General features: G+C 45.8%; 3 protein-coding genes across 4 annotated transcripts in view; 2 read left to right on the plus strand and 1 right to left on the minus strand.

Annotated features, from left to right (window-relative positions):
- Positions 1-9548: 9548 nt before the first annotated feature.
- ubr2 (ubiquitin protein ligase E3 component n-recognin 2) lies at positions 9549-54643 on the plus strand (the record flags this gene model as incomplete). Its single annotated transcript, XM_038730181.1, is given in 45 exon segments — positions 9549-9665; positions 10764-10776; positions 10779-10876; positions 11280-11410; positions 11534-11672; positions 11767-11829; positions 12155-12275; positions 12359-12466; positions 12600-12688; positions 14180-14278; positions 14968-15131; positions 20739-20838; positions 20957-21085; positions 21996-22179; positions 23330-23391; positions 23485-23595; positions 23687-23752; positions 25224-25340; positions 31992-32055; positions 32352-32476; positions 32830-32882; positions 33161-33263; positions 33344-33392; positions 33500-33654; positions 33791-33893; positions 34003-34112; positions 34833-34916; positions 34989-35170; positions 35308-35516; positions 35595-35688; positions 35765-35926; positions 36815-36903; positions 37011-37071; positions 37347-37495; positions 37579-37634; positions 38328-38424; positions 42617-42684; positions 43646-43784; positions 44259-44349; positions 46141-46271; positions 46472-46580; positions 47943-48077; positions 52633-52803; positions 53281-53382; positions 53474-54643. Coding segments are annotated over 45 exon segments (4944 nt in total), but the record flags the coding sequence as incomplete, so codon positions are not given.
- A 4498-nt stretch (positions 54644-59141) lies between these two features.
- LOC119911371 (peripherin-2-like) lies at positions 59142-70280 on the plus strand. 2 transcript variants are annotated; one of them, XR_005445848.1, is made up of 4 exons: positions 59142-62830; positions 64727-64973; positions 68267-69176; positions 69249-70280. XR_005445848.1 is itself a non-coding variant. In XM_038730254.1 (3 exons), exons 1-3 carry the CDS (start codon positions 62250-62252, stop codon positions 68468-68470), a joined length of 1032 nt encoding a protein of 343 aa, XP_038586182.1. In that variant the 5' UTR covers positions 59142-62249; the 3' UTR covers positions 68471-70280. The 2 variants fall into 2 exon arrangements, 1 of the variants encoding a protein (XP_038586182.1); XM_038730254.1 differs by having other exon boundaries at positions 68267-70280.
- Positions 70281-91411: 21131 nt separating this feature from the next.
- prkn (parkin RBR E3 ubiquitin protein ligase) overlaps positions 91412-126061 on the minus strand; it is a 40353-nt gene continuing 5703 nt past the window's right edge. The window contains exons 6-11 of the mRNA XM_038730226.1: positions 100547-100662; positions 93741-93877; positions 93522-93583; positions 93217-93447; positions 91907-92024; positions 91412-91698 (exon numbers count right to left, since the gene is read on the minus strand). Of these exons, the coding sequence (XP_038586154.1) occupies positions 91595-91698; positions 91907-92024; positions 93217-93447; positions 93522-93583; positions 93741-93877; positions 100547-100662 (768 nt within the window). The 3' untranslated portion in view covers positions 91412-91594. The remainder of the gene's footprint in view (positions 91699-91906; positions 92025-93216; positions 93448-93521; positions 93584-93740; positions 93878-100546; positions 100663-126061) is intronic.

Consider the following 126061-nt stretch of genomic DNA (forward strand, 5'->3'; position numbering starts at 1 on the left):
TCACAGTAACACACTCACTCACTCGCTCACAGTAACACACTCACAGTAACACACTCACTCACTCGCTCACAGTAACACAGTCACAGTAACACACTCACTCACTCGCTCACAGTAACACACTCACAGTAACACACTCACTCGCTCACAGTAACACATCACTCACTCGCTCACAGTAACACACTCACAGTAACACACTCACTCGCTCACAGTAACACACTCACTCACTCGCTCACAGTAACTCCTCGCTCACAGTAACACACTCACAGTAACACACTCACTCGCTGACAGTAACAGACTCACTCACTCGCTCACAGTAACACACTCACTCACTCGCTCACAGTAACACACTCACAGTAACCACTCACTCGCTCACAGTAACACACTCACTCGCTCACAGTAACACTCACTCACTTGCTCACAGTAACACACTCACTCACTCGCTCACAGTAACACACTCACTCACTTGCTCACAGTAACGCACTCACAGTAACACACTCACTTGCTCACAGTAGCACACTCACTTGCTCACAGTAGCACACTCACTCGCTCACAGTAACACACTCGCTCACAGTAACACACTCACAGTAGCACACTCACTCACACACAGTAACTCACTCGCTCACAGTAACTCACTCACAGTAACTCACTCACAGTAACACTCACTCACTCACAGTAACACACTCACTCACTCGCTCACAGTAACCACATTCACAGTAACTCACTCACAGTAACACACTCACTCGCTCACAGTAACACAATCACTCACTCGCTCACAGAACACACTCACAGTAACACACTCACAGTAACTCACTCACAGTAACACACTCACAGTAACACACTCACTCACTCACAGTAACTCACTCACAGTACACACTCACTCACTCACAGTAACTCACTCACAGTAACCACTCACAGACTCCACTCACAGTAACACACTCACAGTAACACACTCACTCACTACGTAACTCACTCACAGTAACTCACTCACAGTAACACACTCACTCGCTCACAGTAACACCACTCACTCGCTCACTCACAGTAACACACTCACAGTAACACACTCACAGTAACTCACTCACAGTAACACACTCACAGTAACTCACTCACAGTAACACACTCACTCGCTCACAGTAACACACTCACTCACTCGCTCACAGTAACACACTCACTCGCTCACAGTAACACACTCACAGTAACACACTCACTCACTCGCTCACAGTAACACACTCACAGTAACTCACTCACTCGCTCACAGTAACACACTCACTCACTCGCTCACAGTAACACACTCACAGTAACACACTCACTCGCTCACAGTAACACAGTCACTCGCTCACAGTAACACACTCACTCGCTCACAGTAAGACACTCACAGTAACACACACTCACTCGCTCACAGTAAGACCTCACAGTAACACACTCACTCACTCGCTCACAGTAACACACTCACAGTAACACACTCACTCACTCGCTCACAGTAACACACTCACAGTAACACACTCACCACTCGCTCACAGTAACACACTCACAGTAACACACTCACTCACTCGCTCACAGTAACACAGTCACAGTAACCACTCACTCACTCGCTCACAGTAACACACTCACAGTAACCACACTCACTCGCTCACAGTAACACACTCACTCACTCGCTCACAGTAACACACTCACAGTAACACACTCACTCGCTCACAGTAACACACTCACTCACTCGCTCACAGTAACTCACTCGCTCACAGTAACACACTCACAGTAGCACACTCACTCACACACAGTAACTCACTCGCTCACAGTAACTCACTCACAGTAACTCACTCACAGTAACACACTCACTCACTCACAGTAACACACTCACTCACTCGCTCACAGTAACACATTCACAGTAACACACTCACAGTAACTCACTCACAGTAACTCACTCACAGTAACACACTCACTCGCTCACAGTAACACAATCACTCACTCGCTCACAGTAACACACTCACAGTAACACACTCACAGTAACTCACTCACAGTAACACACTCACAGTAACTCACTCACTCACTCACAGTAACTCACTCACAGTAACTCACAGTAACTCACTCACAGTAACTCACTCACAGTAACTCACTCACAGTAACACACTCACAGTAACACACTCACAGTAACACACTCACAGTAACACACTCACTCACTCACAGTAACTCACTCACAGTAACACACTCACTCACTCGCTCACAGTAACACACTCACTCGCTCACAGTAACACACTCACTCGCTCACTCACAGTAACACACTCACAGTAACTCACTCACAGTAACACACTCACAGTAACTCACTCACAGTAACACACTCACTCACTCGCTCACAGGAACACACTCACTCGCTCACAGTAACACTCACAGTAACTCACTCACTCGCTCACAGTAACACACTCACAGTAACACACTCACTCACTCGCTCACAGTAACACACTCACTCACTCGCTCACACACTCACTCGCTCACAGTAACACACTCACTCACTCGCTCACAGTAACACACTCACAGTAACACACTCACTCGCTCACAGTAACACAGTCACTCGCTCACAGTAACACACTCACTCACTCGCTCACAGTAACACAGTCACAGTAACACACTCACTCACTCGCTCACAGTAACACACTCACAGTAACACACTCACTCACTCGCTCACAGTAACACAGTCACAGTAACACACTCACTCACTCGCTCACAGTAACACACTCACAGTAACACACTCACTCGCTCACAGTAACACACTCACTCACTCGCTCACAGTAACACACTCACAGTAACACACTCACTCGCTCACAGTAACACACTCACTCACTCGCTCACAGTAACTCACTCGCTCACAGTAACACACTCACAGTAACACACTCACTCGCTGACAGTAACAGACTCACTCACTCGCTCACAGTAACACACTCACTCACTCGCTCACAGTAACACACTCACAGTAACACACTCACTCGCTCACAGTAACACACTCACTCGCTCACAGTAACACTCACTCACTTGCTCACAGTAACACACTCACTCACTCGCTCACAGTAACACACTCACTCACTTGCTCACAGTAACGCACTCACAGTAACACACTCACTTGCTCACAGTAGCACACTCACTTGCTCACAGTAGCACACTCACTCGCTCACAGTAACACACTCGCTCACAGTAACACACTCACAGTAGCACACTCACTCACACACAGTAACTCACTCGCTCACAGTAACTCACTCACAGTAACTCACTCACAGTAACACACTCACTCACTCACAGTAACACACTCACTCACTCGCTCACAGTAACACATTCACAGTAACTCACTCACAGTAACACACTCACTCGCTCACAGTAACACAATCACTCACTCGCTCACAGTAACACACTCACAGTAACACACTCACAGTAACTCACTCACAGTAACACACTCACAGTAACACACTCACTCACTCACAGTAACTCACTCACAGTAACACACTCACTCACTCACAGTAACTCACTCACAGTAACTCACTCACAGTAACTCACTCACAGTAACACACTCACAGTAACACACTCACTCACTCACAGTAACTCACTCACAGTAACTCACTCACAGTACACACTCACTCGCTCACAGTAACACACTCACTCGCTCACTCACAGTAACACACTCACAGTAACACACTCACAGTAACTCACTCACAGTAACACACTCACAGTAACTCACTCACAGTAACACACTCACTCACTCGCTCACAGTAACACACTCACTCACTCGCTCACAGTAACACACTCACTCGCTCACAGTAACACACTCACAGTAACACACTCACTCACTCGCTCACAGTAACACACTCACAGTAACTCACTCACTCGCTCACAGTAACACACTCACAGTAACACACTCACTCACTCGCTCACAGTAACACACTCACAGTAACACACTCACTCGCTCACAGTAACACAGTCACTCGCTCACAGTAACACACTCACTCGCTCACAGTAAGACACTCACAGTAACACACTCACTCACTCGCTCACAGTAAGACACTCACAGTAAACACACTCACTCACTCGCTCACAGTAACACACTCACAGTAACACACTCACTCACTCGCTCACAGTAACACACTCACAGTAACACACTCACTCACTCGCTCACAGTAACACACTCACAGTAACACACTCACTCACTCGCTCACAGTAACACAGTCACAGTAACACACACTCACTCGCTCACAGTAACACACTCACAGTAACACACTCACTCGCTCACAGTAACACACTCACTCACTCGCTCACAGTAACACACTCACAGTAACACACTCACTCGCTCACAGTAACACACTCACTCACTCGCTCACAGTAACTCACTCGCTCACAGTACACACTCACAGTAACACACTCACTCGCTGACAGTAACACACTCACTCACTCGCTCACAGTAACACACTCACTCACTCGCTCACAGTAACACACTCACAGTAACACACTCACTCGCTCACAGTAACACACTCACTCACTCGCTCACAGTAACACACTCACAGTAACACACTCACTCACTCGCTCACAGTAACACACTCACAGTAACACACTCACTCGCTCACAGTAACACACTCACTCACTCGCTCACAGTAACACACTCACTCACTCGCTCACTCGCTCACAGTAACACACTCACTCACTCGCTCACAGTAACACACTCACTCACTCGCTCACAGTAACACACTCACAGTAACACACTCACTCGCTCACAGTAACACACTCACAGTAACACACTCACTCGCTCACAGTAACTCACTCACTCACTCGCTCACAGTAACACACTCACAGTAACACTCACTCACTCGCTCACAGTAACTCACTCACTCGCTCACAGTAACACACTCGCTCACAGTAACACACTCACAGTAGCACACTCACTCACACACAGTAACTCACTCGCTCACAGTAACACACTCACAGTAACACACTCACTCGCTCACAGTAACACACTCACTCACTCGCTCACAGTAACACACTCACAGTAACACACTCACAGTAACTCACTCACAGTAACACACTCACAGTAACTCACTCACAGTAACACACTCACAGTAACACACTCACTCACTCACAGTAACTCACTCACAGTAACTCACTCACTCACTCGCTCACAGTAACACACTCACTCGCTCACAGTAACACACTCACTCGCTCACAGTAACACACTCACTCGCTCACAGTAACTCGCTCACAGTAACACACTCACAGTAACACACTCACAGTAACACACTCGCTCACAGTAACACACTCACAGTAACTCACTCACTCGCTCACAGTAACACACTCACAGTAACACACTCACTCACTCGCTCACAGTAACACACTCACTCACTCGCTCACAGTAACACACTCACAGTAACACACTCACTCACTCGCTCACAGTAACACACTCACTCGCTCACAGTAACACACTCACTCACTCGCTCACAGTAACACACTCACTCACTCGCTCACAGTAACACACTCACTCACTCGCTCACAGTAACACAGTCACAGTAACACACTCACTCACTCGCTCACAGTAACACACTCACTCACTCGCTCACTCGCTCACAGTAACACACTCACTCACTCGCTCACAGTACACACTCACTCACTCGCTCACAGTAACACACTCACTCACTCGCTCACAGTAACACACTCACAGTAACACGCTCACAGTAACACACTCACAGTAACACACTCACTCACTCGCTCACAGTAACACACTCACAGTAACACACTCACTCGCTCACAGTAACACACTCACTCACTCGCTCACAGTAACACACTCACTCACTCGCTCACAGTAACTCACTCACTCACTCGCTCACAGTAACACACTCACTCACTCGCTCACAGTAACACACTCACTCACTCGCTCACAGTAACTCACTCACTCGCTCACAGTAACACACTCACTCACTCGCTCACAGTAACACACTCACAGTAACACACTCACTCACTCGCTCACAGTAACACACTCACTCACTCGCTCACAGTAACACACTCACTCACTCGCTCACAGTAACACACTCACAGTAACACACTCACTCACTCGCTCACAGTAACACACTCGCTCACTCGCTCACAGTAACACACTCACAGTAACACACTCACTCACTCGCTCACAGTAACACACTCACTCACTCGCTCACAGTAACACACTCACAGTAACACACTCACTCGCTCACAGTAACTCACTCACTCACTCGCTCACAGTAACTCACTCACTCACTTGCTCACAGTAACTCACTCACTCACAGTAACTCACTCACTCACTCGCTCACAGTAACTCACTCACTCACTCGCTCACAGTAACACACTCACTCACTCGCTCACAGTAACACACTCACAGTAACACACTCACTCACTCGCTCACAGTAACACACACACTCACTCGCTCACAGTAACACACTCACTCACTCGCTCACAGTAACACACTCACTCACTCGCTCACTCGCTCACAGTAACACACTCACTCACTCGCTCACAGTAACACACTCACAGTAACACGCTCACAGTAACACACTCACAGTAACACGCTCACAGTAACACACTCACAGTAACACACTCACTCGCTCACAGTAACACAGTCACTCGCTCACAGTAACACACTCACTCGCTCACAGTAAGACACTCACAGTAACACACTCACTCACTCGCTCACAGTAAGACACTCACAGTAACACACTCACTCACTCGCTCACAGTAACGCACTCACAGTAACACACTCACTCACTCGCTCACAGTAACACACTCACAGTAACACACTCACTCACTCGCTCACAGTAACACACTCACAGTAACACACTCACTCACTCGCTCACAGTAACACAGTCACAGTAACACACTCACTCACTCGCTCACAGTAACACACTCACAGTAACACACTCACTCGCTCACAGTAACACACTCACTCACTCGCTCACAGTAACACACTCACAGTAACACACTCACTCGCTCACAGTAACACACTCACTCACTCGCTCACAGTAACTCACTCGCTCACAGTAACACACTCACAGTAACACACTCACTCGCTGACAGTAACACACTCACTCACTCGCTCACAGTAACACACTCACTCACTCGCTCACAGTAACACACTCACAGTAACACACTCACTCGCTCACAGTAACACACTCACTCACTCGCTCACAGTAACACACTCACAGTAACACACTCACTCACTCGCTCACAGTAACACACTCACAGTAACACACTCACTCGCTCACAGTAACACACTCACTCACTCGCTCACAGTAACACACTCACTCACTCGCTCACTCGCTCACAGTAACACACTCACTCACTCGCTCACAGTAACACACTCACTCACTCGCTCACAGTAACACACTCACTCGCTCACAGTAACACACTCACTCACTCGCTCACAGTAACACACTCACTCACTCGCTCACAGTAACACACTCACAGTAACACACTCACTCACTCGCTCACAGTAACTCACTCACTCGCTCACAGTAACACACTCGCTCACAGTAACACACTCACAGTAGCACACTCACTCACACACAGTAACTCACTCGCTCACAGTAACTCACTCACAGTAACACACTCACTCACTCACAGTAACACAATCACTCACTCGCTCACAGTAACACACTCACAGTAACACACTCACAGTAACTCACTCACAGTAACACACTCACAGTAACACACTCACAGTAACTCACTCACAGTAACACACTCACAGTAACACACTCACTCACTCACAGTAACTCACTCACAGTAACTCACTCACTCACTCGCTCACAGTAACACACTCACTCGCTCACAGTAACACACTCACTCGCTCACAGTAACACACTCACTCGCTCACAGTAACACACTCACTCGCTCACAGTAACTCGCTCACAGTAACACACTCACAGTAACACACTCACAGTAACACACTCGCTCACAGTAACACACTCACAGTAACTCACTCACTCGCTCACAGTAACACACTCACAGTAACACACTCACTCACTCGCTCACAGTAACACACTCACTCACTCGCTCACAGTAACACACTCACAGTAACACACTCACTCACTCGCTCACAGTAACACACTCACTCGCTCACAGTAACACACTCACTCACTCGCTCACAGTAACACACTCACTCACTCGCTCACAGTAACACACTCACTCACTCGCTCACAGTAACACAGTCACAGTAACACACTCACTCACTCGCTCACAGTAACACACTCACTCACTCGCTCACTCGCTCACAGTAACACACTCGCTCACTCGCTCACAGTAACACACTCACTCACTCGCTCACAGTAACACACTCACTCACTCGCTCACAGTAACACGCTCACAGTAACACGCTCACAGTAACACGCTCACAGTAACACACTCACAGTAACACACTCACTCACTCGCTCACAGTAACACACTCACAGTAACACACTCACTCGCTCACAGTAACACACTCACTCACTCGCTCACAGTAACACACTCACTCACTCGCTCACAGTAACTCACTCACTCACTCGCTCACAGTAACACACTCACTCACTCGCTCACAGTAACACACTCACTCACTCGCTCACAGTAACTCACTCACTCGCTCACAGTAACACACTCACTCACTCGCTCACAGTAACACACTCACAGTAACACACTCACTCACTCGCTCACAGTAACACACTCACTCACTCGCTCACAGTAACACACTCACTCACTCGCTCACAGTAACACACTCACAGTAACACACTCACTCACTCGCTCACAGTAACACACTCGCTCACTCGCTCACAGTAACACACTCACAGTAACACACTCACTCACTCGCTCACAGTAACACACTCACTCACTCGCTCACAGTAACACACTCACAGTAACACACTCACTCGCTCACAGTAACTCACTCACTCACAGTAACTCACTCACTCACTCGCTCACAGTAACTCACTCACTCACTCGCTCACAGTAACACACTCACTCACTCGCTCACAGTAACACACTCACAGTAACACACTCACTCACTCGCTCACAGTAACACACACACTCACTCGCTCACAGTAACACACTCACTCACTCGCTCACAGTAACACACTCACTCACTCGCTCACTCGCTCACAGTAACACACTCACTCACTCGCTCACAGTAACACACTCACAGTAACACGCTCACAGTAACACACTCACAGTAACACGCTCACAGTAACACACTCACAGTAACACACTCACTCACTCGCTCACAGTAACACACTCACTCGCTCACAGTAACACACTCACTCACTCGCTCACAGTAACACACTCACAGTAACACACTCACAGTAACACACTCACAGTAACACACTCACTCGCTCACAGTAACACACTCACTCACTCGCTCACAGTAACACACTCACAGTAACACGCTCACAGTAACACACTCACAGTAACACACTCACTCACTCGCTCACAGTAACACACTCACAGTAACACACTCACTCACTCGCTCACAGTAACACACTCACTCGCTCACAGTAACACACTCACTCACTCGCTCACAGTAACACACTCACTCGCTCACAGTAACACAGTGTCTGTTTCTCTGTGTTTTCAGGGAGTGTGCAGCCGACCCCACCTGTGTCCTCTGCATGCAGTGTTTCCTGGGCAGCGTTCATAAAGAGCATCGATACAGGGTGAGCACACGCACACAGGTAACAACAGGTAAACCCCCCAGCTGGTTGATGGCGAGCAGAAATGTGACCCTCTGTCTGCAGCGTCCTGCAGCTGTTACAGGTCACCGCACCTGCTGACAGGTGAGCACAGACTCCGCCCACACTCAGGTGGATGGATGTCACACCGCTCACACATGTCTACAGTCATCTCGACCACTTTGCTTTTCTCCTATAGATATTGTGAAGTTGCTCTTGTTGAAAGGAGAATCATCGGGTGATTGGTAGCAGAGAAAATAAAATAGAAAGGCTGATAAATGTCTTTTTAGTGCAAACCGTCTCTTCTTGAGCTTTAAATCAACAAACATTTTAAAGAAAGTGATAAAGATACAAATTAAAGAGCAGCCTTACACCAACGTTTGGCAACCAGATCCACTGTGTCGGTGGTTTTCTCCGGTTCCTCACTCATTTTGAAGTTGTTGTCGACGGCTGAAGGGGGCGGGGCCTAAAAACAGATCAGTACGCACGCCCTGCCATGCGACTGCCGTGCAGGGCCACGTTGTGATGACGATGCTGAAAGTCTACAGGGATTCTACGGAGAAACTCTTAGAGGTTAGATTCATGTTGAAACAGTTTTTATTTCTATTTGTTGAACAGCTGCTCTCTGTTGAGTTTCCCGTCTCTTTATGTACGTCATCTTATTTACCATGATCACACCGTCAGTCGGTTCCTCTCACTTAACTTTAACCACCAGGCGTGTCTCAGGAAATCACAAGGTCGCCTGTCATTAACCTTCATAAACTAGATTCTTTACACAAACTTGTTATTGCTTTTATCAGGATTGTTACATCTCACAAACTACCTGACTCAGCTGATCAACCCCCGCAGAGCTGTCTGAGCCTTTAACCCTCGCTGAACCTGCAGGTCCTGTTCTCCTGGACCTGGATCTGGTTATTAGTTATCATGTGACGCACTCTGTATATCCCTGCACGTTCACCCCGAGGCTCGTCTCCAGTTTAGGTCATGTGTGAATATCGTAGTTCTTTTAACCTGGATCTCTTCCTGAACCTTCCTGCTGAGACGTTACACAACATGAACCAGCTGTGTGTGTGTGTGTTGTAGATGACCACGTCAGGAGGGGAGGTTTCTGTGACTGTGGAGACGCTGAGGCCTGGAAGAAGGGTCCTTACTGCCAGAAACACACCCCTGCAGCCGACAACAGGGACGCAGAGGAGGTGAGATGGCCGCCTGTCTCTCTGACCCTCTTCCACTCTGGTCAGAGTCGTATCTCCTCGGTTAACCTGCAGGGTTTAAATACAGCGGCCGGCTTTCATGTTAGGGTAGTTTCTGAATTTAAAATGCTCCGTGCTCACTCAGACCTGGAGGGTTTATAACCCCGGTGTTTCCCCTGCCATTGTTCTGACGCCCACGCAGCCTGAAAGATGCAGACCGAAAAAAAGGATCTAACTGTAAAACGTGGAATATAAACGGTTGACAAGCACTGAACCCAGTAGCGCTCCACGCTGGTTTCTGATGGCAGAGCCTCCACCTGAACGAGCAGACAGAGCGGACGTGGCAGGAGGAGGAAAGGCCCTCTCTGCTGCAGTATCACCACTCTGTACCTTTTTGTCCCTTCAGGATCCTGTAGCTCAGCTCCCAGCTGACATGGTTGCCCGTGGTTACAGCATCTTCTCCATCATCCTGAAGTACGCTGTGGACATGCTGACCTGGGACCAGGAAGACCAGCTACCTGCAGGACTGGAGCCCACGTAAGCACGCACCCAGTCTTTAAAGATCTCCTCCACCTGTAAATGTCGGGCTGCAGCCTGTGGGGGGCGCTGTTTAAAACACTGTTCAGCTGCTGTGCTGATCCTTCCTGTGTGTGTGTTCAGGGAGAGGGCAGACACCTACTACTGCATGCTGTTTAACGATGAGGTCCACACCTACGAGCAGGTGATCTACACTCTGCAGAAAGCCGTCAACTGCAGCCAGAAAGAAGCCGTCAGCTTCGCCACCACCGTGGACAGAGACGTCAGTGCTCTCTTTGTACCGCTCTGCTAATACACACCTTACACATAGGTACAGGTGACGTCACTGCTGTCTGTCTGTCTGTCTGTCTGTGCAGGGCAGGAAGTCAGTTCGATACGGAGATTTCCAGTTCTGTGAACAGGCCAAGTCAGTTATAGTGGTGAGTGAATATTATTATACAGGCCTGTTCTCAAACAGGCAGCCTGCTGTGGAACTGGGCATTACATTTTCCAAAAACAATCATCTTGTCAGTGTCACTATTTGATAATTTGCCTTTGTGCTATTTCCAATAAAACATGGAGTTTCAGTGATTCGCACTTCATTACTTTCTTCTTTCATTTTACACAGGGGGACGATTTTTTAGAAACAGGGTTGTAGTTATTCTTGTAGTGTGTGAAGCCTGGACGTTTGGATTCAGTTTGCTGTTGTTGTCTTACTGTGATGAGTGTCCTCCATTATCCCCCCCCCCCCCCCCCCCCCCCCAGAGGAACACCAGCCGTCAGTCGAAGCCTCTCAGGGTTGAGGTGATGCACTCGTCCGTTGTTGCTCATCAGTGTTTCGCTCTGAGGGCTCTCAGCTGGTTGGGACAGGTCATTCAGTACTCTGGTACGTCCTTACTCCATTACCCACAATCCCTCTGTCTGCGTGCGTGTCAGTCGTGATGTGAATGTTTCCCTGCTGTGTTTCAGATGGTCTGAGGAGGATCCTGTGTCAGGTCGGCCTGCAGAGAGGTCCTGAGGGAGAGAACTCCTCGCTGGTCGATCAGCTGATGCTCAACGACTCCAAGATGTGGAAAGGTAACGCTCAGATACAGTGTGTATTTATTGAGATATATATATATATTTATTTATTTGTTTGTTGATATATTTATTGATACGGCGTCCCAACGTTCTAACCTGTTTGATGTTACTCACATGTGTCTCTCTTTAGGAGCGAGGAACATCTACCACCAGCTGCTAATGAACAGCCTCCTCATGGACCTCAAGTACAAGAAGATCTTTGCCATCCAGTTTGCCAAGGTAACACACCTGATCGACACACCTGATACACAGGAGAAACTAATCAGGTGAAATTTAGACGGCAGATGTGACTGAACGTGACACTGAAGTTACTGTAAAACACGCCGATGTCATTGTGACGTCACCACGATGTCATCGTCACTTCCTGTGTGTGAAGAGGAAACTGTCGGCGCTCTCAGTGACGACTCTGCCTGCTGGCGGAGAAGAGCAGCTGGTGGAACGTTAGCTCAACGGCTGCTCTAAAGTTAGGGGACTTTATTTTCGGGTTGTTTGTGTAATAACTCGTTTTCTCATCTTAAGCTAGGACCATCTGTAGCCAGTCAGGTCCTAACCCTGGTTCTACCAGTTACCTAACAGATAGGATCTGCATCTTAGGACCGGGGGTGTGATGAGAAGAAATCTTCACAGCTGAATTATCTGAACATTTAGAGCATTAAACCTAATTTCCTTCATTCTGGTGAATATGTCTGCATCCATTTATGGTTGAACTGTTTTTATTTATGTAAAGGAAAATACAAAATTCAAACTGTAAACCTCTACCAGAACGGTTACCAGCTGGTTTTCTGCACATTCTCGTCACAGCGTTAGTGAGGACATTTCTGTAATAGATGTAATAGATACAGGGAGGATGTGGTTCAGTCGGACCTGCACCGATCATATTCATTCACTCACCACCATCAGTGAGTTCAGCGCTTCACAGCAGGAAATACAACTATGCCTCCAGAGTAAAAGTGCACCAAGTGAACTTTCTAAAGGGTCCTGACAGATTTTTGACTGTGAGCGCTGGTCTGAGGTTAGCGTGAGGTGCTTTAGCAACAGCAGGTCATCTGCATGCTGCTGTCTGCTGGTCTGACATTGACCCCTGCTAGGTGTTGGTCGTGATGTGACCTGTGTGTGTTCATACACGTGAACATAGCGTGTTTGGTGGTGTTGCCCTGGAGCTTGTCTCCTCAGGCACAGTTTTCCATCGCGACCCCTTTAGTCCTGGTTAGTGATTCATACCCTGGATTAGCCTCCAGTCACTGTAGGCAGCAGGATGTGACATCATCAGGTCAGCAGAGGACACTGATGGTTTGAGTCAGCAGGTCTTGTTTCTTGAAGTTTATTCTGGGTGGACATCAGAGATGAGGATTTCCTCTGGAAGTGCATTTAAGAGTTCAAGTTAAAGTCTGGACACATCGAGAGGTTTGATTCCAGAAAGTACGTCAGGGTCTATTGGGGTTTAATATTGGGGGTTGGGTGGGTGTTGGGGGCCGTTTGCCGGCAGCAGCGACCTCTGACCCAGAGGTGAAATGTCGTCCCCCCTCTAGAACTACAGACGCCTCCAGACAGATTTTATGGAGGACGACCATGAGCGAGTGGTGTCAGTGACCTCGCTGTCTGTTCAGCTCTTCACTGTCCCGACCATGGTGAGTACTCCTCCTCCTCCTCTGCACCTCCACACACCTGTCTCTCTCTCTCTCTGTCCCTGTGTCTCTCTCCTGATGGTAGAGTTATGAGCGCTTGCAGTGTGACTACGTGAGAGACGACCATGACCGTGAGTTCTCCATCACTGACCTGTCAGTACAAATATTCACCGTCCCGTCGCTGGTGAGTTCACTCTGTTTGTGTTGGAGGTGAGAAATGTTCCTCACTACAGAAACTAGTTCACCTCTTTAACCTTCACTTTCCTTCCTGTCCCTCTGAGTTTCAAATATTGATCTGTTGCACATTTTGTTTTTCAGATTAATCAGGACTGTTTCAAAAAATGAAGATCTATTTCACATGAATAGTTGCAGTCAAAGTTTACAGTTGATTATATAAACATAGAATTTAGGTCGGCCTAGAAATGTTTTAGTAGAACTGTAAAGGTGCCAAATATTACAACAAATTTACAGTAACACAACTAATCAGCGACATCTGTGAGGCTTCATCATTGTGTGTTATTTTAAAGCTTTGGAAACCTCACATACATGTGAGTATGAGACAACAATAATGGGCCAAACACAGAGCCTTAAGGAAGTAAGGAAGTTACCTGTAGTGAGTAATCTGAACATATTGATAACTAATGATACCTATTTTCCAGGTAGCTACTCAGCCAGCACTGTGCAACCCTTCAAATTCCATATCATTATCATGTCTCCAGCAGTAAGCCACAGTCCATAATGTTGAATACTACTACACTAGATCAAGAAGTGTCCCTACTGTTCATTATTTTCAGTTGCTGTTAATTCTTTTATCACTGTGATGTTGATTTATGTTTTATGACAAAATCATCCTGTCATTGGTGTATGTTGCAGGCCCGGATGCTGATGGTGGAGGAGAACCTGATGACGACCATCATCAGGACCTTTGTGGATCACCTCCGCCACAGAGACCTGCAGGGACGCTTCCAGTTCGACCGCTACACCGCCCAGCAGGCCTTTAAGTTTGGACGAGTCCAGAGCCTCATCGGAGACCTCAAGTTAGGACCAGTTACATACCAGTTTATTCATCATTGATAGACCAGTTTGTACATCATTGATAGACCAGTTTGTACATCATTGATAGACCAGTTTGTACATCATTGATAGACCAGTTTGTACATCAGTGATACACCTGTTTATCCACCAGTGATACACCTGTTTATTCACCAGTGATACACCAGTTTATCCACCAGTGATACACCAGTTTATCCACCAGTGATACACCAGTTTATCCACCAGTGATACACCTGTTTATCCACCAGTGATACACTAGTTTATCCACCCGTTTATCCACGAGTGATACACCAGTTTATTCACCTGTTTATCCACCAGTGATACACTAGTTTATCCACCTGTTTATTCATCAGTGATACACCAGTTTATCCACCAGTGATACACCAGTTTCTCCACCAGTGATACACCAGTTTATTCATCAGTGATACACCAGTTTATCCACCAGTGATACACCAGTTTATTCATCAGTGATACACCAGTTTATCCACCAGTGATACACCAGTTTATCCACCAGTGATACACTAGTTTATCCACCAGTTTCTCCATCAGTGATACACCAGTTTCTCCACCAGTGATACACCAGTTTATCCACCAGTTTATCCACCAGTTTATCCATCAATGATACACCAGTTTATCCACCAGTGATACACTAGTTTATCCACCAGTTTATCCACCAGTGATACACTAGTTTATTCATCAGTGATACACTAGTTTATTCATCAGTGATACACCAGTTTATTCATCAGTGATACACCAGTTTATCCACCAGTTTCTCCACCAGTGATACACTAGTTTATCCACCAGTGATACACTAGTTTATCCACCAGTTTATCCACCATTGATACACTAGTTTATCCACCAGTGATACACTAGTTTGTCCACCCGTTTATCCACCAGTGATACACCAGTTTATCCACCATTGATACACTAGTTTATCCACCAGTGATACACTAGTTTATCCACCATTGATACACTAGTTTATCCACCAGTGATACACCAGTTTATCCACCATTGATACACTAGTTTATCCACCAGTGATACACTAGTTTATCCACCAGTGATACACCAGTTTATCCACCATTGATACACTAGTTTATCCACCAGTGATACACCAGTTTATCCACCATTGATACACTAGTTTATCCACCAGTGATACACTAGTTTATCCACCAGTGATACACCAGTTTATCCACCAGTGATACACCAGTTTATCCACCAGTGATACACCAGTTTCTCCATCAGTGATACACCAGTTTCTCCACCAGTGATACACCAGTTTATCCACCAGTTTATCCATCAATGATACACCAGTTTCTCCACCAGTGATACACCAGTTTATTCACCAGTGATCCACCAGTTTATCCACCAGTGATACACTAGTTTATCCACCTGTTTATCCACCAGTGATACACCTGTTTATCCACCAGTGATACACCTGTTTATCCACCAGTGATACACCTGTTTATCCACCAGTGATACACCTGTTTATCCACCAGTGATACACTAGTTTATCCACCAGTGATACACTAGTTTATCCACCAGTTTATCCACCAGTGATACACCAGTTTATCCACCAGTGATACACTAGTTTATCCACCAGTGATACACCAGTTTATCCACCAGTGATACACTAGTTTATCCACCAGTGATACACTAGTTTATCCACCAGTGATACACTAGTTTATCCACCAGTTTATCCACCAGTGATACACCAGTTTCTCCATCAGTGATACACCAGTTTATCCACCAGTGATACACCAGTTTCTCCACCAGTTTCTCCACCAGTGATACACTAGTTTATCCACCCGTTTATCCACCAGTGATACACCCGTTTATCCATCAGTGATACGCCTGTTTATCCACCAGTGATACGCCTGTTTATCCACCAGTGATACACCTGTTTATCCATCAGTGATACACCTGTTTATCCATCAGTGATACACCTGTTTATCCATCAGTGATACACCTGTTTATCCACCAGTGATACACCTGTTTATCCACCTGTTTATCCATCAGTGATACACCTGTTTATCCACCAGTGATACACCTGTTTATCCACCAGTGATACACCTGTTTATCCACCAGTGATACACTAGTTTATCCACCAGTGATACACCTGTTTATCCACCAATGATACACTAGTTTATCCACCAGTTTATCCACCAGTGATACACTAGTTTATCCATCAGTGATCCGCCTGTTTATCCATCAGTGATACGCCTGTTTATCCACCAGTGATACACCTGTTTATCCACCTGTTTATCCATCAGTGATACACCTGTTTATCCACCAGTGATACACCTGTTTATCCACCAGTGATACACCTGTTTATCCACCAGTGATACACTAGTTTATCCACCAGTGATACACCTGTTTATCCACCAATGATACACTAGTTTATCCACCAGTTTATCCACCAGTGATACACTAGTTTATCCATCAGTGATCCGCCTGTTTATCCATCAGTGATACGCCTGTTTATCCACCAGTGATACGCCTGTTTATCCACCAGTGATACGCCTGTTTATCCACCAGTGATACGCCTGTTTATCCACCAGTGATACACCTGTTTATCCATCAGTGATACACCTGTTTATCCACCAGTGATACACTAGTTTATCCACCTGTTTATCCATCAGTGATACACCTGTTTATCCACCAGTGATACACCTGTTTATCCACCAGTTTATCCACCAGTGATACACCAGTTTCTCCACCAGTTTCTCCACCAGTGATACACCAGTTTATCCACCAGTGATACACCAGTTTATCCACCAGTGATACACTAGTTTATTCATCAGTGATACACCAGTTTATCCACCAGTGATACACTAGTTTATCCACCAGTTTATCCACCAGTGATACACCAGTTTCTCCACCAGTTTCTCCACCAGTGATACACCAGTTTCTCCACCAGTGATACACCAGTTTATCCACCAGTGATACACTAGTTTATTCATCAGTGATACACCAGTTTATCCACCAGTGATACACTAGTTTATCCACCAGTTTATCCACCAGTGATACACCAGTTTATCCACCAGTGATACACCAGTTTATCCACCAGTGATACACCAGTTTATTCATCAGTGATACACCAGTTTCTCCACCAGTGATACACCAGTTTATCCACCAGTGATACACCTGTTTATCCACCAGTGATACACCTGTTTATCCACCAGTGATACACCTGTTTATCCACCAGTGATACACTAGTTTATCCACCAGTGATACACCTGTTTATCCACCAATGATACACTAGTTTATCCACCAGTGATACACTAGTTTATCCACCAGTGATACACTAGTTTATCCACCTGTTTATCCATCAGTGATACACCTGTTTATCCACCAGTGATACACTAGTTTATCCACCAGTGATACACTAGTTTATCCACCAGTTTATCCACCAGTGATACACCAGTTTATTCACCAATGATCCACCAGTTTATCCACCAGTGATACACTAGTTTATCCACCTGTTTATCCACCAGTGATACACCTGTTTATCCACCAGTGATACACCTGTTTATCCACCAGTGATACACCTGTTTATCCACCAGTGATACACTAGTTTATCCACCAGTGATACACCTGTTTATCCACCAGTGATACACCTGTTTATCCACCAGTGATACACTAGTTTATCCACCAGTGATACACCTGTTTATCCACCAGTGATACACCTGTTTATCCACCAGTGATACACCAGTTTATCCACCAGTGATACACCAGTTTATCCACCAGTGATACACCAGTTTATCCACCAGTGATACACTAGTTTATCCACCAGTGATACACTAGTTTATCCACCAGTTTCTCCACCAGTGATACACCAGTTTCTCCACCAGTGATACACCAGTTTCTCCATCAGTGATACACCAGTTTATCCACCAGTGATACACCAGTTTCTCCACCAGTTTCTCCAATAGTGATACACTAGTTTATCCACCCGTTTATCCACCAGTGATACACCCGTTTATCCATCAGTGATACGCCTGTTTATCCACCAGTGATACGCCTGTTTATCCACCAGTGATACACCTGTTTATCCATCAGTGATACACCTGTTTATCCATCAGTGATACACCTGTTTATCCACCAGTGATACACCTGTTTATCCACCTGTTTATCCATCAGCGATACACCTGTTTATCCACCAGTGATACACCTGTTTATCCACCAGTGATACACCTGTTTATCCACCAGTGATACACCTGTTTATCCACCAGTGATACACTAGTTTATCCACCAGTGATACACCTGTTTATCCACCAATGATACACTAGTTTATCCACCAGTTTATCCACCAGTGATACACTAGTTTATCCACCAGTGATACACTAGTTTATCCACCAGTTTATCCACCAGTGATACACTAGTTTATCCACCAGTGATACACTAGCTTATCCACCCGTTTATCCACCAGTGATACACCAGTTTATCCACCATTGATACACTAGTTTATCCACCAGTGATACACTAGTTTATCCACCCGTTTATCCACCAGTGATACACCCGTTTATCCACCAGTGATACACCCGTTTATCCACCAGTGATACACCAGTTTATCCACCAGTGATACACCAGTTTATCCACCAGTGATACACCAGTTTATCCACCAGTGATACACTAGTTTATCCATCAGTGATCCGCCTGTTTATCCATCAGTGATACGCCTGTTTATCCACCAGTGATACGCCTGTTTATCCACCAGTGATACGCCTGTTTATCCATCAGTGATACACCTGTTTATCCACCAGTGATACACTAGTTTATCCACCTGTTTATCCACCAGTGATACACCTGTTTATCCACCAGTGATACACCTGTTTTTCCACCAGTGATACACTAGTTTATCCACCAGTGATACACCTGTTTATCCATCAGTGATACACTAGTTTATCCACCAGTTTATCCACCAGTGATACACTAGTTTATCCACCAGTTTATCCACCAGTGATACACTAGTTTATCCACCAGTTTATTCACCAGTGATACACTAGTTTATCCACCAGTCTATCCACCAGTGATACACCAGTCTATCCACCAGTGATACACCAGTCTATCCACCAGTGATACACTAGTTTATCCACCAGTGATACACTAGTTTATCCACCAGTTTATCCACCAGTGATACACTAGTTTATCCACCAGTTTATCCACCAGTGATACACCAGTTTATCCACCAGTTTATCCACCAGTGATACACCAGTTTATCCACCAGTTATACACTAGTTTATCCACCAGTGATACACCAGTTTCTCCACCAGTGATACACCAGTTTCTCCACCAGTGATACACCAGTTTCTCCACCAGTGATACACCAGTTTCTCCACCAGTGATACACCAGTTTCTCCACCAGTGATACACTAGTTTATTCATCAGTGATACACCAGTTTATCCACCAGTGATACACTAGTTTATCTACCAGTTTCTCCACCAGTGATACACCACTTTATTCATCAGTGATACACCAGTAGTGCAGTGTACCATTTATATACTATATATTTTGCTTATATGCCACTTTCACACCAGTTTCAAACCAGTAATGTTTATTTTACTTATCCTGTGTGTGTCTGTGTGTGCAGGTACGTCCTGATCAGTCATCCCTCTGAGTGGAGCGATCAGCTCAGACAGAAGTTTCTAGAAGGTTTGGACGCTTTTCTGGAGCTGCTCAAGTGTATGCAGGTAACACACACCTGATACTTACCTGGACAGGTAGAGCCTGTCTGTTTTGGTGACTGTCCAAATAATAACTACTACTACAATAACTGTTCTACTGCTGCCACCTGTCCGTCTGTCTCAGGGCATGGACCCGGTGGTGAGACAGGTGGGGCAGCACATAGAGATGGAGCCTGAGTGGGAGGCAGCGTTCACTCTGCAGATGAAACTGACTCACATCATCTCCATGATCCAGGAGTGGTGCTCCACTGATGTGAGACTGCACACAGCTACTACACACGACTACTACGCTATGTACTTGTATAGCGCCTTTCTAGTCTTTTCGACCACTCAAAGTGCTTTTACACTACATCTGCATTCACCATTCACTCACATTCATACACTGGCAGAACAGCCACCAGAGGCAATTTGGGGTTCAGGATCTTGCCCAAGGACACTTTGACATGCACGATTGGATCGCCGACCTCCTGATTAACGGGCAACCCACTCTACCTCTTGAGCCACAGCCGCCCCACACACGGCGACTACACAGTGCTACTACACACTGCTACTGCTACACAAGGCTACTACACAAGGCTACTACACACGGCTCCTGCTACACACGGCTCCTGCTACACACGGCTAGTGCTACACACGGCTACTACACACGGCTACTGCTACACACTGCTGCTACACACGGCTACTACACACTGCAACTGCTACACAGTGCTACTACACACTGCTACTGCTACACAAGGCTACTACACAAGGCTACTACACAAGGCTACTACACAAGGCTACTACACACGGCTCCTGCTACACACGGCTCCTGCTACACACGGCTCCTGCTACACACGGCTACTACACACGGCTACTGCTACACACGGCTCCTGCTACACACGGCTCCTGCTACACACGGCTACTACACACGGCTACTGCTACACACTGCTGCTACACACGGCTACTACACACTGCAACTGCTACACAGTGCTACTACACACGGCTCCTGCTACACACGGCTCCTGCTACACACTGCTGCTACACACGGCTACTACACAGTGCTACTGCTACACAAGGCTACTACACAAGGCTACTACACAAGGCTACTACACAAGGCTCCTGCTACACACGGCTACTACACACCTGAATATTCTAAAGTATACCTGTGTTTTTGTGTGTGTCAGGAGCACGTGCTGATTGAGGCCTACAGGAAGTGTCTGAGCGCGCTCAGTCACTGTCACAGCGGCCTTCCAGACGGCGAGCAGCCACTCAGCTTGAGTCTGGCCGGCCACTGCGTGGAGACGTTCAGGTACCAGGTGTCCCAGGACAAAGTGTCCATCCACCTGCCGGTCTGCAGACTGCTGGCAGGTAAACGCACACGGCTTCCTTTCACCCTCTGTTTGTAGACTCCTACGAATAAACGCTGCCGTACATGAAGCAGAGCTGAAAGAGCCGAAACATCAGATGTCACCCGCTGTTCATCAGCCAATGAGCTCGTGGTCTCTCAGCAGCAAGTTAAAGTCGGGTTAATTATGAAGAGTTTCTGTTTGAGCTCCGTGTGGATGAAACTGGACTCCAGCTGACAGTAATAACAGATGCGTTCAGGTACATAGCAGCAGCTGGAGAAGACAGTAAATGCTCTCCCTGCAGATCAAATAAAGAATAAAATCTGTTGTCTTTTGTTTCTGATGTTAAAAAGTCAAACGTTCATCAAGTGAAACATTTCAGGCCTTTTTTTCTTTTAATCTTTTATTATGGCTCACAGAAACCAAAACTCCATATCTGAAAATATTAGAATAAAGAATAGAGAAATGTGTTTCAGTTCACACAAAGCCAATCACGGAGAAGACGTCTGATTGACTCTCATTGACCCCTCTCAGCTTCTTGAACCGGCTCGTGCACCTTTTCCTGCTTTAACCTTCCAGTCAGCATGAACATGCTTTGATGCAGCATAAAAAGTAGTCAAGTTTCACTTTTTGAATTAAATTACAGAACTTTCTGAGATGCAGCTGTGAAAAGGACAGTAAAAACGCTGTTGTGACACCTGGTGTCTGCGTCGCTCTGCAGTTACAACGCCGAAACGCTAGCTGGTGGTGGGGTTTCTATGTTCCACTGGGTCACCTTCAGGCGGTGAGCCGGCTAACTTCCTGTCAGCCCTCCGCTAACTACAACGTTAGTAAAACCGAGCGGCTCTTCTACACTTTCCAAATGTTACCGACTGAATGGATCAGACTCTGATAGTGAAACTTGTCTCTGGGTTTGTTACGCTCAAAAGAAAATATCCGCTGTTTTGGCTGCTAGTAGAAATGACTTCAAACCACAGAGCACTTCCTGTTGGCTCGGAGGAAATGAGATCACCGCTACACGTGCTTGTCGGGCTACGGCGTAGATTCAACACAGAAGTATAAATGAGCCTTAAGTGGTCGTCTCCAGTTGAAGCTGACAGCTGATTGGTTACTGTGGCAGTCTCTGAGACGCAGGCCACTCACTGATGTTCGCTGCTCCTCCTCCTCCTCAGGTCTCCACGTTCTCCTCAGCAGGACCGAAGTCACCTCTCGCTTCCCTGAACAGCTTCCTCTGGTCAGTCACCTGCCTGCACACCTGCTGACTCTGGTACACTGACTCAGATCTATACATGGTAACCTGTGTGTGTGTGTGTGTGTGTGTCCTCAGGGGGAACTCAGCCCCCCCCTCCTGATCGAACTCCCCCTCCGCTGCCTGGTGCTCTGTGCCCAGGTGCATGCTGGGATGTGGAGGAGGAACGGCTTCTCCCTCATTAACCAGGTGAGCGGACACCTGATGAAGTGTTCTGTCTCTGAGGTATAAATAAAGTTGTGTCCATGCTGAACTAACAGCGACCGCCTCTGTGTTTCAGATTTATTATTATCACAACGTGAAGTGCAGAGTGGAGATGTTCGACAAAGACATCGTCATGCTGCAGGTACAAACCGCAGTGAGCAGAGCTGCTTCGTTACAGCTGCAGTCACACCTGGAGACTGCTGCAGGTGGAGATACACACCTGCAGCAGTCTCCACAAGTCTGCCGAAGCACACGTGGTGTTCATGAATGCTTAAAGAGCCCTGGCTTGTTTGGTGAACGCAAACTCACTCGTACGTGTGGAACAGGTGGAACTTTCTGTCTGAGTTGTTAAACACACCTGGAGAGAGGAAGGCGTGCTGATGAATCACAAACTACACAGTCTGTAGTTACAGAGCTTTGGGTGGAGAGGAGACTGTGATGGGCTGTTAGAGCTGGACAGAACCATCGGGGTGTCAGTCTGACACCAGGTAGATGTTCTGTAGGTTCTGACTCCACCTGTAGAGTGACACCAGGTAGATGTTCTGTAGGTTCTGACTCCACCTGTAGAGTGACACCAGGTAGATGTTCTGTAGGTTCTGACTCCACCTGTAGTGACACCAGGTAGATGTTCTGTAGGTTCTGACTCCACCTGTAGAGTGACACCAGGTAGATGTTCTGTAGGTTCTGACTCCACCTGTAGAGTGACACCAGGTAGATGTTCTGTAGGTTCTGACTCCACCTGTAGTCTGACACCAGGTAGATGTTCTGTAGGTTCTGACTCCACCTGTAGTCTGACACCAGGTAGATGTTCTGAAGGTTCTGACTCCACCTGTAGTCTGACACCAGGTAGATGTTCTGTAGGTTCTGACTCCACCTGTAGTCTGACACCAGGTAGATGCTCTGAAGGTTCTGACTCCACCTGTAGTCTGACACCAGGTAGATGTTCTGTAGGTTCTGACTCCACCTGTAGTCTGACACCAGGTAGATGTTCTGAAGGTTCTGACTCCACCTGTAGTCTGACACCAGGTAGATGTTCTGTAGGTTCTGACTCCACCTGTAGTCTGACACTAGGTAGATGTTCTGTAGGTTCTGACTCCACCTGTAGTCTGACACCAGGTAGATGTTCTGTAGGTTCTGACTCCACCTGTAGTCTGACACCAGGTAGATGTTCTGTAGGTTCTGACTCCACCTGTAGTCTGACACCAGGTAGATGTTCTGAAGGTTCTGACTCCACCTGTAGTCTGACACCAGGTAGATGTTCTGAAGGTTCCTTTGACTCCACCTGTAGTCTGACACCAGGTAGATGTTCTGAAGGTTCCTTTGACTCCACCTGTAGTCTGACACCAGGTAGATGTTCTGAAGGTTCCTTTGACTCCACCTGTAGTCTGACACCAGGTAGATGTTCTGAAGGTTCCTTTGACTCCACCTGTAGAGTGACACCAGGTAGATGTTCTGTAGGTTCTGACTCCACTTGTAAAGTGACACCAGGTAGATGTTCTGTAGGTTCTGACTCCACCTGTAGTCTGACACCAGGTAGATGTTCTGAAGGTTCCTTTGACTCCACCTGTAGTCTGACACCAGGTAGATGTTCTGAAGGTTCTGTGTCCCTTCAGGCTGGTGCGTCCATGATGGATCCGAATCACTTCCTGATGATCGTCCTGAGTCGATTTGAACTGTTTCACATATTCAGCTCTGCAGACTGCAGGAAGAGATACAGAGAGGCTAACAAGGTCAGTACTGACTCTGACTCTACACTGACTCTTCTGACTCTACACTGACTCTTTTGACTCTACACTGACTCTTCTGACTCTACACTGACTCTTTTGACTCTACACTGACTCTTCTGACTCTACTCAGACTCTTCTGACTCTACACTGACTATACTGACTCTACTCTGACTCTGACTGTACACTGACTCTACTCTGACTCTACTCTGACTCTACTCTGACTCTTCTGACTCTACACTGACTATACTGACTATACTGACTTCTGACTCTAACTCTACACTGACTATATTGACTATACTGACTATACTGACTCTACTAACTCTACACTGACTCTACTAACTCTACACTGACTCTGACTCTACTATGACTCTACTATGACTCTACTCTGACCCTACTCAGACTCTACTGACTCTGACTATACTCTGACTCTACTGACTCTGACTGTACACTGACTGTACTCTGACTCTACTCTGACTCTACTGACTCTACTCTGACTCTACTCTGACTCTACACTGACTCTACACTGACTACTCTGACTCTACACTGACTCTACACTGACTCTACACTGACTCTTCTGACTCTACACTGACTCTACTCAGACTCTTCTGACTCTACTCAGACTCTTCTGACTCTACTGACTCTACACTGACTATACTGACTCTACTCTGACTCTACTCTGACTCTACTCTGACTCTACTCTGACTCTACTCTGACTCTTCTGACTCTACACTGACTATACTGACTATACTGACTTCTGACTCTAACTCTACACTGACTACACTGACTATACTGACTATACTGACTCTACTAACTCTACACTGACTCTACTAACTCTACACTGACTCTGACTCTACTCTGACTCTACACTGACTCTACTCTGACTCTTCTGACTCTACTGACTCTGACTCTACACTGACTGTACACTGACTGTACACTGACTCTACTCTGACTCTACTGACTCTACTCTGACTCTACTCTGTCTCTACACTGACTCTTCTGACTCTACACTGACTCTACTCTGACTCTACACTGACTATACTGACTCTACTGACTCTACACTGACTCTTCTGACTATACTGACTCTACTCTGACTCTACACTGACTCTTCTGACTCTACTGACTCTACACTGACTATACTGACTCTACTGACTCTACACTGACTATACTGACTCTACACTGACTATACTGACTCTTCTGACTCTACACTGACTACTCTGACTCTACTGACTCTACACTGACTCTACACTGACTCTTCTGACTATACTGACTCTACTCTGACTCTACACTGACTCTTCTGACTCTACTGACTCTACACTGACTATACTGACTCTACTGACTCTACACTGACTATACTGACTCTACACTGACTATACTGACTCTTCTGACTCTACACTGACTACTCTGACTCTACTGACTCTACACTGACTCTACACTGACTCTTCTGACTCTACTGACTCTACACTGACTCTTCTGACTCTACACTGACTATACTGACTCTACTGACTCTACACTGACTATACTGACTCTACACTGACTATACTGACTCTACACTGACTATACTGACTCTTCTGACTCTACACTGACTACTCTGACTCTACTGACTCTACTCTGACTCTACACTGACTCTTCTGACTCTACTCTGACTCTACTCTGACTCTACTGACTCTACTCTGACTCTACACTGACTATACTGACTCTACTGACTCTACACTGACTACACTGACTACTCTGACTCTACTGACTCTACTCTGACTCTACACTGACTCTACACTGACTCTTCTGACTCTACTCAGACTCTTCAGGCTCTACACTGACTCTACTGACTATACTCTGACTATACTCTGACTCTACACTGACTCTACTCAGACTCTTCTGACTCTACTGACTACACTGACTCTACTGACTCTACTGACTCTGACTCTACACTGACTGTACACTGACTGTACACTGACTATACTGACTCTACTGACTCTACACTGACTCTACACTGACTCTTCTGACTATACTGACTCTACTCTGACTCTACACTGACTCTTCTGACTCTACTGACTCTACACTGACTATACTGACTCTACTGACTCTACACTGACTATACTGACTCTACACTGACTATACTGACTCTTCTGACTCTACACTGACTACTCTGACTCTACTGACTCTACACTGACTCTACACTGACTCTTCTGACTATACTGACTCTACTCTGACTCTACACTGACTATACTGACTCTACTGACTCTACACTGACTATACTGACTCTACACTGACTATACTGACTCTTCTGACTCTACACTGACTACTCTGACTCTACTGACTCTACTCTGACTCTACACTGACTCTTCTGACTCTACTCTGACTCTACTCTGACTCTACTGACTCTACTCTGACTCTACACTGACTATACTGACTCTACTGACTCTACACTGACTACTCTGACTCTACTGACTCTACTCTGACTCTACTCTGACTCTACACTGACTCTACTGACTATACTCTGACTATACTCTGACTCTACACTGACTCTTCTGACTCTACACTGACTCTACTCAGACTCTTCTGACTCTACTGACTACACTGACTCTACTGACTCTGACTGTACACTGACTGTACACTGACTGTACTCTGACTCTACTGACTCTACTCTGACTCTACTCTGACTCTACACTGACTCTACACTGACTCTACACTGACTCTACACTGACTCTACTCAGACTCTTCTGACTCTACTCTGACTCTACTGACTCTACTGACTCTACTCTGACTCTACACTGACTCTACTGACTCTACACTGACTCTACTCTGACTCTACTCTGACTCTACACTGACTATACTGACTCTACTGACGCTACACTGACTCTACTGACTCTTCTGACTCTACACTGACTACTCTGACTCTACTGACTCTACACTGACTCTACACTGACTCTTCTGACTCTACTGACTCTACACTGACTATACTGACTCTACTGACTCTACACTGACTATACTGACTCTACACTGACTATACTGACTCTACACTGACTACTCTGACTCTACTGACTCTACACTGACTCTTCTGACTATACTGACTCTACTCTGACTCTACACTGACTCTTCTGACTCTACACTGACTCTACACTGACTATACTGACTCTACTGACTCTACACTGACTACTCTGACTCTACTGACTCTACTCTGACTCTACACTGACTCTACACTGACTCTTCAGACTCTACACTGACTCTACTGACTATACTCTGACTATACTCTGACTCTACACTGACTCTACTGACTCTACACTGACTCTACTGACTCTACACTGACTACTCTGACTCTACTGACTCTACACTGACTCTTCTGACTATACTGACTCTACTCTGACTCTACACTGACTCCTCTGACTCTACTGACTCTACACTGACTACTCTGACTCTACTGACTCTACTCTGACTCTACACTGACTCTACACTGACTCTTCAGACTCTACACTGACTCTACTGACTATACTCTGACTATACTCTGACTCTACACTGACTCTTCTGACTCTACACTGACTCTACTCAGACTCTTCTGACTCTACTGACTACACTGACTCTACTGACTCTGACTATACTCTGACTCTGACTGTACACTGACTGTACACTGACTCTACTCTGACTCTACTCTGACTCTTTTGACTCTACACTGACTATACTGACTCTACTGACTCTACACTGACTATACTGACTCTTCTGACTCTACACTGACTACTCTGACTCTACTGACTCTACTCTGACTCTACACTGACTCTTCTGACTCTACTCTGACTCTACTGACTCTACTCTGACTCTACACTGACTCTTCTGACTCTACACTGACTCTACACTGACTCTACACTGACTCTTCAGACTCTACACTGACTATACTCTGACTCTACTGACTCTACTCTGACTATACTGACTCTACTCTGACTCTACACTGACTCTACACTGACTCTACTCAGACTCTTCTGACTCTACTGACTACACTGACTCTACTGACTCTACACTGACTATACTGACTCTACACTGACTATACTGACTCTACACTGACTCTACTGACTCTACTGACTCTACACTGACTATACTGACTCTACACTGACTCTACTGACTCTACACTGACTCTACTGACTCTACACTGACTCTACTGACTATACTGACTCTACTGACTATACTGACTCTACTCTGACTCTACACTGACTCTTCTGACTCTACTGACTCTACACTGACTATACTGACTCTACTGACTCTACACTGACTATACTGACTCTACACTGACTATACTGACTCTTCTGACTCTACACTGACTACTCTGACTCTACTGACTCTACACTGACTATACTGACTCTACTGACTCTACACTGACTCTACTGACTCTACACTGACTATACTGACTCTACACTGACTATACTGACTCTTCTGACTCTACACTGACTACTCTGACTCTACTGACTCTACTCTGACTCTACACTGACTCTTCTGACTCTACTCTGACTCTACACTGACTCTTCTGACTCTACTCAGACTCTTCAGGCTCTACACTGACTCTACTGACTCTACTCTGACTATACTCTGACTCTACACTGACTCTTCTGACTCTACACTGACTCTACTCAGACTCTACTGACTCTACTGACTCTACTGACTCTGACTGTACACTGACTGTACACTGACTCTACTCTGACTCTACTTTGACTCTACTTTGACTCTACTCTGACTCTACACTGACTCTACACTGACTCTACTCAGACTCTTCTGACTCTACACTGACTCTACACTGACTATACTGACTCTTCTGACTCTACTCTGACTCTACTCTGACTCTACTCTGACTCTACACTGACTCTACTGACTCTACTGACTCTACTCTGACTCTACACTGACTATACTGACTCTACTGACGCTACACTGACTATACTGACTCTTCTGACTCTACACTGACTACTCTGACTCTACTGACTCTACACTGACTCTACACTGACTCTTCTGACTCTACTGACTCTACACTGACTATACTGACTCTACTGACTCTACACTGACTATACTGACTCTACACTGACTATACTGACTCTTCTGACTCTACACTGACTACACTGACTCTACACTGACTCTTCTGACTATACTGACTCTACTCTGACTCTACACTGACTCTTCTGACTCTACTGACTCTACACTGACTCTACTGACTCTACTGACTCTACACTGACTACACTGACTACTCTGACTCTACTGACTCTACTCTGACTCTACACTGACTCTACACTGACTCTTCTGTCTCTACTCAGACTCTTCAGACTCTACACTGACTCTACTGACTATACTCTGACTATACTCTGACTCTACACTGACTCTTCTGACTCTACACTGACTCTACTCAGACTCTTCTGACTCTACTGACTACACTGACTCTACTGACTCTGACTATACTCTGACTCTGACTGTACTCTGACTGTACTCTGACTGTACACTGACTGTACACTGACTCTACTCTGACTCTACTCTGACTCTTCTGACTCTACACTGACTATACTGACTCTACTGACTCTACACTGACTATACTGACTCTTCTGACTCTACACTGACTACTCTGACTCTACTGACTCTACTGACTCTACTCTGACTCTACACTGACTCTTCAGACTCTACACTGACTATACTCTGACTCTACTGACTCTACTCTGACTATACTGACTCTACTCTGACTCTACACTGACTCTACTCAGACTCTTCTGACTCTACTGACTCTACACTGACTATACTGACTCTACACTGACTATACTGACTCTTCACTGACTATACTGACTCTACTGACTCTACACTGACTCTACTGACTCTACACTGACTCTACTGACTCTACACTGACTCTACTGACTATACTGACTCTACTGACTCTTCGGTCTCTACACTGACTCTACTGACTCTACACTGACTCTACTGACTCTACACTGACTCTACTCAGACTCTTCTGACTCTACTAACTCTACACTGACTACACTGACTATACTGACTCTACTGACTCTACACTGACTATACTGACTCTACTGACTCTACTCTGACTCTACTGACTCTACTCTGAGTCTTCTGACTCTGACTACACTCTGACTTCTGACTATACTGACTCTGACTCTACTTACTCTATTGACTCTACTCTGACTCTACTGACTCTGACTCTACTTACTCTACTGACTCTACTCTGACTATACTGACTCTACACTGACTCTACTGACTCTACACTGACTCTACTGACTCTACTGACTCTACTCTGACTATACTGACTCTACTCTGACTATACTCTGACTCTACACTGACTATACTCTGACTCTACACTGACTCTTCTGACTCTACTCAGACTCTTCTGACTCTACTAACTCTACACTGACTACACTGACTATACTGACTCTACTGACTCTACACTGACTATACTGACTCTACTGACTCTACTCTGACTCTACTGACTCTACTCTGAGTCTTCTGACTCTGACTTCTGACTATACTGACTCTGACTCTACTTACTCTATTGACTCTACTCTGACTCTACTGACTCTGACTCTACTTACTCTACTGACTCTACTCTGACTATACTGACTCGGACTCTACTCTGACTCTACTGACTCTGACTCTACTCAGACTCTACTGACTCTACACTGTGTGTGACAGGATGTGGTCCAGCAGAACAACACTCTGATCGAGGAGATGCTCCACCTCATCATCATGGTCGTCAGTGAGTCTGTGCTGCTTCAACTTTATTTAAAAACAAAAGATTTTAAACCAGAATCAGAGGATCGATGAAATGTGGTCTTGTTACCATGGTGACACACTAGACATACCTGCAGACACTCCCATCAGCCTCTGCTGTGCTCTGTTTGCTGCTCATTGGCTAATGTTAACATGCTCAGATTGTAAACATGATACCTGCTAAACATTAGCATTGTTAGCATGCTGATATTAGCATTTGCTCTGCTAGCATGGTTGTAGACAGACAGAAAGTGTTGGTTTAAGTGTGTGTGTGTGCTACAGGTGAGCGGTACGTGTCAGGTGTTGGCCAGGTGGAACCTTTGGATGAGGTCAGAAGAGAAATCATCCACCAGCTGTCAATCAGACCGATGGCTCACAGCGAGCTGGTGAAGGCTCTGCCAGAGAATGTAAGACACCTGCCTGTCTGTCCACCTGTCTGTTCGCCTGTCCACCTGTCTGTTCGCCTGTCCACCTGTCTGTTCGCCTGTCCACCTGCCTGTCTGTCCACCTGTCTGTTCGCCTGTCCACCTGCCTGTCTGTCCACCTGTCTGTTCGCCTGTCCACCTGTCTGTTCGCCTGTCCACCTGTCTGTTCACCTGCCTGTCTGTTCACCTGTCTGTCTGTCCACCTGTCTGTTCGCCTGTCCACCTGTCTGTTCACCTGTCTATTTGTTCACCTACCTGTCTGTCTGTCCGCCTCTCTGTCTGTCTGTCCCCCTGTTTACAGACAGTTTATCTGACTGTTTTTTCTGTCTCTTCAGGGCAACAAGGAAACGGGTCTGGAGAGAGTCATCGACATTGTGGCTTCGTTCAAGTCAGTCCGTGTCCTTTACACGTCCACCTTAAATACACATCCACCTTAAGAAACGGCAGTCCAAAGGGGCTGTATGTAGTTCTTTTAATGAAGTGAATCACTGTTCTATTGGCTGTAACCTCACATACAAACACTTCCTGACACCAACTCCTGATACTGACTCCGATCAACAGAGGAAACAGCCCCCTTCAAAAATCCATCCACCTTAACAAGCACCAGTCAACCTTAATTATACTTCATTCACTGCAGTACTTTGTGTATTTGTACTGTGTTCACAGGAAGCCAGGTGTGACGGGTCGAGGACTGTACGAACTGCGTCCCGAGTGGAGTAAACACTTCAACCTGTACTTTCATCACTACAGCAGAGCCGACCAGTCCAAGGTACACGCGCTGATCGGGTTATTGATCGGGTCGTTGATTGGGTTCGTTGTCATAGTAACGGCGTGCGGTGTGTGTTGCAGGCTGAGGAGGCTCAGAGGAAGCTGAGGAGACAGAACGGAGAGGACACAGGTAAACACACCTGTCCGTTGCGTCATGTCTCTGGGCTGTGCTCAATGTATTGATCGGTGTGTCACCATGGTAACGTGTGTGTGTGTGTGTGTGTGTGTGTGTATCAGCCTTGCCCCCCCCTCTCCCTCCCCCCCTCTGTCCCCTGTTCGGCAGCCTGGTGAACCTGCTGCAGTGTGACGTGCTGCTGGCTGTAGAGGGCGCCGTGCTGCAGTGGGCTGTGGAGCCCAGCGGGGGGGGCTGGACCGAGTCCATGCTGCAGAGGGTAAGACTCACGGGGGGGTAACTGTGTACTGTGTACTCTCTCTGTGTACTGTCACAACGTCAGGGTGAAGACTTGGTTTAAGGTGAGTATCCTGAATGAACGTCTGTGTGACGGAGACATGACTCTCTGTACACAGGTGCTCCACCTGGTGGGTGTGGCTCTGCTGGAGGAGCAGCAGCAGCTGGAGAACAGCAGCGGAGACGATGACGTCACCTTCAACTACACCTGCAAGATCACACGTCAGTACTTACAGTACACATACAACACTTACAGTACACACACTTGTACACAGCGACAGGCCATCAGAGACTAGATAGCCGATTCTCTGTATCACCTGTGTGTGTTCAGGTCCAGGTGAGGCTCCCAGCACTTCAGGAAGTGTCCTGGCTCTGTTGGAGAGTCTGCAGAACGCTCCTCACTTGGAGGTCCACAAAGACATGATCACCTGGATCCTCAAGGTAAACGCTGATGTCACATCATAAATCAAAAATCACGTATTTGATCTGAAAAAGGCTCATTTCACTGAAACCATGATGTTCTGTCCATACCTGTTAGCGTCTGACCTAAAACTTTAAAATAAACTCCACACAGTGTGTTAGTGAACATCTGGAGGCTGATGTAGACGGTTGATTAATCTGCTGACAGACGAACAACCGCAACACGGCGTCATAGATCTGGTTTTAAAGGTCCCGCAGGGCTCAGGGCGTCCCGCAGGGCTCGGACCTCAGGGCGTCAGGCAGGGCTCTGACCTCAGGGCGTCTCGTAGGGCGTCAGGCAGGGCTCTGACCTCAGGGCGTCCCGCAGGGCTCGGACCTCAGGGCGTCCCGCAGGGCTCAGGGCGTCCCGCAGGGCTCGGACCTCAGGGCTCTGACCTCAGGGCGTCCCGCAGGGCTCAGGGCGTCCCGCAGGGCTCGGACCTCAGGGCGTCAGGCAGGGCTCGGACCTCAGGGCGTCCCGCAAGGCTCGGACCACAGGGCTCTGACCTCAGGGCGTCCCGCAGGGCTCTGACCTCAGGGCGTCCCGCAGGGCTCAGGGCGTCCCGCAGGGCTCGGACCTCAGGGCGCTCCATCCTTGGACCCTTGTTATTTTCCTTCCCATGGTGAAAGGTTGCGTTCGGTCCCCTCAAGGTTTGTCCGGATGTTTCTGTTGTTGATGGAGACATTTGTTTGTGTTTGCAGATGGTGACAAACATCAAGACGATGAGAGAGCGCACGTCCTCCGCCTCCACCGTCACCATCAGCCAGGAGCAAGGCCCGGAGGAGGTACCACATCAGAATGAGATTATTGGTTATTGATTACCTCTTCACATGAACTTATGTGTTGTGTCCCTGCAGACGGTGCGAGACAAAGACAAGGCGGAGAGGAAGAGGAAGGCGGAGATGGCTCGGCTCAGGAGGGAGAAGATCATGGCTCAGATGTCTGAGATGCAGAAACATTTCATCAACGAGAACAAAGAACTCTTCCAGCAGAGTCTGGAGGAGCTGGAGGCCTCCACCTCTGCTGCTGCAGAGACCGGGTACACCCGTCCACACCTGTACCTGCACAAAAAGCTCCAACATTGAACAGCAGCTTATAAATCTGAATTAGTTTTCACCAGCTGATTGAAAGCTATGATGTTGATCAGTTTAAATATTTGATGTCTCTCCCTCCCAGTTCTCCCAGTCTGGAGCCGTCCTTTGTCTCTCAGGTGTGCGTTGGTCCTAGGAGAGTGGGCGGAGTCGAGCGCCGCCAGCTGGTGACCTGCATCTTGTGTCAGGAGGAGCAGGAGGTCAGAGGTCACGGCAGAGCAATGGTGTTGGCCGCATTTGTCCAGAGGTCCACTGTTTTGTCCAAAAACCGCCACCACGGCCTGCCCGACCCAGGTGGGTGGAGCCTCACGATGACATCATCAGGACAGCAACCAATTGGTGATGATTGACGTGTGTGTGTCTGTTTTGCAGAGCATCACGACCCTCTTTTCATGCACCCTGACCTGTCTCTGGGGGTCCACACGGCCAGCTGTGGACACATCATGCATGCCACCTGCTGGCAGAGGTGAGCGGTGAACACGGGACTGACCCTGATAGCAGATCAATAATTTATCACTCACACGGTCTCTGTGTGTGTTCAGGTACTTTGAGGCGGTGCAGCTGAAGGAGCAGAGGCGTCAGCAGCGTCTTCGAGGTCACACCAGCTACGACGTAGAGAACGGAGAGTTCCTGTGTCCGCTGTGCGAGTGTCTGAGCAACACTGTCATCCCTCTGCTGCCACACACACGCACACCTGACCACAGGTACACGCACACCTGACCAGGGATACACGCACACCTGACCACAGGTACACGCACACCTGACCAGGGACACACGCACACCTGACCACAGGTACACGCACACCTGACCAGGGATACACGCACACCTGACCACAGGTACACGCACACCTGACCACAGGTACACGCACACCTGACCAGGGACACACGCACACCTGACCACAGGTACACGCACACCTGACCAGGGACACACGCACACCTGACCACAGGTACACGCACACCTGACCAGGGACACACGCACACCTGACCACAGGTACACGCACACCTGACCAGGGACACACGCACACCTGACCACAGGTACACGCACACCTGACCAGGGATACACGCACACCTGACCAGGGATACACGCACACCTGACCACAGGTACACGCACACCTGACCACTGGTACACGCACACCTGACCACTGGTACACGCACACCTGACCACTGGTACACGCACACCTGACCACAGGTACACGCACACCTGACCAGGGACACACGCACACCTGACCACAGGTACACGCACACCTGACCAGGGACACACGCACACCTGACCACAGGTACACGCACACCTGACCAGGGACACACGCACACCTGACCACAGGTACACGCACACCTGACCAGGGACACACGCACACCTGACCACTGGTACACGCACACCTGACCAGGGATACACGCACACCTGACCGCACACCTGACCGCGGGTACACGCACACCCGACCGGGGATACACGCACACCCGACCGGGGATACACGCACACCCGACCGGGGATACACGCACACCCGACCGCGGGTACACGCACACCCCACCGCGGGTACACGCACACCCCACCGCGGGTACACCTGCTCTCACTGTTTTTCTTCCTGTTTCTCTCAGTGTGGATCATCCCAGTCTGGAGGCGTGGCTTAAAACAACCAATCAGCAGATAGCGGCGCTACAGTACGCCCACAGGAGGCAGTCTGACGGTGAGTCACCTGTCAGTCGTGTAGAGGGCGGGGTCACATGACCTCTGTGAGCGGTGGTTTAACTCTGTGTGTGTGTGTGTGTGTGTGTGTGTGTGTGTGTGTCTCAGGTGCAGCAGAGGGGGCGGAGCCTGCAGTTCCTGAAGGGTTCAGATTGGACTTCAGTCCGCAGTGAGTCAGCAGCTGTCTGTATCAGTTACCTGTATCACGGGCCTCGGATCTCTGGCTCTGCTGATCACGTGTGCTGATAATCAATAACGAAGCAGCTGAAGACATGTTGTCATGCTAACATGCTAAGCTAAGATGCAGAACGTTTGGTTCTAGACCCAGTCTGGATTAAAGAACCGCAGTGCTGCTAAATGTTTACCTATATAAAGTGAACGTGGTGTGGATCATTGGTCCCACCACCTGCATGATGTCAGCAGTGATGTCACTGTCTCCCTCAGGAACCCGTTCTCCAGCAGCATCAGCGAGATGATCACCACCTTCAGCATGTCGACCTACAAGGTGGGGCTGAAGGTGAACCCCAACGAACAGGACCACAGAGTCCCGGTGCTGATCTGGTCCACCTGTGCCTACACCATCCAGAGTATAGGTATGTACACACCTGACAGGTGCACGCAGACAGAGACGCACCTGAGAGGTCAAAGGTCGTGCTGACAGTGTGTTTGTTTGCAGAGCGCCTCCTGATGGATGAGGAGAAGCCGCTGTTTGGAAGTTTACCTTGCCGACAGGTAACACAGGACAACTCGGTTTACAACAGCTACCTCTCAGCTCTTTTCATGTCACACTCTGATGTCCTTTACAGAGACCCAACCACACACAAGTAGAGACGGGCCGTCCGATTGGACAAGAAGGGCGGGGATGAGGTCACCGCTCAACCTGCAGCTGATCTGTAATCAGTCATCATGTAGTCAGCCGTGTTTGTCTCAGGTGCAGGTGTGTTAGAGCTGTGGCTGTTATTTCATCAACGCACAACGAGAGAGGGTCGTAAGCGGCGGAGCAACACGCTCTTTGTTAGATGAAGCCAAAAAACTGACGTTCGAGTCATCCAGAATCTCGTTCTTTCACCGTACCGGCCACAAACTAATCCTTCTCTATACCGCCGCTCAGTATAATATTCACCGCCGTCCAGCTGTCTCCTGTCGTAAGTCCAACAAAACGCCTTTCTTGTGCTGGCCAGTTGTCTGTTTTTCCTGGCCTACTTTGTGATGGTCTGAATTTCTGTAGCTACTGTAGTCAAGCTGAGCCTCTGAGTGTTTCTTATCTCTCTGTTGTATATTCCAATGTGAAGATTCCATGTACATTTCATGCGTTGTGCAGTAAAACTAAAACTTTACATGTCAGGGGGAGACCTGACTGGCAGCGCTGTAAAAAACTCTGCAAAGCCAAACTGTCTCAAGCTGCGTCACCTGACTGTGTTACAGGACGACTGTCTGAGCGCGCTCGCCAGGTTCAGTTCATCCTGTTGGACTGCATCTCCACTGAGAGCAAGTCACACACACTTCATCAGGCTGCTCACAGGTACGCTCACAGTACACACAGTACACGCTCACAGTACACACAGTACACGCTCACAGTACACACAGTACACGCTCACAGTACACACAGTACACGCTCACAGGTACGCTCACAGTACACGCTCACAGGTACGCTCACAGTACACACAGTACACGCTCACAGGTACGCTCACAGTACACACAGTACACGCTCACAGTACACACAGTACACGCTCACAGTACACACAGTACACGCTCACAGTACACGCTCACAGTACACGCTCACAGTACACACAGTACACGCTCACAGTACACACAGTACACGCTCACAGTACACACAGTACACGCTCACAGTACACACAGTACACGCTCACAGTACACGCTCACAGTACACGCTCACAGTACACACAGTACACGCTCACAGGTACGCTCACAGTACACACAGTACACGCTCACAGTACACACAGTACACACAGTACACGCTCACAGTACACACAGTACACGCTCACAGTACACACAGTACACGCTCACAGTACACACAGTACACGCTCACAGGTACGCTCACAGTACACACAGTACACGCTCACAGTACACACAGTACACGCTCACAGTACACACAGTACACGCTCACAGTACACACAGTACACGCTCACAGGTACTCTCACAGTACACACAGTACACGCTCACAGTACACACAGTACACGCTCACAGGTACGCTCACAGTACACACAGTACACGCTCACAGTACACACAGTACACGCTCACAGTACACACAGTACACGCTCACAGTACACACAGTACACGCTCACAGGTACTCTCACAGTACACACAGTACACGCTCACAGTACACACAGTACACGCTCACAGGTACTCTCACAGTACACACAGTACACGCTCACAGTACACACAGTACACGCTCACAGGTACGCTCACAGTACACACAGTACAAGCTCACAGTACACACAGTACACGCTCACAGTACACACAGTACACGCTCACAGGTACTCTCACAGTACACACAGGTACGCTCACAGTACACACAGTACACGCTCACAGTACACACAGTACACGCTCACAGTACACACAGTACACGCTCACAGGTACTCTCACAGTACACACAGTACACGCTCACAGTACACACAGTACACGCTCACAGTACACACAGTACACGCTCACAGGTACGCTCACAGTACACACAGTACACGCTCACAGTACACACAGTACACGCTCACAGGTACTCTCACAGTACACACAGTACACGCTCACAGTACACACAGTACACGCTCACAGTACACACAGTACACGCTCACAGTACACACAGTACACGCTCACAGGTACGCTCACAGTACACACAGTACACGCTCACAGGTACGCTCACAGTACACACAGTACACGCTCACAGGTACGCTCACAGTACACACTCACAGTACACACAGTACACGCTCACAGGTACTCTCACAGTACACACAGGTACGCTCACAGTACACACAGTACACGCTCACAGTACACACAGTACACGCTCACAGGTACTCTCACAGTACACACAGGTACGCTCACAGTACACACAGTACACGCTCACAGTACACACAGTACACGCTCACAGTACACACAGTACACGCTCACAGTACACACAGGTACGCTCACAGTACACACAGTACACGCTCAAAGTACACACAGTACACGCTCACAGTACACACAGTACACGCTCACAGTACACACAGTACACGCTCACAGTACACACAGTACACGCTCACAGGTACGCTCACAGTACACACAGTACACGCTCACAGGTACGCTCACAGTACACACAGTACACGCTCACAGTACACACAGTACACGCTCACAGTACACACAGTACACGCTCACAGTACTCACAGTACACGCTCACAGTACACACAGTACACGCTCACAGGTACTCTCACAGTACACACAGTACACGCTCACAGGTACTCTCACAGTACACACAGGTACGCTCACAGTACACACAGTACACGCTCACAGTACACACAGTACACGCTCACAGGTACGCTCACAGTACACACAATACACGCTCACAGTACACACAGTACACGCTCACAGTACACACAGTACACGCTCACAGTACACACACAGTACACGCTCACAGTATACACAGTACACGCTCACAGTACACACAGTACACGCTCACAGTACACACTCTCAGTACACGCTCACAGTACACACAGTACACACTGACAATGCACACAGTACACACCCTCAGTACACGCTCACAGTACACACAGTACACACTGACAATGCACACAGTACACACTCTCAGTGTACACACAGTACACACTCTCAGTACACGCTCACAGTACACACAGTACACGCTCACAGTACACACAGTACACGCTCACAGTACACACAGTACACGCTCACAGTACACACAGTACACGCTCACAGTACACGCTCACAGTACACGCTCACAGTACACACAGTACACGCTCACAGTACACACAGTACACGCTCACAGTACACACAGTACACGCTCACAGTACACGCTTACAGTACACGCTCACAGTACACGCTTACAGTACACGCTCACAGTACACACAGTACACGCTCACAGGTACGCTCACAGTACACACAGTACACGCTCACAGGTACGCTCACAGTACACACAGTACACGCTCACAGGTACGCTCACAGTACACACTCACAGTACACACAGTACACGCTCACAGGTACTCTCACAGTACACACAGGTACGCTCACAGTACACACAGTACACGCTCACAGTACACACAGTACACGCTCACAGGTACTCTCACAGTACACACAGGTACGCTCACAGTACACACAGTACACGCTCACAGTACACACAGTACACGCTCACAGTACACACAGTACACGCTCACAGTACACACAGGTACGCTCACAGTACACACAGTACACGCTCAAAGTACACACAGTACACGCTCACAGTACACACAGTACACGCTCACAGTACACACAGTACACGCTCACAGTACACACAGTACACGCTCACAGGTACGCTCACAGTACACACAGTACACGCTCACAGGTACGCTCACAGTACACACAGTACACGCTCACAGTACACACAGTACACGCTCACAGTACACACAGTACACGCTCACAGTACTCACAGTACACGCTCACAGTACACACAGTACACGCTCACAGGTACTCTCACAGTACACACAGTACACGCTCACAGGTACTCTCACAGTACACACAGGTACGCTCACAGTACACACAGTACACGCTCACAGTACACACAGTACACGCTCACAGGTACGCTCACAGTACACACAGTACACGCTCACAGTACACACAGTACACGCTCACAGTACACACAGTACACGCTCACAGTACACACACAGTACACGCTCACAGTATACACAGTACACGCTCACAGTACACACAGTACACGCTCACAGTACACACTCTCAGTACACGCTCACAGTACACACAGTACACACTGACAATGCACACAGTACACACCCTCAGTACACGCTCACAGTACACACAGTACACACTGACAATGCACACAGTACACACTCTCAGTGTACACACAGTACACACTCTCAGTACACGCTCACAGTACACACAGTACACGCTCACAGTACACACAGTACACGCTCACAGTACACACAGTACACGCTCACAGTACACACAGTACACGCTCACAGTACACACAGTACACGCTCACAGTACACGCTCACAGTACACGCTCACAGTACACACAGTACACGCTCACAGTACACGCTTACAGTACACGCTCACAGTACACGCTTACAGTACACGCTCACAGTACACGCTTACAGTACACGCTCACAGTACACACAGTACACGCTCACAGTACACACAGTACACACACAGTACACGCTCACAGTACACACAGTACACGCTCACAGTATACACAGTACACGCTCACAGTACACACAGTACACGCTCACAGTACACGCTCACAGTACACGCTCACAGTACACACAGTACACACTGACAATGCACACAGTACACACTCTCAGTACACACAGTACACACTGACAATGCACACAGTACACACTCTCAGTGTACACACAGTACACACTCTCAGTACACGCTCACAGTACACACTCGCAGTACACACAGTACACACTCTCAGTGTACACACAGTACACACTCTCAGTACACGCTCACAGTACAGCACAGTCAGTGATTAACAGTTCTATATATATGTGTGTGTGTTGTAGCCCTGGTTCCAGACTCTCAGGTAGAAAACATTCCGTGTATCCTCGACATCGACATGTTTCACCTGCTGGTGAGTTTCATCTCTTCCCCTCCAAGATAGTCCAGTTGACTTTTAGTTTCAATTAGTGCTGGGCAATAATACAATAAGGATAATTATTGCAATATATAATAATCCCTTTATATAAGAAAAAGGGACTGAAAAAAGATTGTCATATTTATTTTTAATGTTCTGCCTCAGATTGGTGAAGTGATCCACTGTTTAGCATCTGACCAGAAAGAAAAGTTTAACACCACATTAACTTTCACTCAGGAGCAAATATCAGCAATATGGTATGAAATGTTCCAGTACTATGAATCCAGTTAACAGTCAGTGTGAATCCAGTGAACCGTCAGTGTAAATCCAGTTAACAGTCAGTGTAAATCCAGTGAACCCTCAGTGTAAATCCAGTGAACCGTCAGTGTAAATCCAGTTAACAGTCAGTGTGAATCCACATAACTTTTCAGTGTAAATCCAGTGAACCGTCAGTGTAAATCCAGTGAACCGTCAGTGTGAATCCACATAACTTTTCAGTGTAAATCCAGTGAACCGTCAGTGTAAATCCAGTGAACCCTCAGTGTAAATCCAGTGAACCCTCAGTGTAAATCCAGTTAACAGTCAGTGTGAATCCACATAACTTTTCAGTGTAAATCCAGTGAACCCTCAGTGTAAATCCAGTGAACCGTCAGTGTAAATCCAGTGAACCGTCAGTGTAAATCCAGTGAACCGTCAGTGTAAATCCAGTGAACCGTCAGTGTAAATCCACATAACTTTTCAGTGTAAATCCAGTGAACCCTCAGTGTAAATCCAGTTAAATGTCAGTGTAAATCCAGTTAAATGTCAGTGTAAATCCAGTTAAATGTCAGTGTAAATCCAGTGTGAATCCAGATAACCAGTTACGCTATGTTTGTACTCTGCACTCTGAGGCAGGTTCCTGACAGCGTTATGAAAACAAAGGATTGAATCTGGATTTATGATTTCTCTGTCTCTGCAGGTTTACGTTGTGTTGTCCTACAACTCAGTTCATAGTCTGGACCAATCAGGGTGTATAGTGGTGGACTCGGCCCACCTCCACCTCCTTCACCTGGTCACTGTGGCTCACGTGGTTCAGATCCTGCTCACCTCCACCACAGGTGACTCAGACACACACAAAACACACACACGAACACACCTGTCTCTCTCTCTCACCTGTCTGTCTGAGTCTCACCTGTCTTTCTGTGTCACCTGTCTGTCTGTCTCTCACTTGTCCCTCATCTGTCTGTCTCTCTCTCACCTGTCTGTCTCTCGTCTGTGTCACCTGTCTGTCTGTGTCTCACCTGTCTTTCTGTGTCACCTGTCTGTCTGTCTCTCACTTGTCCCTCATCTGTCTGTCTCTCTCTCACCTGTCTCTCGTCTGTGTCACCTGTCTGTCTCTCACCTGTCTCTGTGTCTCACCTGTCTGTCTCTCACCTGTCTCTCTCCCCTGTCTTTCTGTCACCTGTCTGTCTCTCGTCTGTCTCTCGTCTGTGTCACCTGTCTGTCTGTGTCTCGTCTGTGTCACCTGTCTGTCTGTCTCTCACCTGTCTGTCTCTCACCTGTCTGTCTCTCTCTCACCTGTCTGTCTGTAGAGGAGGTGTGTATGGATCAGGACAGTGGGGGATCAGAGGAGGAGGAACTCACCTGTCAGCTGTACACCACGCTGAGGAAACACCTGGGCAGGTCAGCACACACACTCACACACATACAGGTGAGTCACCTGCCGTCGCCCTGGACTACGAAGCAGGTTGAACGTCCCCGGGATATCGGCCAATCAGGCCCAGCGGTCACACCTACCCAGGGTTACACCTGAAGTTACCTGGCTGAGCTTACGTGCTGCTTCGTAGCACAGGGCCCAGGTGTTCAGTGAAAAGAGTCGTCTTTCATGTGGAAACTTAGAATTATTAGAAACTACTGACCAACAGAAATCAGAAGGCAGATTTATCAGAGATACGGGGATTAAGAAGTAAGTTCATCCAAACAAAAGATTACATACATATTTACATGGTCAGTGGAAAACAGATGTTTTCTGTATTTACTGATTGATGTTCATAGACTGTATGTGTGTGTATTTAGAAATAAGTAATCCTCCTGCCCAGTAATCTGTTTATTCATGTTTACATATAATTGATTGATTTTTATTATCTGGGTCACTTTTGGGCCTCCAACTTCTCAGTCTTTCTAAATACCACTGAACTACACTGCTCAAAAAATAAAGGGAACACTAAAATAACACATCCTACATCTGAATGAATGAAATAATCTCATTAAATACTCCTTTCTTTACATAGTTGAATGTGCTGACAACAAAATCACACAAAAATTATCTCCTCCTAGACCTGGACTAAAGCATCCGCCAACAGGACAGTCTGTGGTGCAACGTGGCGTTGGTGGATGGAGCGAGACATGATGTCCCACATGTGCTCAATTTGATTCAGGTCTGGGGAACGGGCGGGTCGGTCCATAGCATCAATGCTGCCTACTTCTGGCGAGCACATGGAGGTCTGTGCGGCCCCCCCAAAGAAATGCCACCCCACACCATTACTGACCCACCGCCAAACCGGTCATGCTGGAGGATGTTGCAGGCAGCAGAACGTTCTCCACGGCGTCTCCAGACTCTGTCACGTCTGTCACATGTGCTCAGTGTGAACCTGCTTTCATCTGTGAAGAGCACAGGGCGCCTGTGGCGAATTTGCGAATCTTGGTGTTCTCTGGCAAATGCCAAACGTCCTGCACGGTGTTGGGCTGTAAGCGCAGCCCCCTCCTGTGGACGTCGGGCCCTCGTACCACCCTCATGGAGTCTGTTTCTGACCGTTTGAGCAGACACATGCACATTTGTGGCCTGCTGGAGGACATTTTGCAGGGCTCTGGCAGTGCTCCTCCTGCTCCTCCTGCTCCTCCTTGCACAAAGGCGGAGGTAGCGGTCCTGCTGCTGGGTTGTTGCCCTCCTGTGGCCTCCTCTACGTCTCCTGATGTACTGGCCTGTCTCCTGGTAGCGCCTCCATGCTCTGGACACTACGCCGACAGACACAGCAAACCTTCTTGCCACAGCTCGCATTGATGTGCCATCCTGGATGAGCTGCACTACCTGAGCCACTTGTGTGGGTTGTAGACTCCGTCTCATGCTACCACTAGAGTGAAAGCACCGCCAGCATTCAAAAGTGACAAAACATCAGCCAGGAAGCACAGGAACTGAGAAGTGTGGTCTCCACCTGCAGAACCACTCCTTTATTGGGGGTGTCTTGCTAATTGCCTATAATTTCCACCTGTTGTCTATTCCATTTGCACAACAGCATGTGAAATTGATTGTCAATCAGTGTTGCTTCCTAAGTGGACAGTTTGATTTCACAGGAGTGTGATTGACTTGGAGTTACATTGTGTTGTTTGTGTTCCCTTTATTTGTTTGAGCAGTGTATATATAAATACTTAGAGTACATGAGTGTCACTGAATGCAGGGGAAATGTGTGTTGGCAGTGTGTTACCTGAAGTGACCTCTGGCTGGCAGCTGCTTCGTTGTGTTAAAGCCGGCGTGCTGCCGTTCCTCCGAGCTGCTGCCCTCTTCTTCCACTACCTGAACTCTACAGCGCCACCTGCTGACCTGCTGGGTAACTGCACACACACACAGCTCCAGGGCTTAAGTAGAAAACGTGCTGATGAACTAAGATGTCTGAAGAGGTGTTCAGGAGGACAGAGAGTTCAGAGACCAGCTGCTCTGTCAGACTCATCAATAAAACAAGTCATTGATGTGATGAGACCTCAGAGAGCAGCTGGATGACCCTCACACTGTGGTTCACTTTGTGTGTAGTTGCAGGTCCTGGTCAGTGGGAGGCGCTGTGCAGCTACCTCAGTCTGCCCTCCAACCTGCTGCAGCTCCACCAGAGCCAGTACACACTGCTGGAGCCCTTCATTCACAGGTAACACACACACAGGTAACACACACAGGTAACACACACAGGTAACACACACACGTAACACACACACAGGTAACACACACACACAGGTAACACACACACACACACACAGGTAACACACACAGGTAACACACACACAGGTAACACACACACAGGTAACACACACAGGTAACACACACACACAGGTAACACACACAGGTAACACACACACGTAACACACACACAGGTAACACACACACACAGGTAACACACACACGTAACACACACACAGGTAACACACACACAGGTAACACACACACAGGTAACACACACAGGTAACACACACACGTAACACACACACAGGTAACACACACACAGGTACACACACACACACAGGTAACACACACAGGTAACACACACACACAGGTAACACACACACAGGTAACACACACACAGGTAACACACACAGGTAACACACACACAGGTAACACACACACAGGTAACACACACACAGGTAACACACACACAGGTAACACACACACACGTAACACACACACAGGTACACACACACGTAACACACACACAGGTAACACACACAGGTAACACACACACAGGTAACACACACACGTAACACACACACACGTAACACACACACAGGTAACACACACACACACACACACAGGTAACACACACACAGGTAACACACACACAGGTAACACACACAGGTAACACACACACACAGGTAACACACACACAGGTAACACACACACAGGTAACACACACACAGGTAACACACACACAGGTAACACACACACAGGTAACACACACACAGGTAACACACACACAGGTAACACACACACAGGTAACACTGTTTCTAACTACAGTTTTAGTTGTGATAATGCCCCACCATATTTGTCATGACTTTACTGCACATGGAAACGTTTAAACGGCTGACAGCAGCCTCTGATCAGGAAAGGAAACGGTAAAGAAACATCAGTAAACCAGTGGAGGAGGGAGAGATGTGACCTTCGACCTTCACCCCCGCTGTCAGTCTGAGATTCAGTCCACTGATGGTTTTAGTAAAGCTGATTGGTTTGTTTCATGTTCCGCCCTAAACTCACAGACTGAGCCCAAACAACACGCCGGCGCGCTGGCCATTTTTTCCACCACCAAACTATCACCGTTAGAGTTGGACACGCCCCAAACAAACTGCGCCACGCGCTTCACGCCGTGCTCTTAGATGGTTAAAATAAGGTGTGTTGACGATGCTGCAGGAGAACACTGTGTGGATCAGGGGTTCAGTCATCAGCCGTCTTTACTTAACAGTGCAGGAAACAGGAAGACTCACCTGCTCTGTGTGTGTGTGTGTGTGTGTGTGTGGTACAGGTGGTGTTGTCATCCAGGTGTGAGACAGACGCTGCAGGGGGGCGGAGTCATCGTCAGGTTCCCCAGAGAGTCGAACCGACTGATCGAACTGCCTGAAGATTACAGCGCCCTGATAAACCAGGCGTCCAGCTTCACGTCAGTACACACTGCATACACAAAGTACACACACACTGGACACACAGAGTACACACACTGCATACACAAGTACACACACTGCATACACAAGTACAGACACTGCATACACAAAGTACAGACACTGCATACACAAGTACACACACTGCATACACAAGTACACACACTGCATACACAGAGTACACACACTGCATACACAAAGTACAGACACTGGACACACAAAGTACAGACACTGGACACACAAGTACAGACACTGCATACACAGAGTACAGACACTGCATACACAAAGTACACACTGGACACACAAAGTACACACACTGGACACACAAAGTACACACTGCACACAAAGTACAGACACTGCATACACAAAGTACACACACTAGACACACAAAGTACACACACTGGACACACGAAGTACACACACTGCATACACAAAGTACACACACTGCATACACAAAGTACACACACTGGACACACAAAGTACACACACTGGACACACAAAGTACAGACACTGGACACACAAAGTACACACACAAAGTACACAGAGTACACACACTGCATACACAAAGTACACACACAAAGTACACAGAGTACACACACTGCATACACAGAGTACACACACTGGACACACAAAGTACACACACTGGACACACAAAGTACACACACTGCATACACAGAGTACACACACTGGACACACAGAGTACACACACTGGACACACAAAGTACACACACTGCATACACAAAGTACACACACTGGACACACAAAGTACACCCTGTAAACCCAATATACAGTAGTGATTTAATAAAACAGATAGTTTGTGTTTGAGCTCTCCCCTCTGCTGCAGGCTGCTCATTAGCTCCGCCCACACCGGGCTCTCACATGTGCTTCTAATGGTGCTTTCAGGCCAAACGCATATTTAATCCTTGCGTGAGTACATTTGCTGAAAGTGTTCACACACAACACGAGCAGGCGATTACAACCGGCAAAAATTTTGCTCGAGTTGGAAATTTCCAACTCACGCAAAGGCCTTTGCATTCCCTTTGCGTCGCCAGCACCGCCCCCTTCACATCGCTTTGCGCCGCCCAACAGGAAATCACGGCTCTACGCGTCTTTGCATTGACTTTGTAAACACACCGCCCCGAACGCTCGCTTCGCTTTTGGTCTGAAAGCACAGTAAAACAGATGGCCTATGAGCAGTGTGCCGGTAACCTTTAAGACAACAGTAGAGCCTCTTTCCTGCACAAAGATTAAATAAAAACAACCCACAGAAATTAACCAGCTGGAACTGGATTTAATACTCAACAAGTGGTAAAAAGTATACTATTACATGAAATTATAATGAATGTAGGATATTACGTAAACATTGTACTCTTTATTTAATACACTCATGTGCAGTTCCTCCTCCAGGTTGTGGATGGAGACTCTGCAGTAGACGGATGTACAGTGAGCCGGTGTGCCAATATTTGCTGCTTCACCTCCTTTGTAGAGCAACACGCTCCCTTTGTTCTGTTTCACATCTTTTACAGTACCTGTGTAATATGACTTTCTTAGGGGTGTTCTCACTCACCAGCGGTTTAGACAGCTGTGTGATGTGTTATTTTGAGGGGACAGCAGATTTACACTGTTATACAAGCTGCACGCTCACTATTTTACACTGTTATACAAGCTGCACGCTCACTACTTTACGCTGTTATACAAGCTGTACGCTCACTACTTTACGCTGTTATACAAGCTGCACGCTCACTACTTTACAGTTATACAAGCTGCTCGCTCACTATTTTACGCTGTTATACAAGCTGCACGCTCACTACTTTACGCTGTTATACAAGCTGTACGCTCACTACTTTACACTGTTATACAAGCTGCACGCTCACTACTTTACGCTGTTATACAAGCTGTACGCTCACTACTTTACGCTGTTATACAAGCTGCACGCTCACTACTTTACAGTTATACAAGCTGTACGCTCACTACTTTACGCTGTTATACAAGCTGCACGCTCACTACTTTACACTGTTATACAAGCTGCACGCTCACTACTTTACACTGTTATACAAGCTGTACGCTCACTACTTTACACTGTTATACAAGCTGCACGCTCACTACTCTGCACTGTTATACAAGCTGCACGCTCACTACTCTGCACTGTTATACAAGCTGCACGCTCACTATTTTACACTGTTATACAAGCTGCGCGCTCACTACTTTACACTGTTATACAAGCTGCACGCTCACTACTTTACACTGTTATACAAGCTGCACGCTCACTACTCTACACTGTTATACAAGCTGCACAAGCTGTACGCTCACTACTTTACGCTGTTATACAAGCTGCACGCTCACTACTTTACGCTGTTATACAAGCTGCACGCTCACTACTTTACACTGTTATACAAGCTGCACGCTCACTACTTTACACTGTTATACAAGCTGCACGCTCACTACTCTACACTGTTATACAAGCTGCACGCTCACTACTCTACACTGTTATACAAGCTGTACGCTCACTACTTTACACTGTTCTACAAGCTGTACGCTCACTACTTTACACTGTTCTACAAGCTGTACGCTCACTACTTTACACTGTTATACAAGCTGCACGCTCACTACTCTACACTGTTATACAAGCTGTACGCTCACTACTTTACACTGGAGCAAAGTGTCATTTCTTCAGTGTTGTCACATGAAAAGAGACAATCAGATATTTATAAAGATGTGAGGGGTGTACTCACTTTTGTGAGATACTGTACACATTTAAATATGAAGACCAACAAGTATGCAGTGTGTATACACAATATACACACTATACACACAAAATACACATTATACACACTGTACACAATCTATAGTATACACACTATCTGTGCTTTACCTGTTCATTTTACCTTTGCCTTATACTTGTGCTTTACATTTACATTTATTCATTTAACTGATGTTTTTTGTCAGAGGTCACACGCCTCTGGAGCAACTAGGTGTTAAGTGTCTTGCTCAGGGACATATTGGTGGATGTTTCACAGTGGGTAGTTAAACCCAGGTCTGTCACACAACAGGCATGCGTCTTATCCACTTCCCCATCACCACCCGCTTTACTTGTGCGTTTTACCTGAGTTTTACCTGTGCGTTTTACCTGTGCGTTTTACCTGTGCGTTTTACCTGTGCGTTTTACCTGTGTTTTACCTGTGCGTTTTACCTGTGTTTTACTTGTGCTTTACCTGTGTTTTACTTGTGCTTTACCTGTGCTTTACTTGTGCTTTACCTGTGCTTTACCTGTGTTTTACTTGTGCTTTACCTGTGTTTTACTTGTGCTTTACCTGTGTTTTACTTGTGCTTTACCTGTGTTTTACTTGTGCTTTTTACCTGTGCGTTTTACGTGTGCTTTACTTGTGCGTTTTACGTGTGTTTGTATGCTTTACCTGTGTGCTTTACTTGTGCGTTTTACGTGTGCTTTACTTGTACGTTTTACTTGTGCTTTAACTGTGTGTTTTACTTGTGCGTTTTACTTGTGCTTTACCTGTGTGCTGTACCTGTGCTTTTTACTTGTGCTTTATCTGTGTGCTTTACTTGTGCGTTTTACGTGTGCTTTACTTGTACGTTTTACTTGTGCTTTACCTGTGTTTTACTTGTGCTTTACCTGTGTTTTACTTGTGCTTTACCTGTGTTTTACTTGTACTTTTTACCTGTGCGTTTTACGTGTGCTTTACTTGTGCGTTTTACGTGTGTTTGTATGCTTTACCTGTGTGCTTTACTTGTGCGTTTTACGTGTGCTTTACTTGTACGTTTTACTTGTGCTTTAACTGTGTGTTTTACTTGTGCGTTTTACTTGTGCTTTACCTGTGTGCTGTACCTGTGCTTTTTACTTGTGCTTTATCTGTGTGCTTTACTTGTGCGTTTTACGTGTGCTTTACTTGTACGTTTTACTTGTGCTTTACCTGTGCGTTTTACTTATGTTTTACCTGTGTGCTTTACTTGTGCTTTTTACTTGTGCTTTACCTGTGTGCTGTACCTGTGGGTTTTACGTATGCTTAACTTGTACGTTTTACTTGTGCTTTACCTGTGTGCTTTTTACTTGTGCTTTTTACTTGTGCTTTACCTGTGTGCTGTACCTGTGGGTTTTACGTGTGCTTTACCTGTTTGCTTTACTTGTGCATTTTACGTGTGCTTTACTTGTACGTTTTACTTGTGCTTTACCTGTATGCTTTACTTGTGTGTTTTACCTGTGTGCTTTACCAGTGCTTTACATGTGTTTTACCTGTGCGCTTTACTTGTGCTTTACCTGTGCGCTTTACATTTATTCATTTAGCTGACGTTTTTTTCCAAAGCGACTTACAGTTGCTATAAATGTCAGAGGTCGCACGCCTCTTGAGCAAGTAGGGGATAAGTGTCTTGCTCAGGGACACATTGGTAGATGTGTCACAGTGGGGAGTTGAACCACACCAAAGGCATGCGTCTTATCCACTGCACCATCACCACCCGCTTTACTTGTATGTTTTACCTGTGCGTTACCTGTGGGCTGTATCTGTGTTTTACCTGCGTGTTACCCCTGTGTTACCTGTGCAGGTGTCCGCGGTCAGGAGGAGACAAGTCTCGGGCTCCCACCCTGTGTCTGGTCTGTGGCTCTATGTTGTGTTCTCAGAGTTACTGCTGTCAGACGGAGGTGGACGGAGAGGACGTAGGAGCCTGCACCGCCCACACCTTCACCTGTGGAGCCGGCCTAGGCCTCTTCCTCAGGTAACACACCTGTACTCTGCTGAAGTACTGCTGCTACTACTACTTGACTCGTTGTTGTACTTGTACTGTGCCGTTGTACTTTACTGTGAACGTGTTAGCGTAGCATAGCCCTGATGAGCCACACTCCATTCAGAAAACATTTGTTGTCATCTTGCTAACAGACCTGACAAAGCATGATGTATGTACTTGTGTGTGTGTATATATATATATATATATATATATATATATATATATATATATATATATATATATGTAAAATCAGCTCATGATATTTCATCATCAGTTTGATACTTTTATTACAATTAAATCACAAGAGGTTTGTTTTGGGTTCAAACAGCAGTGGTGATGGTGGGTTGGGTTTATGAAAGCGAAAGGATTAAATTAGTGTTTGGTCTGAGTGCAGTTATATTACTGCTACTGTGGGTACTTTTACTGCTACTGAGCGTACTGTGTGTGTGTGTGCGTGTGCGTGTGCAGGGTCAGAGAGAGCCAGGTGTTGTTTGTTGCAGGTAAAACAAAGGGCTGTTTCTATCCTCCTCCGTACCTGGACGACTACGGAGAGACGGACCAGGGCCTCAAGTAGGTGTTCACACACACATCATACAGGTGTTTGTTTACCTCTGTGTTAACGTGTGTGTTTACCTGTGTGTCCACCTGTGTGTCCCTGCAGGCGGGGGAACCCCCTCCATCTGTGTTCTGAGCGTTACAGGAAGATCGAGCGTCTGTGGCGTCAACACGGCGTCGCTGAGGTCATCGGCCACGCTCAGGAGGCCAATCAGACGCTGGTCGCCATCGACTGGCAGCACCTGTGATGTTTGGCTCCGCCCTCTCCGCGCTCAGACAGACGGCCCTGCCTTCGGCTGTCTGTATTTGCCCCTCCCCTTTTTAACAACGACTCCCTCCTCTCAGCCAATCAGCTTCCTGCGGTCCCGCGCTGAGCTCAGACCAGCTTTCAGGGATTTCTTCAGGACGTTTGGTTTCTGCTTCAGGGTGGCGCCTGACCTTTGACCTCTGACCAATCAGAGAGAGGCAATAAAACTCCATCCTCCACTCCTGCTCGCAGACAAGAAGTCAGAAACCTTTGTTTTTTCAGTTTCTTCAGATTTGTGCTTTAGTTTGAGGAGATTTCTGCAGGAACACGACAGGAAGTGACCAGTGTGAAGCCCCGCCCACCTGGACAGGTCGCCTCACGCTGGTTTATCTTTAATTTATAATGCATTTAACCTCGGTTTGCTCGGCATGATGGAAAAAAGAGCCTGTTCACCAGGTGTGTGAGCAGGTATGAAATGAGAAGATCAGAGAACTTGACCACGACTCCCAGGGTGCTGAATAGGCTGAATAAAACACCCAGCCGCTGAGGCTCATGGGTATTGTTGTGATTGGAGACAGAGCATACACCTGTTTGGCAGTGACATCAGCCAGGTGAGTCTCTTATTGTGAAATCTTCTTCCTGTCTCGGTTTAATCTCCTGCCGTTGCCATGACAACAGCCCGTCATGGAGGATCGATGAGGGGGATCAGTAATAATCATCGTTGTGTCTTATTAGAACATATCAGAGCACGTATTGATCAGCGTTTAACCTTTAAAGGGAGCTGTGTGATGTCACTTCCTGTTACACTGCGTTGAGTTGTGGTTGTTTTTTATGAGACGAGCAGAAACATTATTTATTTATTTATTAGTTTTCTTTAACAGCTGAGCGGTCTCCTTCAGTCTTTGTTTTCTCGGGCGCTGTCAGCACGCCGCCGCCTGACCTGCGTCTCACTGTTAATATGTGAATTCTTGTATAAACCAGGAAATGTACAATATTGTATAAGAATAACCAATAAAAACTCTAAAAGCAGCTGTCTCAGATCTCGTCTCTGCAGGCCGTCCTGACGCAGGCCCGTCCTCGGAGGACTCGTGATGATGACGGTGAAGTCGCCGGGCGCAGAGGTCCAGCTCCAGGAAGCCTCCTGGTCTCAGCTGTGCTTCTACAAACACTTTATTACATGCAGCTGCTTCTTAGTTTGAGGTTCACTTTGACGATGGGTTCACAGTTGGTGGCCTACGGTGTGTCGGCCCCTGGGCCCCTGCTCGTCAGTGTGATGTGCAGCAGTTGAGTGATGACAGAATAGCAGGCGGTGGACAGAGACGGACCGGTTATCATCCCCCAAACACACAAACAGTAACAACATGAGCAAATACCTCAAGTTCACAACATAAAAGGCAGGAAGCCACACCCACTCAGACGGGCGAGGCTCCAGAGACCTGTGGTAGGGCCCCTAAACCTCGAGAGACTGATCCGGCCTGGAGTGGAGGACCCAAGGGAGATGCTCCAACGGACTCTGTTGAAATATAAGTGGATGCCGGCCCTGAACTGATCCACTGCTGTAATGTGTTTTATGCCAGCGAACATGTCACACAGCCCTCTTGTTAGTTGCCGTAGTTACATGCCTATTTGGAAGACCCAGTACCAGGAACACTGGGTCCACTTCCAAATGGGTACCCAGAGTCCTCCCAGTTTCCCTCCGTCCATAAGAGACCATAAGCCACAAGTCACGTCTCCACCTCCACTGTCCATGTGAGTCCATCAGTGACAGCGAAGGGTTAAAGGAGATCAATTTAAACTGTGTTCCTTAATTCGGGTTCAAATCATGTCTTTAGCGTGATTCCAGATGTTTCCCGTCATCAGCCGCCATCATTCCCCTTTAGAGAACACACCAAAAATTCACGTGTGCATACAAATATTTACCAGCTTACACACCCGCGTAGGAGCCATTATACATTTCAAAGTGGTTTCAGGGGATTTCGGAGTTGGCTCATTGGCTCATTGGCTCAGAGCCTGTGCGGTTCAGTATGAGTGACTTGTCAGTCACGCACTCCATATCAGAGATAAACGGTTGAAAGGTGACAAAAATCATGTAGCCGATGTGACAGAAGGCAGGTGCAGCAAACAGCTTCAGTTACAGACCTTTCTTTTGTGCTGCTGTGACCTACAGACAGCAGTGAGGACCTGCAGCAGGGTGGGAGTAACGCAAAATAAATAAATAAGGGCTACGAGGGGACTCTCTGGGTCGCTACACTTACAGCTCAGGTCTTGGCAGTAGTACGGTAGATAATTTCATTACAGATCTAGATCCAATGAGAGCTTTCACAGTCAGCCCCCTCACACCCCTCCCACAGCAAAACCACTACCTGAGGTGATGGCGCAATGGACAAGACCACGCCTTTTGGTGTGAGAGACCCGGGTTCAATCCCCCACTGTGACTCCTCCACCATTGTGTCCCTGAGCAAGACACTTAACCCCTCGTTGCTCCTGAGGCGTGTGACCTCTGACATACAGTGGGTACGGAAAGTATTCAGACCCCTTTAAATTTTTCACTCTGACCTCATGATTCTCATTTGCTCTGACATGCACTGTGAGCTGTAAGGTCTTATATAGACAGGTGTGTGGCTTTCCTAATCAAGTCCAATCAGTATAACCAAACACAGCTGGACTCAAATGAAGGTGTAGAACCATCTCAAGGATGATCAGAAGAAATAGACAGCACCTGAGTTAAATATGAGTGTCACGGCAAAGAGTCTGAATACTTATGACCATGTGATATTTCAGTTTTTCTTTTTTAATAAATTTGCAAAAATTTCTACATTTCTGTTTTTTTCTGTCAAGATGGGGTGCTGAGTGTACATTACTGAGAAATAAAATGAACTTTTTTGCTGCAATGAAACAAAGAGTGAAAAATTTAAAGGGGTCTGAATACTTTCCGTACCCACTGTAAATAGCAATTGTAAGTTGCTTTGGATAGAAGCGTCAGCTAAATGAATAAATTTAATGTAAGTCTGGGGCCCCTAGTGCCTGTGAACTGTTTAACAGCACATACCCATACAGATGGAGCCCAGACAGCATGGGGGCGTACCAGAAGGCACTGGAAAATCAAAACATACATGATTTAACTCATTTGTTTCTGTGTAAATTCTGCTGTGGACAAAATCAATTCAATATTTCATCATTTGGCTTCATTGTCTAATTTGAAAGCCTCCAAACCAAAACCTCAACAAATGAACAATAACAAATGGTTTGACACTGAATGCAAAACAGCCAGTTCTGGGAGAAATGGAACAACCTAAACAAAACCCAGCAGGATGAACTGGCAATCCAAGATGGAAATACTTTGATTAATCACTTTAGTGAATTATACAGTAATATTACAAAAAATTATGATCAGTACAAGATATTCACGAAATGGAAAACTCTGGAGGCGGTGATAAAAAACAACCAAAACCCTCTAGATTATAGAAGTCATCCAGTCCCTGAAAGGAAAAAAGGCTTGTGGTACTGATGGAATCCTCAACGAAATGATCAAATACTCAGACCATAAAATCAAATATACTAAAACTATTCAATACTATTCTAGCAACTGGAACTTTTCCAGACATCTGGAACAAAGGTTTAATAACCCCAATTCATAAATCCGGAGATAAATATGACCCAAATAACTACAGAGGAATATGTGTATCCAGTAACCTGGGAAAATATTCTGCAACATCATTAATAAACGACTTGTCAACTTTGTTGATAACCACAATATTCTGCATAAATGCCAAATTGCCGCACCACAGACCATATATTTACCCTCCAGACTCTAATTGATCAAGAATTAAACATTAAGAAAAGAAAGGTATATGCCTGTTTTGTTGATTCCATCTGGCACCTTTTCTATAGGCTACTTGAAAGTGGCATTGGATGAAAAACATATGAATGTGCCATAAAGATTGGATACAAACAAACAAAGTGTTCTTCTCTCCTTCAATCTATAATCAATGAATTAGCAAACCAATTAGAGAGTTCCACGGCACCTGGCCTCCTCCTGAACGACACAGAGATCAGAGGTCTGCTGTATGCAGATGACTTAGTGTTGCTCTCACCTACTAAAGAAGGTTTTCAGCAGCACCTTAACCTCCTTCAGAGATTCTGTCAGACCTGGGCCCTGACAGTAAACACAGCAAAGACTAAGATAATGATCTTTCAGAAACAATGCAGAAATCAGGTCACACAAAATTTCTATTTAGACACCACTAAATTACAACACACAAAAAAACTACACTTACCTTGGCCTCAACATTACATACACAGGGAACTTCAACATGGCTGTTAAAGATCTGAGGGACAAAGCAAGGAGAGCTTTCTATGCAATAAAAAGAAACATTAAAATATATATTCCAATTACCAAACACAAAGTAAATTCCAATGTTATCTGACCCTAAAAAGAGAATTCACACTGGCAAATGACCTGAGTACAATAAAATGTCCTAAACTAAGCAAAATGTTGACAACATACAGACTGAGTGAACACAGCCTGGCCATAGAAAAAGGTCACCATAGACAGAGCTGGCTACCACAAGAGTGTGACAGGGGACAGGTAGAGACTCAGAAGACAGGTAGAGACAGGGGACAGGTAGAGACTCAGAGGACAGGTAGAGACAGGGGACAGGTAGAGACTCAGAAGACAGGTAGAGACAGGGGACAGGTAGAGACTCAGAGGACAGGTAGAGACAGGGGACAGGTAGAGACTCAGAAGACAGGTAGAGACAGGGGACAGTTAGAGACAGAGGACAGGTAGAGACTCAGAGAACAGGTAGAGACAGGGGACAGTTAGAGACAGGGGACAGTTAGAGACAGAGGACAGGTAGAGACTCAGAGGACAGGTAGAGACAGAGCTGCACTTTCTAACCTCATGCCCTAAATATAAAACACAAGACAAAAACACTTTGCAAACATTTCCCAAGACACACTATTTACTGGGAGAAATGCCAGAATGTCAAATAATTATTTTTATATTTGTTTGATATTTTAGTAATTGTTTTGTTTTTACATTTGATACTGATATCTTTATTTATTTATTTATTTATTATTATTATTAAATTTTTTGTCTAATAACATACACACATACGTTACTGTTCATTCATTTAAAATTAATTTTATTTAAATTTTTAATATATAATTTTTTTACACTTTAATTACTTTACGCTTTAATTCCTTGTTTAAGGAAATGTATGCGGTTGATTGTTTTTATGTAGTTTGTATGATGCTTTGGCAATATTGTTGTTACACATTCATGCCAGTAAAAAGCTAATTTGAATTGAATTGTGATAGAGAGATCTCTCGTCTCATGGAAACAAGATTCTGCCACTATATTTCAAAGTTTCCTCACCAGAGGAAGAGCTGTCCAGGCTGGACCCTTATCCTTCTCACAAGAGCTGTTACAGTAACACAGTAGAAAGTAAACTCAGTCGTGCGTGTCTTTGTTCCCCTGCAGTAAAGACACAGACATCAGCCCAAGGATCGGTATGTGATGTCACCGTCACAGGAAGCGCTTCTGTACATCCAGGTCCGTGTGTGGCGGTGGCATCACCTACTGATCCTTCAGAAATGCTTGAAAACATGTAGGGTGCGTGGACGCTACCGCGCTACTCGGCCAATAAAAGAGCTTTGTTATTGGAAAGCTATTTGATCCAGAAAATAGCGATGCTACTGCCCAACACTGCTTATACATGGGTAGGTTTGTCATTTTTTTCTTTTACTTGAGTAATTGTACTTTTTTCTGAGTAAAGATTTTGAGTACTCAACCCGCCACTGGCCAGCGGCAGCAGTACTAACGCTGACATGGTGAACATGAGACAGACAGCAGAGATGAGGGCGACAGCAGAACAGAGTCAGAGCAGCAGTTTATGGTGAGCATGATGATGATGATATGGCTTATTTATTTATCTACTCAGGGGCTCAGCTCAGTTGATTTCTGGACTTTAGGAGTGCTACTGAGGAGTTTCTAGTTTTGAAAATGTATTTTAAAGCTTCATTTAGTTATTTTCTCTACTTGCATAAAATTCTCAAGAATGCAGGAATAAATGTCTCTAAAGACCCAGAGGGCCCGACAGATGCTTTGTCTGGAGAGCAGGCTGACCAGGGACAAACTCCTGGGCCACTTCTTTGCCTCCGTCATTGACCATCCTTGACCTTAAAAACCTGTGCCTGGAGATGTGCATGTGTCTCTTCTACGTGTCCATAAACAAATGAAAAGAGGTCAAAATGTTCACACAGAGACGAGCATCCTGCAGTATTTAAGAGGACAGAGGAGTAGAAAACACTGAGGAGGGTGAGCTTGTAAGTTGTATGGATAGCTAGTAGACATAGTAAATTCTAAAACTCACGTAGTAAAAGACTTTGTTAGGCCAACAGCATGTCATCAGAGTTGCATTGAAGACAGTTCTGTGTTCACAAACGTTTGTTGCAGGGAGAGTCAGGGCCAGGTGAGACACAGGAAACATCACAGCTCACAGGTGTAACGTCAGGATAACTAAATACATTTGTACTGTGGCTACATTACCTATTGGTAATTATTGGTTTTGTTCTAGTTATATTATACTCTATCTCTCTGACCCATTTCGAGTTCTCATGATCTCCCCTCTCCAGTCCATTCTCCATCTTCTGTCACTACAAAGACCCTCTTTCAGCCACACTAATAAGCACATTCTGTTTTCAAAAGTCATTAGAAATGAGAATTTAAGGGATTTATTTAAAAATAAATCGGGGGTTTATGCCCCCGAACCTCCCTAGCATTTCAGGGTCCCCCCCAGGTTCAAAGTCGCTCCTACACCCCTGTGCTTACAGATCAGAAGGTGCAATGGAAAATTATATTTTAGGTATTGCACATCAGTAGCCACAGGCGAGGTTGCACAGATTTATGGGTGTGGAAACACTAAGGGCGTCTCCCAGAACCTCTAAAGAACTGAACTGTTCTCTCGTTATGATGAGCGGCACTGTGGGGCAACGGTTAGCACTGCTCCACTGTGTAATAACCAGAGTTCATCATTCAAATGCTGTTTTTTCAGGGAGGATGTTCAAATTAAGTATTAAAGTATTAGTAAAAGTATAAGTAAAGTATTTTAGGTGAACTGTAAAGTAGGAGGAGTCAGTTTGGTTCCTGTTCTTATCCTGTAAGTATCCTGACCAGCTGCACTGCAAAACAACAGAACACCCTGCAGCGCATGGTGAACGCAGCAGGAAGGATCATCGGTGCCTCCCTCCCGTCCGTCCAGGACACCTACAGCAGCCCCAGCCCTCACTCAGCCTCTTCACTCTCCTGCCATCTGGGAGAAGGTACCGGAGCCTCCGGGCCCTCCACCAGACTGAGGAACGGTACCATCCATCAGGCTGGAAGGACCCAAACGTCTTCAAACGATTTTTTCAAATAAAAAAGTTTCTTTGATTTAAAAAAAAAAGAACACAAGTCAACCACGACTCCCAGAGTGCATTTCATTAAGAGCCACCCAATCGCAGAGCTCTGCAAACGGCAGGTGGAAGCTAAAGGTGACGCTGTTGAGAAAACGTTTATGATCTGCAGCTTAAATCAGTTCACTTTTATTTTGGAGTTAACTTTGGTTGAATTCAGTAACGTCAAAGTGTTCTCACGTCTCAACGCTCTGATTCACACCACAGACTGGTTGCATGGCAACAGCAGCTGAGGCTCATGGGTTTTTTGGAGAAAAGCTTGAATTCTGAAAAACTTTCGTTTTTCTGTTTGGAACTTGTGGGAGGCTGCAAGTTTTCCAAATAAAAGCGTTTTGCTTATTTAAATCATTCTTAATTTTATTGTTGCCGTATCGTGATACCGTTACAGTGATCGGTTTTATCGACCATGCCTATAAGACGCCATCATTGATGGGTCACATGCGGGTTTTTGCTGCTGTCAGACGGTCTGGAGGATTTTCGCTCTGCTGAATCACTTGTGACAGAAGAAGAAATCTGCAGAGTGGTTCTAACAGTCGGCCCTCTGGATCTCTGCAGACGGGTTGTAATGTTACTCTGACGCCATGTGATTGTTCCCACTTCCGTCAGCGTCCTTACAGGAAGTTTCTAGTTTCTTCTTTGCTGAGTGGACGGTCATCAGTCCTGCTGCACACCTGCAGAGAGGCGACACAGGTCTGTCAGCAGAACTGAACTCTGAGCTGTGGCAGGCCGAGAGGAGGAAGCTGCCGCTTAACATCAAACCAATTAGCAGTAAATCGGGGGATTAGAGGCAGCAGCTGATCTGCCGTTAATGGGATCAAAGCCGGTCGGAGGTTTAGGATGACGAGTCGCAGCTCGCTCACATTCACACCTCAACGCTTTCTTCTGCAGGAAAATCTCAGTGGTGAGGAGCCACAAGCCGATCTGACGGGTTTTATGTGAATATTCGATTGTGGTTTGATGGCAGACCCCTCTGCCCCCCCAGCATTATGGACTGTCCTGACCTGCAGCTCGGCATTATGGGTTTGAAACCTCTGGAGTTCTGGCCAAGTCGCGTTCAGTTGCTTCTTTCTGGAACGGAATAAACCTGTCAAACTGTGACGGAACTGTTTTCTTCTTGATACCTGACCTTTAGTGATCGTTGATTCCTGTTAGTGTTTGATCGTACCAAGAGCTTAACATGCCGTTCATGCCGGTGAAGTTCAACCTGCAGAAGCGGGTGAAGCTGGCTCAGGGTCTGTGGATGATCTATTGGCTCTCGGTCATCGTGGGGATCTTCCTCTTCAGCCTCGGCATCTTCTTCAAGATCGAGCTGCGGAAGAGGAGCGAGATGATGGACAACAACGAGAGCCACTTAGTGCCCAACCTGCTGATCCTGATGGGCTTGTTGGCCTGCGGGGTCAACGCCTTCGGAGGAAAGGTGTGCCATGACTCTCTGGACCCCATCAAGTTCGCCAAGTGGAAGCCGATGCTGAGGACGTACCTGATGCTGTGCTGCGGCTTCAACGCGCTGCTGCTGCTGACGGCGCTGCTCTGCTTCCTCATGCAGTTCGCCGTGTACCTGACGCTGGCCGAGGGCCTGAAGAACAGCATCAAGTTCTACAAGGACACGGACACGCCGGGACGCTGCTTCATGAAGAGGACTCTGGACATGACGCAGATCGAGTTCCGCTGCTGCGGCAACAACAACTTCAGGGACTGGTTCGAGGTGCAGTGGATCAGCAACCGCTACCTGGACATGAGCAACGACCTGGTCAAAGAGTGAGTACACAGAGCCGGTCCTGCACCTGCAGACTGACCGTTTATCAGTTAGTTCATCAGAAAACAAATCAATCATCAGTTATTTATCAAACTGAGTCCATCTTCTACACCATCATGTTCTGTTTCCCGTCTCCAAAAAAAGGATCAACAGCTCAATCCATAATGAAAATATGTAAAATAAATCACTTTACACTGAAATGCAGAGGAACACAAACTTTGAGTGAACCATCAGTAGTTCATTAAACTGACCCTTGATCAGGTTGTTCCAGTTTGCAGTTACCTTTCATTTTCAACTTTGTGGAAAGTTTCTCTGAACTGTACTGGGATCAGAGAAAAGCCTGGTTCAGGAGTGTTTTCCAGCTGAATCACAGAGAGTTTTGCTAAAAGGGGTCAAAGGAGGATGAATGAGGGAATTAAGGAGGTAAAAGTTAGCGTGCAGGAGGTCGATGTACCAGCTTCTCCTCCTTAAGTCCATAATCTGACAGGATCTGATTTCCACCCCAACATGACAAGGTTAAACCAAACCGAGCGGCTGAGGGAGCGCTTGATTCCCTCACCAGAGAAGGTTGAGAGGTGAAAAACACATTTCTGACAGAAGCTGAGATCATTCCAAACACACGAGATGATCAGATGTGATCGAGCGTTTTCGCCAGCTGACTGTCAGAAATACGTCTGCAGGCTGAAGCGTGTTTGCGTGTTTCTGTTAATGCACTTAAAAGATATTTCCACAGGCCACGCCCAGTGCCTATTCCTGTCAGTCACTATCAGGTCCCGCCCTCGACATCACAAAGTGGTCCCAGAACCAAAAGTCACTTAAAGATCTTTAATTTTAAAGCTAAACAAGATAGTCAGACTGAAGTTAGCATGCTAACCAGCTAGTCAGATAGACAACTGAGATAGTTTTAGTCCACTACGTCACACAAACCCCCTCTTTTTTAATCTGATAAAGAAAATAAACTCACAGAATGTCAGATCAAACCGAAAAGTGAAAACGGTTGGATCCACCTTCTGGATAATCGTTCACTCATTGGTAGTTAGATGTGAAACTGCAGCCCTGCTTGCTGCCTCTCTGGTCTCAGTACTCACACACTGTACCTTTAAACCCCAGTTAGACCAGGAAGCTGCTAGTATTCTGGGTGGATATGAAATCTATCTTCCAGTTTTTAGCCCACGCCCCTCGTCTGGCTTCATGGCGGCAAAAGTTAGGAGAAAGCGGCAGAGTCCCACAGTACAAACCTGCATTAAAGCTCCAGTGTGTCATATTTCTGAGCATCTACTGACAGAAATGCAATTTAAGATCAGTTTTCAGTGGTGTATAAAGACCTTACACAATGAACCGTTATGTTTTTATTACCTTAGAATGAAACATTTCTATCTACAGACACCGCGGCTCCTCTTACATGGAAGGACCCATGTTGCACCGCCATGTTTCAACAGCAGCCCAAATGGAAAAACTGCTCTCCAGAGCACGTTGCAGCAATACGATGAATATGTAGTAGCAGTGGTAGTGGTCGTGGTCGTAGTCGTCTGGTTTGTTAGAAGTGAAATTTAGACAAATGAAGAACCACACATATTATTTAGCACAAGAGCCGACAGAGCGTGTCGACCACCGTAACTTCTCCTGCTCGCTTTCAAAGAGAGGGGTGACTGAGCCGTTGGTTGCAATTCACAACCTTCACCACTAGATGCCACTAAAACGTACACACCGAAAACTAATTAAAACTAAACTAAAATCAAAAACAAAACAAAATAAAAACAAAACAAACAAAAAGTGCAAACTATGAGAACCATGGTCTCAGGTCCAGGGACCTGAGAGGCCAGGCAGCCAGGCAGTGTGTCTGATCTCTGTCCTCCCTGTAGAGTCCAGTACTTTTGAACTCTGTCTTTGTCCTGCAGTCGTGTCCTCAGTAACGTGGAGGGGAAGTACCTGATGGACAGCGTCCCTTTCAGCTGCTGTAACCCCGGGTCCCCGCGGCCCTGCATCCAGCATCACCTGACCAATAACTCTGCCCACTACGACTACGACCACCGCATCGAGGAGCTCAACATCTGGACCCGGGGCTGCCGCGAGGCCCTCTTCTCCTACTTCAGTGGCATGATGAACAGCATCGGGGCGTTCCTCATCGTCACCATCATCCTGGAGGTAAGGCTCCGCCCACAGTCCGCTTCAGCCAATTGGCATCCAGCCGGGGCCCCACTGTCTCTTAAAGAAACGGTTCAATATTTAGTGAAATCCTCCTCTTCTCTCTGAGAGTCACATGTTTAGGCTGATGCCACTCTCGTGTCTGTATGCTAAATATGAAGCTACAGCCAGCAGCTGGTTAGCTTAGCATAAAGACTGGACACAGGGGGAAACAGCTAGCATGTCTTTCCAAAGGGAACAGAATCCACCAACCAGCACCTCTAAAGCCCCCTGGTTAACACCATCTTACCGTACAGACATAGGGGCGGTATCTGTCTTTATGCTAAGCTAAGCTAGCCATCTTGCCGGACAAACATGCGAGTGGTCTCTGGTATCTAACTCTCAGCAACAAAGAGAAGAAGAGGATTTCACTAAAAGTACGGTTGGCTGAAGGTGGTGAGATCTGATTCGTGGTGTTGGTTGGATCTTTTTTTGTTTACATTATAGATTACTACTTACTGTCATTTGGGAGTAATTAGTTGTATTACAGTATTACTGTCTGAGTTGTGAGGCTTTACACTCTTAAGTTACTCTTGAGTTCCTTTCACTGCTGTTAAATGGGCGCATTATTCTGATGTTCTTGTGATGTGCAGAGTTACATCCGCGGGGGGTGGGGGGTGAAATAGGATGACCCGTCTCCCCATTAAGACAGACGCTGTGCACATTTACACACGAGCTCATGATGAGCTGACAGCACACTCTCTGATCAGGAAAGTAATTCATTAAAGCACAAACACGCAGCCTACAGAAATCTATTTACCCATGATCCATCAGGGGAGCTGCCGTCTTGTTAAGAGGAGCCGAGCTCCCCCGTAGTTTGCACCCTGCCTACAGTGTCGACCATCGGATTCCAGCAGCAGGAAATAACGTTACTCTTTTACTCATGGATTTGTTTTTCTGCTGCCAAAATGTTTCTCTGTGTTGGTGAATTATTAAAAAAACAAAACACCTCTTCATTTTGGGTTAAAATGCGTTGTAGCGCACGTTACTGAGATTGTAACGGGTTTAATATCACTGATTTTCTTTTAGTAATGCTTTATATTACTGCGTTACAGCAAAAAGCAACACATTATTGTGCGTTAGTTTTGTTCCTCCCGACACTGCTGATGGGTGACGTGTGTGCTGTATATATCGTGCTGTGAACGGTGCACACACTGATGCACAAATTAACTTCCTCGTTCTTTAAATTGATAAGAACGAGCTAACGTGACAGAAAGCATCTTTGGGAGAAGGTTTTTCAGGAGCTGTCACGTCGTGAATCTTTACACAGTCCGTGGTGAGCGAAAGCATCCGATTGGACAGGAAGGCCAGGGGGGCGGGGCTGGTTAAAGGGGCAGCAGGAGTTTTTGTAAAAAAAAAAAAAAGAGCTAACAAGGTGAAACATTAGAGCTAAATCTGGATCTCGCCTGATGCTCGTTAATCTCTGAGGACTTTCTCCTGGAGGTGAATGCAGGATAACCTCTAATCTGCCGATAATCGCAGCACACCTGCAGTAAACTGACCCAGGCATTACCCCACGCACCGGGTTAACAGCATAATTGGTTAGCGGGTGATTAGCGTTAGCGCTGAAGGAGCAGCAGCCCAGACTCCATTTTAAATCCCGCACATTTTAAAATGTGGAAAAATGTGTTTCCCCACTTTGCAATACATTTCTAACTTTGTTATCTGTGTTCAGGACTGTGGATCGGGTTTCACGTTAGAGTTCTTTGTGTTCATGTGTGTTCGGGGTTTGTTTGACGTACGGGGAGACTCCCGCTGCTGTGACTCAGGACTCGGCGTTGGATCGGGTGCTGAGGTGGCGGCGTGCTGTGATGCCACACGGTGGTCAGGTTCACCGAGGATCAGGAACTATTCTGGGTGGGTTAATCTTCCCATGGCAGCAACAGGTTGCATTCTGGGAAGATCGGGATGAGGGCCAGTTCCTGAGAGTGAAAAGTGATTCGTTATGTGGGTCAAAACAACAAGTTTGACCTGAGGAGTCACGACAGATCGGATTTAGAAACTACATCCTGAACTCAATCACTCGGTCCTCACTGGTCTCAGATCTGTTCCTGCAGTTTGTGATCAGTTCAGAGGACCAATCAGCAGCAGCCTCCACATAAACAAGAGGTCACAACAAACTTCTTCAAGATCTGTGGGACTTTGTCTCCCTGATGTTGTCTTCTCAGGCTGGAATAAGCAGCAACACGGAGTACATGAGGAGGAGTATTTTATATACTGTCCATAAATAACACCCGTCTGAGAGTGAGGGGAGACGACGAGGTTAGAGAATAAGTTGGTTTTAACTGCGCCTGAGACGACAGCTGGAGAAAACATCTCGTCCAGGAAGACCATGTCCCCGTTCTTAGTCCCGCCTACAAAGCTCTGATTGGTCAGTGGTTTTCCCACCTGAGGGAGCGGGGACGAGTTCACTCTCAAAATGTTTTGCACCGCTTGCTGCGTTTCCGGGTCGAACAACCTGTTTATTTGTGAAACATTGTGAAACGTTGTGCAGTGGGCTCCAAGGCACCCAGGAAATGTTCCTAGGGGAGGTCAGATGGGGCCACTGGAAATCCTGGGGTGGAACACTGAAACCAAAAGCCATTTCTGAACTTCAGAAATTCTATCGTGCAGTTTAAAGACTAGCTGACTAGCTTATTTTACTGTTTATGTTACTAGTTGTCTGTAGACTAAAACCAGTCCAGTTGACATTTTGAGTTCCATAAGATCCTGTTTTAATGTGTCACGTGTCTGTATGTGTTCCTCAAATACACGACTTTCCTTAAAAAGACAAATATCCAGCTTTTATTTGGGGGAGTGCACCGACTGCAAAGAACAAAACATTCACCGGAACAAGCTGACTCATGATTACAGACTCCAGAAAACACACACTCGCTGCTGCAGGCTGACCGGCTTCGTTACTCCGACAGGCTCTGCCTGTTAGTCCCGCCCCTTAACCAATCACAATTTCAGAAACGTGATAGCATCTACATGGATGAATCGGAGGCCCCTCTTAAAATAAACATGGTGATCTGTCACACCAAGGGGGTAACTGATATACATCTCGAACAAACTATGGAAAGGTCTCTTAAAGTGACAGAGCCCCTCCCCCGATGGCGCCATTGATGCACTTGAGTACAGAACAGGGTGTTCAAGGCACCACCGCTTACGTTGAAATAAACATTTGTTGTGGCTGAACCTCCTCAGTCACTGAGCAGGAACCAGGTTACTACCATACTAACCCCGTCTGTGTGTGTGTTTCTGTGTGTGGTCAGTCCGTGGACATGGCGGGGTTAAAGTACCTCAGCACGGCTCTGGAGTCGATGGAGGACCCAGAGAACCCAGAGTGCGAGAGCGACGGCTGGCTGCTGGAGAAAGGCGTGAAGGAGACGTTCGGCGAGCTGCTCACCAAGCTGAAGACGCTGGGGAAGACCAACCAGGTGGATGAGGGCGGGGACGCACAGGAGGCCGCTACCTGAGAGCCCCGCCCAGTACACTGCCACTAAGGACTGAGGTCTCCCCCCTCCCCCCCTCCCAGCTGCCTCTCCAGATAACAGGGAGCGGGAGAGGAGAGGTCGTCTCCACCGTCTGTACATACGCCATCGTACACGTGAAGAACACACACACACACACACACACACACACACACACACGTGTGATTTAAACTGCATGTTGATTTTTTTCCATTCTGTAAATACGTTGAACAGAGTTTATTTTTAAACAGGAGGAAACCTGCTGCTGTAAATAAAACATCTGGCTCGGGATTTAAAATAATAATTAAATTAAATTAACCCCCCCAATTAATGCTTCCTGTCAGCCACAACCAGGCCTGACTGCCAGTCGTTACCGGAGCCCGACCGATACGTCACACCGCTGATAGCAGCTTGTCACAATCTGAGAGTTCCACAGTTTGTCCAGCAGAGAGCGTGTTTTATAAATCCGAGGGATTCTTGCCAAACATGTTTGTGTCGGTGAATGTTTCATAATCAGTTATTTTTATTCTGGTATTTGTGTCTCAGACATCGAGTATCGGTCGGACTCTGGTGTTAACCATCGCCGTGTGACCTCTGACCCAGTTGGTTTACATGGAAACTGACGGCCGAACATCCGGGAAAAACTAGGAGTGCTGATTGCTCCCACCGCTGGTCAGAAGTGATACTACAACATACAAGGGTATAGATACAGGTACATACGAGGGTATATACAAGGGTATAAATACAGGTACATACGAGGGTATATACAAGGGTATAAATACAGGTACATACGAGGGTATATACAAGGGTATAAATACAGGTACATACGAGGGTATATACAAGGGTATAGATACAGGTACATACGAGGGTATATACAAGGGTATAGATACAGGTACATACGAGGTATATACAAGGGTATAGATACAGGTACATACGAGGGTATATACAAGGGTATAGATACAGGTACATACAGGTAGATACGAGGGTATATATACACAGGTACATACGAGGGTATATACAAGGGTATAGATACAGGTACATACAGGTAGATACGAGGGTATAGGTACAGGTAGATACGAGGGTATATACAGGTACATACGAGGGTATATACAGGTACATAGAGAGATAAATGCAGAGGTATATGCAGAGTGAGGAAGTTTCATGTGGCTTTTAAAAATCTTTCTTGAACACCAACTTTTTTATTTCACTTGTATTGTCACAACTTCTAACTTAAATTCTGTACTTTCACACGTGTTTTGGGAGGTTTGTTGATAAACTGTACTTGGAAGCTCACAGTTTCAGTTTCAGTTTCATCAGTCGAAGGAACGATAGCTAACCATAACGTTAACATCTATAACTTGAAACACGTGATTGGTGGAGAGCGTTGGGGCAAGCCTGAGCCTGGCAGACTGAGTTCAGGGCGGCCGTCTGGTTCCCTGTCAGGGCGATGCTGGGTCAGACTGAAACAGGAACGTTTTTTTACTTATTAAGTTGCAGCCAAACCAACACACACGCTTTGATGAGCAATTTCATCTTCATCAAACTGTACATTCATATTTAGTGTTTTCTCAGTTTAACAGACAGAAGCTGCATCAGAGAGTGTGTGTGGACCTGGTCAGTTTTACAGAGGTAAAGTAAGCCGTGTAGTGATTAAAGGCTCGGTTTCCAGTTACAGCTTGTAATATTTGTATGTTTCTGTTTTCTTTCTTTGTGATATGGAGAGTTGTAATGTTTGCAGCCAGTTGTTGTGGGTTGGTTGGAGCTTGTAGTCGCTCCGCTGTGTACGATAAACCCTATAAAGAGATTGTGACTGACACCCAACTGTCTGACTCATCTTTTATCTCAACAGGTATTTATAGAGGTACATAAAGCAGAATATACACATGTATACATAAAGTATAAAGCGGTATATACATATACATGTATACACATGTGTACACCCAGTATATATAGAGGTATGTACACATGTATGCACTGGTGTTTATATAGGTGGTATATACACGTGTATACACTGGTGTATGTAGAGGTGTCTACACAAGGTATGGAGGTATGTACATGTGTAAACACAGTGATATACGCTGTACATAGACAGGTATGTGTGGGTATCGTGTATTACATTGTTTTACAGTATGCTGCAGTATTTTCCAGAGTTTCTTAGTGTTTAAACGGGAACCTGTAATGCTCATTTCCAGCTCTATGTTTTTATTCTGGGACTCTTCTAGGGCAGCTTTTCCTGATCCAGTTATAAAAAGCCTTTGTTACCAGTGCAGGTAGTGGCCCTTTTAGCTTAGCTGACTCTGCCCAGACTGGGAACTTCATCAACAAGTAAAGTTATCTGTCCATCGAGAATCAAACTACCTTTCCTTCACAACCGAATGAGACGTCCTGAACAACCTCCCAACACCTGCAGAGTCCTGAGCCGAGTCCCCACACCTGGTGTTGGCGCTGCGAGCAGAGCGGTTGGAGGCAGGCTGAGCAGGTGGATGGCGTCCTGTACTTTGTGGACGTGCAGATCCTGGAGCAGATCATGAGCAGATGACCGTATAAGGACATCGAGCCAATCTGACGTCAGCTCTGCAGGAAAGCAGAAAAAAACTGTTGGAAAGCCAGAATCCAAAGTGGTCTGAAGCTTCCTGCTCGCAGGGATCACTTTTACACGTTCACCTCAATATGTGAAGCTCCGGCCACGTTAACATTCCACGCTGTGATATTACTACAGAGAATAATGGAAAGCACAACAGGTGCCCTTCAACAGGGATGGTATTGTGTTTCTTGGTGTTTCACAGGTGCTTAACAGCCGCTGAGCTGTTAATCAGCTCAGAGAAACAGATTAACTGCTGATGTCAGCAAAGGGCCAAGGACAGCGGCCATGACGCAAGTCCTCTAAAGGACACGCTCACTTTGTAACATGTTGGTTCTGATCGTCACGCATCGTTTATACAGCATATATATGTCCATATGTGTATATACAATATATATATATTGTGTATATAGACATAATCTAAAAAAAAACCAACAACTATTTATTTGTATGATACAGCTGCAAATAAGTATTTGAACACCTGTCTATCAGCTAGAATTCTGACTCTCAATGACCTGTTAGTCTGCCTTCAAAATGTCCACCTCCACTCCATTTATTATCCTAAATTAGATGCACCTGTTTGAGGTCGTTTGCTGCATAAAGACACCTGTCCACCCCATACAATCAGTAAGAATCCAACTACTAACATGGCCAAGACCAAAGAGCTGTCCAAAGACACTAGAGACAAAATTGTACACCTCCACAAGGCTGGAAAGGGCTACGGGGAAATTGCCAAGCAGCTTGGTGAAAAAAGGTCCACTGTTGGAGCAATCATTAGAAAATGGAAGAAGCTAAACATGACTGTCAATCTCCCTCGGACCGGGGCTCCACGCAAGATCTCACCTCGTGGGGTCTCAATGATCCTAAGAAAGGTGAGAAATCAGCCCAGAACTACACGGGAGGAGCTGGTCAATGACCTGAAAAGAGCCGGGACCACCGTTTCCAAGGTTACTGTTGGTAAAACACTAAGACGTCATGGTTTGAAATCACGCACGGCACGGAAGGTTCCCCTGCTTAAACCAGCACATGTCACGTCTTCAGTTTGCCAATGACCATTTGGATGATCCAGAGGAGTCATGGGAGAAAGTCATGTGGTCAGATGAGACCAAAATAGAACTTTTTGGTCATAATTCCACTAACCGTGTTTGGAGGAAGAAGAATGATGAGTACCATCCCAAGAACACCATCCCTACTGTGAAGCATGGGGGTGGTAGCATCATGCTTTGGGGCTGTTTTTCTGCACATGGGACAGGGCGACTGCACTGTATTAAGGAGAGGAGGACCGGGGCCATGTATTGCCAGATTTGGGGAACAACCTCCTTCCCTCAGTTAGAGCATTGAAGATGGGTCGAGGCCGGGTCTTCCAACATGACAATGACCCGAAGCACACAGCCAGGATACCCAAGGAGTGGCTCTGTAAGAAGCATATCAAGGTTCTGGCGTGGCCTAGCCAGTCTCCAGACCTAAACCCAATAGAGAATCTTTGGAGGGAGCTCAAACTCCGTGTTTCTCAGCGACAGCCCAGAAACCTGACTGATCTAGAGAAGATCTGTGTGGAGGAGTGGGCCAAAATCCCTCCTGCAGTGCAAACCTGCTGAAAAACTACAGGAAACGTTTGACCAAACAAAGGCTACTGTACCAAATATTAACATTGATTTTCTCAGGTGTTCAAATACGTATTTGCAGCTGTATCATACAAATAAATAGTTAAAAAATCATACATTGTGATTTCTGGATTTTTTTTTTTAGATTATGTCTGTGTGTGTGTGTGTGTGTGTGTGTGTGTGTGTATACACAGTATATATATACACACAGTATATATATATACTGTGTGTATATATATATAACAAGGTTTTCTACAGCAGATAAATATGAATAAGAATCAATCACAGATATTAAACTCTCCATTCATTTTACAACAGAGATCGTGCAGCTGTTGCATGGACCAATCACACGGCTCCCCACAGCCTGTTGCTAGGCAGAATCCAGATTAGATCAGATTATCAGAGAGATAATTAAGACAATCAGGCTAAACCTCTGAGCGAGAGAAGACAATCTAATTCATGTAACGTGTGAGAGAGAGGTGGGAGGGTTTGGACTGAGTCAGAGATACTGGTCCCAGTGTATCCCCCACCCCTTTACTGTACAACAGTAAGTGAACGCATCACCGTTGAGGCTGCTTTATTTACAGCTAAAGGAAATGTGTCGCTGAGCAGGTGATTATTATTACAGAAACATAATGATGAAATGTTGTTAATGAACAAATCACTGACATCATTTTTTCAGCTGGTAGCGACTACAAACAGTGATGCAAAATAACTAATTACATTAATTATTTACAATTATGAGGTATGTGTACTTTACCTGAGAGTGTCCATTTTGTCAGAGTACATGTTGTACTTTTCACTGCACTACTTTTATCTGATAACTTTAGTTTCTTTGCTGATCACCAAATCACTCTGCCTATACTGCAAGTACTATCTGTGTGTATACATGGCTATAGGTACATACAGCATGAATTTAGGTACACATACAAGTAAGCGTATATTTTATTTTATTCTAATGTAAATATTTGTACACAGCATGTTCTGTGTGTAGCTGTATGTATATGTATGTCCTCAGTGTCAATGTTCTTCCCCCCAAACCAACGAACAATTAATAACTAACTCAAAATATTACAGCTGACTAAAAAGACATGAAGGTAACAGAACATGCTCACCGTCTCAGGAAGGCGTGGCAGAGAGTCTGCAGGTCTCACTTGGGGCCTTGTGCTGCTGTCTGAAGTCCAAGCAGGGCAATGAGTGTAGTTCATATTCTGTCCACCAGGGGCCGCTGTTCAGACACCACGAGATAACTCGCAGCATCAGTGGTCAATGAAATGAGAGTCACAGCTGGAAAACATTCAATATGAATGAATGTTTTGTAATGGCTGCCTTATTTTATGAGGAAGTAGGTGATTGGTATAGACAAACAAGTCACCTCCTACAAAAGATGGCTTCTCACTATGTAACACCATTTGTCTGATGAAGGTCTAGCACCGAAACATTGGGTAAATATATATATTTTCCAAGTTAGACAGTGTGCGGGAGTTTTTCTTCATTAAACAGGAAAGTCTTAGTAAGATTTTCACCCATTAGACCAGTGTTCGTTTCCCACAAAAAAGTCAACATTGAATGTTTTTATTGAAATTACGGAGGGTACATAGGTTACGTAAGTTGCGTAACTTACGCATCATTTAACTTACATAAGTAAACTTCGTAAGAAATGTTCTTTTTAACCAAAATCATCATCTTTTCCTAAAGCTAACCAAGTAGTTATTTTACTTATGTTTCTTACAAAATAGGGACGTTTCACAACGCAATGTCAAAAAACAACACTAAAGGGCGTGAAAAAGCGACGCAAAGGGGTCTTTAGCAAGCGTCTATTTGTGTCGAGTTGGCAGTGACAATGTGTTGGAATACTTTGCTAAAGGTAAGAGTGAGTCTGCAGGGAATCAGTATAAGTCAATATGAAGGGATGGAAACACGACTGTGTATGTGTTTGTTAAGGTTTGTTTTCCTGTGTTTATGGGGTCCAAAAAACTTATTATACTTGTGGAGACCAGAATGCTGGACACCACAAGTTTAAAGGGCAGTTTGAGGGTTAAAACATGGTTTTAGGGTTCAGGTGGAGGTTAGGTTTAGGGTAAGGGGCTAGGGAATGCATTATGTCAATAAGATCTCCCCACAGGGATAGTAAGACTAACATGTATCTGTGTGTGTGTGTATTCTTAGCATCAGAGATTAAAGTGAACCTGAGGAGGAGATTTTCAGCCAAATCCTTTTAACGCAGCATGCAACAATCTGAGCCAATCAGAAGAGGGGAGAGTCCTCAGGTATAAGGTGAGGTCACTTCCTGTTATCAGAATCAGAATCTGTGTCACAGTTGCTCAGTTTGCATGTCAAGATACTAAAGAACAGAAATAACAATAAAGTAGGAAATGTAACAATATATAAGGCAGTCTCAATATTTACAGTATTTTACAAAAACAAACAGAAATGTAATGATAAATAGTTTAATGAATTACAGTGGGTACGGAAAGTATTCAGACCCCTTTAAATTTTTCACTCTTTGTTTCATTGCAGCCATTTTCCAAAAATCAAAAAAGTTCATTTTATTTCTCAGTAATGTACACTCAGCACCCCATCTTGACAGAAAAAAACAGAAATGTAGAAATTTTTGCAAATTTATTAAAAAAGAAAAACTGAAATATCACATGGTCATAAGTATTCAGACCCTTTGCCGTGACACTCATATTTAACTCAGGTGCTGTCTATTTCTTCTGATCATCCTTGAGATGGTTCTACACCTTCATTTGAGTCCAGCTGTGTTTGATTATACTGATTGGACTTGATTAGGAAAGCCACACACCTGTCTATATAAGACCTTACAGCTCACAGTGCATGTCAGAGCAAATGAGAATCATGAGGTCAAAGGAACTGCCTGAAGAGCTCAGAGACAGAATTGTGGCAAGGCACAGATCTGGCCAAGGTTACAAAAAAATTTCTGCTGCACTTAAGGTTCCTAAGAGCACAGTGGCCTCCATAATCCTCAAATGGAAGACGTTTGGGACGACCAGAACCCTTCCTAGAGCTGGCCGTCCGGCCAAACTGAGCTATCGGGGGAGAAGAGCCTCGGTGAGAGAGGTAAAGAAGAACCCAAAGGTCACTGTGGCTGAGCTCCAGAGATGCAGTCGGGAGATGGGAGAAAGTTGTAGTAAGTCAACCATCACTGCAGCAATCCACCAGTCGGGGCTTTATGGCAGAGTGGCCCGACGGAAGCCTCTCCTCAGTGCAAGACACATGAAAGCCCGCATGGAGTTTGCTAAAAAACACCTGAAGGACTCCAAGATGGTGATAAATAAGATCCTCTGGTCTGATGAGACCAAGATAGAACTTTTTGGCCTTAATTCTAAGCGGTATGTGTGGAGAAAACCAGGCACTGCTCATCACCTGTCCAATACAGTCTCAACAGTGAAGCATGGTGGTGGCAGCATCATGCTGTGGGGGTGTTTTTCAGCTGCAGGGACAGGACGACTGGTTGCAATCGAGGGAAAGATGAATGCGGCCAAGTACAGGGATATCCTGGACGAAAACCTTTTGCAGAGTGCTCTGGACCTCAGACTGGGCCGAAGGTTTACCTTCCATCAAGACAATGACCCTAAGCGCACCGCTAAAATAACGAAGGAGTGGCTTCACAACAACTCCGTGGCTGTTCTTGAATGGCCCAGCCAGAGCCCTGACTTAAACCCAATTGAGCATCTCTGGAGAGACCTGAAAATGGCTGTCCACCAACGTTTACCATCCAACCTGACAGAACTGGAGAGGATCTGCAAGGAGGAATGGCAGAGGATACCCAAATCCAGATGTGAAAAACTTGTTGCATCTTTCCCAAATCGACTCCTGGCTGTATTAGATCAAAAGGGTGCTTCTACTAAATACTGAGCAAAGGGTCTGAATACTTATGACCATGTGATATTTCAGTTTTTCTTTTTTAATAAATTTGCAAAAATTTCTACATTTCTGTTTTTTTCTGTCAAGATGGGGTGCTGAGTGTACATTACTGAGAAATAAAATGAACTTTTTAGATTTTTGGAAAATGGCTGCAATGAAACAAAGAGTGGAAAATTTAAAGGGGTCTGAATACTTTCCGTACCCACTGTAAATAGTAATAGCAGTAACGAGTGCAAATATGGATACAAATATAAGTAAATGGAGTGTAGATATGTACAGTATTTTACAGTATTAACAGAAGTGGCCTGATGAATAGTAGTAGTGAATAAAATACAAATAGTAATAATGACTACAGGTACAGTTGATGTGGATGGATACTAATAACAGCAGTAACTGGACAGAGTAACCAGAGTATTAAAACAGATAATATTGCACCAATGTACTTTACCACAGTATAAAGTCAAACTAGCTTCTACTTTAACGGTTTGTTGACCTCTGTTAGTCTCGAACAGGATCTGTGTTGAACATCTGCTGATTGAAACGTTCAGGTGTTACTTTATCTGCAGTCTGTTAGAAAGACACTTGTATCTAACATTAGCATTATTAGCATTTTAACATTAGCATCTAACTGTTGGCCAAACCAGGTGTGATGTGATTGTCCTCCTGATTCTGGATAAAAGCCGAACAGCTGAGTTCTGCTGAGTTCTTTTGATTTAATCAGAAGAGGCTGTTGGAGTAATCAAGACGTGAGAAAATAAAAGCATGTACAACAGTTTCTCCATCTCTAATATTCAATATCGACCTTATTTGTTCAATATTTCTGAGGTGATAAATAACGTGACTGGACATGCTTAGTGACATGAAAAACTCAACTGCTACCAAACAGGACCGGAAGTTTTCTTGCAACAAGCTTGATGTGTTGTGACAGGTGAAGGGTAGACGGCAGTGTCTGTTTTCTGATATGTTGGTGTCCACTAACCAGGATTTCTGTTTTATTAGAATTAAGCTGAGGAAAATATATCAGCCAGGTGTGGCGGTACTGTTTTGACAGGCAAGGCAAGTTTATTTGTACAGCACATTTCAACAACAAGGTAATTCAGAGTGCTTTACATAAAATATAAAAGCAACAGGGAAATATAAAAAAGTTTCAAACGTTAAATAGAAAATAAAAACAGGCAGGTCTCTCACCTTTACTTATTTTACTCCTTTTTTTTTTACACTTAGGGAATCTAACCCTCATTTCTTAGATACAGTCATCTCTGTAAATCCAGATTTTCCACGCTACAAACTCTAGTAGAAGCGGTTGACAGCGGGCCCTGTCAACAAGTTAACAAGGGAAGGACGTAAAGGTCAAAGTTCTCCTACGGCTAAAATCCACTGACTCTGGCTACGGCGCTTTAAGGCTGCACTGCGGTTGCCGGAGCTAATTGCAGCCATTATAGTCAATGCTTTTGAATCCACCAGCTGCGGCCGCAGCGCCTCCCAGAAAGGCTCTCCGCTCAGCAAAGAAGAGGTAGCAGGTCTATTTTTGCCGCTACCCGCATCATTTAGCACAGAACAGGTCGAACCAGGCAGAAAGTCAGACACAGAATGGCAGAATGAGAGAATCTGGAAAATTTTCAAAATAAAAACACCCCGTGGAGACACGTGATGGTAAAACAAACACGGTTAAAACGCGCACAAAAGGAAATCATTTAACTACGTAGCCCACTTACTCCTAGAATCACAAAATGCAAACACTGATTACCAAATCAACAAAATCTAAATATGTCAGCAAAATCAGGCAGACAGAACGCTCTGATTCTGAAATGCTCCCTGTGGGAAAGGCAGCCTGAAGTTGACGGAATGAGACGGGGTCACATAGAGCTGTGAAGAAGGTAGAAGAAGCATGAAAATGACAAATTAATAACAAGCCAATAACGTGGGGCAGGCTTCTGAGACGCTTCCAGTGGACTTTGATGCCGGGCTATGGACGCATCAAAACTGTGGCGCAGCCGTAATACACCGTCGCTGGAGTTAGAGGATTCCCGGCGTTATTTATTCTGCACTAAACAAAGGAGACAGCAAAAGTAATCTCAGCAGGCCCCAAGGGACAGAGATATAGGCTGGCTTTGTCTAAGGATTGAGTTCTTCACAGTGCTTAGGGTTCAGAAGCCCCCCCCACACACAATGTCTACTGGCCACATCCCCCAGGGGGAGCAGACCCAAGAAGCAGGGGCCCAGATCCAGTTTCAGCATTTATTAACAAATGATAAACTTACAATCAAAGCGGGCAACATCCAAAATTCATAATCCGTAATCCAACAAAAAGACCAAGGAGAAAAGGGCAGGCAAGAGCCAAAACTACTTAACTAATCATACTGAACAGGAAAAAAAGGCACTTACTAAATAAATCAGGAAGTAGAACTCACAAAGACACACAAGGGGGACCTTAACTAAATAAAAGAGAGCACAGAAACAAATGAACAACTGACAAAACATTAGACCAGTGGCCTGCACTACGAAGGGAGTTCAACCTACACAGAGTTAACTCGGGGTTATCTGGCAAACTCAGGGCTGACAAACTCTGACTGCCTACTCTGGAGTTAAACGGTACTGCGAAGGTGGATCAGACGTTGGTTAGTTGAGTCGGTGTTAACTTATTGGAGTCAGTGTGCGTTCGCATAAAAGATGTGTGTTCGAAAGTGTTTTTCGCAACGCACATGCTCCGTAGTTTCTCCAGAGGAACGCACATTGGTAGTGTCAGGAAATTATCAATGTAAAGACAAGTTAACGGCTAAATCTAATAAATTTGTAGCCTAATTATCTTCAGTGTTCTTATTGTAGTTCAGATCTCTATCCTGTATTTTATGGGCTCTTCTTTTATGTGCAGTATGATTAAGATGTAAAGGTCCAGCTGCACATAAGGTCACTGTAATAGAAAAAAAAGGAGCCAGCGGAGAGGGGGAATAATCTGAGACAGAATTTAATTTCCAAGATTAATCTACAAGTAAAAAACTTCAATATTCTGACATTAGTCACACATTTATGAGAGAAACTTCACTTTGCAGGGCTGCAACATCACACACACATACACACACACACACACACTATTATGCATGCACTGGAAAGTTTTATTTGCAATCGGATTTAGCGGTGAGGAAATACTCCTGAGTTTAACCCAAAACCATGCACCGTAGAGACTTAGCCTTGGATTGGGTGTATTCAGAAGAAATGATTGAAGTGATTTTCGATTTTTTATGACATTAATTTCAGGGATTTTTCTTCTTGAAAATTTCACACTTTCATCAAGGATTTTCTTTTCTCGGTTATTAACCCCGACCCTGGCTCCATATTTTTTGGACACGTAAAATAATCTAATATGTGAAAACACTTAGGAGAATTCAATTATAGAATAGACTACAGATGGGCTACATCTAAGAAACTATCCTGTTAATTAATTAAGATACCCCTCTAAAATCACAGAGGCTGCAGGGCTCGCTGTCTGAACGTAATGTGTTCAGAACTTCATTGCAACCAAAGTGGAACAAATCAGCATGAAATCTAAACATTTTATGAAGCGGTGTATTAATATCTTTCTTCTCATCATTATCACTGAGTACAGATGTGGTGTGTAGTCCACGTGCAGGGTAACCTCGAGTTAAACATGAACAAAACCTGCGCAGTTTAGAGATGCAGCATATATTGCCATGGGAACAGACCTCGGTTAATACCTATCCACCTTTTGTAATTCGGGTTAACCCGGAAGTTACACCCAACGTCATGAAGTTACTCCTGAAGGTACCTGGATAAGCCGGTTACGCCGCTTTGTAGTACAGGACAGTCTCTTGTCTGACATTTGAAGCCGTGTTTGTCCTTCCTGCTGTTTTAACGCAACAAAGTTCAGTTTCTTGAAATGGCTGATATTTCACTTTTTGAAAGCATTTGTTGAAAATGTTCTGAAAAATAACTTGCAACAACAAATGTTAACTAACAAATGAAAATGATTTAAGCAAGGTTTATTTGCAGAAAAAGAAAGCATGCAATGCAGTTAAAATATAGAAGAAACAAATGTACACTGTCCCAAAAACGTTTAAGCTTAAAAAACAAGCTATTGAAACATTCTGCACCAATCACTAACTTCTTTTTGGCCAAGTTTTCTGTTCTGTCCCTGTGAATGTGACAAAAAAGGAGGGAGGACTAAATCATTCCTGCAAGTGTGCTGACACAGCAGGGATGACATTACATGAGAAAAGTTGATCTACAGGAGAAACCGATCTGAAAGCAACACAGATCTGAGTGATCTGCCTGACAGCTGCACTGATTTAGATTCTGTTAGAGGTTTGGAGTTTGAATTGTCACCTGCCACCAAAATGTTGTGTTTCTCTTTACATGATTAAAACATTTCACCATAAAATGCAGAAATTTCAGAAATTGGGTCAGAAAAATTCACCAGAATGCAGGAAATTAACTCTTTAATGCTAAACAGTAAAACATGTTGAGCCCTGAAGACCCCCGAGTCATATATTTCAGCATTAAAGATTTCTTCAAAATACTGTTAAAATATCTTCTGGTCTCGTTCTCTTGAACCCAGTATTGGGTATTGTCACACCCTTATCTGAACCCTTATGACTGCACCACTTTTCAACACTCTTTCACACATTGCAAAATTGATAGAAATCTTGTCTATAACTGGTCAATTTCATTTCACAATATTTGGGGACAGAATTATTCCAAAGGTTTAGTAAAAGTTGATAAACCTGTTTTAGTGATTACTTACAAAAAAAAAAAAAAAAAAAAATAGGATCATGCTGCTGAGCATTTTAGTCCTGATTTATAATTCTGAAGAGCAAATACAAAATAAGATAAAGATGAAGGCCCTTTAAAAAGGCCTACTTCACCAAATGACCAACCACCACAGACAAACCTGAAGAGAAAGTTTAAATGACTGCACCAGTGTAATAAGACATTTTATATAATTGAACCCTGGATAAAGTACCTTTTGCTGCTAATACTGCAATCCTTGATATTTGTGCATGCATCCAAGTTATTTCTGAATAACAGGTAAAACTGTAAATTCTCAATAAAGTGGCCCTGAATATTTTTGGATCACAGAGAAATGTTTAAATATTACTAACACTGATGTTAAAATTTCCATTTTGAAAGAAACAAGAAGTCTTTAAGAGATACAAACACTCATTAGCTGAAAAAAATTAACCGCATGGAGGTCCCCTCTTTGGTAGGTAGATACTGCTCAAGGATCCAAGTGCCCTCTTGGCAATTTCTTGAAGACAATGTTCTGGTTTTATTTTCACAGACCCCATCATTGGCCTATGGTAACCCCTCCTAGTCTCTTATCATTGGCTCACGGGAACTCTGCCCACCCTCTTATTTTGTATGTGACAGCATGTGGGAGATAACTGGTGAGGGGTTGGGGGGCCGTTACTTCTGGTACAACCAGATTATTATATATAGTCTGCAGTTCCAAACTCTTGTCTCTCCGGCTGATAAAAATAGGTTCCTGTTTTGAAAACGAACTCTGTCTGATAAACCCAGACCGTTTTTAACAACCGGAGTCTGGGGTTATAGATAACTCTATTCCATAACTGGTCTACAAGATTACCTGAAGATGCTAATGACAGTTAAACACACAACTTGATGTGGCTCATTGAGAAAACAGAGAGAGGTGCGGGGGGTGGAGCACATTCCTCAATTCACCCTGCACAGCCTATGCTACACCAGAAAGAGAGAGGACAGAGAAGAAGAGACACAGACTCTAGAGGGATTAAAGTTTTAAGACTCACAAGTTTAAGACTAGGCTACAGCTTTGGAGTGATAATGATGGCAAGTATGTAAGACAAAGCACTAGCAAAGATTTTATTTTGGAACACTCTCTTATTTTGCTGCATGCTGTTGAAGATAATTAAAAAATCTGTTTAATTTTAACTCACTGTTATACTATTTTACTGTAATTATTTCATCTTATTCTTTAGTTCTTTAATGATGGTAAGTTTTTCACACAAAGCTTTAGCAAAGATTTTACAAAGTTTAATTTTGGAACTCTCTTATTTTGCTGCATGCTGTTGAAGGTTATTTATAATGCTGTTTAATTTTTACTCACCGTTATACCATTTTACTGCTTTAATGTCATTATTTCAATTTATTCTTCACTTGTTTAATAATAAAGACTGACTTGATTCCAAATCAATGAAGAAACCTCCTACTGATCCTTTGCTGGCCCCGGAGATTCCTCCTTTACTTATAATTCACTGCTATACTTTTTTAATGATAAATTTATTGCCATAAACACCTACTAGTTAATTCATTCAAGTTTTATTACTTAATAAAGTCTTTAAATCACTGAAAAACCTCCTCCAATTATCAGTCAAAAACACACAATGGAAGGATGTACGCAACCCTCTTATCAGTTACATACAGACATCCGGTGGGGGGGGGCGGGACCGGAAATAGCTGTCAAAAATGAGTTTGATGGAATGTCATGTATATTTCTCTCTATGGATGTTAAAATCACCAACAATAACCACACAGTAAAAGTCAATACAGATTATAGACAGCAGTTCACCAAAGTCATCAAAAAAGTTTGCACAGTATTTAGGGGGCCTGTAGATATTTAGAAAAATAGCAAGAGAAGAAGAATTCAGCTGAAGAGCCACATATTCAAAAGAAGCTAAATTCCCATAAGACATCTTTTTGCATTGGAGGGAGTCATTAAACAAAATGGCAACTCCACCTCCTCTCTTATGCACTCTAGCTTCACTATAAAACTGAAGTTGGGAGGCGTAGACTCGATAAGGACAGCTGCACTGTTATCTTGGTCCAACCAAGTTTCAGTTAAAAACATGAAATTAAGATTGTGAGTTATTATAAAATCATTGATGCCAAAGACCTAACATTAAATTTAGTGTGTTAAAAACATTATCTGGCCCACTTTTTTTCAACAGGCTGCGGCTGACGAGGAATTAATACTAAACTCGCAGGATATGTTGAGTGCTTCCTGTTTAACACATTCACCGTGCTTTTTCTGTTACCTGTCAAGACACAACACTGACAGAAGGACTTTTTTGTGAATTTTTGCAACAAACAATAAAATGCATTAGCCTCTGTCTGAAAGCTTTTTACCAGAAGACGGATTCAACAAACGGAAAATATAAAACACGACCTCGGAGTGAAAAGGCCTTACACGTGGGGACGCAACGGGAGCTCGTATTTCTCTTTAAACCAACAGTTTGGGACCCGGTGTCAGAGGCCTCAGCAGAAGCTGTCAGGAGGCAAAGAAGAGAGAAAAGTTCCCTTCAGATGAGAGAAGAAGCTGCAACACGACGAGCTCCCAAAGCGAAAGTAAAGTTCAAAGAGGAAGGAAACGGAGTGGAGAGGTTCAGTCTGGAGGAGGCGTAGCAAAATGTTTTTTTTCAGCAGAAACGGTGGGTCCCTGAACAAGCACTGCATTTTCCTGGCTTTTTAACACCGTTGTGTTTACAAACTTGTTGCAGCTGATTTGGTAACACCTGAGACACGCCCACCAAACGGGAGCAAACATACCTCGAAGCCCGTTGCAGAATGTTGCGCAACGTTGCAAGGAAACAATCAGAAAACGTTGCAGATTGAACTCGCCCCTGGACTGTGGGTTTTCTCCGGGTCCACAAGGGCCCCATTTTCTCTGGCCCAATCCCAATGTCCCCCCTCACAGACCCACAGTCCGTGAGGGCTCAGGGCCGTCCCGCTGTCAACTTGTCAAGTGCGCGAGGGCTCTCTCGCCGACATTTTGAGCCCTTTATAGACCCTTTTCGTAAGTCTGCATTTCTGCAGACTTTGGCCAGAGGGAATTGCTCACAGTTCATAGCGGTATGATGTGAAACACGGGGGTAACTAGGAGAAGCGGAAGCGAGAGAAATATGACGGCAAATCTGCGTTATAAGAGAAGAAGAAAACAGTAAACAAACAAGAATCAACACCTATGCTGATGTTAACATTGTTGAAAGTGTTCTTAAATTAAGATGCTGCATAGAACACATGAAGTCAGAGGAAAGCAGTCACCTCATTACAAACTGAGTTTATTCAACTATTAATTTTAGTTTTTGCTTAATGATGCTGTTTGACCAACAACAGTGTATTGATTAATTACAAATATATCCTCCACTCTGCAGGGCGAGAGCCTGCAGGACTTAAAAATAAGGCGAACACACAAAATGAAAAGTGTGCAACGTGTTTCAGCGTCGTCAAGGTAACGTGATAAAGTGGCAAAGTGCCGTCCCGTTCACAGCATTTTGAGCCCTCACAGCCTCTTAAACTCAATCACTTTCCAAGTGACGTCAGTAAAGTCTGTGACGGTTCAGGGCTCAGGGTTTAGGGGGGGACACTGGGATTGGGCCTCTCATTCTTCGTCTTCTTCTTCTCTGGGTTTTATGGCGGTTGCAACCAACTTGTTCAGATGCATACCGCCACCTACTGTACCTACTTACTGTGCGTAATATCAAGGTTTTAGTACTTCAGGTTACAGGTTCACTGAACCAAAAGGTAAATAAATAAAGAGAAAACAAGTATCCACGAAAAATCCACGGAGGAACATTACCCCATACAGTAGCTGGTCCGTATTCTATGTTATTTAATCCATATTCTTCTGCTACTGCATTAATATTCCAGCCAAATCCTTTACCTTTCAGTTGTTGTGTATATTCCCAACAGTCACACAGAACCTTTGTTGCAGGTTGTTCCTCTCCAGATCCTTTTAACTTGACCCAATATGCTAAAGACAACTTAGAGCATCTCAAATATAATGGCAATTCATCAGCTTCTACCAGCAGTGCATTAGTAGGTGTTGTTTTCACTGCACCTATGCTGAGTCTTAGAGCTCTGAACTGTATTCTGTCTAGTTTTCCTAAAATACTCTTGGCTGCTGCTCCACATACCATCCAATCATAATCAATAGCCGATCGTATTAAGGCCCTATAAATATCTAGTAGTGATTGTTTATCTGCTCCCCATTGGTAACCAGAAACTGACCTCATGAGATTCAGAACCTTTTTACATTTTGTTTCAACCTGTTTAACATGATTCCTCCATACACATTTCTCAAACCACAATCCTACATACTTGAACTCTTTCACACTTTCCATATTTTGTCCATACATTTTAAGCTGTGTGTTATTAATCCTTCTCTTTCTGGTAAAGAACATATAGCATGACTTTACGACTGACATCTTAAATCCCCAATCATATGACCATCTTTCAACTTTTAATATAGCACTCTGTATACTATTAGTCATTAGTCAAGTTAGTCATTAGTCTTTTCCATATAGCTCCATCTGCATAAAGTGATGACCCAATATCTCTATCAACCTTTACAAAAAAGTCATTTATCATGATGTTAAACAGAACAGGGCTTATAGCGTTCCCTTGAGGAATACCATTTTCAATTTCAAAATCCTCCCTCACAGCATCTCCAACTTTAACACGGAAAGTTTGGTTAGACAGGAAGTCTAAAACCCAGTTGTATAGTCTTCCGCCAATACCCATTTCATGCATTTTTATCAGTAGTCCTCTCCACATTGAATCATAAGCTTTCTCAATATCAAAATATACTATAGCCATGACCTCTTTCATACTAACCGCCTTGTCTGCCTCATTGCCAACTTTAACTAAAGCGTCTACATTCGGGATACCGGTGAGCCCATGGTGCAGCCATGCTTCTGTCTGTAGAATCCCCCGTTGTACTGGAAGTAGGTGGTGTTTAGACAGAGGCTGAGTAATTTACAGATCTGGTCAGGGCTGAGGCTGGTTCTGTTGTCCAGGGAGTTGTCTTGTGTTAGCTTTAGATAAGGCGTCACAGAGGTGCTTGGGCCTGGGTACGCTGGGCTCACAGCATGTAGTGCAGCGCTGGATTGCATGTTTCTCACCGGACAACACAATGGAATGGTGCATCTACAAAAGACAGAAGTGTCAAATGTTAAGGTCAAAGTTTTAATTTCAATTACAACCAAACATTCATAGAGACTTATGTTTATAAGACGGAAAATCATTATCCCAAACCAATGTGTGTTGGGATCAGTTGAGTCCAAATGCAAGATACTAGAGTCCCTGATACAGTTTGTCAGGTTTCTTGTAGTACAACAGTAAAATGGCAGAGAATGTCCAAACAAAGACAGAATCCACAATGTGAAACATCAAAGCAAACCGAAGCCAGACGTATAGCGACCAACACTTCAAACAATAATGACATGACAGAGTTGAAATGAGGGTTTTATATACTGACGCACACTGCACACAGGCAGGCAGGGTGATTAACAACAGGTGGGGCACATTAGGGTAATCAGGGCGGACAGGAAGCTAAGCGAGACTCGGACACCAAGCACAATATCAAACTAAAATAGGAACAAACTTAGACACAGAACTGACCCAAGGTCGTGACCAAGTAAGCATCATAGTCAAGATCTTCAGACAAACATCTCAAATATTTACATCACTACAACATCTAACTTACTGTACCTACACTTATTTATTCTCATTAAAGCTCACATCACTCCAAACAATTATAATAATAATCCTTATTTGTAGAGCACTTTTCAAAAACAAGTTAAAGTGCTTTAACAAGTGTAAAGAATAATACAAAAAAAACAAGATAAGAGCATGAAAACATTGAAAAGACTAAAATACAGATTAATATAAAATTAGTAAAATACAGTAAAATAAAAAGGGATAAAATGAAGTCAAAAAGTCAAATAAGATCGGGAAAGGCTCTCCTATAAAAGTATGTTTTAAGAAGGGACTTAAAAGAGTTCACTGACTCAGCCGACCTGATTTCCTCGGGCAGGCTGTTCCAGAGCCTCGGGGCCCTGACCGCAAACGCTCTGTCCCCTTTAGTTTTCAGTCGAGACTCTGGAACAGACAACAGACCTCTGCCCGAGGATCTCAAGGTACGTGCTGGTGCGTATGGGACTAAAAGGTCAGAAATATAACAAGGCGAGAGGCCATGAAGAGCTTTAAAAGTGATCAATAGAATTTTAAAGTCAATTCTAAAACATACTGGGAGCCAGTGTAATGAAGCTAAAATAGGAGTAATGTGGTCATATTTCTTTGTTCTGGTTAAAAGCCTGGCAGCTGAGTTCTGGACAGTCTGGAGTCGATCAATAGATTTTTGGGTTAAACAGGTGAAAAGGCTGTTGCAATAATCCAGGCGTGATGAGATGAAGGCGTGTAAAATGGTCTCGGTGTCCTTAAAAGTTAACATAGATCGAATTTTAGCTATATTTCTAAGTTGAAAACATGATTGAACAAGGTTTGTGGTGTGCTGCTCGAAATTTAAATTACTATCAAACCAAACACCAAGGTTCTTTGCCACAGGCTTAATGTGATTTACTAGGGAACCAGCAGATGGCAGTATTTGATTTGCCATCTGCTGGGACCCGATGACCAGGATTTCTGTTTTGTCTGAGTTCAGCTGGAGGAAATTATTTGACATCCATTTTTTAACTTCACAAAGGCAGTTGTTAAGTGAACTCAGCATTCCAGGGTCTGTGGATCTGACGGGCAAGTATATTTGTGTGTCATCAGCATAAATATGAAAAGAAATGCCATGTTTATGGATAATATGTCCAAGGGGAAGCAGATACAAGGAAAACAAAATGGGTACTAAGACCGACCCCTGAGGCACACCATATTTAACTGGACAGAACGAGGAGACATAGTTGTTTACAGACACGCAAAACTTCCTATTTGACAGGTAGGATGAAAACCATTCTAGGGCAGTACCAGAGATCCCCACCCAGTGCCTCAGTCTGTCTAACATGATGTTGTGATCAATGGTGTCAAAAGCAGCGCTAAGGTCCAGGAGTACCAGGACTGAGCACATACCTTCATCAGCAGACATTCAAAGGTCATTGGTGACTTTAAGCAGGGCAGTCTCAGTGCTGTGGTACTTCCTAAAACCAGACTGAAACTTTTCAAATAATTTGTTATTTTCCAGCACAGTGAGCAGCTGTTTGGACACAATTCTTTCTAGAATCTTTGCAATAAAAGGCAGTTTTGAAATTGGTCTAAAATTATGTGGGAGGGAGGGATCTAAACCAGGTTTCTTTAAAAGTGGGTTCACGCAAGCCGTTTTAAAATAATCAGGGACACAACCAGTAGATAGGGAGCTGTTGAAAACAGAGATCAAATGGGGCCCAACAGAATCTATTACTTTCAGTAAAAACTTTGTAGGTATTACATCAAGTGGGCTGGAGGACACTCTCATTTGTGATACTGTTTTTAAAAGCTCAGACAAGTCGATGGGATAAAACTGGTTAAAACTCTCTTGTTGCTGGTGAGGGACCTCTGAGTAAGAGGCCGCGGGGGTAATAGAGGCTCTGATTGACACCACCTTATTGGTAAAATAAGATAAAAACAATTCACAGTCATCATTACTTCCAGCTGAGGCACAAGGAGGGGTTGGGTTTACCAGCTGATCCACAGTCTTAAACAGAAACCTGGGATTGTGTTTATGTGTAGTAATGAGTTCAGAAAAATAGTGTGTTCTCGCATCCTTAACCATGTTATTGTAGTTAATTAATAAATCCTTCAGACTGAGGTAATGGACTTGGAGACTGGATTTTTTCCATCTGCGCTTTTTGCTTTCCTGCATTCCCTTTTTAGGCTGCGAATGCTGTCATTTATCCAGGGTTGCTTACTAGCTTTAGACGTAGGCCTAACCTTTAGAGGAGCAGTAATATTTAGTGACGACAAGCAGATATGATTGAAGTGATCGACCAGATTGTTGGTGTTGGAATCAGACAGGTGTTGGCTTTGGCTCTGAAAGAATGCGCAAAACTTTGAAACACTTTGTTCATTAAAGATGCGACAACACACGGAGCTTGGTGAGGCGGCATGAGTAACAGGCGAATCGCAGCTAAAAACAATACATCTGTGGTCAGATATGGTCATGTCCACTAGTTCCACAGAGGAGATGCTGACACCCAGGGTAAAAACCAAGTCCAGTGTATGACCACGGTTATGTGTTTGCCCTTTGACATGTTGTTTGAAGTTAAAAGAAGTGGCCATATTTAAAAAGTCAGTTGCATTAACATTGTTGGGGTCATCAACATGAATATTAAAATCGCCACAAAGAACAATTCTGTCATAATTTAAAACCAGAGTAGATAAAAATTCAGGAAGTTCTGATAAAAATCCTCCAGGCGGTTTTGGGGGGCGATAAATTATAACAAATATGATGCAGCCCTCCAACTTTAAGAGTGAGAACTTCAAAGGAGTTAAATTCATCACAGCGTACTTGATGACATTTTAAATTTTTCCTATACACGCTCACTAGCCCACCACAAACACACATGTGCATGCATGCATGCAGTGCACATTCAGAGTCAAATTATTGGTATAGGCTACATAGCCTACCTTTACTTAGGCCAACAGAAAGTTTATTGAAGGCAAACGCACGGTTAGAAGTTTACTTTATCCAGAAACACGCAGCAGAAAACTAACGTTAGCTTTCCACGCGTGGAGCAGTAACATTAGTTTGCCGGATTTATATTTATACATTGATAGCAGAAGCAAATTTAATGATGAACAAATGCAATAATTGATCGTGCATTTAAACTTTTTGGAATGAAGCAAATCAGTCACCCACCTTTGCGAAGTGACATCAGGTTGCGCTCGCCACGCTGCAAACAGTCCTGTTCCATTTCCTGTCCCGACTGGCCTGACAGTGCAGGTGTGACCCCCCTGTGTCAACTGTAGCCTCAGCGGACAGGAGTGGCCCCCGGTGTGGTCTTCTGCTGCTTGCTGGAGCCCGTCTGCTTCAGGGTTGGACGTGTTGTGTGTTTTTCGTCCACACAGCTGCGGCTCACTGGATATTTTCAGAGCGTTTCTGTAAACCCTGCAGATGTCTGTGGTGAAGTCTGGCACCAACAACCATGCACCCTTCAAAGCCTCTTAATTCCCCTCTCTTCCCCATTCTGATGCTCCGTTTGAGCTTCAGCCAGTTGTCTTGATCACGTCTGCCATGTGATTGGCTGATTAGCCGTTGGTGTTAACAAGCAGTTGAACAGGTGTTCCTAACAAAGTGGCCGGTCAATGTAAATAGCAATTGGAAGTTGCTTGAGACAAAGCATCAGCTATTATTTACTCCTCCACTCCTCTAAACTCTCACACGGCGGTCGAGGTCGATGATGCCCTCTCGTGGCCAACTGATCCCATCCACAGGTGCGGTCACGACTGACGACCAGCTGTCCTTCTCAGACCATGTTGCTGCCCTCTCTCGGTCGTGTGGTTATCACGGAGTTCCTTCAGTGAGTGTGCAGCTGTAGGGATTCAGTGTGCCAGGAGGGCTGGGAAAGGTATAAAAAGGCGTAATGGGACACACTATAGCGACGTCACTGTAGGTTTTCACATTTCATGTCTCTTTATTTTCAAGCCACCATGAGACGAGCAGTTTAGTGTCGACAGGTGTGTGTGTGCTGCAAACTATTTACAGTCCATTATTAGCAGATTTGGCCAAAGTAGCTAACGGGCTTCCTAGAAATACTTCTATTAACTAGGTCTTTATATACCACTGAAAACATCAAAGGATCCTCCTGAATATTACACACTGCACCTTTACTGTGGGGCTTGGTATTAGTGTAGCGAAGCGGTCAGCGCCCTCTGGTGGACAAACCCAGTAACAGCGTTTCTACATGAGCTCAAACATTTCTTTCACAGCTCCTCTGTTAACGAGATGAAAAAAGATTAGTATTTTTATGTCTTAATGTTAAAAATCAGCTGAATGAATAAAGACTTTCCTGTAGAAATAAACCTGGAACACGTCGGGACTCTGAACCTTTAAAACTACTGAAGCAAAAAGAGTTTAGATCCAGATTTAACTATTGCACAGGAAGACAAGATCCCATCTCCTCAGGTGAATAAAAACAATCCTTTTAATAAATGACCATTTTTATTGGACAGACTGAGAGCAGAGAATGAACAGGAAACTCAAACCTGTGACCTTTTCATCACACGCTCAGCACTGATAACCTGTCGACATTCTCAGTTTGTTATTGTGACAATAAGGAACCTGTAAAGTTACAACATGCGTTTCTATCCGAACCAGTGGTTCCCCATGCAGTCCCTGTTCCAGGGGACACCACAGAGCCAGCACCACTCGGCTCGGCACAGAGGACACTGCATGTGCATACAGCCGCCTGAGGAAGAAGAGAAGAAGAAGAAGAGTCAGAGACGACAGGAAGTGGCACAGCGAGTCAGAGTCAAAGAGACGACCAATCAGAGCAGCTTTGGAATCATTAAGAATACTCAATACTGAGGGTTCAGTCCAGCTGAGACCAGTTCAGACCAGTCCAGACAAGCACAATCCACATGAGGTGGACCTGGTTTCATCAGTTTGTTTCTCACCGTTTCTCTCCACAGGAACTGAACACTGAGGGCAGCGTTTGGTCGACTCCTGCAGGAGGAGCAGGGAGGCCTGATCCCACCTCCCTCTGAGAGACGCCTCCTCCTCCACCACGAAACCCTGAGGGGGGGAGGAGAGATCCGGTCAGAAATGTTCTCCTGGTGAAACATTGGATCTGCATACGTCTCAGGATCAGAGTCAGATCCTGGTTCCTGATCCTGACTGAGAGTTAATGAGGTTTGAATTTTCTGCTGAGAACAAACAGAGATCAGTAATGTGATCTGAGGCAGAACCTCCAGGATCAGATCTGTTTCCAGCTGATATGAACCAGTTAAATTCAGTTTCCTGAACAGAACAGAAACCTGAGTAGAAACATTAGCTGCTGATTCGTTTGGGATTCATTTACTGAACGTTTGTTATTTTGTTGTTGAGGAAAACTGTTTCATTGGCCAGGAAGTCCTGCTGGACTGGATCATCACCTGGCAGGGGCCCCCTATCCATAATCCAGGTCCCTTCCTGCCCCCCATAAACAGGGATGTGGGCTCTGCTCTGTCGCTGATGACGTCAGTGTTGTTGTAACTGAACGAACAACAGATGAACAATTAACATGTGAATGGCGATTATATTTAATGAATAATGAATGTTCTCCTGGATGGGGGGGGGTTCTGGGGGTCATCCCTCTGAAGAATTTGAGCATTAAAGACGTTCTGGTGAGAATTCACGGTGGCGATGTTTTTATTTCTCTGAAGGGAAATCTACAGCAGTGAGGCTTCTGACTGCTCTCAGATCAGCTGGTTTAATATGTGCTGAGTCAGGATTCTCCCTCCTCTGCGTTTCCCCAAACAGAAAACTTCAGCTCCTCTGAAACACCAGTCTGCGCCTCGCCACAGCTGTACACTGAACCTCTCCAGGCCACGTTAGCGCTCGGGCTCAAACCGGATGAGAATCACTTCTGGAGATTACAGACGATCCTCCGACTTCCTGTTGCCCTGAAGGCAGCACGGAGCGGCGCCACGAGCCGAGAAGAAGAGTTAGGATTCCCAGGTTTCACTGTCGGGAGACAAACCAGGACAACCTCAACACCCCCCTGTCCAAAATCCTGCTTCCAGCGCCGCCATCGTCCCCTGAACGCCCCGCAGAGACACGCTGACCTGCAGCGTCTTTATGGAAGCTGCGCGTTTCACACAGCAGCAGCAACGCGCCACTTTCCTTCAGCTTCTTCTGATCGATTCATTGGGTTTGTAAAATAATTCTTCTGCTGCTGCGTGATGGTTAACAACAAAACTGGGAGCCCTGTGATTGGTCAGCTCACCTGGGAGGCTTCCCCTGTGGGCGGGGCCGGCTCAGAGTGACACGCCCCCTCGTGATAGCCCTCCCTGCAGTCTTTGCAGAAGACGAAGCCGCAGCCGAGCTGCCGGTCACACTCCACCCTCCTGCTGTCCTCCGGAGGGACAAGCCCCGCCCCGCAGCCAGGTGACGGACACATCAGTCCTCCAATCATCCGCAGGCACTCCTCCGCCCCGTACTGCTGGTACCGCCCATACTGAGGAGGGAGACAGGTTTCCATGGTTACAGCATCACGTGTTGTGCGTACGTAGTATATTTACACATTTGTACCTGATCGTCTCCCAGGATCCTGAAATGATGCACCTCTTTAACGAGAGAGTCCACGCAGCCGACTGGAGACACAAGAGATCACACAGAAACACATTCTGACCTTTACTGGTTCTACTGGTTCCTACTCTCAATCAATGTCTGGTCACGTGACTCTCAGCAGGTTTCTCATCACATCACTGTGATATTACATTATCAGGGTTACATCATACTGAGTCTCACCGGCACACGGCAGCGAGTAGCCAATCACAGGATGGAAAACAAACTGTCGCTCGTTCAGCCGAGTCTGACAGTAACGGCGGAAACAGTCGAGACAGATCACATGACGCTCCGAACACTGGAAGACCAGGACCAGGTCCCTGAGAGACCGACAGAGAGAGAAACTGAAATTTAACAATACATTTATTAGAAGGTTCAAAAAGGTTACAAAACTACAATCAGTAAAACAAGATTCACAGAATCCAGATTCTCTCAGCACACTTTCAAAAAGCACTTCATCATCTACAACCCAACAAAAAACATTCTTGTGACACCACATATTGGAAAAACTTTCCAGATCCTTGATCATTCGATAATAATTCAAATCTATTTTTAAACGTCTTTACAAACACGAGCATCATCATCCGCAGCTTTCTCTATTCGGTTTTTCCTGCTCATATAAACAGCCATCTTTGCTCTCCCCAAAACAAAATTGAGAGTACCTGTACCCCAAAATGAACATACGTTTAGAGAAAACCTCCCCAAACAGTCCAAAAATATATTCCAGCGGCTCGTTTGATCAGTGGTGGTTTGTACAGCGCTCTCCACTCAGGTCCAACACGCTCACTAAGACCTAAGTGAGCTCTCCATGGAGTGTCAGCTCCGCCTTCTCTCCATTTACTAAGCAACAGAGCGATAACACGAGTGGAAGGAGCTCCTGCAAGCTGAACTACATGTCCCAGAGTCACCACATTAGAGGGACAGAACCGCCTGAGAAGACAGACTGCACTGAACCGTGATCCATGACTGACTGGTATAGTGAGCTGTGGTGACCCAGCCTCTTCTTTACCAGCAAGCTCCACAACTTAAACAGTCCGTGATAGAAGACAGGAAGTTCTTTGATGTTAGGCTGCTTTAAGTCCATCAGAAACAAAGATTTGTTCAGTCCAAGTCCTCCTAACTGACCCAGGATAGTGCAAGCCTACGGCCTCCACACTAAATCAGTAGGACCGCACAGAAACCTCTGTAGGAACTGGAAACGGAAAGCAGCCCCCCTGCTGCTGAGGTGGATCAGGCCCTGTCCTCCATCGTCCTTTGGCAAATACAGCACTCTGAGGCCCCCAGTGCAGTTTGTCCCAGAAAAAGTCAACAAGAAGGGCCTGGATCTTGGTGGGGGGGTCAACACAAGACAGGTGATGCCATAAAGTGGACAAAACCTAATTATTAGTAATAAGAACTCTGCCTCTGTAGGACATCTTCATCAAAATCCACTTCCACCTTGTTTAACGACCTTTCACCTTTTCTAGAACATTCTCCCAGTTTTTCAGACCAAAGGACTGATCACCCAGAAAAACCCCTAAATATTTGAACCCTCCACTCTTCCAGATTAACCCCCCAGGCAAGCTTAGCTGTTTCTCCAGTACACCTCCAACGCACAGAGCTTCACTTCTGTCCCAGTTAACTTTGGCTGAGGATAAAGAGCCAAACTGAACTCCATCCCTCACCAACATGTCAGTGTCCTGCTGAGTATCCACTAGGATGACCAGGTCATCTGCAGAGGCTGACAGCTTTAAGGGTGCATTACAACCTGGAATGGTCAATCCCTGAAGATCACATCTAAGTGTATGCAACAAAGGCTCAAAAGCTAAAGAATATAACATGCCAGAGAGGGCACAACCCTCTAATTCCCCTTTGGACTTGAAAAGGAGCGCTTAAAGCTCCAAACATTTTCAGCACACTCTGAATGTCACGGTACAAAACCTTAACTTTATCAATAAAACCAGGACCAAAACCAAAAGCACTCAAAGGGAGCCATAAATATTCATGCTCAACACGATCAAAGACTTTTTCTTGATCAATAGATATGATTCCAGCTCTGAGGCCGAACAGTTTACAGATCTCTAAAGAGTCTCAAATCAAAACAATGTTATCAGAAATCAACCTGCAGGTCCACAATAAGTCTGATCACAGTGAATCACTTTCTACATCACTTTTCTCAACCTGGTTGCCAACACCTTAGAGAGGAGCTTATAATCTGAGCAGAGCAGTGACACAGGTCTCCAGTTTTTGATAAACTGCAGGTCACCTTTCTTAGGCAGCAAAGTAAGGACCGCCCTTCTGCAGCTCAGTGGCAGACGCCCTCCAGCAAGACTGTCACTCAGTACTGCCAGCAGATCCTCCCCCACCACTGACCAGAAAGACTTCTAGAAATCAACAGGCAGACCGTCTATTCCCGGAGCTTTCCCACTCTGCATGCTCTGCAGAGCTGCGTAGAGTTCATCAGAAGAAAGAGCTGCTTCCAGCTCTACGTTACTCTGCTGCTCGACCTGAGGAAGACCAGTGCAGAAGCTCTGGGACACTGCCTGCTCCTCTATGTGCTCACATTTAAATAGGTTGCTGTAAAAACTGACGGCATGTTTACGAATTGCTGTATGATCGGTCAGCACCTGCCCAGTGTCACCCTTTAAACTGTGAATGAACCTTTTCTGTCCATTCTTACGCTCCAGACCAAAGAAAAAGTGTGATGGAACATCCATGTGGGCTACATGTTGGAAACGGGACCTAACGAGGGCCCCCTGAGCTGAGACACCCAGCAGGTCGGCTAAAACGGACTCCTTAGCTTCAAGTCTCTGAGTGTGGCGTTGGTCTCCTGTGGCTTCAGCTAAGTCTCTGAGCTCCTCCACCTCAGACTCCAGAGCTTTAACTCAACTCACCAAGGCTCTTGTGACATTCTGAGTGTGCTGCTGACAGAATTGTCTTATCAGAACTTTTCCAAAATCCCACCATTGTTGTAAAGAAATAAAATCAGATTTTGTGCTTTGGTGGTTTTTCCAAAAAAGTAAGTATCTTTAAAATGTTTATCTTCCAATAAAGCTGTGTTAAAATGCCAATAAGCACTACTGGCTTTCACACACTTTATAAAGACAGAAACTGTTACAAGTGAGTGATCAGAAAAAACAACAGGGCTAATCCAACAACTTTTAGATACATTAAAATGATGTTTAAAGCAATAAAAATGATCGAGCCTGGCCCCTGACAATAAATTATCTTTAGCATGTGTCCAAGTGTCGCTGCTCGCCGTGAAAACCTCTCCACACATCACACAGCTGCTGAGCTTCCATAAGCTGGACCAAGCGAGTGCAAGAGGAAGCATGAGGCTGCATGGTTCCTGTCTAACCTGCTGTGTATTCCCCTCCTGTGAACTCTGAACTGTCCTCTTGTGTATTGACTTCCTGTGAACTGTCCTCTTGTGTATTGACTTCCTGTGAACTGTCCTCTTGTGTATTGACTTCCTGTGAACTGTCCTCTTGTGTATTTCCTTCCTGTGAACTGTCCTCTTGTGTATTTCCTTCCTGTGAACTGTCCTCTTGTGTATTGACTTCCTGTGAACTGTCCTCTTGTGTATTGACTTCCTGTGAACTGTCCTCTTGTGTATTGACTTCCTGTGAACTGTCCTCTTGTGTATTGACTTCCTGTGAACTGTCCTCTTGTGTATTGACTTCCTGTGAACTGTCCTCTTGTGTATTTCCTTCCTGTGAACTGTCCTCTTGTGTATTTCCTTCCTGTGAACTGTCCTCTTGTGTATTCCCCTCCTGTGAACTCTGAACTGTCCTCTTGTGTATTGACTTCCTGTGAACTGTCCTCTTGTGTATTGACTTCCTGTGAACTGTCCTCTTGTGTATTTCCTTCCTGTGAACTCTGAACTGTCCTCTTGTGTATTGACTTCCTGTGAACTGTCCTCTTGTGTATTCCCCTCCTGTGAACTCTGAACTGTCCTCTTGTGTATTGACTTCCTGTGAACTGTCCTCTTGTGTATTCCCCTCCTGTGAACTCTGAACTGTCCTCTTGTGTATTGACTTCCTGTGAACTGTCCTCTTGTGTATTGACTTCCTGTGAACTGTCCTCTTGTGTATTTCCTTCCTGTGAACTGTCCTCTTGTGTATTTCCTTCCTGTGAACTGTCCTCTTGTGTATTGACTTCCTGTGAACTGTCCTCTTGTGTATTGACTTCCTGTGAACTGTCCTCTTGTGTATTCCCCTCCTGTGAACTCTGTGAACTGTCCTCTTGTGTATTCCCCTCCTGTGAACTCTGTGAACTGTCCTCTTGTGTATTTGATGCGGTCTCACTGTTATTAGCCTCAGCATTTCATTTTTGTGGACAGGAGCGGACAGTACGGCCCTCCACTCCACAGACAAAACACTTCATTCTTTCTGAAGAGGCATAAACAATGTAATCAAAGTCATCCACTCTAAACTTCAATATTAAATTTAGCTCCTCAGTGTTATTTTTCAAAACTATAAAGACCTGCCTTCTAAAGGAAACAACGCATTTCAGGTGCCCAGAGGGATCAGTTTAATTGGTGCCTCGCCACTTCTCTTTGTAACATTTCGTTACTACTAAACGGAGGAACTTTGGACAAAATGATCTTTTCGGCCGGATTAACTAGCAGCACCACCTGAACAAAGGTGTCCTGAATCACCACACCTTGCTCGACAACCACGCTGACGTTATCAACACTATCCAGAAAGATTACGACTCCATTGTTCATTCTGGAAGCGGACTTCACACTTTCAGAGCCCACCATTTCTCCGATTGCTAAACTGCAATCCTCCACGGAGCAATTAAACGCTGGACAAAGTTTAACTCCATGTCGGTGTGTGAGCTTCCAGTACAGTTCTTAAAATCAGGACAAAGCCTGGTGGCAGGATACAGATCAGAAAAGTCCGTTAAAAGACAGCACTCACGCTCTGTCAGTTTCTGTTTCCAGTGTAACCGACTCATGACTCTTGTAGACCTTAATCAAAGCAGCCAGTCCAACAGGGTCGTCCAACTGAGGCCCAGCTAGCTCCACCACCTTCCCCAGAGTAGAAACCCCTGCAGTGTGAAGCCGTCTGGATAGCGTGGGTCCCCCCCAGCTAGGACAGTCCAACAGTCCTCCAAACAGCGAAGGCTCTGGTAGGAGCCAGTACAGAGAGTCAGCCTGCTGCTGCCTCAGCAAAGTCCACACTGAGAAAACACTCTTGTAAACAGCTGCTAGAGATGGTCTGTCAGAAACAGAGCTAGATCCATCTGCAGACCACCAAACCGCTGCAGCATGCAGCAGGATAAAGGTCTGCTGGCCCAGTGAGCAGTTTCTGAATGGACTGAGGACGGAAGGCAGCGCCTCTGCTGACCAGATGGACTAGACCCTGTCCACCCTCCTGCTTAGGAAGGAACAGGAGACTCTGAAGTACCCAATGCAACCTGTCCCAGAAGAAATCAACTGAAACCATTTGGATCTGTACCAGAAGAGAAGCTGCCATATGCAGCCAAGCAGATTCACAGAGTTCACCAACATAACAACGTCTTTTTGTGTGTTAACCAACACTATGACATCATCAGCGTACACCGACAGTTTAAAAAACAAACGCCACTCAGATCGTTTCTCAGTTTATGGAGCAGAGGCTCGATGACCAGAGAACAGAGGGCAGCCCGGTTTCACCCCCCTCTGACCAGTGAAAAGAGCTCACAGACCCCCATTCATTTTTAGAACACAGTATGTCTGATCAGCGTGGATAACAGCAGCCGTCACCTCTGGAAGCCTCGGGGCCAGGACCCGGGACAGTACGTTATAGTCTGTGCAGAGCAGGGAAACTGGTCTCCAGGTCTTCAGCTCCTGCAGGTCTCCCTTCTTGGGCAGCAAAGTGATGAGCGCCCTCCCGCGGCTCAGAGGCAGCCGACCTCTCCTCCAACAAGTCTTCACCCAACACCGACCAGCAGGGCCGACCGTCCGGGCCAGGAGCCCTGCCACCCTGAGAACCCATCAGCGTAAAGTTCATCAAGGCAAACACGAGCCTCCAACTTCACCCTGGCCTCAGCGTCCACCTGAGGAAGAGCAGTGAAGAAGCTGCGGCACACACCTGTCAGCTAATTTCCTAATCTCAGAGGAGTCTGAGAGCGCAGAGCCACTGTCAGGTCGCAGGGAGGGAACAAGTTTTCCTCTCCAGACCAAAAAAGAGTCCGTCTGCGGGACGTCCAGGAAGCGTGACCTGACCAGAGCTCCCTGTGCTGCGGCGCCCAGCAGCATGGCCAGAGCCGCCTTTTTAGATTTAAGGGTCTAAAAGAAGCTTCAAAATCAGGCCCCATGACACCCCGTCTCCAGCAGCATCAGCTGGCCTACCCCCCCCAGGGTAGGAACGAATCAAATGACTTTCCGCACCACAAACAAAACACTTCATGGTCTCCGACGAGGCAAAAACCACGTAACTGAACCCGTCTACTTTACAGTTAAAAGACAGACTGAGGTCGTCAGTGTTGTCTTTAAGAACAATGAACACCTGCCTCCGGTGACACACAACATGTTTGAGCAAAGGGGATCTGCAGCCCAAGCAAACTGTTTTGATCGGGGCGACGAGCTGCCCGTACCAAGTCAGCTCTTTAGCCAGCAAGGGGGGGACATTAGAAATAACTATCGGCCTAGCCAGCGGGAGAACGGGAGTCAACGGGTCACCTGTTTCGACCACATCACTAACTATGCTGTCCAAAAATATAACAGTGGCTCCTTTCATGCGGACTTCCCGCTACCGCAGCCCACCACCTCTCCAACCGAGCACTGTACTGCCGCCACGAGTCTGACAGCATGGCAGCGTGCTTCTCAAACTCCGCACCACCTTCACAACCAGGCCTGCAGCCAACGCTGCAAAGCCAAAAACCCTGAACAGGAAAGAAAGAAAAGAGAAATAAACATGTAGAGATGTTATTCACTCATTGCACCACATTCTGCATCTCAGAGAGAGACGCCGCCGGTAGCAAAACAAAAACATGTGTGTTCCTGTGTGTGTATGCGTTACATGATGTCGCTGCAGGCAATGCAGGGGACGTCTCTGCTGTTGGTCATGATGAGGTCGAGGGCCACAGAGAGGTCGTCCTCTGAGGTCGGGTGGGACGCACACTTCATGTAGAACTCCTGCAGACAGACAGACAGAGACAGAGAGAGAGACAAAGACAGAGACAGAGAGAGACAGAGACAGAGACAGACAGAGACAGAGAGAGACAGAGACAGAGACAGAGAGAGACAGAGAGAGAGACAGAGACAGAGAGAGACAGAGACAGAGACAGAGAGAGACAGAGACAGAGAGAGCGCTGCTTTGACTAGAGTGTTTCTGAGGCTGCAGCCACTGACCTGGACGAACTAACTGACACTGTGACATCTTACATCAGTTTTTGTGAGGACGTGTGTGCCGACTAAAACCTTCTGCACATACAACAACCAAAAACCCTGGTTCACAGCGAAACTCAGGCAGCTTCGTCAGACCAAAGAGGAGGCCTTCAGAAGTGGGGACAGAGTCTTGTACAACCAGGCCAGGAACACAATGACTAAAGAGGTCAAAGCTGCAAAGAGGAGCTACTCTGAAAATCTTGAAAAAAGCTTCACAGCCAACGATCCTGCGTCAGTGTGGAGAGGCCTGCAGACACTCTCAAACTACAGGAGACCATCTCCCAACACTGCTGGCACTCAACGACTGGCAGACGAGCTGAATGGTTTCTACTGTAGGTTTGAAAAGCCCAGAGTCACACCTCTCCCCCGCTCCGCTCCAGTCCCCAAAAAAACCCTCCATCTCTGGACTAAATGACTACAGGCCTGTCGTCCTGACATCTGTAGTCATGAAGTCCTTTGAAAGACTGGTGTTGGCCCACCTGAAGGACATTACAGGCCCCCTGCTGGACCCCCTGCAGTTTGCCTACAGGGCTAACAGGTCAGTGGATGATGCCGTCAACTTGGGTCTGCATCACATCCTGCAACACCTCGACTCTCCAGGGACGTATGCAAGGATCCTGTTCGTGGACTTCAGCTCGGCGTTCAACACCATCATCCCGGACATCCTCAGCACCAAACTCACCCAGCTCACTGTGCCAGCCTCCACCTGTCAGTGGATCACAGACTTCCTGACTGACAGGAGTCAGCAGGTGAGGCTGGGGAACATCACATCCAGCACCCGGACTATCAGCACTGGTTCCCCCCAGGGGTGTGTGCTCTCCCCACTGCTCTTCTCCCTCTACACCAACGACTGCACCTCAGGAGACCCATCTGTCAAACTCCTGAAGTTCACTGACGACACAACGGTCGTCGGCCTCATCCGGGACGGTGACCAATCGGCCTACAGACGGGAGGTTGATCAGCTGTCTCTCTGGTGCGGTCAGAACAACCTGGAGCTTAACACGCACAAAACTGTGGAGATGACCGTGGACTTCAGGAGGAGCCCCCCACTCTGTCCCCCATCACCATACTCAACAGCCCTGTGTCTGCTGTGGAATCCTTCAGGTTTCTGTTATCCACTATATCCCAGGAACTGAAGTGGGAGCCCAACACTGACACCATCATCAAGAAGGCCCAGCAGAGGATGTAGTTCCTGCGCCAGCTCAGGAAGCTCAACCTGCCCAAGGAGCTGCTGATCCAGTTCTACACAGCCATCATCTAGTCTGTCCTCTGCACCTCCATCACTGTCCGGTTTGGATCTGCCAACAAAAAGGACAGGAGCAGACTACACCGGACAGTCAGGACTGCAGAAAAGATCATCGGTGCCAACCTGCCCTCCATTCAGGACTTAAACATTTCCAGAGTCAGGAAACATCACTGCAGATCCATCTCACCCCGGACACAAGCTGTTCCAGCTCCCCCTCTGGTAGGCGCTACAGAGCACTGTACGCCAAAACCAACAGACTCAGGAACAGTTTCTTCCCACAAGCCATCACTCTGATGCACAGCTGATTTCTGACTCACAGCGTCAGGAACAATTCCTGTGCAATAACCCAGTAACTCTGCCTCTAATCAGCCACCTGTTTACTGGTTTCCACTTATTATTTATTCATTATTCTGTATTTCAGTGCTGTTCATACTCTCATATTGTATATACTGTTTACCAATAAACCTACCTCCTGCACATAATACTTAACATAATACATAATACTCCTGCACTATTGTCTCTGTCTGTTTTGTTCACAGTGTGTATATTTGTGTTCTCTGTACTATTATATTGTCTTATTGTAAATAAGCACATCGTGAGCAATGCCCAGAGTCAGATTCCTTGTGTGTGCACATACCTGGCAATAAAGCTGATTCTGAACTATATTTCCCAGAATGCCACTGGATGGACCGACATCAGTTAAATAGCTCATGCACACAAAAAGAAGACAGAAGCCCCGCCCCTTACCGCTTCATTGCCAGGACACCGTCTGATTGACACACGCCGTGGATCCGACCTCGGAGGAGAACATCATCCCAGCAGGAAGGACCCTGACCCAGAGAGAGAGAGAGGATCCACCTTCAGCACGGGGACAGGAAGTGTGGAGCACATGACCGCTCACAGTTTGTCTGTAGAGCGTTTACTGGATCAGTCTGAGACGCACCGTGAGTCCACGTGTTACTGCGGGGAACTGGCCTCGATCTGGGCGACTACAACACTAACAAATACTGCGTTACAAACAGTATTAGTTCTGCGCTACAAACAGTATTAGTTCTGCGCTACAAACAGTACTAGTACTGCGTTACGAACAGTACTAGTACTGCGTTACAAACAGTACTAGTACTGCGTTACGAACAGTATTACTACTGCGTTACGAACAGTATTAGTACTGCGTTCTAACCAATATTAGTACTGCGTTCTAACCAATATTAGTACTGCGTTCTAACCAGTATTAGTACTGCGTTCTAACCAGTATTAGTACTGCGTTCTAACCAGTATTAGTACTGCGTTCTAACCAGTATTAGTACTGCGTTCTAACCAGTATTAGTACTGCGTTCTAACCAGTATTAGTACTGCGTTCTAACCAGTATTAGTACTGCGTTCTAACCAGTATTAGTACTGCGTTATAACCAGTATTAGTACTGCGTTATAACCAGTATTAGTACTGCGTTATAACCAGTATTAGTACTGCGTTATAACCAGTATTAGTACTGCGTTATAACCAGTACTAGTACTGCGTTACAAACAGTACTAGTACTGCGTTACGAACAGTATTACTACTGCGTTACGAACAGTATTAGTACTGCGTTCTAACCAATATTAGTACTGCGTTCTAACCAGTATTAGTACTGCGTTCTAACCAGTATTAGTACTGCGTTCTAACCAGTATTAGTACTGCGTTATAACCAGTATTAGTACTGCGTTATAACCAGTATTAGTACTGCGTTATAACCAGTATTAGTACTGCGTTATAACCAGTATTAGTACTGCGTTATAACCAGTATTAGTACTGCGTTATAACCAGTATTAGTACTGCGTTATAACCAGTATTACTACTGCGTTACGAACAGTATTACTACTGCGTTACGAACAGTATTAGTACTGCGTTCTAACCAATATTAGTACTGCGTTCTAACCAATATTAGTACTGCGTTCTAACCAGTATTAGTACTGCGTTCTGAACAGTATTAGTACTGCGTTATAACCAGTATTAGTACTGCGTTATAACCAGTATTAGTACTGCGTTATAACCAGTATTAGTACTGCGTTATAACCAGTATTAGTACTGCGTTATAACCAGTATTAGTACTGCGTTCCAGCAGTATTAGTACTCACCCTGCTGAGCGTCAGCGTGGTCTGGCGGCAGCTTCGGCAGCGGACTCTGAGTTTTCCGGGCTGGACCGACCGGCAGCTCTTACAGTACACAAAGAAAGTACTGCGGGTACGCACACCTGTACACACAGGTACACACAGTCAGAGTACTTCTAGCTGACGTACTGTAAAGTACTGCAGGAGTACCCGCCAACAGTTCTCACCTGGAGCCTGCGCCTCCTCTCTGGCCTCCTCTGCTCCGCCATCTCTCCCCTCCAGATCACCGCCAGGCCAGAGGAGGTGGAGGGGAGGCGTGAGGAGCTGAGGTCCAGCCGCGTCAGAGCGTCCTGCTCCTCCTCCCTGCTACGAGCCAGGCGCTCCTGCAGGAGGAGCAGCCGCGAGGAGGAGGAACCTGATGGGGGGAGGACCACATGGACAGTACTCTGCTCTGGGAGGTCACAACCCTGAGAGAGGAGGGTTGGAGAGGAGGAGAGGAGGGGGGGAGCAGGGGGAGGAGGAGGAGAGGAGGGGAGGGGAGGGTAGGGGAGGAGGAGACTTTGACTTTACAGGGTGGTGATGGAGCAGTGGAATTATAGGCACACCAACAGCATCACCTGTTCTCCTCCTCCTGACCTCCTCCTGACCTCACCTGTTCTCCTCCTCCTGACATCACCTGTTCTCCTGACCTCACCTGTTCTCCTCCTCCTGACCTCACCTGTTCTCCTGACCTCACCTGTTCTCCTCCTCCTGACCTCACCTGTTCTCCTGACCTCACCTGTTCTCCTCCTCCTGACCTCACCTGTTCTCCTCCTCCTGACCTCACCTGTTCTCCTCCTCCTGACCTCCTCCTGACCTCACCTGTTCTCCTCCTCCTGACCTCACCTGTTCTCCTCCTCCTGACCTCACCTGTTCTCCTCCTCCTGACCTCCTCCTGACCTCACCTGTTCTCCTCCTCCTGACCTCACCTGTTCTCCTGACCTCACCTGTTCTCCTCCTCCTGACCTCACCTGTTCTCCTGACCTCACCTGTTCTCCTCCTCCTGACCTCCTCCTGACCTCACCTGTTCTCCTCCTCCTGACCTCACCTGTTCTCCTGACCTCACCTGTTCTCCTGACCTCACCTGTTCTCCTCCTCCTGACCTCACCTGTTCTCCTCCTCCTGACCTCCTCCTGACCTCACCTGTTCTCCTCCTCCTGACCTCACCTGTTCTCCTGACCTCACCTGTTCTCCTCCTCCTGACCTCACCTGTTCTCCTGACCTCACCTGTTCTCCTGACCTCACCTGTTCTCCTCCTCCTGACCTCACCTGTTCTCCTCCTCCTGACCTCCTCCTGACCTCCTCCTGACCTCACCTGTTCTCCTCCTCCTGACCTCACCTGTTCTCCTGACCTCACCTGTTCTCCTGACCTCACCTGTTCTCCTGACCTCACCTGTTCTCCTCCTCCTGACCTCACCTGTTCTCCTCCTCCTGACCTCACCTGTTCTCCTCCTCCTGACCTCCTCCTGACCTCACCTGTTCTCCTCCTCCTGACCTCCTCCTGACCTCACCTGTTCTCCTCCTCCTGACCTCACCTGTTCTCCTCCTCCTGACCTCCTCCTGACCTCACCTGTTCTCCTCCTCCTGACCTCCTCCTGACCTCACCTGTTCTCCTCCTCCTGACCTCACCTGTTCTCCTCCTCCTGACCTCACCTGTTCTCCTGACCTCACCTGTCCTGTTCTCCTCCTCCTGACCTCACCTGTTCTCCTCCTCCTGACCTCACCTGTTCTCCTGACCTCACCTGTTCTCCTGACCTCACCTGTTCTCCTGACCTCACCTGTTCTCCTCCTCCTGACCTCACCTGTCCTGTTCTCCTCCTCCTGACCTCACCTGTTCTCCTCCTCCTGACCTCACCTGTTCTCCTCCTCCTGACCTCACCTGTTCTCCTGACCTCACCTGTCCTGTTCTCCTCCTCCTGACCTCACCTGTTCTCCTCCTCCTGACCTCACCTGTTCTCCTCCTCCTGACCTCACCTGTTCTCCTCCTCCTGACCTCACCTGCAGCGTGGCGCTGCTCCTCAGCTCCCTCCCAGCGAATAGAACCCTGAGGCGCTCTGGTCGGACTCCCTGCTGACTCCCCACCACCTCCTTAAGCTCGGCCACGCTGGACTCCTCCTGCAGCTCCACAGCCACACCTGGACCCAGGTTATACCTCACAAACACTGGGAGGGGGGACAGAGAGAGACCAGGGACAGGGGAGGAGGGGGGACAGAGAAAGACCGGGGACAGGTGAGGAGGGGGGACAGAGAGAGACCAGGGACAAGGGAGGAGGGGGGACAGAGAAAGACCGGGGACAGGTGAGGAGGGGGGACAGAGAGAGACCGGGGACAGGTGAGGAGGGGGGACAGAGAGAGACCGGGGACAGGGGAGAATACTTGTGAACTTGCAGTGCTGAGACTGTAACTGCACGGAGCTGGGAGTACTTGTGTACTTGTGTACTTGTGTACTGTAATCTTTCTCACACAGCTGAACACACTCAGAACATTCGGTAGAACCACTGCAGAGTCCGGCAGAGTCCGGCAGAGTCCGGTAAAAGCGAGCAGGACTCACCGATCATTAGTCGCGTCGTCCTTCAGCCTCCGTCCTTGTTTACAGTCTGCCGGCCGCGGTGCACTCTGGGTACTGCAGTCCCGCTGCACGCACACAAACGTTGCAGACGTCCTCCAGTAAGACTACAGCGTGGCCACGCACGACCGACGTCACGGAGAGGCACCGGAAGTGGATACACTTATGAATTTTAATAAACTTGTTTTTCTTTGTGTGTTTTTTGGAGCCAGCGCGCGGCCAAAGAACCGGGACGGTACCGGGTCCATCCGCCATTAAAGTCCCGTTCGTGTCTCCGGTGTGATGATGGCGGAGAGTCCGGACTGCAGCGTCCTGCGGCGGACACACAGCGGCGGCGCCGGGCTGACGGTGAGACTGAGCGGGTACTTCATGTGTGTATAAATACACGTGTTCCAGCAGCGGGTACTTCATGTGTGTATAAATACACGTGTTCCAGCAGCGGGTACTTCATGTGTGTATAAATACACGTGTTCCAGCAGCGGGTACTTCATGTGTGTATAAATACACGTGTTCCAGCAGCGGGTACTTCATGTGTGTATAAATACACGGGTACTTCATGTGTGTATAAATACACGGGTACTTCATGTGTGTATAAATACACGTGTTCCAGCAGCGGGTACTTCATGTGTGTATAAATACACGTGTACTCAGGCTGTTTACGTGTTCCAGCAGCGGGTACTTCATGTGTGTATAAATACACGTGTTCCAGCAGCGGGTACTTCGTGTGTGTATAAATACGTGCTCCTCCTTATTGATAATCCATCACAGCTGCTGGTGCTGAGCGATGATCAGATGTACTGACTGGTCAAACAGCTGCTGCTGATCAGCGATCAGTTCCTTTATTACTGATCGTGACTTGATTTAGAATAATCGGAGTTTAGAGTGGACAGGAATGACCAACATGTGCAGAACAATATAATTAGGAACTAAAGACAGCAGCTGTGTGTCTGGCCTGTGGCGCCCCCCACACGCTGAGTCTCAGCAGCCTGAGCAGGACAGGATGTGATGTCTCCATACTGTGTACTCTTACCAGTAAATCACTATGTTTACTCGAGTACACCTTTAAAGTACTTTCCCTCCGCTGTACTACACTCTTCTCCTACATTTATCTGACAGCTGCAGATTTTCTGCCGTACTGAACACAACAGAATCAAATGTTGTCACATTACCGAGCACAAAGGAGACAGGCTCAGATGATGTCACTTAGATCACCACGACAACAGGTGAAGAGGAGTTACAGCCAATCATGGTGGCCTGTTTGATCATGAGACACCCCCCCGCTCCACAGGTGGTGAAGGTGGAGTCAGGTGTGTCCGGTGAGTCGGTCCTGAACCCGTCACAGGCCTCTGAGCTTCACTTCCTTCGTTCGCGGTTCAAGAGCTGGAGAGAGAAAAGGCAGAACTGTCGGTGGAGAACCAGAGACTGAAGAACATGCTAGTCCACGGTGAGTTCAGATCCACATCACCGTCAACTGGTCTAAATGTTCACAGCTGACCAGTCAGAGATCAGTCAGGTTCTTGTCAAGGGCAGCTGAGTGCAGAAGCTGAGAACTGAGGTGTGGACCCAAATGCAGGTAGTTGCAGTTTGAATAAAGATTTATTAACACACAAAACTAACGCTGGGAGCTCGGCGGCAAAGGTTCAAACAAAGGGTAACTCCAAACAAAACATAATCCAAAGGGAACAATCCAAGAACAAAGTACAAACCAATGAAATAATCCAAAAGCGCAGGGAAGGCACAGAACACTCAACGCAAGGACGTGACAAAGACTGAAGACAACTGAGGACAATATCTACTGGTTAACGAGCAGGGAGCGAAGCACAGCTGAAATACATCAGATAATGAACCACAGGAACAAAGCTAGACTAGGACACAGGTATAGAAGACTACCAAAATAAAACAGGAAGTAAAGTTCACAGGAACACACAAGGACAGATCTACCAAAGTAAAACACAAAACAGCAAAATCAGGGCACGGACAGAGACGGGACCAAACAGGAGACAAGACTACACTAAAACATGGAGATATAAGACGAAGACACAGACCATAATGATAAAACACAGAAGTACACAGATCAGGAAAACACAAAAGCACAGGACTAAGGAAATAATAGTAGAATGAGTTCACTGAGTTACTAAACTTCTCTGTCGCATCTGATCCAGTGTAAACTGATCTGGTGTAATCTGATCTGGTGTAAACTGATCTGGTGTAAACTAATCTGGTGTAAACTGATCTGGTGTAAACTAATCTGGTGTAATCTGATCTGGTGTAAACTGATCTGGTGTAAACTGATCTGGTGTAAACTAATCTGGTGTAATCTAATCTGGTGTAATCTAATCTGGTGTAAACTGATCTGGTGTAATCTAATCTGGTGTAAACTGATCTGGTGTAATCTAATCTGGTGTAATCTAATCTGGTGTAAACTGATCTGGTGTAAACTGATCTGGTGTGATCTAATCTGGTGTAAACTGATCTGGTGTAAACTAATCTGGTGTAATCTGATCTGGTGTGATCTAATCTGGTGTAAACTGATCTGGTGTAAACTAATCTGGTGTAATCTGATCTGGTGTAATCTAATCTGGTGTAAACTGATCTGGTGTGATCTAATCTGGTGTAAACTGATCTGGTGTAATCTAATCTGGTGTAATCTAATCTGGTGTAAACTGATCTGGTGTAATCTAATCAGGTGTAAACTGATTTGATGTAATCTAATCAGGTGTAATCTGATTTGATGTAATCTAATCAGGTGTAATCTGATCTGGTGTAAACTAATCAGGTGTAAACTGATTTGATGTGATCTAATCAGGTGTAAACTGATCTGGTGTAAACTAATCAGGTGTAAACTGATTTGATGTGATCTAATCAGGTGTAAACTGATCTGGTGTAAACTGATCTGGTGTAATCTAATCTGGTGTAAACTGATTTGATGTGATCTAATCTGGTGTAAACTGATCTGGTGTGATCTAATCTGATCCAATTTGATCACCCAGTGCAATTAAAACTATTTAATCTGATCTGGTTTGATTTTGAAACATTATTTTGACTACATTTCCCAGAAATCCCTGGGCTCCTGTCCACCATGTGGCAGACGTTGGGCCAGGCCAACAGTGACCCCTCCATCTCCACGGCAATGGCTAGGAGCAACAGCTATGCTCCTTACCTTTATCACAGCGACTGCGCCCATAAGGACGAAGACCTCAGCCCCCAGGTCTACGTCCAGCAGCTCCAGGAGGAACTGAGCAGGGACATGTCAGAGTCCTGGGGCCCGCTGGGCTCCGAGGACGAGGAGGTGCCTGAAGAAGCAGACCTGGGTCTGGGGAGCCACATGGGGGAGGAGGCGCCACTCTGCAGCCAGACCGACATGGAGGAGCTGAGGAGGAGCTGCTCGGAGAGCCAATGTACCGCCGGACACCTTAATGGACAGGTGGACCTCTGGATCTGATCGGTTTTAAATACTCGGAGCTTTAACAGCTGGACTGTGTGTCATTTACCTGTTCTGTCTGTTTAGGTAAACCAGGTGGAGGTGTATCCGGGCTCTGGTGTTCTCTGTGATGTCCGATCATGGCAGGCAGCCAATCAGGCACCGTCTCCTACGGCGATGGCACGAACGCTGCTGGTAGGTGTGTTTGATATGAACACGCTGATGAACAGTAACCTGCGAGGAGGACGGAGCCGCCGGCCAGCCTTCCACGCACAACGCAGCGCCCTCGACCCGCACAAGATCAACGCCATCTTCAGTAGGTCCAAACCGTTCGCTGCAATGTTCCTTTACTCTGTCTGTCTCTAACCCTCTCTAACAGACCTCTCTGTCTCTCAGACGCCATCTTGGCTCGCTTTCCTCTCGCCAAGAAAGGAGTCATCGGCTCCGGCATCAACTCCAAACTCTCTGAGATCCGCTTCCGCTCCCGAAGAGCCAATCAAGATCCCCGGTTCCTCTGATGGACAGCTAGACAGCTCCACCTATCTTACTGAAAAAACCATCAGTCGTCGCCTGAGAACACAGCAGTCTCGAGCTGCTGGACCGATGAACAGCTGTTGGAATAACTCAGCATCCATTCAGATCCAGGACAGGGATGGCTCTCATGTCGCTGAGTCAGTGGCTCTTTTGCAACAGGGACTTGTTGGAGAGTTGTGCAATGCCGTAACAATAGGTGTCATTTACCCTGGGGACACTGAGGACAAGTCCCCATCACTTTTTGAAAAGGCTGATTTTATCCCCATCACTTTTTGAAAGCAACAACAAATGATAACAAATGAGAATGCTTTGAAAAAGGTTTATTTTCACAATAAGAAAACATGCGATGCAATGTAAATATTGAAGAAACAAATGTGCATTGTCCAAAAACTTAAGCTAAGAAAAACAAGCTACTAATTAGGCCTACTGAGTCCATTACATTTTAGATGTTGAATTGTCACCTACCACCTGAATTGTGTGCTTCCCTTTCTAAAAATAAAGACATTTTCAGCATAAATTGGTGCAGAAAATGTCTCCAGGATGCAGGAAATTAAGTGTTTAATGCTCAAAATCTTCTGGGGAATGACCCCCAGACCCCCACTCATAAATTTCACCATTGAATATTTCTTCAAAATACTGTTACAATATCTTCTGTAACATGAGCCCAATATTGTGCATGATCACGTCTCGTAAATTAAGTGTATTGTCTCTCCCCTAATGTGTCCCTCTGACGACCATGAAGACACAACCACAAAGAGATCCAAACTTACATTTACTCATTTGGCAGACGCTTTATATCCAAAGCGACTGTAGTGGTAGTCGCACAACTAAACTACCAAAATACCGAAAGGGGACGCAAAATGACCACAAAGAGACGATCAAAAGGACACAACCACAAAGAGACTCCAAACTACCACAAAGAGATGCAAAGTGACCACAAAGAGACGATCAAAAGGACACAACCACAAAGAGACGATCAAAAGGACACAACCACAAAGAGATGCAAAGTGACCACAAAGAGATGCAAAGTGACCACAAAGAGACGATCAAAAAGACACAACCACAAAGAGACGATCAAAAGGACACAACCACAATGAGACTCCAGACTACCAGAAAGAGACGCAGCATGACCAGAAAGAGACTCCAAACTACTACACAGAGACGTTAAAGTGACCACAAAGAGATGCAAAGTGACCACAAAGAGACGATCAAAAAGACACAACCACAAAGAGACGATCAAAAGGACACAACCACAAAGAGACTCCAAACTACCACAAAGAGACGCAGCATGACCAGAAAGAGACGATCAAAAGGACACAACCACAAAGAGACTCCAAACTACCACAAGAGATGCAAAGTGACCACAAAAAGACTCCAAACTACCACAAAGAGATGCAAAGTGACCACAAAAAGACGATGAAAAAGACACAACCACAAAGAGACTCCAAACTACCACAAAGAGCTGCAAAGTGACCACAAAAAGACGATGAAAAGGACACAACCACAAAGAGACTCCAAACTACCACAAAGAGACGCAGCATGACCAGAAAGAGACTCCAAACTACTACACAGAGACGTTAAAGTGACCACAAAGAGATGCAAAGTGACCACAAAGAGACGATCAAAAAGACACAACCACAAAGAGACGATCAAAAGGACACAACCACAAAGAGACTCCAAACTACCACAAAGAGATGCAAAGTGACCACAAAGAGACGATCAAAAAGACACAACCACAAAGAGACGATCAAAAGGACACAACCACAAAGAGACTCCAAACTACCACAAAGAGATGCAAAGTGACCACAAAAAGACGATGAAAAAGACACAACCACAAAGAGACTCCAAACTACCACAAAGAGACGATCAAAAAGACACAACCACAAAGAGACGATCAAAAGGACACAACCACAAAGAGACTCCAAACTACCACAAAGAGATGCAAAGTGACCACAAAGAGACGATCAAAAAGACACAACCACAAAGAGACGATCAAAAGGACACAACCACAAAGAGACTCCAAACTACCACAAAGAGATGCAAAGTGACCACAAAAAGACGATGAAAAAGACACAACCACAAAGAGACTCCAAACTACCACAAAGAGATGCAAAGTGACCACAAAGAGACGATCAAAAAGACACAACCACAAAGAGACTCCAGACTACCACAAAGAGACGCAGCATGACCAGAAAGAGACTCCAAACTACTACACAGAGACGTTAAAGTGACCACAGAGAGACGCAAATGACCACAAAGAGACGATCAAAAAGACACAACCACAAAGAGACTCCAGACTACCACAAAGAGACGCAGCATGACCAGAAAGAGACTCCAAACTACTACACAGAGACGTTAAAGTGACCACAGAGAGACGCAAATGACCACAAAGAGACGATCAAAAAGACACAACCACAAAGAGACGATCAAAAGGACACAACCACAATGAGACTCCAAACTACCACAAAGAGACGCAAAGTGACCACAAGAGATGCAAAGTGACCACAAAGAGACGATCAAAAGGACACAACCACAAAGAGACTCCAAACTACCACAAAGAGACGCAAAGTGACCACAAAGAGACGATCAAACGGACACAACCACAAAGAGACTCCAAACTACCACAAAGAGACGCAGCATGACCAGAAAGAGACGATCAAAAGGACACAACCACAAAGAGACGATCAAAAGGACACAACCACAAAGAGACTCCAAACTACCACAAAGAGATGCAAAGTGACCACAAAAAGACGATGAAAAAGACACAACCACAAAGAGACTCCAAACTACCAAAGAGACGCAGCATGACCAGAAAGAGACTCCAAACTACCACAAAGAGATGCAAAGTGACCACAAAAAGACGATGAAAAGACACAACCACAAAGAGACTCCAAACTACCACAAAGAGACGATCAAAAAGACACAACCACAAAGAGACGATCAAAAGGACACAACCACAAAGAGACTCCAAACTACCACAAAGAGATGCAAAGTGACCACAAAGAGACGATCAAAAGACACAACCACAAAGAGACGATCAAAAGGACACAACCACAATGAGACTCCAGACTACCACAAAGAGACGCAGCATGACCAGAAGGAGACTCCAAACTACTACACAGAGACGTTAAAGTGACCACAAAGAGATGCAAAGTGACCACAAAGAGACGATCAAAAAGACACAACCACAAAGAGACGATCAAAAGGACACAACCACAAAGAGACTCCAAACTACCACAAAGAGATGCAAAGTGACCACAAAGAGACGATCAAAAAGACACAACCACAAAGAGACGATCAAAAGGACACAACCACAAAGAGACTCCAAACTACCACAAAGAGATGCAAAGTGACCACAAAAAGACGATGAAAAAGACACAACCACAAAGAGACTCCAAACTACCACAAAGAGACGATCAAAAAGACACAACCACAAAGAGACGATCAAAAGGACACAACCACAAAGAGACTCCAAACTACCACAAAGAGATGCAAAGTGACCACAAAGAGACGATCAAAAAGACACAACCACAAAGAGACGATCAAAAGGACACAACCACAAAGAGACTCCAAACTACCACAAAGAGATGCAAAGTGACCACAAAAAGACGATGAAAAAGACACAACCACAAAGAGACTCCAAACTACCACAAAGAGATGCAAAGTGACCACAAAGAGACGATCAAAAAGACACAACCACAAAGAGACTCCAGACTACCACAAAGAGACGCAGCATGACCAGAAAGAGACTCCAAACTACTACACAGAGACGTTAAAGTGACCACAGAGAGACGCAAATGACCACAAAGAGACGATCAAAAAGACACAACCACAAAGAGACTCCAGACTACCACAAAGAGACGCAGCATGACCAGAAAGAGACTCCAAACTACTACACAGAGACGTTAAAGTGACCACAGAGAGACGCAAATGACCACAAAGAGACGATCAAAAAGACACAACCACAAAGAGACGATCAAAAGGACACAACCACAATGAGACTCCAAACTACCACAAAGAGACGCAAAGTGACCACAAAGAGATGCAAAGTGACCACAAAGAGACGATCAAAAGGACACAACCACAAAGAGACTCCAAACTACCACAAAGAGACGCAAAGTGACCACAAAGAGACGATCAAACGGACACAACCACAAAGAGACTCCAAACTACCACAAAGAGACGCAGCATGACCAGAAAGAGACGATCAAAAGGACACAACCACAAAGAGACGATCAAAGGACACAACCACAAAGAGACTCCAAACTACCACAAAGAGATGCAAAGTGACCACAAAAAGACGATGAAAAAGACACAACCACAAAGAGACTCCAAACTACCACAAAGAGACGCAGCATGACCAGAAAGAGACTCCAAACTACCACAAAGAGATGCAAAGTGACCACAAAAAGACGATGAAAAAGACACAACCACAAAGAGACTCCAAACTACCACAAAGAGACGATCAAAAAGACACAACCACAAAGAGACGATCAAAGGACACAACCACAAAGAGACTCCAAACTACCACAAAGAGATGCAAAGTGACCACAAAGAGACGATCAAAAGACACAACCACAAAGAGACGATCAAAAGGACACAACCACAATGAGACTCCAGACTACCACAAAGAGACGCAGCATGACCAGAAGGAGACTCCAAACTACTACACAGAGACGTTAAAGTGACCACAAAGAGATGCAAAGTGACCACAAAGAGACGATCAAAAAGACACAACCACAAAGAGACGATCAAAAGGACACAACCACAAAGAGACTCCAAACTACCACAAAGAGATGCAAAGTGACCACAAAGAGACTCCAAACTACCACAAAGAGATGCAAAGTGACCACAAAGAGACTCCAAACTACCACAAAGAGATGCAAAGTGACCACAAAGAGACTCCAAACTACCACAAAGAGATGCAAAGTGACCACAAAGAGACGATCAAAAAGACACAACCACAAAGAGACGATCAAAAGGACACAACCACAAAGAGACTCCAAACTACCACAAAGAGATGCAAAGTGACCACAAAAAGACGATGAAAAAGACACAACCACAAAGAGACTCCAAACTACCACAAAGAGACGCAGCATGACCAGAAAGAGACTCCAAACTACCACAAAGAGATGCAAAGTGACCACAAAAAGACGATGAAAAAGACACAACCACAAAGAGACTCCAAACTACCACAAAGAGACGATCAAAAAGACACAACCACAAAGAGACGATCAAAAGGACACAACCACAAAGAGACTCCAAACTACCACAAAGAGATGCAAAGTGACCACAAAGAGACGATCAAAAAGACACAACCACAAAGAGACGATCAAAAGGACACAACCACAAAGAGACTCCAAACTACCACAAAGAGATGCAAAGTGACCATAAAAAGACGATGAAAAAGACACAACCACAAAGAGACTCCAAACTACCACAAAGAGACTCCAAACTACCACAAAGAGATGCAAAGTGACCACAAAGAGACGATCAAGAAGACACAACCACAAAGAGACGATCAAAAGGACACAACCACAAAGAGACTCCAAACTACCACAAGAGATGCAAAGTGACCACAAAGAGACGATCAAAAAGACACAACCACAAAGAGACGATCAAAGGACACAACCACAAAGAGACTCCAAACTACCACAAAGAGATGCAAAGTGACCACAAAAAGACGATGAAAAAGACACAACCACAAAGAGACTCCAGACTACCACAAAGAGACGCAGCATGACCAGAAAGAGACTCCAAACTACTACACAGAGACGTTAAAGTGACCACAGAGAGACGCAAATGACCACAAAGAGACAATCAAAAAGACACAACCACAAAGAGACTCCAAACTACCACAAAGAGACGCAGCATGACCAGAAGGAGACTCCAAACTACTACACAGAGACGTTAAAGTGACCACAAAGAGATGCAAAGTGACCACAAAGAGACGATCAAAAAGACACAACCACAAAGAGACGATCAAAAGGACACAACCACAATGAGACTCCAGACTACCACAAAGAGACGCAGCATGACCAGAAGGAGACTCCAAACTACTACACAGAGACGTTAAAGTGACCACAAGAGATGCAAAGTGACCACAAAGAGACGATCAAAAAGACACAACCACAAAGAGACGATCAAAAGGACACAACCACAAAGAGACTCCAAACTACCACAAAGAGATGCAAAGTGACCACAAAGAGACTCCAAACTACCACAAAGAGATGCAAAGTGACCACAAAGAGATGATCAAAAGACACAACCACAAAGAGACGATCAAAAGGACACAACCACAAAGAGACTCCAAACTACCACAAAGAGATGCAAAGTGACCACAAAAGACGATGAAAAAGACACAACCACAAAGAGACTCCAAACTACCACAAGAGACGCAGCATGACCAGAAAGAGACTCCAAACTACTACACAGAGACGTTAAAGTGACCACAGAGATGCAAAGTGACCACAAAGAGACGATCAAAAGGACACAACCACAAAGAGACTCCAAACTACCACAAAGAGACGCAGCATGACCAGAAAGAGACGATCAAAAGGACACAACCACAAAGAGACTCCAAACTACCACAAAGAGACGCAGCATGACCAGAAAGAGACGATCAAAAGGACACAACCACAAAGAGACTCCAAACTACCACAAAGAGATGCAAAGTGACCACAAAGAGACTCCAAACTACCACAAAGAGATGCAAAGTGACCACAAAGAGACTCCAAACTACCACAAAGAGATGCAAAGTGACCACAAAGAGACGATGAAAAAGACACAACCACAATGAGACTCCAGACTACCACAAAGAGAGCAGCATGACCAGAAAGAGACTCCAAACTACTACACAGAGACGTTAAAGTGACCACAAGAGATGCAAAGTGACCACAAAGAGACGATCAAAAAGACACAACCACAAAGAGACTCCAAACTACTACACAGAGACGTTAAAGTGACCACAAAGAGATGCAAAGTGACCACAAAGAGACGATCAAAAAGACACAACCACAATGAGACTCCAGACTACCACAAAGAGACGCAGCATGACCAGAAAGAGACTCCAAACTACTACACAGAGACGTTAAAGTGACCACAGAGAGACGCAAATGACCACAAAGAGACGATCAAAAAGACACAACCACAAAGAGACTCCAAACTACCTCAAAGAGACGCAGCATGACCAGAAAGAGACTCCAAACTACTACACAGAGACGTTAAAGTGACCACAAAGAGATGCAAAGTGACCACAAAGAGACTCCAAACTACCACAAAGAGATGCAAAGTGACCACAAAAAGACGATGAAAAAGACACAACCACAAAGAGACTCCAAACTACCACAAAGAGACGATCAAAAAGACACAACCACAAAGAGACGATCAAAAGGACACAACCACAAAGAGACTCCAAACTACCACAAAGAGATGCAAAGTGACCACAAAGAGACGATCAAAAAGACACAACCACAAAGAGACGATCAAAAGGACACAACCACAAAGAGACTCCAAACTACCACAAAGAGATGCAAAGTGACCACAAAAAGACGATGAAAAAGACACAACCACAAAGAGACTCCAAACTACCACAAAGAGATGCAAAGTGACCACAAAGAGACTCCAAACTACTACACAGAGACGTTAAAGTGACCACAAAGAGATGCAAAGTGACCACAAAGAGACGATCAAAAAGACACAACCACAAAGAGACGATCAAAAGGACACAACCACAAAGAGACTCCAAACTACCACAAAGAGATGCAAAGTGACCACAAAGAGACTCCAAACTACCACAAAGAGATGCAAAGTGACCACAAAGAGACGATCAAAAAGACACAACCACAAAGAGACGATCAAAAGGACACAACCACAAAGAGACTCCAAACTACCACAAAGAGACGCAGCATGACCAGAAAGAGACTCCAAACTACTACACAGAGACGTTAAAGTGACCACAAAGAGATGCAAAGTGACCACAAAGAGACGATCAAAAAGACACAACCACAAAGAGACGATCAAAAGGACACAACCACAAAGAGACTCCAAACTACCACAAAGAGATGCAAAGTGACCACAAAGAGACGATCAAAAAGACACAACCACAAAGAGACGATCAAAAGGACACAACCACAAAGAGACTGCAAACTACCACAAAGAGATGCAAAGTGACCACAAAAAGACGATGAAAAAGACACAACCACAAAGAGACTCCAGACTACCACAAAGAGACGCAGCATGACCAGAAAGAGACTCCAAACTACTACACAGAGACGTTAAAGTGACCACAGAGACGCAAATGACCACAAAGAGACAATCAAAAAGACACAACCACAAAGAGACTCCAAACTACCACAAAGAGACGCAGCATGACCAGAAGGAGACTCCAAACTACTACACAGAGACGTTAAAGTGACCACAAAGAGATGCAAAGTGACCACAAAGAGACGATCAAAAAGACACAACCACAAAGAGACGATCAAAAGGACACAACCACAAAGAGACTCCAAACTACCACAAAGAGATGCAAAGTGACCACAAAGAGACTCCAAACTACCACAAAGAGATGCAAAGTGACCACAAAGAGACTCCAAACTACCACAAAGAGATGCAAAGTGACCACAAAGAGACGATCAAAAAGACACAACCACAAAGAGACGATCAAAAGGACACAACCACAAAGAGACTCCAAACTACCACAAAGAGATGCAAAGTGACCACAAAAAGACGATGAAAAAGACACAACCACAAAGAGACTCCAAACTACCACAAAGAGACGCAGCATGACCAGAAAGAGACTCCAAACTACTACACAGAGACGTTAAAGTGACCACAGAGATGCAAAGTGACCACAAAGAGACGATCAAAAGGACACAACCACAAAGAGACTCCAAACTACCACAAAGAGACGCAGCATGACCAGAAAGAGACGATCAAAAGGACACAACCACAAAGAGACTCCAAACTACCACAAAGAGACTCCAAACTACCACAAAGAGATGCAAAGTGACCACAAAGAGACTCCAAACTACCACAAAGAGATGCAAAGTGACCACAAAGAGACGATCAAAAAGACACAACCACAAAGAGACTCCAAACTACTACACAGAGACGTTAAAGTGACCACAAAGAGATGCAAAGTGACCACAAAGAGACGATCAAAAGGACACAACCACAATGAGACTCCAGACTACCACAAAGAGACGCAGCATGACCAGAAAGAGACTCCAAACTACTACACAGAGACGTTAAAGTGACCACAGAGAGACGCAAATGACCACAAAGAGACGATCAAAAAGACACAACCACAAAGAGACTCCAAACTACCTCAAAGAGACGCAGCATGACCAGAAAGAGACTCCAAACTACTACACAGAGACGTTAAAGTGACCACAAAGAGATGCAAAGTGACCACAAAGAGACGATCAAAAAGACACAACCACAAAGAGACGATCAAAAGGACACAACCACAAAGAGACGATCAAAAGGACACAACCACAAGAGACTCCAAACTACCACAAAGAGACGCAGCATGACCAGAAAGAGACGATCAAAAGGACACAACCACAAAGAGACTCCAAACTACCACAAAGAGATGCAAAGTGACCACAAAGAGACTCCAAACTACCACAAAGAGATGCAAAGTGACCAGAAAGAGACGATGAAAAAGACACAACCACAATGAGACTCCAAACTACCACAAAGAGACGCAGCATGACCAGAAAGAGACTCCAAACTACTACACAGAGACGTTAAAGTGACCACAGAGAGACGCAAATGACCACAAAGAGACAATGCAAAGAGACTCCAGAGACCACAGAGTGGTCCTGTTTTTTCCCTGTTAGCCTTCAGCTGCTCACAGTGGGAACAGACTTGATTTTGTATTTGTGTTTGACAGACGTGTTGTGACATCATGTGGTTTGATCCTGTTGATCGTGTAAGTCCCATCGGTGATCAGCACTAATAGACCTGATTATAGTTTCAGTCTGGTTGTTTCCTCCTCTCCCCGCTTCACGCCTCCTACAGGAATGACATCACTCTCTTTGTAAGCGAGGTGTGTGTGTTGGAATGTGTGTGAACCGTCCATTCAAAAGCTCTATTTGAATATGAATCAGCTGTCGCCGGGCGGAAAACACCCGACACAAAGACATTCGCCTTGACATTCTGCTTCACCCTCCTTCTCTCTGCACCTCCTCCCGGCCTGGACTTCCTGAAACACGGCGTCCTCCTTAATGAAGACAATCTGCTATTCTTTCCTGCTGAAAGAAGCTCTGAGGACTGGCCGAGGTTGCCAAGGACAGACACAAAGACACCAGGCGGTGGGAGAGGAGGAGGGAGGAGGAGGGAGGAGGAGGGGTCAGACCTCTCCTTTCATACAACATGGAGGTCTGGACTCAACCCAAACATCCCACAGCAAATCCAGATCTCCTCAAAGACTGCAGGAGAAAGTTGGTGGGAGAAAGTTTGTCCTCTCCTCTCCTCCCGGGGTGTGGTTCCCCAGATGTGAGGCAGAGCGGGAGGTGCTGCTCCTCCTTTAAATGACAGCTGCTGCTCCTTTAATTAAACCTCCTTCACAATAAAAGCTTCTTCTTCCTCTGATTTTGGCATCTCTAGTTGATTTGTGGAGTCTCTGCTGGTTCATTAGTCTGACTCAGATCAGTTGGTCTCGGTCCAAAACTGGGACCGAGACCAGCCAGGACCTTTCCCAGGACCTCCTCCATCCATCACACACAGGAGGAGGAAGTACTCTGAGCCTGTACTGAAGGAAAAGTACAAATACTACAGTCTAATACTTGCTGCATTTAAAATCCTACTTCAGTTCAAGTACACAAGTATTCTCATGGAGTACCTTAATCTACAAATACTGGAGTGACGTATAAGTACTAGTGTTTGTACTAAAGCAGAAATGTACTTTGGTGATCTGAATAACTTCCCCAGTGCCCAGCTGTTCAGAAGTAATCTGATTGGATCAGATCTTGAAAATGTTTTGTTCAAATATAAAAAGGATTCTGAAATCAGATCAGAGGGCTGTTTCACAAAAGCAAGATAGCGGATTAAGCCGGGCTTTTCCAGATATCCTGGCTGATATCCTGCTCCAGACCAGGATAACAGCCAGGCTTAGTTAATCCTGGTGCCTTGTCTGTTCAGTCAGCGCTCACGCCGATCAGAAACCAATGTGTTTTTTTCAATCATTGCATGTTCTCATGTACTGTATGTGTTTTGCATATTTCCATTAGCCTGCATTGAAATAGCAGTTTGTGGTTATTGGGTTTTATAGTCGGAGAAGACGTGTGCACCATACTTTGCACAACGAGTAGTAGGCAGAATAAAAGCACATAAAAAAAAAATAGCCAATAGTGGACCGACTGAATGTGTGAGAAGCTAAAAATATCACTGCTCTTAACTGAAATATGTCACCCAAGAAATGTATGGCACACGCACTAAATGGGATACATATATATAGGCCTATATAATTTTAATTAATTGTAATTAAATAATTGAATAATTCTCCCAAATTATAGTCCCACTTCAATAAGGAGGCTATTTTGTTTATTGGCACTGTTGAAACAACAGCCACAATAACTTCTGACCTGTTGATTTTCTCTCCCTGGGAGCATCTGCTGGGAGTTTGGGAGAGAAAACAATGATTAATACATCGTGTTACAGTCATGCTACAGTGTGCTTTGCAGTGATCACTTCTCTTTGTAGTTGCTGGATTTTTCAAGTCAGTGCCTCTTTTTATCTCCGTATCTAAATACTTAATATTTTATTTTGTTCTTTTTTTTTAGTGTGTGCAGTTCAGACATCTGACCGTTAGTAAAACACATATCAATTAGCACAGCAGGAAGTGTTCACCTGTGGATGTCTTGGACAGTCCTGATCGTGAAGGATCCCCAGAAGGGAACAATCCCATCCAACTTCCGGCCAATAACCTGCCTCTGCACAACACGGAAGCTCCTGTCAGGCATCATAGCGGCTAAGATGAGGAGGCACATGGCTCAGTACATGGACAGTAGGAGACCAGGTGACGGGGAGGTCATAGAATATTAGGAGACCAGGTGACGGGGAGGTCACTGATTAGTAGGAGACCAGGTGACGGGGAGGTCATAGAATATTAGGAGACCAGGTGACGGGGAGGTCACTGATTAGTAGGAGACCAGGTGACGGGGGAGTCACAGATTAGTAGGAGACCAGGTGACAGGGAGGTCACTGATTAGTAGGAGACCAGGTGACGGGGAGGTCACTGATTAGTAGGAGACCAGGTGACGGGGAGGTCACTGATTATTAGGAGACCAGGTGACGGGGAGGTCACTGATTAGTAGGAGACCAGGTGACGGGGAGGTCATAGAATATTAGGAGACCAGGTAACGGGGAGGTCACTGATTAGTAGGAGACCAGGTGATGGGGAGGTCATAGAATATTAGGAGACCAGGTGACGGGGAGGTCACTGATTAGTAGGAGACCAGGTGACGGGGAGGTCACTGATTAGTAGGAGACCAGGTGACGGGGAGGTCATAGAATATTAGGAGACCAGGTGACGGGGAGGTCATAGATATTAGGAGACCAGGTGACGGGGAGGTCATAGATATTAGGAGACCAGGTGACGGGGAGGTCATAGATATTAGGAGATCAGGTGACGGGGACGTCATAGAATATTTGGAGACCAGGTGACGGGGAGGTTATTGATTATTAGGAGACCAGGTGACGGGGAGGTTATTGATTATTAGGAGACCAGGTGACGGGGACGTCATAGAATATTTGGAGACCAGGTGACGGGGAGGTCATAGAATATTAGGAGACCAGGTGACGGGGAGGTTATTGATTATTAGGAGACCAGGTGACGGGGAGGTCATAGAATATTTGGAGACCAGGTGACGGGGAGGTTATTGATTATTAGGAGACCAGGTGACGGGGAGGTCATAGATATTAGGAGACCAGGTGACAGAGAGGTTATTGATTATTAGGAGACCAGGTGACGGGGAGGTTATTGATTATTAGGAGACCAGGTGACAGGGAGGTCATAGATATTAGGAGACCAGGTGACAGAGAGGTTATTGATTATTAGGAGACCAGGTGACAGGGAGGTCATAGATATTAGGAGACCAGGTGACAGAGAGGTTATTGATTATTAGGAGACCAGGTGACAGGGAGGTCATAGATATTAGGAGACCAGGTGACAGAGAGGTTATTGATTATTAGGAGACCAGGTGACGGGGAGGTCACTGATTAGTAGGAGACCAGGTGACGGGGAGGTCACTGATTAGTAGGAGACCAGGTGACGGGGAGGTCATAGAATATTAGGAGACCAGGTGACGGGGAGGTCACTGATTAGTAGGAGACCAGGTGATGGGGAGGTCATAGAATATTAGGAGACCAGGTGACGGGGAGGTCACTGATTAGTAGGAGACCAGGTGACGGGGAGGTCACTGATTAGTAGGAGACCAGGTGACGGGGAGGTCATAGAATATTAGGAGACCAGGTGACGGGAGGTCATAGATATTAGGAGACCAGGTGACGGGGAGGTCATAGATATTAGGAGACCAGGTGACGGGGAGGTCATAGATATTAGGAGATCAGGTGACGGGGACGTCATAGAATATTTGGAGACCAGGTGACGGGGAGGTTATTGATTATTAGGAGACCAGGTGACGGGGAGGTTATTGATTATTAGGAGACCAGGTGACGGGGACGTCATAGAATATTTGGAGACCAGGTGACGGGGAGGTCATAGAATATTAGGAGACCAGGTGACGGGGAGGTTATTGATTATTAGGAGACCAGGTGACGGGGAGGTCATAGAATATTTGGAGACCAGGTGACGGGGAGGTCATAGAATATTTGGAGACCAGGTGACGGGAGGTTATTGATTATTAGGAGACCAGGTGACGGGGAGGTCATAGATTAGGAGACCAGGTGACAGAGAGGTTATTGATTATTAGGAGACCAGGTGACGGGAGTTATTGATTATTAGGAGACCAGGTGACAGGGAGGTCATAGATATTAGGAGACCAGGTGACAGAGAGGTTATTGATTATTAGGAGACCAGGTGACAGAGAGGTTATTGATTATTAGGAGACCAGGTGACGGGGAGGTCACTGATTAGTAGGAGACCAGGTGATGGGAGGTCATAGAATATTAGGAGACCAGGTGACGGGGAGGTCATAGATATTTGGAGACCAGGTGACGGGGAGGTTATTGATTATTAGGAGACCAGGTGACGGGGAGGTCATAGATATTAGGAGACCAGGTGACGGGGAGGTTATTGATTATTAGGAGACCAGGTGACGGGGAGTCATAGAATATTAGGAGACCAGGTGACGGGTAGGTCATATAATATTAGGAGACCAGGTGACGGAGAGGTTATTGATTATTAGGAGACCAGGTGACGGGGAGTTTATTGATTATTAGGAGACCAGGTGACGGGTAGGTCATATAATATTAGGAGACCAGGTGACGGGGAGGTCATAGAATATTAGGAGACCAGGTGACGGGGAGGTCATAGAATATTAGGAGACCAGGTGACGGAGAGGTTATTGATTATTAGGAGACCAGGTGACGGGGAGGTTATTGATTATTAGGAGACCAGGTGACGGGAGGTCACTGATTAGTAGGAGACCAGGTGACGGGAGGTCACTGATTATAGGAGACCAGGTGACGGGGAGGTCATAGAATATTAGGAGACCAGGTGACGGGGAGGTCACTGATTAGTAGGAGACCAGGTGATGGGGAGGTCATAGAATATTAGGAGACCAGGTGACGGGGAGGTCACTGATTAGTAGGAGACCAGGTGACGGGGAGTCACTGATTAGTAGGAGACCAGGTGACGGGGAGGTCATAGAATATTAGGAGACCAGGTGACGGGGAGGTCTAGATATTAGGAGACCAGGTGACGGGGAGGTCATAGATATTAGGAGACCAGGTGACGGGGAGGTCATAGATATTAGGAGATCAGGTGACGGGACGTATAGATATTGGAGACCAGGTGACGGGGGGTTTGATTATTAGGAGACCAGGTGACGGGGAGGTTATGATTATTAGGAGACCAGGTGACGGGGACGTCATAGATATTGGAGACCAGGTGACGGGGAGGTCATAGAATATTAGGAGACCAGGTGACGGGGAGGTTATTGATTATTAGGAGACAGGTGACGGGAGGTCATAGAATATTTGGAGACCAGGTGACGGGAGGTCATAGATATTTGGAGACCAGGTGACGGGGAGGTTATTGATTATTAGGAGACCAGGTGACGGGG

This window comes from Micropterus salmoides, unplaced genomic scaffold, assembly GCF_014851395.1.
Source record: "Micropterus salmoides isolate LMB-PRFRI ecotype aquatic unplaced genomic scaffold, ASM1485139v1 Ms_hic_scaffold_2, whole genome shotgun sequence".
NCBI classification, from domain to species: domain Eukaryota; kingdom Metazoa; phylum Chordata; class Actinopteri; order Centrarchiformes; family Centrarchidae; genus Micropterus; species Micropterus salmoides.

What these genes read in the sequence shown, in the direction of transcription:
- LOC119911371 (XM_038730254.1), top strand. Translation starts at nt 62,250, where the DNA reads ATGCCGTTCATGCCGGTGAAGTTCAACCTGCAGAAGCGGGTGAAGCTG. An exon ending in AGCAACGACCTGGTCAAAGA is followed by an intron (nt 62,831 to 64,726) that starts GTGAGTACACAG and finishes TTTGTCCTGCAG; the next exon opens with TCGTGTCCTCAGTAACGTGG. An exon ending in TCGTCACCATCATCCTGGAG is followed by an intron (nt 64,974 to 68,266) that starts GTAAGGCTCCGC and finishes GTGTGTGGTCAG; the next exon opens with TCCGTGGACATGGCGGGGTT.